This window comes from Natator depressus, chromosome 9 (assembly GCF_965152275.1).
Source record: "Natator depressus isolate rNatDep1 chromosome 9, rNatDep2.hap1, whole genome shotgun sequence".
Taxonomy (NCBI): Eukaryota; Metazoa; Chordata; order Testudines; family Cheloniidae; genus Natator; species Natator depressus.
Genome location: NC_134242.1, coordinates 52,417,188 through 52,560,315, shown reverse-complemented (window position 1 = coordinate 52,560,315; position 143,128 = coordinate 52,417,188). Strand labels below are relative to the sequence as shown.

Here is a 143,128-nt window from a genome sequence, read left to right as displayed (position 1 = left end):
TTTGGTTTCTTTTATATAATTCAGAAGCTTCAATTAGGTTCTGAAATATCTGAGATGGGAAAAGCATGGGAAATAGGTTACTGAGCAACTTTAAAAGTGGAAAAAGAGATATGGCTCTGGCAAAAAGGATGGGAAAAGAGGAAATTACCACCTGCTGCTCTTATTCTCATTAGTCAGGAAGTGGCTGTACCTATATCATCATAAAGAAAATAATATGTCTACCATGTATATGGTGTCCTGTAGAACTGGAATTAACACATTTCCATTTCAGAATTTTTCCACCCTCTCCCCCCAAAAAAGGGACCAATTTTCATAAGCATTTCCATGAAAAATTCATCCTGTTTTCAGCCAGCTCTATAGTGTCTCCAAACTTTCACTTTAAGAAAAAAAAAGGAATTTGTGTGGAAATTTTCACGATTCCTCCCCTCTCCCCCCTGTTTTTCAGTCAACTTGAGTCTCCTGGTGGAGTTTGAAGGATTCTTTTATTCAAACCCCAAGAGGGGAAGCCAAATTGCATAGAAACCACTTGGATACAGTCTCCCCCCCCCCCCCCCCCCAATCAAATAATTGTGCCCGAAGGGTCTTTCCTTTTGCAGCTTGTTGCTACCAAGAGATGTAATAAGCTGTGAATTCTTTAATGGATATTTCCCTTTCAAAGGGAGATCTAAAGAAGAATGAAGGGATTCCAAAGCAGTCTGGTTTCAGAGATTCAAAAATTAATTCTAGGACACACATCCACAATTTCACCACCTTTGGACATGCCTACCAAAGGCAAAAAAAGGTATCTCAACCACACTGTATATAAAGGCTCCATTTATAGAGGGTTAATAAATAAATTTTAGATGTTTTAATAAATGACAAATCAATTGTTATAGAATCCCAACAGGTGATAACTGTGTCTTTAAGTACCTATTAAACCTTCCACAGCTGAGGTTATAACTATCTAAAGACCAACTCTTACTGTGACAGTTTCCCCAATAGTATAAATATTATACTCAATAGTATAAATTAACACTCTATATGGGAAAGAGTGTTTCATGGGAAGAGGGGCAGAGGGACAAAGTAACCAGATCTCAGACCATTTAGGACTTTTGGGGTCAAAATAGAAGCCAGTGCAGATCACACCACAGGCAACATGAGCTCCCTGTGTGACATGCTGCTTCATAATCCAGACAAGTCTCCCATCTGACCAGTATTAAAATGTTTGCATCTTTTGAAATGTTTGAATTGTGCAGGACATCCCCAGGGGGGTGATGGGGAGGAAATCTCCATGATGCACTCCTCTCAGAGGCATGTCCTGATTCTTCCATCAGGGGGGCATGGTGAGCCAATAATACAAGAGGATGCAGGTCTGTCCCAACCCCCAGATCCTTGGGATCCCTCCAAATCTGGGAGGGGGATCCATGAGAGGCCAGGGCCATGGGTGCAGAGGCCCTCTCACAGCAGTGCTGTCAGGCCTTCGACAGACAAAAGGAGAGTCCCGCCATGGAAGGGTCCAATGGAAAGGCAATACAGTCATGGGTGGCACTGGGTTATTGGACTGCACTGTCTAGGGCTGTATTATCTCTCTGCCCTGATCACCACAGGGCTAGCGGGGAGTTGTGACTCCCACACCCTCTTCCCCCATGCTGATCCCCAGGCCTGTGGGGTGGCCTTGGGGCAGGATGCTGGCACAGGTGTAAAAGCTTTGTCTGCCAGGCACTGGGGGCAAGATGAATAAGGCAAGAAAATATTCAAGAATTAGATCACCTCCATTTTTGGAATGCTCATGTTTCCCAAAGGCCATGTTCAGTTTACCTCCGTTTTCCAAGAATACTTGTACCCTGGCATAAAAATCACAGCTGTGAAACTTCAAGCAGATTGGCTGTGTTTTGGGTAAGTGTGACAGGGTGTGACTCACCACTGTGGCACCTCCTACTGGCTGTCTTGGGAATTAGCTCTGCAGCCTCTACTGGTGGTGTCTCGCCCACTATCACCTCTGCTCCTGGACCCATGTCACTCCCAGGACTGCAGCATCCTCTTCATGACACTGCCTTCCAGCTGTGCCACACTCTGTGTTCACCCCTTCCAGGGGACCTACAATCTCCACCCAGCCACTTCCCTCAGTGGCAACTGCAGTCCATTGTCCCAGGGCCATTTCCCATGCAACTCCAGCACCCTTTTCTGCCCTTTCCTCAGGGCTTGAGCCTGCAGACCCTAGCAGCCAGCCAGGAGCTCTGTCTAGCTCCCCAGTCCCTGCTTGCAGCACTGAGTCGTCCCAGGTGCTGGGGCTTCTTCCCCCTGCTAGGAGTCTCATCTTCTCCCCTCAAGTTCTAGTCAGCTACTAAACTCTGCTCTACCTGCAGAGCTTCTTATATGGGCCTGCTGGGCCATGATTGGTTACTCCTCTCAGCCCCCTTCTAATTGGCTGCCTCCAGCACAGCCTCCTTAGGGCTGCTTTTAACCCCTTTTCTGCCAGTGAGGGGCAGCCACCCCATCACACAGCCTCCCCCTTAAGACTGCAATCCTTGGTGGGTAGGGTTGTCTCTTGCCTTGTACCTGTCTAAGATGCGCCCGCAGATTATTCCTCTCTTGTTTTGTACCTTCCAGCAGGACAGACATTTTCCTTCTCTATAGCATACCAGGCCTGGATCCTATGGAACTCTAAGATCCCCTCGGCTATGTGCAGGGCCTCCTCAGAAACTGCCAACTTCTCCTGCAGCTCTTTTACCTGGCCCACGAGATCCTCTAGCACTCTCTCCTCCAGGGTCTGAGTACCTACTGCTGCCTGTTCTGCTTTGGAGTGGGTTCCCTTGTGTGCCTGGGTCCTTTCCGTCCCTGTCACCTTATCCATCACCTCCTCAGCATCCTTTGCTGGGCATAGGAGATGGCTTTCTGCCCAGTCCCCGGTCATCACTGCCATGTCTACCTTGACAGTCTCTAACCGATCCTGATTCCCGGAGGCCCCTTTTCTATCATGTCTTCTCCTAAGGGGACAGTGCCTTTTGATATGGCCCTCTTCATGGCACTAGAAGCAAACCCTTTCCCCCTCCTTGGTCATGGACACTACCATTGTCCTTCCCTTGCTCAGCCCCTTCTCCTGAGCTAGCCTTAACCCTACAACTCATGTAAGAGCACACCCTCTGCAGGTGCCCCTGTTGCCCACAGACCCAACATGCCCACGTCCTCCCTGTTCTCATCACAGGGGGGACTCTCCTGGGCTCTTTCTTCTTTCTGTTCTCAGGGTGAGGCTTCTGTTTCCCATCCCTGTAGGGGCATTCTCCCTTGCAGTGTCCCTTTCACCCACAGGCATAACATTTACCCAGCCCAGCCACCAGCCTCCGGGCCCTGGTGTCTGGTTTCCTCTCTCAGTCTCTGCAGCCCTTATGGACCCACTTCTGCAGCAGTTTAAGTATATGAAGCTGTTGCTCCATTAGCTGGGACAGAGATCCACAAGCACTCCTCTGCCTCCCACTGTCTCTGTTGGGTCCTGATTACCTGCAGCAGCAGGACCTGAAGCTGCCCTTGCTGCTTGTTGGCCCCTTCCCACAGGGGCACTGACTTTGGAGTCCAGTCTGGGAGGGTATAGAAGCCCTCAGCAAAACATGCTTCCTTATATTGTGGCTCCATTGTCTCTCCACGCTCACTGTCTCTCAAATAGTCTTTCAAATTCCCCTCCTATCAGGGGCAGCTAGCAAACAGTCTGACTCAGTCCCCTTCCCTCAGGGGTGACCAAATGCCCACATTCCCCACCACATGTGACAGGGTGCAACTCACCACTGCAGCACCTCCTACTGGCAGTCTTGGGAATTAGCTCTGCAGCCTCTACTGGTGGTGTCTCACCCACCATCACCTCTGCTCCTGGACCATGTCACTCCCAGGAGCGCAGCATGCTCTTCATGACACTGCCCTCCAGCTGTGCCACACTCTATGTTCCCCTTGTCAGGGGCCTACCATCTCCATCCAGCCACTTCCCTCAGTGGCAACTGCAGTCCATTATCCCAGGGCTGCTTCTCATGCAGCTCCAGCACCCTTTTCTGCCCTTTCCTCAGGGCTTGAGCCTGGAGGCCCTAGCAACCAGCCAGCAGCTCTGTCTAGCTCCCCAGTCCCTGCTTGCAGCACCAAATTATCCCAGGTGCTGGGGCTTCTTCCCCCTGCTAGGAGCCTGGTCTTCTCCTCTCAAGTTCCAGTCAGCTACAGAATTCTGCTCTGCCTGCAGTCCTTCTTATATGGCCCTGCCGGGCCATGATTGGCTACTCCTCTCAGCCCCGTTCTAATTGGCTGCTTCTGGTGCAGCCTCCCGAGGGCTGCTCTTAACCCCTTTTCTGCCAGTGACGGGCAGCTGCCCCATCACAGTAAGCTAAAAAGGGTGTGTGTGGGGGGAAAATCCAGCCTTAGACTAGCTTCAGCCTCCCCAGTGGTGTCACTCTGTAATAAATATCTTCCCTGGTTACCAACAATCCTGCTAATGAAACCGGAAAACCACATGATAATGAGCTCACCAGGGCTCTTCACAATGCATTTCCCTAGCAAGTTCATGCTGTCATTCAATTTCCCGTCAAACTTTGGCCTATTGTATCAGAAATGTAGTCAAAAGCAGAAGAATACCAGAGCGTGTCAAATGACTGTTTGAAGAGAGTATGCAGACTCAACTTCCATCTCAGTCCCAGGGAGGGGGATGCCTGCTGGCGAGTATTGGGATCCTTTGATGAAATTAATTACAATTAACAATTAAATACAACTAACTTAGGCTTGAATAGAGACTGGGAGTGGCTAAGTCATTATGCAAGGTAACCTATTTCCCCTTGTTTCTTCCTAACCCCCCCCCCCCCAGAAGTTCTTGTTAAACCCTGGATTTGTGCTGAAAATGGCCCACCTTGATTATCATACACATTGTAAGGAGAGTGGTCACTTTAGATAAGCTATTACCAGCAGGAGAGTGCGGTGGGGGGAGGTATTTTTTCATGCTTTGTGTGTATAAAAAGATCTTCTACACTTTCCACAGTATGCATCCGATGAAGTGAGCTGTAGCTCACGAAAGGTTATGCTCAAATAAATTGGTTAGTCTCTAAGGTGCCACAAGTACTCCTTTTCTTTTTGCGAATACAGACTAACACGGCTGTTACTCTGAAACCTTTGATGAACCAGTGTGGAGAAACCCAGGAATGAATGTGTGAATGGTGAGACCAACTACCTGCCTGCCTCTGTCTGGTTTTGGCCTCTATTTTAGGAGCAGCATAGACTGTCAGAACATGGATACTGAATTGATTCTCACCCCTAAAGCAGGTACCCCCCTAAATCTTGGCTGACGTCCATTGGTGGAGGACACAAGAGTCGCTGTTTCTCCACAGGTGAACAGTGTGACAGGGAAGGAATGAGAGTTTTGTGTTGGCTATCCCTGGGAGCAGAGAGCACATCAGACTGGACAGGGAAACTAATGACTAATTTGTGCTGAGGCTGCAGGGAGTAGACAACAGACAACACCAGGTGCATTCCTTTGCAGTGAGGAGGAGAGGGGAACAGAAGAAGAGAGCAAGTGTGTGTGCATGTGTCTGTTTCTGGGTGTCTGAAATCCTAGAATCCTAGGCATCAGAGAAAACAAAGACTGCTCAAGTTGTCTAGTCTACGCCTTGGGGGCTAATGGAAGATGTTTCCCTGTAGTACTTTTTCTGCAGCTTTGTACCGTGTTAAGTGTCCCAATGATAAGGCCCATATTACTCAATCCACACCCAAATATATCATTCTCAGGATGTTTTCCCTGCTATTCCTTGGCCTGGTCCTCAGCTGAGATAAACCAGCATAGCTCCATAGAACTGGCCCTTGCTTTCATAATTCTTTACATTGGAACTATCAACGGAGCCTCAGGGAGTTAGACACCCAGTTCACTGGGATTTGAGCACCTAACTGCCCTTTGAAAATCTCTGCCTTAATTGCTTGTGCTCTGAGATTTTTAAATAGAAGGCACCATGGAACTACAAAGTATTCTTCCTGTATTTTCTCCCTCCCCCTCTGCCCCCCCCCCACCATCCTAAATAATTCCCCTTCCTCCTTGGTCTTTTCACTCATCCATTATTTAGGTCTTATGATGCCCCCTTGCCCCATCTGAGTATCCCTTTGCCAAGTTACACACATTTAACACTTTTAATCTTTTCACTTAAGTCAACTGCAAATTCCTTCTCTCACAATGGCAATGTAAGATGAGTTCTCAGGTCCCTGAGAACAACAAGGCTACAATGCAACTCCATTGACGTAGCCATGAGATGAGACATAGGCCAAGAGAGATACCATCTGTCAGGGTTCCTTCCCCACTCCGAACTCTAGGGTACAGATTTAAAAAAAAAAAAAAAAAAGGTAAAAATCATCTCTGTAAAATCAGGATGGAAAATACTTTACAGGGTATTCAGATTCAAAACACAGAGGATCCCCCTCTGGTCAAAACCTTAAAGTTACAGAAAACAGGAATAAACCTCCCCCTTAACACAGGGAAAATTCACATAAAACAAAAGATAGACTAATCCGCCTTGCCTGGCTTACCTATACTGGTTGCAATATTGGAGACTTGGATTAGGATGGGTTGGAGAAGATGGATTTCTGTCTGGCCTCTCTCAGTCCCAAGAGAGAACAACCATGTAAACAAAAAGAAAAGGAGTACTTGTGGCACCTTAGAGACTAACCAATTTATTTGAGCATAAGCATCCGATGAAGTGAGCTCTAGCTCACGAAAGCTTATGCTCAAATAAATTGGTTAGTCTCTAAGGTGCCAAAAGTACTCCTTTTCTTTTTGCGAATACAGACTAACATGGCTGTTACTCTGAAACCTGTCATGTAAACAAAGAGCACAAAACAAAAGCCTTCCTCCCCCCAAGATTTGAAAGTATCTTGTCCCCTTATTGGTCCTTTGGGTCAGGTGCCAGCCAGGTTAGCTGAGCTTCTTAACCCTTTACAGGTAACAGGATGTTGCCTCTGGCCAGGAGGGATTTTATAGCACTGTATACAGAAAGGTGGTTACCCTTCCCTTTATGACACCATCTTAATCGTTCCTGGGTGAAAACTTACTCTGTCTGCAAGGTTTCAGAGTAACAGCTGTGTTAGTCTGTATTCGCAAAAAGAAAAGGAGTACTTGTGGCACCTTAGAGACTAACCAATTTATTTGAGCATGAGCTTTCGTGAGCTTGTCTGCAAGCTTTTCTGCTTTTAAACAATGTGACCACCGCAGAATGAAGGCTTTGTGGGATAGCTTACATTTCTCAGATACACTATACTGGTGTTATTCATGTCTCAGGAGAACAGAGCACTGCCCCAGAACTCTGGAGCAAAATCGAAGCACGGCTGGGATTCAGAGACTGGCAACAAACAGGATTTTGTTTGGGGGTGCATAGCCCCCAAGAAATTATGGACCAAGATGCTTTTTAGCATTAAATTTGGGTGAGTTAATTGGACTTTTATAAAAAATCCCATGGTCAGATTCCCAGCTGGTGTCAATTGTTCCGGCACCACTGAAGCCAGTCAGTGAGGCTGTATGGATTTACCTCAACTGAGAATCTTTACTGGCCATGGGTCTGTAGGACCATCCATATTACAATGCTAATAACACTAGGCCCAATCACCCCTTTGTGCGGGACACCCCCATGGGGGTGATGGAGAGGCAATCTCCATGATGCTCTCCTCTCAGAGGCGTGCCCTGATTCTTCCATCCTGGGGGCGTGGTGCACCGATAATTCAAGAGGATGAGGGTCTGTCCCAACCCCCAGATCTCTCTGAATCTGAGAAGGGGATCCATGAGAGGTCAATGCCATGGGTGCAGTGCCCCTCTCACAGGCTCTTTGCCCCCTCAGGGCTGTCAGGCATTCAACAGCCAAAAGGAGACTCCCACCCAGCAGGCCCAGGAGAAAGATGGATACGGACATAGGTGGTACTGGGTCATTGGACTGCACAGCCTAGGGCTGGATCATCTCTCTGCTCTGATCACCACAGGGCTGGTGGGGGGTTGTGACGACCTCACCCCTTTCCCCCAATCCCCTTTGCTGATTCCCAGGCCTGTGGAGTGTCCCTGGGGGGATGCTGGCTGGCATGCAGCTGAGCTACCCTTCCACATGGTAGGGCTATGATCTAGGAATGGTGGGTCCCTTTCCAGTCAGATCAGGGCATATGATTAGGCTTGCTGATACTTCCCAACATCCATCTCAGATTCAGCAGTACATGCAAGGTGACAAAGCAGGAGCAGTTTGCTTTGCAACTTTAATGCATGAGGTGTTAGAACCAGGAGCACAGGGACATGAGCGTCCCTATTTTCACAGCAGAGCCATTTTGTGTGCCAAGGGAGCTGTGGAGTGCAGCTTGGCCAAAGCCATGGTGAAGGAGCATTGCTGGAGCCACAGAACTGCAAGGCCCCGGGAGACACAAAAGAGTTTTGCCATGACAGGAGACAAGGAACAGTAGCACTGTGGGAGTCCTGCCATGAAGCAGTAGCACTAGGAGGACATTGCAGCCCTACAGAAGTAATACCATCAGCAGCCGCATCGATAACTCCTCAATAGATCTTTGCAAAGAAATGGAAATTGTTAGGGAAAGAAGCACCCAAAGTACAGACACTCCTCTGACATCACCATGTTCCAGACTTAGTTATCTCTGATGCCATACCTGTTACCACCCACTTACCCCATATGGGTAGAAAGATCACTGCAGAAAAGGACCTGAGGATTATAGTGGACAAGAAGCTGGATATGAGTCAGCAGTGTGCCCTTGTTGCCAAGAAGGCTAATGGCATATTGGGCTGTATTAGTAGGAGCATTGCCAGCAGTTCAAGGGAAGTGATTATTCCCCTCTATTCGGCACTGGTGAGGCCACACCTGGAGTACTGCATCCAGTTTTGGTCCCCCCACTACAGAAGGGATGTGGACAAATTGGAGAGAGTCCAGCGGAGGGCAACAAAAATGATTAGGGGGCTGGGGCACATGACTTACAAGGAGAGGTTGAGGCAACTGGGGTTATTTAGTCTGCAGAAAAGAAGAGTGATGGGGGGATTTGATAGCAGCCTTCAGCTACCTGAAGGGGGGTTCCAAAGAGGATGGAGCGCGGCTGTTCTCAGTGGTGGCAGATGACAGACAAGAAGCAATGGCTCTCAAGATGCAGTGGGGGAGATCTAGGTTGGATATTAGGAAAAATTATTTCACTAAGAGGGTGGTGAAGCATTGGAATGGGTTATCTAGGGAGGTGGTGGAATCTCCATCCTTAGAAGTTTTTAGGGCCCAACTTGACAAAGCCCTGGCTGGGATAATTAGTTGGAGTTCGTCCTGCTTTGAGCAGGGGGTTGGACTAGATGACCTTCTGAGGTCCCTTCCAACCCTGGTATTCTATGATTCTGTTATTAGAATTCAAGACAAACTGGAGAATTCGTCTGAAATCAACAGATGAAATACAGTAAAGACAAGTGCAAAGTACTTCACTCAGGAAGGAAAAATCAAATGCACAACTACAAAACAGGGACTAACTGGCTAGGTGACAGCACTGCTGAGAGGGATCTGGGGGATGGAGTGGATCACAAATTGAATATGAGTCAACAATGTGATTGTCACAGAGTCACCAGGCCAATGCTCTGGAACTACTCCATATGAAGCCAGTCAGGACTCTGGGGGAGCATGCCTCCTCTCTCTTAGCATATTGTCACCAGGGCAAGAAGCTTACACAGCTTAGACCTTCCTGGGTCTGACTTCCGAGCATTCCACATCCCCTTCCATACCATGCACTTCCCACAACGAGTCCACCCGGGGGGGGGGCTCCTGGGGAAGCCAGAAGGCCCTGCACCCCAACTCCGTGGTCAGCAGTGACTCTCAGCTAGCATGCAGAACAGAAGGGTTTATCAGTTGACAGGAACACAGTGTAGAACAGAGCTTGCTATCACAAAAATCAGTGACTTTCAAATAAGTCCATCCAGACGGCCTGGACTCTCCCTTTTCCAGTCCCCGCAAGCAGACTGCCCAGCTTCCAGCGATCCGACCTCCAACAGCAGCGATGATGTAAAACTGTATTTGTGGGACAAAAAGGTGGATGCAGTGGGTGAATTAGCTGGGTTTGCAGACCCTTACGAGCAGTCACAAGCTGCAATTAAACACAAACCACTGGCCGAGGGGGACAGGGTTGGGGGAAAGCAGAATCACCGTTATACCTCTGGGGAAAAGGAGGCTGGGTGTTCACCTCCCCATTCCCCTGTTACTCGTCCCAGGTCTCCTGTACCAAGCAGAGGAGCCCAGAAGGTGCTTTCACTGTAATTCCCCAGGGCACCTGAGGAATAAACTTCCTTGGCTGAGTGGGAACAGGCACCAGGCAACACCTGAAGCTGCTGCTTCTCAGGGCACAGGGGTATCCCCTAGGCTGCTGCCTCTTACCACACAGGATTTGTAAAGGTTGCTTCTGCACAACCAAGCAGTGAGCATATGCGTGCTGTTAAGCTTAATGGCAAAGTGCTCCAAGGATGGAGGGATACTGGTGCAGAGATTTCAGTGGTCAGGAGAGACCTAATCCGGGAGAGACCTGATCCAGGAGCAGGATTTGTTACCAGGAAAAATGGCAGAATTGGAATTGGTGGGATGCAGGTTACAAAGTCCTTGCACCTTTAGCTAAGGTACACATGGAAACTGGTGATTTGCAGGCTGAACTAACTGTCACGATCTGTCGCAGCAGTGGCACACAATTTTGCACCTTTTCTACTGGGGAATGATTTTTTTGGTGTTGCAGACTCTGTCCCAGGGTTTGTTAGTAGCAAGAAGGAATGTTGTGCTGAAAGCCCAAGAGGGGAGTCCCATGTGCTGCTGGGGAAATAGGAGTGTGTTTCTTTAATTCCTCGGTAGCAGCAGGATGATCGTAACCAGTTCTTGTAGCCCCAGGGCTCAAGGCAAGTCTCTGTGGGAAGGGCTGGATAGAGCCAGCTCCTGTCCTGTGATCATCTCCCAGGGGGAGGGGGATGTTCCACCTTGTAACAGGGAGGCCTTCCCAGTTGCTGACTAGAAGGAAGTTGCAGGTCTGCAGGAGACAGGGCCTGCCCCAGGTGCACAGAGACATGTATCCCGGAGATGGAAGTTGGGGTCCTGACTGCGGTGGGAACAGACCTCAAGGACTCTGTAGCTGGAAGCAAGCCCAACCTGAGAGAAAGGTGGGGATTTTGCTGGCCAGTGAAGGGTCTGTCCTAGCTGGACATAGGAGTGTCTGCCTCAGAGGGGAGCCCAGAGAGGGAAGTCCAGACGGAAGGTGAGGGGGGACAGGAAAGTCTGCCCACCTTTTGTAGGAAGGCTTTTCCCCAGGACGAGCATGAAGAATCTGCATCTGAAATGCCAGACACCTCACCTGTGTGTCAGGTTTTAAGGGAAAACTGGGAGTCAAATCTCCTGGAGGGGAGAGTCCTCCCAGCTGACCTTTTGGAAACAGAGAGTGGGGTGTCCGAGGGGATTTTACCAATCCAAAGCACTCCATTGAAAGATGTTGTTCCTGCTATGCTTGTCAGAGATAAAACGGTCTCTTCAAGGCAGGAGGAAGAAAAACTTTGCATTTAGGAAAAAGAAAAGGAGTACTAGTGGCACCTTAGAGACTAACCAATTTATTTGAGCATAAGCTTTCGGGAGCTACAGCTCACTTCATCGGATGCATTTGGGAAGCTTCACTAGCGGGTGGGGTCCAACACAAAGAGATTCCAGAGGGAGGGGCCGAGGGCAGGCACGGTTGCAGTGCACCCTTTCCTTGCCAGGACCCCAAACACATACCTGAATTAAGAGCCTTCTCCAAAGAGAGAGGAGTATCGGTATCTGAATACCTACCATGGTACACAAAGGGATTGGGAAATGGAATAGACACTGAACAAGCCAAACTGTGTGAACAAAGTCTGTCTGTCATAAATTGGCTGTTAACCATGTGTCTTTTGCTACTTCATCAATGGGTCAAGACAGCGGAGCTGATACTATGGACAAACCCTGTGAAAATGTGTAACATACCTAATTTTTCGGAAAAACTTTTGTACATGCTAGGAATGGTAATAAGACAGTACCACAAACATGATGCCTCTCAGCTAATACCTGTAAACAGGCTAGAAGCTTGGCATAGCAGAGAGAGCATAACAGGCCTACACTGCTGTGTAGAATGGGAAACTGAGGCACACCACCTCACGGCATTGGTGGCTAAATGCCAAGACACCTACACTTTAACAGATATTGCTGTCTGCACTCTGTTAGCAATACTACACCCCAACATGTTTTCAGGCACCCAGGGACCAGGAACTCCGAACCTTGCTAGAACACCTATGAATGATAAGGTTTAAAGGTACTGGAAAAGGATGTGACCAGAGACAGACAAGGATTTTACATGTAGTGGCTCCACCATGGACAGTGTCCAAGACTCCGGCAGTAAGTTTAGGAGGAGGGTGTGATGTTGCACTCCATATGTTTATGGAAATATGCTTACAAGTATAAATCTAATGTAACTGGAATATGCTTTATGCAAAAGATCTCTTATAAGATATGATTACAAAGCTTATAATCTACTGAGTGTGTTCATCCTATTTGTATGAATGTATCATTCTGGTATCTGAAGCTAGAAATATGAAGTATTACTCTGAAGTCCTATTGTAATTATGCAAAGTGTGGGCCATTAATGGTGGCTTGGAATCTTGATGATTCCCATTAACTAGGGCAATTGGTTGTGAATGGCTCTGTTTACTTGCAAACCTTCCTGGGTACCTGCAGGCCTGCCCTGAAAGAATGGAGAATGAGGTCTTACAGTGACATGTGATCATGTCACCTGGTACTGGAATCCATCTTAAACCTAGTGCTTTTCCATTTAGAAAGAGGGGTGGGAACCCAGAGAGACAAAAGATTCCTGCCTTGTGCTAAAGCTATAAAAGGGGGTAGAACAGAACAAAGGGGGCTGCCAGTCATGAGAAATCCCCAAGTTACCACCTGAGCTGGAACTAACAAGGACTGTACCAGGGGAAAGGATTGGGCCCAGACTAAGAAGGAGTCTAGTCTGTGAAAGAAGCTTATTGAAACATCTCTGTGGGTGAGATTTACCTGTATTCAGTTTCTTAATGTATGAGGCTTAGACTTGTTTTGCTTTATTTTGCTTGGTAACTTACTTTGTTCTGTCTGTTATTACTTGAAACCACTTAAATCCTACTTTTTATTCTTAATAAAATCACTTTTGTTTATTACTAAACCCAGAGTAAGTGATTAATATGTGGGGAAGCAAACAGCTGTGCATATTTCTCTATCAGTGTTATAGAGGGTGGACAATTTATGAATTTACCCTGTATAAGCTTTATACAGAGTAAAACAGATTTATTTGGGGTTTGGATCCCATTGGGAGCTGGGTGTCTGGGTGCTGGAGATAGGTGAGCTGCTGAGCTGTTTTTGGTTAAAGTCTGTAGCTTTGGGGGCGTTGACCAGATCTGGGTCTGTGTTGTAGTGTGTCTGGCTCAACAAGGCAGGGTTCTGGAGTCCCAGGCTGACAGAGAAAACGGGCTCAGAGGTAATTCCAGGACATCAGGTGACAGTCCCAAGGGGGTCTCTGTGACCAAACCCATCACAGCAGTACACAGGGAAATGGAGGTACACACAGTATTAGTATTAGGACAGAAAGACTCACATGCAACATAACAAGATGAATAAAACCCCACTTTGTCACAGTGATGCAGTTGTTAAAATGGCTATTATCATTCTGGGGTGTGTTAACAGGACTGTTGTATGTCAGACATGGGAGGTCATTGTGCAGCTCTACTCAGCACAGGTGAGGCCTCAGCTGGAGTCCTGTGTCCAATTCTGGGTGCCACACTTCAGGAAAGATGCAGACAAATTGGAGAGAGTCCAGAGGAGAGCAACAGTATGTAAAAATTTTAGAAAACCTGATCTATGAGGAAAGGTTAAAACAACTGGGCATGTTTAGTGTTGAGAAAAGAAGACTGGGGGGGGGACCTAATAACAAGGGCTGTTATACAGAGGATGGTGTTCAATTGTTCTCCATGTCCACTGAAGGTAGGATAAGAAATAATGGGTTTAATCTGCAGCCAGGGAGATGTAGGTTAGATGTTAAGAAAAACTTTCGAACTATAAGGGTAGCTAAATTGTGGAATAGGTTTCTGAGGGAGGTTGTGGAATTGCCATCTCTGGAGGTCTTTAAGAATAGCTTGAACAAAAACCTATCAGGCATGGTCTAGGTTTACTTGGTCCTGCCTCAGTGCATGGGGCTGAACTTGATGACTTGTTGAGGTCCCTTCCAGCCCTATGTTTCTATGATCTATGCTCTCCAAGGGATTGTGACTTCATGTAGTGTATAAGCATTAGGAGCTGTTGCGATTTTATGTATTATGCTTTTACATTCACACAAATTCCCCTTAATTTATGACAGGAGATGAGAAATATGGAGGACACTGTATGTGAGCTAGAAGCAAAACTGTCTCTTAATGGAACACAAAGGTCTTCAAAAAGTCTCAGGAGCATTGCAATATATAGGTGAACTTGGGAGAAGTGTTAGTATTAGGGCTGGTTGAAAAATTTCCATGGAAAGCTTTTGTGGACAGAAAATTGGGTTGTCAAAGAAATGAAAGATTTTCATGGAAAGTGCCTCTCTTCAATTTTTTTTTAAACAATTTTTGGTCAGAAAATGGGGAGGGGGAGAGAAAGAGTAGAGATGAAAAATGATAATTGTCAACATTTTCAGTGCGAAATGTCAACTTTTAGTCAGAAAAATGTGTTGGATGAAAAGTCAACAATTGCCACTGAAAGTGTTGACAAAAGAGAACTTTTTTTGTTTCTATCAACGTTCTCTGTGGAATAACCCCCCCATCCATTTCCAGTTCCCAGCTCTGAGGATTCCTGATGCACAACACATTGAAGTCAGTGGAAAGACTCCCATTCACTTCACTGGGCTTGGGATCTGGTCCCTGGTGAGAGTCACAAAAGGCTGCCCATTGAACTGGTTTTCCTGTCTGTCTCAATCTCTCTTTCTGCCTTATAATTCATTCTCTAAGCCCTGGTCTACACTAGGACTTCAGGTCGAATTTAGCAGCGTTAAATCAATGTAAACCTGCACCCGTCCACACGATGAAGCCCTTTATTTCGACTTAAAGGGCTCTTAAAATCGATTTCCTTACTCCACCCATGACAAGTGGATTAGCGCTTAAATCGGCCTTGCCGGGTCGAATTTGGGGTACTGTGGACACAATTTGATGGTATTGGCCTCCGGGAGCTATCCCAGAGTGCTCCATTGTGACCGCTCTGGACAGCACTCTCAACTCAGATGCACTGGCCAGGTAGACAGGAAAAGAACTGTGAACTTTTGAATCTCATTTCCTGTTTGGCCAGCGTGGCAAGCTGCAGGTGACCATGCAGAGCTCATCAGCAGAGGTGACCATGATGGAGTCCCAGAATTGCAAAAGAGCTCCAGCATGGACCGAACGGGAGGTACGGGATCTAATCGCTGTATGGGGAGAGGAATCCGTGCTGTCAGAACTCCGTTCCAGTTTTCAAAATGCCAAAACCTTTGTCAAAATCTCCCAGGGCATGAAGGACAGAGGCCATAACAGGGATCCGAAGCAGTGCCGCGTGAAACTTAAGGAGCTGAGGCAAGCCTACCAGAAAACCAGAGGGGCGAACGGCCGCTCCGGATCAGAGCCCCAAACATGCCGCTTTTATGATGAGCTGCATGCCATTTTAGGGGGTTCAGCCACCACTACTCCAGCCGTATTGTTTGACTCCTTCAATGGAGATGGAGGCAACACGGAAGCAGGTTTTGGGGACGAAGAAGATGATGATGATGAGGTTGTAGATAGCTCACAGCAAGCAAGCAGAGAAACCGGTTTTCCCGACAGCCAGGAACTGTTTCTCACCCTGGACCTGGAGCCAGTACCCCCCGAACCCACCCAAGGCTGCCTCCTGGACCCGGCAGGCGGAGAAGGGACCTCCGGTGAGTGTACCTTTTAAAATACTATACATGGTTTAAAAGCAAGCATGTGAAAGGATTAATTTGCCCTGGCATTCGCGGCTCTCCTGGATGTACTCCCAAAGCCTTTGCAAAAGATTTCTGGGGAGGGCAGCCTTATTGCATCCTTCATGGTAGGACATTTTTCCACTCCAGGCCAGTAACACGTACTCGGGAATCATTGTACAACAAAGCATTGCAGTGTATGTTTGCTGGCGTTCAAACAACATCCGTTCTTTATCTCTCTGTGTTATCCTCAGGAGAGTGAGATATCATTCATGGTCACCTGGTTGAAATAGGGTGCTTTTCTTCAGCGGACACTCAGAGGAGCCCGTTCCTGCTGGGCTGTTTGCCTGTGGCTGAACAGAAATGTTCCCCGCTGTTAGCCACGGGGAGAGGAGAGGGTTGAGGGGGTAGCCACGCGGTGGGGGGAGGCAAAATGCGACCTTGTAACGAAAGCACATGTGCTATGTATGTAATGTTAACAGCAAGGTTTACCCTGAAAGAGTGTAATCACTGTTTTATAAAATGTGTCTTTTTAAATACCGCTGTCCCTTTTTTTTCTCCACCAGCTGCATGTGTTTCAATGATCACAGGATCTTCTCCTTCCCAGAGGCTAGTGAAGATTAGAAAGAAAAAAAAAACGCACTCCTGATGAAATGTTCTCTGAGCTCATGCTGTCCTTCCACACTGACAGAGCACAGACGAATGCGTGGAGGCAAATAATGTCAGAGTGCAGGAAAGCACAAAATGACCGGGAGGAGAGGTGGCGAGCTGAAGAGAGTAAGTGGCGGGCTGAAGAGAATAAGTGGCGGGCTGAAGACAAGGCTGAAGCTCAAATGTGGCAGCAGCGTGATGAGAGGAGGCAGGATTCAATGCTGAGGCTGCTGGAGGATCAAACCAGTATGCTCCAGTGTATGGTTGAGCTGCAGCAAAGGCAGCTGGAGCACAGACTGCCACTACAGCCCCTGTGTAACTGACCGCCCTCCTCCCCAAGTTCCATAGCCTCCACACCCAGACGCCCAAGAACACGGTGGGGGGGCCACCGGCCAACCAGCCACTCCACCACAGAGGATTGCCCAAAAAAAAGAAGGCTGGCATTCAATAAATTTTAAAGTTGTAAACTTTTAAAGTGCTGTGCTTAAAGTGCTGTGTGGCATTTTCCTTCCCTCCTCCACCACCCCTCCTGGGCTACCTTGGTAGTCATCCCCCTATTTGTGTGATGAATGAATAAAGAATGCATGAATGTGAAGCAACAATGACTTTATTGCCTCTGCAAGCGGTGATCGAAGTGAGGAGGGGAATCATAGAATCATAGAATATCAGGGTTGGAAGGGACCCCAGAAGGTCATCTAGTCCAACCCCCTGCTCGAAGCAGGACCAATTCCCAGTTAAATCATCCCAGCCAGGGCTTTGTCAAGCCTGACCTTAAAAACCTCTAAGGAAGGAGATTCTACCACCTCCCTAGGTAACGCATTCCAGTGTTTCACCACCCTCTTAGTGAAAAAGTTTTTCCTAATATCCAATCTAAACCTCCCCCATTGCAACTTGAGACCATTACTCCTCGTTCTGTCATCTGCTACCATTGAGAACAGTCTAGAGCCATCCTCTTTGGAACCCCCTTTCAGGTAGTTGAAAGCAGCTATCAAATCCCCCCTCATTCTTCTCTTCTGCAGACTAAACAATCCCAGCTCCCTCAGCCTCTCTTCATAAGTCATGTGCTCTAGACCCCTAATCATTTTTGTTGCCCTTCGCTGGACTCTCTCCAATTTATCCACATCCTTCTTGTAGTGTGGGGCCCAAAACTGGACACAGTACTCCAGATGAGGCCTCACCAGTGTCGAATAGAGGGGAACGATCACGTCCCTCGATCTGCTCGCTATGCCCCTACTTATACATCCCAAAATGCCATTGGCCTTCTTGGCAACAAGGGCACACTGTTGACTCATATCCAGCTTCTCGTCCACTGTCACCCCTACGTCCTTTTCTGCAGAATTCCTTTGTCTATTATGTTATCCATTTGTCGAGTGATGGAACTGTCTGAATGAGATTATCTGCAATAGCATATGGCCCATACTCGACTGCTATTAGCAAACATCTCCAATGGCCAGAGATGGGACACTAGACAGGGAGGGCTCTGAGTTACTACAGTTAATTCTTTCTGAGGTGTCTAGCAGGCGGGTCTTACCCCCATGCTCAGGATCTCACTGATTGGTATATTTGACATCAGGAAGGACTTTTTTCCTTGGTCAGATTGGCAGAGACCCTGGGAATTTTTTCACCTTCCTCTGCAGCGTGGAGTACTGGTCACTTGCATGTTTAAACTAGTGTAAGTGGTGGATTCTCTGTAACTTGAAGTCTTTAAATCAAGATTTGAGGACTTCAGTAACTCAGTCAGAGGTTAGGGGTCTGTTACAGGAGTGGGTGGGTGAGGTTCTGTGGCCTGCGATGTGAAAGGAGGTCGGATTAGGTGATCATGATGGTCCCTTCTGGCCTCAGAGTCTATGTGACTACTGCTAACAGCTGCCCACAGAAAGCCATTTCAGTGAATAACAGCAACAACTTTATTGACCCTACAAACTTATGAAGAGCACAACAGATACTATTACTTACATTTCATTAGATGGCAAGCTTTAGAGATATTAACTATCTACACACTCACACACACATGTGTATATATATATATATATATATATACACACACACACACACACACACACAGACCCTGCTTCTGATTAGAGTTGGTCGGGAATTTTCCAAACAAATGATTTTCTGATGGAAATTTAAATTTATGCAAAATCAAATTTTTCTGTGGGGAAATGTTACTTTTGTGAGAAAATTGTTCCCTGCTCTGCAGCTCCCTGGCAGCCTGCCTGGAAGGGGGGGTCCCAAAGAGGATGGAGCTTGGCTGTTCTCAGTGGTGGCAGATGACAGAACAAGAAGCAATGGTCTCAAGCTGCAGTGGGGGAGGTCTAGGTTGGCTATTAGGAAACACTGTTTCACTAGGAGGGTGGTGAAGCACTGGAATGGGTTACCTAGGGAGATGGTGGAATCTCCATCCTTAGAGGTTTTTAAGGCCCGGCTTGACAAAGCCCTGGCTGGGATGCTTTAGTTGGTGTTGGTCCTGCTTTGAGCAGGGGTTGGACTAGATGATCTCCTGAGGTCTCTTCCAACCCTAATCTTCTATGATTCTATGGTGAATTTGTGCTCTCCCACTCCGAGCAAGCTTGTTAGGTGGATTGCCCTGGAGTCAAGGCTCCCGAGCTCCGAGAGCTGCCCCACTCCCCGTTTGGGGGGGCTGGGCATCTCCGAGAGCCTCCAAAACATTTAGAAAAGGTCAGAATTAAATGTCATTTTTAAATTAAATTTTGGAGTTCCTGATCCACAGGGAACTCTGAAATTTCAATTTTTCATTCAATTTTGGAACAAAGTGGGTTTTTTTTTTTTTAAATTTCAGAATTTCCCATGGAACAGGAATTCCAGTTTCCAGCCTGCTCTACCTCTGATATACAACTCTTGTTCTGTCTACCCAGTATACCCCCAAATATATTACAAATGTGGCGATGGTATCTCATAACCTCTCAGCTGGTTCCTTTGCTGGAGAGAAGTCTGGGATTCATCAATCCCCAGGGTTTAATTACAGTCATCTCCTACAGAGTATGTTTTTACAATGTGTCCTCCTGTGAGAAGGCTCCCATGGCATGCACCTGGTTCTTTCTTCAATGCTCCTGTTTCAGGGGAGATGAAGACTTCCAGAAATTTTGAGATTTTCCAGAATTACAGTTGTGGGGAATCTCTGACAATCCATGCTGCCCTCCACATGAGGGTATTGTTGACTGATGGACTGCAAGGATATTGTGCTGCAGCACGTTACTCATTAGGTACACCCAGAAGCAATGCCATGCCCTCATCAGTGCACCCTGAGAAGTACTTTCTTCAGGAGATAGCATACCCCCAGGAAGGATGTTTTATCACTGCATATTGCTGGAGAGGCAGGAATTTATTAAGGATGAGCATAAAGCCTGGAAAAAAGCTAAGGGCTCGTCTACATGAGGAAGTTATTCTGGACTAAGGTAGGGAGTGAATTTAAAGTGCGGTGGCTGTTCCAGACTAAGAATGTTCCTATTCAGCAATAGCTCTTCTGGTCAATTTCCCCATGTAGACAAGCCCTAAGAATGGACGCTAACTTTGGCCCGTCCACAGAACTACACTCATTCAGAACCATTTTACAATGTTGGATGAGGACCTTCCACTGTGACCACAGCTTCCAGACAGCAATCGTATTATGTTTAGGGTTCCCAGGGCAGAGCTCTGGCAACCTCTCTGTTGGGCACGAATCCACAACATATAGAACTCAGTGAAAAGGCTCCTCATTGGCTTCAGGCGGCGCTGGAGCAGGCCCTCACTGTGGGGTTAAAATCTCACTTGTTGTGGGGTGCACAGTGTGTTCTGGGAGGAGCTGGCAAAACTCCTGCTCTGCAGCAGGAAGGGCCTAGCAGAGAGGCTGCCAGATCCGCTGGACCCTCAGGGTGGGACCTTCAGGGGGTAGAAAGAAGGGCAGCCTACGAGACAGTTGTGGGAGGAGGAGAGCTGAACATTCTGGAGAGGAGCGTGAGGAAAGGTGGCATCAGAAAGTGTGGCTACATTTAGATAAGCATCTAGTCTGTCTGACCACCGAGCAGATTCTTCAGCCCTTCTGAGATCCATCAATAACTAGCTTTACAAGCTGCACTTTGCTCTAGAAAGCTCTTTGGACGAGTGTTTGTGGAAGGGGGATAGTCTCCAAAAAAGGTGATCAGCCAGTATGTCCCTGTAGCGAATGAGACTCACCAGTGCAGCACCTCCTGCTGGTTGCCCTGGGAATTAGCTCAATTCCAGCTCAGAGCGCCCTCTGCTGGCCACTGACTCACCTGCCTCAGGCCCCCATGTGCCTCCCAAACCCCAGTGCCCCTTACCCTGGGGTTCTGCCCTAGCAGCACCCCCAACCCTCTGGGTCTCCCATCCCAGGGGAACCCCCAACCCTCTATCCCCCCCTTACCTCAGTGGCTACTGCCAGTCATCATCTAGCCCCCTTTCACTGGGGCAGAATGCAGTCTGTAATGACCACTCATCATTGGCGAGGGGGTTAGGACCAGCTGCCTATTCCTATGCTGCACCTCTGTAGACCTTCAACAAGGCCTGCAGCCTGGGGTTTTACCAGGCTGGAGCTCCCCAGCTCTATCCTGCTCCTGCTCCTGCTCCTGCTCCTGCTCCTGGGCTAGAGTGACACTCCTACAGCTTCTGGCTCACAGCCCCCTTATAGGGCCAGCTGTGGCCTGATTGGGCTGGCCACACCTGTAGTCAGCTACTCCCTCAGCTGCTTTCACTCCTTTTTCCAGCCGCAGCCCTCTCTAGAGCTGCTTTTAACCCCTGCCTACTGGAATGGGGCAGCCGCCCCACTACAGTCCCCTTCTGCTTCCTTCTGCCAATGCTATGACCCATCAGGATAGGTGTCAGCTTCAAGAGTCCACGTGAAATTTCAAGTTGCTGTAGTAAAATGAACATGTCCAGTACAAAGCAGCCACTGGGCACCAGACCCACTGGTTAGCGATGGCCTTATTGGGATCCAGGAAGTGGGCGGGCAAAGCCCGCCCACTGCTAAAGGATCTCCCCCCAGCCTAAGGGGGGGGTCCACAGGACCTGGGAAACCAAATAATTATGGGGGACAACTAATGAACAACAGGGACAGGAGTGCGGTCAAAGGGTCAAACGAAGGGAACCGGACGGGAACACCGAGCAGAGAACCCCGGACAGCGCCCACTGCTCCTCAAAGGCATCAAGGGAGTCAGTGGACGCCGCCCAGAGGAACTCTGCCCGGAGGCGTGAACGGACAGAGGATCGGAAATAGGCCCCACAGTCGCAGGAGACTCCATCGGCCAACCTCCTCACCCTGGTTTTATAGATGGCCACTTTAGCCAGGGCCAGGAGGAAGTTGACTAGGAGGTCCCGCGACTTAGTGGGGCCACGGACAGGGAGTGCATAGATAAGGAGGTGAGGGGAAAAGTGCAACCAAAACATTAACAAAATATTCGTGAGGAGCTGGAATAGGGGTTGCAGCCGGGCACACTCCAGGTAGACGTGCACCAGGGTTTCCCTCACGCCGCAAAAGGGGCAGGTGTCCGGGATTGGGGTGAACCGCGCCAAGAACACGCCCGTGCTCAAGGCCCCGTTAAGGAGCCACCAACTGATATCCCCGGCAGGCCTTGGGACTAAGGTGGAATATAGGCTGGCCCACCGGGGCTCCTCACCCTCTAGAGGTGGCAGGAGGTCCCACCACTTTGTGTCAGGGCGGGACGTGAGGGTGAGGACATGAAGGGTGTGGAGCACGAGCGTGTAGAGATGTTTCTTTGGCACGGTCTGGAACCGGACCGGCTGCAGCTCGCGGAGCCGGCTCACGGTGAAGGGGTGGGGGGTCGGTTGGGTCCACGGGGCAGGGGCCCGATGAAAAGGTCCGGAGGGCCTGGGGTGGAGGGTGGGCATGGCGTGCCTTCTCGCAGGACCCGGTCGAGGTAAACCCGAGCACCGGGCGGCAAAGCAGCCCTCACCTCCTGAAGTACGCGCAGGGGAGTACAAGGTCTGGAGAGCCCCATGCGCTGAGCAAGCGTCAGGGGATCCAGCTAGTCTCCCCGGTCGTAGTCCTGGAGGTATCCGACTCTTGTGACTTCTGCCAGGACCAACCTCTGGCGCACCGAGGGGGACTCCGCCACCTGCATACGGAGCTGGGGGTTGTGTAGTAGGGACTCCACGAGGAGATCTTCCCCCATGGAGGCCGCCACGGACCTGGTCGCTGTGAACAGTTTCCAGGTCCGGAGGAGGTCCTGGTAGAAGACCGGCAGCCCGGAGAGGTCTCGCGGAAGACCCCTCGGGTGGAGATAAAGGAGCCTCCGGTCATATCGGAGCCCTCGGAAGTGGCGCAGGAAGGCGTGCGCCAATACGCTCCACGCCGGACTACCTGCACCATAAAGGAGCCTCTGCAGGGCCTGGAGGCGGAAGACATGGACCTGAGTGCGGTGACACTTCAGGCCCTGCCCTCCCTCCTCCAGGGGTAGATGGAGAACCCCTGCAGAGACCCAGTGCAGTCCTGACCAGAAGAACTCCAGAATCAACTTCCGGAGGTTGGCCAGGAAATCCGGGGCCGGAACCAGGGTGTTGAGCCGGTACCAGAGCATGGACAGGACTAGTTGATTGAGCACCAGTGCCTGCCCTCGAAGGGACAGACACCGGAGTAGTTCTGTCCATCTCCGGAGCCACTCTACCACCCTGCCCTCTAAACCGTGCCAGTTCTCCGGCGGAGACGGATGCGTGGCAGAAAGGTAAACACCGAGATAGAGCAGCGGACCCGCGCTCCACCAGATGGCTTGAAGCGCGGGTGGAAGGGAGCTTGCTTGCCGCCAGTCCCCTACCACCAAGCCAGAGCTCTTGACCCAGTTGACCCGGGCGGAGGAGGCTGCCGAGTAAACGGCCTGGCAAGCCTCCACCCGCGCCAAGTCACCTGGGTCCTGGACCACGAGGAGCACATCGTCGGCATATGCCAACAGGACCAGCCGCAGCTCCAGCTCCCGTAGCGCCAACCCCGTCAACCTTCTGCGGAGGAGACAGAGGAAGGGCTCGATTGCCAGAGCATACAGCTGGCCCGAGAGGGGGCACCCCTGCCATACTCCTCGCCCGAAGCTGACTGGTTCGGTCAGGGTCCAGTTGAGCCTGACCAGAAACTCTGCGGAGGCGTACAGCACCTGGAGAAAACCCACAAACTGGGGTCCGAAGCCAAACGCTCGCAGAGTGCTCAGGAGATACCCATGATCCACCCTGTCGAACGCTTTCTCCTGATCCAGGGACAGGAGGGCGAACGACAGACCGTCCCTACACCCGAGTTCCAAGAGGTCCCGGACCAGATACAGGTTGTTGAAGATGGTGCGGCCCGGGATGGTGTAGGTCTGGTCTGGGTGGATCACGTCCGCCAGCACGGACCCTAGCTGCAGCAAGATGGCTTTTGCTATGACCTTGTAGTCCGTGCTGAGGAGCGAGACGGGACGCCAATTTTGTAAATCGCGGAGGTCCCCCTTCTTTGGCAATAAGGCGAGCATGGCTCACCTGCACGAAAGAGGGAGGACCCCGCTCCGCAAAGACTCGCCCAGACGGTGACTAGGTCTGGGCCGAGGACGTCCCAGAACACGCGGTAGAACTCCACGGTCAGCCCATCCATGCCCGGAGATTTATTGGTGGGCATGCGGCAGAGGGCTTCCGAGAACTCGGCCAGAGTGAGAGGCAGCTCTAGCCGGTCTCAGTCGCTCGCGCTGACCGTCGGGAGTTCGTCCCAGAGCACTCTGCAAGCATTAGGATCGGTCGGATCCGGGGAGAAAAGGCCTGCGTAGAAGGCCCTGGCCCTCCCGCACATCTCTGCCGGATCCGTGACGGGGGTGCCGTCCTCTGCGAGGAGGCAGGTAACATGCTTCTTGGCCCCCCTCTTTTTCTCCAGGGCGTAGAAGAAGCGGGAGCTGCAATCCATCTCCCAAAGGAGGTGGATGCGGGATCGAACAAAAGCACCCCGGGCCCGATGGTCCTCAAGGGCCCGGAGCTCCTCCTGCTTCTCCCGGCACGCCCCGCAGAGGGATGGATCCTCGGGGCTGGCGGCCAGACACCTCTCCAGCTCTAAGACCTCCCGTTCCAACTGCCCTATCGCCGCATCCCTCTGTTGGCTGGTGCCCCCGGTGTAGTCATGGCAGAAGAGCCGGGCGCGCACCTTCCCTAGGTCCCACCACTGCCGCGCCGAGGGAAAGGCATGCCGCTGCCCTCGCCAGGCCAGCCAGAACTCCCGGAAGGATGCCACGAAGCCCACATCCTCCAACAAGCTGTTATTAAAATGCCAATAGGCCGGCCCCGGCCTCTCTGCGCAGAGAGAGACCGTCACGGTGGCTAAGTGATGACTGGAAAATGGGGCCGGCCGGATGCTGGAGGAGTGGGCCTGTGAAAGATGGAAACGTGATAAATAGATGCGGTCCAACCGGGAGTGGCACGACCGATGGGCCTCCTCCCGGACAAAAGTGAACGTCGAGACGTCATCTGGGTGGTGGTCGCACCAGACGTCCACCAGGGAGTGATAGTCGACTATCTCCCGGAGGACGTCCACGGCGGCCGGGCACTGCTCGGTCCCCGAGCGGTCCCACTCCTCGAGGGTCGTATTAAAGTCCCCGCCCAGAACCAGGCACTCGTGAGGATCCAAAGTGCCGCGGAAGGCGGACGCCTGCTGAAAGAAACGCAGCCGCTCCGGGCCCGATGTCAGGGCATAGACGTTGACAAGATTGACCACGAGCCCCTCCAAACGGACCCAGAGGTGCAGCAGGCGGCCCGGCACAGCCTCAGCGACCCCCAGCACCTCAGGCCGTAGGTCGGGGGAGAACAGGGTCGCCACTCCAGCCGTACAAACTGTGAGATGGCTAAAGTAGACCCTGTCCCCCCATTCCAGCCGCCAGCTAGCTTCGGCGGCCGGATCCATATGGGTCTCCTGCAGGAAAATCACAGAGTACCCCCCTTCCCGAAGGAAGGAGAGCACCTGGCACCTGTGGAGACCCATCCTACAGCCCTGGGTGTTTAACATGGTAATGGTGAGAGGTGCCATGAGGAGGGCTGGGGGGGATCCTCGCCGGCAGGGACGCTCGTGGTTCCCAACGGGCCGCGCAACAGTCCGTGACCCACCCCATAGGTAAGTAGGGAGTCACGGAAGAGGTGGACCCGCTGGTAGGCCGCGGCGGCCTGCTTCCCGGTCCTTTTACCCTCCCCCATGAGGGCCCTCACAGCCCGGAGGATTAGATGGAAATCTCCCCATCGCTGCAGGGCGAGCTGCACCTTATTACTGGAGCCCCTGACGTCCTCAAGGAACTCCCGCAGCTTCTCTCGCAGCGTATGGGGGGCCGGGGTCACTAGCCCCCGGCTGTCCTCCGGAGGGACCATTGACACAGCCCCATGGCCCACCGAAACAGACAGGCAAGGGGCAGACCCCTGACGTGGCGCCCGATGGGCTGGTGCCACGGTGCCCCCTTCAAACCCTGGCTCGACTGGGGGCGGTGGAGGGAAGGTAGCAGCCCCTAGTGAGTCGGGACTGGGAAATACAGAAGCCGCTCCCTGGGGGCCATCCTCTAGGAATGAGGAAATGACGGCCCCAGGGGCAGCAATGATAGCATGGGAGGTGGAGAGGGCAGGGACGGGGTTGACATCAGGGGCAGGACAGGGATCCAGAGTAGAAGTAAGGCAGGGGTTGGGTGCAGAGCCAGGGAGAGGGGCCAAGGCAGGATCCTGGGCCTCAGTAGCCAGGCTGTTGGGAAATGGCCCCTCTCGATCCGGCTCTGGGAGCTGGGGGCGGGGCAGGGGGCCCTCCGTGATGCTGGGCTCCGGCACCACGGCCGGCGGAGTAGCCACAGCATCATCAGTGGGGTCCCCGCCCGGGAAGGTCAGTCGCCCCATGCCCTCGAGGGGCAGCCCGTGAGGCTCGGGTCCCAGCCGCACTGCACCAGCGGTCGCCTCGGTGGGCTCGGCGGCCAACAGCAGGGTGCCACCCGCAGCCGGGTAGATGGAGGAGCCCATGGAACCCTCGGAGGTGGGAGCAGAAACAGCAGTTAGGGGAAAGGAGCATGGGGAAGGCGGGGCTGGGGTGAGGTCGCTCAGATCGAGGCCTGCTAGCAGAGGGTCGTCCTCCCCCTGGGTGACTGGGGTCAGACCCAAGGCTTTGATCTCCTCGTAAATGGAGGGGAGCTCTCCTTCCACCGCCCCGGAGGTCTCCCCGCCAGTGCCCAAAGCAATGCTCGCCCCGGAGCTCATGGGGGTTCCGGATGGTAACAGGGCAGATGGGGCTCCATCGGGGTCCTTGGTGGGAAGGGACTCCAATGGAGGGACGGTACTGCCCTCCCGTGCTGCCATGTTTTCCCCAGCTGGCACCAGGGGATGGTACACGCCTGCGGGCAAGGCAGAGGGCTTGGCATCAGCGCCCCCCCTTCTGGTCTTCCGGGGGGCTTCAGCATCCGGGGAAAGGAGCGGAGCTCAAGCCTTCAGCTTGCCCCGCTTCCCCTGGACTAGGGCCCAGCCCTCCATGGCATCATCGGAGGGCCGGCTAACAGGGGTCGGGTCGGGGGGCAAGGATGATGGCTCAGGGACCGTGGGAGGCAGCGGTAGGGCGGAATGAGGGAGGGAAGAGTCCCCCTGGGGCGGGCCCTCTCCCACGCTCGGCGGTATCCCTGCCGCACCCTCCTCTAGGGGCCCCGCCGAATTGTAGGCAGCAGAAGCGGGGCTCTCCCGCTCGTTTGGGCGTGTTGGGGGGAGTGCCTCTTGGGCCCGAGCGGGAGCAGTGATGGACTGAGTAGGAGGCGGGGCGGCTTCGGGCGCCGGGCAGCCAGGGGCGTTGACGATGACGGGGCCGGCGCCCTGCAGGGGTTCGGGGGTCCCGGATGCCTCTCCGTGCCGGGCCAAGGGGCAGTCCCTCCGGACGTGCCCCATCGCCCGGCAGAGGTAGCACCGGGCCTCCCCCGTGGAATAATGCACCCGGTAATGGGCCCCCGGTAGGGGATCAAAAAGAACCCCTCAAGCACCTCTCCGTCACGCGCTGCCGGCGGCAGTTGCAGCTGCACTTGCTGGCGGAACGAGAGGACGTGACGGAGGGCGGGGTCCTTGCAGCCCAGTCAGAGAGGGCTCAGAACAGAGATGGGCTTCCCCAGGGTAGAGAGGGCAGGTAACAGGGCGGCATTGGGAAGGAAGGGAGGGACGGAAGTCAGGACCAGGCGGACGCCCAGGTCATCCAGCGGCTCCAGGGGGACGAACACGCCCCCCACCGCCAGGCCCTTCTCCACCGCCTCCTGGGCGGCGGCCTCCAATGCCAGGAAGAAGACCACCTTTCCGTACATTTTGGAGGCCGCCACAATGGCCGTGAGCCCCACGGCCCTCACCAACGCCCGCACGTACGTCTCCACGTGGGGCGAGGCGGGCACCAGGAGGCAACGGATGCCGTGCTTCCTGGTCATGGTGTGAAAGGGGCCCCGACCGCTATAGCTGGTAGCGGAGGCGGTGGGCGGGAGAGATGACGGAGCAGCAGGCAGGGGGAGCTGCTGCCACCTGGGTGTACGCCCTGGGGGCTGGGGGAGGGACACCCGCAGAGCTGGTGGAGGGAGCAGCAGGGTGGGACGCTGCGGCCGGTGGCTGGGCCGCAGCAGTGAGGGCAGTCCCTGCCATGGAGGGCCTGGTCTTTTTGGCAGGGCCCTTCCCCTTCTTCCTACCCTGGCCCTTCCCGATGGCTGGGGGGGCTCCCCCAGAATCTAAGGGGGGAGGGACGTGGCAGCAACGGAGGTCACCCCGGTGCCCACCGCTGCCAGCGCCCCGGCGGGGGCGGTGGCATGCGGTTTGGCAGCGGCGGTTGAGGTAGAGGCTTGGGGGGGTGACGGAGGGGCAGGCGGGAGAGGGGTATCTAGGGCTGCTGGAGGGGCCCCACCTGTCATGATGAGCAGGGAGGGAGGGGAAGACACCAAAGAGAGGAGGGGAAAGGGGAGGCAGGTCAACCACTCCTCCCCGCTAGGCTGCAGGCAGGGGAGGAGGGCGCCAAAAGGGATGGGCTGGACAGGGGGGCTATCAAGGGCTTGTGGGGAACAGTCACCGACGCAGGATAGGAATCCGGCTCCTCTAGCTGCACTAGGGGAGGGGGATCATAACAACATTTGGGGAGTGCAGTGAGATCGGGGCAAACTCAAACAGGGGAAAGACACAAGCGCATGGGAGGGGGCATGGGCGCACTGAGTAAGGGGCCAATCAGGGCAGGGGTACCACCTGGAAAGGGGGGAGAACCAGGCTGGAGGCAGGACAGGGAACCAAGGGGCTAACTTCAGAGGCAGGGGCGGGGCAAACAAACAAAGGTCGCAGAGGGAAAAGGGCAGGGCAGGCAAACAAACTGAAGCCAGTGAGGTGCTGGGGTAAAGGGGAGGGTAAAAAGGCTGCAAGGGGCAAAATGGTGCAGGTGGCAAGGGACAAAGTTGGGGGCTCGCTGAAGGGGGTCAGTCCAGGATGGGGTGGGGGGGCACGTGCGCCCATGTGCGCTCACAAAGAGTCAGTGTGGGCTGGCTGCTGCTTCAGGCCCAAAAGGTGGTGAAAGGGAGTGGCAGGCCAAGCAAGCAGCGGAGTCCCAGAAGCAGGAGCTTGAGGCAGATGGTAAGTGTCCACTGGGGGTGGTGGAGGGGGCAACGCCGACGGTGGTGGTGGGGATTGGGGGGGGACACACAGATGGACTGGGGGGCAGGCTCCACACCACACCCCCTGTGTCCCCACAAACACAGTCAGAACCCCCACCACAAGAGCACAGTCCAAAAGTTACTCAGCCTTCAAGCCCCCTCCACAGTGGTCTGCAGAGTCCTTGTGTGCTCCCCCAGCAGCCGATGGCCTCGTCCCCTCCTCCATCGGGGTCCAGCAGCAAAGGCAGCAGCAGCCCGGTGGCCAGGCAGGCAGAGAGGACCCCTCACAGGTGGTAGTGATGGTGGTGTCGTCGTCCACAGCAGCAGTAGCAATGGCTGGGGTAGGGGTCCTTCACTCCCCCCCTCTGAGGAGCAGGCCAGCAGCCGCCCCCCCGGGGCTGCAGTTGGAACAGTAGTAACAGTACCCAAGGGTGGGTGGGGGAGTCCAGCAGCTAGGCAGCAACTAGGTAACAGAAAAGGGGGGTGGCTGGTGTCCGACCCAGCCAGGGGAGCAGCTGGAGCAGGGGCAGTGGCATCAGCAAGGGCCCAAGGCCCAGGAGCAGCAGTCTCCCTCCTCCCTCCAGGCCAGTCGGGTTCAGCAGAGAGCCAAAGGTGGGTCTACTGGCCACTGGATGAACAGGTTTCTGTTCCCTGACTGACCAGAGCAGGGGCTGCTCCCTTGGTTAGCAATGGCAGGCCAAACCACGACACAAGGCCAGCTTTGGAAGTCCTGGCTGTGAACAACGTACTGACCTGGTGTCAAAGCCACATGGCTAACAATTGGGGTCCTTTTCTTTGTCTTGTTAAAATGGCTGCTCCTGAAATGAGTCATTTCTGTTCCTGGATGTTCAGCTGTTCTTTTCTGTCCTTTTCCTTTAGCTATTGTGTTTCCTGAAACATGTTCATTGTCTGTGGGCCTCTACTTCATCCTCTCTAGCAGAGCCAGTGTTAGGTGGCACTGGACAAAGAATGTTGTTTTTTTGGAAGCCTGTCCCATGACTGAAGTGTTAGAAAGGAAAGAGGTCAACGATCTTTGTATATGTTTTAATAATTAAATAATACGTAAAAGCTGGAGCACATCAAAACCACTGTAAAGTTACCTAAGCATTTCCATAGTAAAGGGCCTTATTCTATTGGTTACAATGTGGCCATAGTTTCACCTTTGGGCTATTTTCACTCACACCTGGGAAATACAGAATACATAAGGAGAAATCCTGGCTCCAGTGAAGACAATGGCACTTAGTCACAGCTGGGGAAGGTCCCCTCTGTGGCTGCTAGAGTGTGGGTTTATATACCCCACCACAGAGAGGACGGGCAGTGCCTAAGCAGTGGTGCTTGGAGGCACTACTCCCATGTAAGGCAAAACAACTCCAGAGTCACTGTGGGGAGTGCTGTAAGCAGTGGGACTTCCATGCTGCCCTGTGCTCTCATGCTGGTGCTGTCTGGTGGCCAGGAGCAGGTGGAAGGGGCTTTGGTTTCCTATAGCGCTGCTAACGCTGCTGGCAGAGCTACCATTCCCCCGTCCTGCCATCATCCATTCACACAATGGCTGCCTCCTGTGTGGATGCACTAGATTGGGGCATAGGGGCTTCCCATGCCCCCTCTCCCTTTCTAGTGACCTATAAAAGTCCTGCCCTTGTTCAGCCCAGCAGATCCAACCTGTAAACCTCAGCATGGATGGGTCTTACCTGTGCTTTTTTGATGGCACTGCACTGCTGTAGTAGTGGATGAGTGCTGTATAGCTCCTTTATGCAGCCCATATCTGATATGTTATTTTGCTATGGCTGCTCCCTAGTTTTGGGTCTGGAGTCAGAAGTTTCCCTTAATTAGCCCCTCAGTCTTTCAGTTATTTCTCCTCTGTCAAAACAGCAATAGTCTACTGATTTTCATGGTCCACTGGACTCCTGCTCCTTTTCCTCTCCTTCCTGAGGGCTTAACCGCTTGTCAGCTTTTAGTCTCTACTGTTGCACATCAGGGTGAGAAATGGATAAAGGTCAGGCCCTCTATTTCAGGCTCCTTGCTAGACGCCTGCCTCATGCCTTGGTGCTGATAAAGAGGCAACATGAGAAACAGGATCATTAGTTACACAAGTTGTGATCCCTGGCTGCTGTTAGCCCATCCCCCGACCTGCTCCCACTCCTCCATCCTCCTGGATGCTGAAACAATGAACAGGACTGGAGGTACCTCCCAGCTCAGGAAGTCATTCCTAGCAAAGAAACACAGTTATTTCCTGCTCATTTCCACAGTTTGCCATTCCAATACATTTGCTTCATATCCTGCTTTTGAAAGGCAAATCTGTGCAGGCAATGCAGCACACAGCCAGAGTACACAACTTGGCATACAGAAACACATGCACACAACATTACAAATGCACAACACTTACAAGCCTCAACCTCAGAGAGGGAAAATAAGTAAACTTTGAGGGTACAGGATATATACCAATCCTCTACTGCATTTTTTGCTGCATTACTGTGATCCAATTGCCACTCAAAGACATTAACACAGTTCTTCCTGAGATTCATACTATTCGCTAGCCAGTAGCTACACCAGCTGGATGGGTTAAGGTTTCTAACCCTGCTGATGTGAACACATGCATAACTTTCCTCACATGAGTAAAGTTACCATTAAGTGTTTGCAAGATCAGGGCCACAAGTTGTTCAGAAGCAGGAAATGGCTTTTCAACTAACCAGACCTTTTTCTGAAAGCTGAATGGTTTTCTGCAGTGGTTTTTGGTTTTCATTTTTTCAATGAAAACCTGAACATTACTGACAAAAGTTGGGGGAAAATTGTTTTTGTCAACATTTTTTGGGGGTAGAGGTAAAGAAAAACCATTTCCCAGCTAGCTGTAATGTTAAGCCAAGCAAGGACGGACTCCTAGTGCTTGAAGGCTGGATGCCCATCCCCCTAGGAGTTCCCACAATATGGAAAAATCACTTTCAGAAAGGAGGTTACAAAGCACAAAGAAGATTATTTCCTGATCTGCCTTGCACATTCATTTGCCATAGGGAGCAAATGTGTGTGCCATAGGGAGCCACAGTCCCTTGGAGATTGTCCCCATTTTCCCTGCAAATTCCCATGTGGAGGACACTGCCTGGGCTGAAGGTGGTTCCCCTCAGAACCTGCCAGTGATGCTTCTTCAGTCAGTATACTAGAAATGCATAAAGGGACAGGCTGTGTCAGAGAATTAGGGTCTGGCAGTGTAAGGAAAGGAGTGCCTGCTCTATGTTCAGCAGTAGCAGGGACACAGCATCAGACATGGGAGCTTAAGTTACAGTGAGAGGAAGCCTTGGGAGGTCATTGGGATTATTCCCTGTTCCTCTTCAGAATGAGCTATAAAATCTTCACCTTCTCTACAGACAGCAGCGGGACTTTGATTTGAAGTCTCTTATGAAAGACAATACATTTCCGCTTCCACATGCACCGCAGCGTCAGCTTGGGTTATAATCGCTCAGCTAGTGCTTTGACCTACAGCTGATTGCAAGTTTTTCAAGGAGGCTTTTGTTTCATGAAAAATGGCTCTTGGATGAGCCATGAAAATGAAATTGCTAAAAAATGTTGTTGACATTTTTCATGGAAAAATCCATTTTTTTCATCAGTTCTGGCTTGATCCCAGGACTCCTAAGTCAAACCCAAAATTGGCAGGGCTTCCAAGTGAACCACAACAGACAACCCAGAGTTACCTCAGCCAATGCAAACCGTTTTCATTTACATTTGACTTTTTAAGCAAAGTATGCCATACTTTCTAGCCTCGACGTGGTGCATGACATTTTGGAATATGGTTTATTATCCCCTTTTACTGATGAGGCAATGGAGGTCCGACTTTGCCAAACGATTACCTTGTAAATCAGTAAGAGAGCCAAACAGAGCACCCGGGAGTCCTGGTTCCCAGTGTTTCTAGCCACCAGATAACATTCCTTCCCCAGAATGTGTTTTGGCTGTGAATAGAATTTGTCCCTCAGAGCCTGATCCAAAGCCAATTGAAGTCAGTAGGAATCTTTCCATTGACTTTAATGGGCATTTGATCAGGCCCCATGGATAGGCTGTGCAGTGTGAAAGTCACAGCTGATTGCAGGTGCCCCCCCCATCCCTGTGCTAAGGATACTGCGCCTTCCCTTCATCCAGCTCCCTAACAGAACAGGAGCCCTTAGGTTGGGCACTAACAAGGGGCTCCTTTGTACCCGCACTCCTGATTGTGAGCACCGAGCGGGTGTTTCCATGGGCTCTCAGGTGCGTGCATACCCTAACTCTGGAGCCGCAGCAGGCTCAAGTGGGAGCAGCCTGAGGGTCACAACAGCAGGGGGTAGAGCAGTAAAAACACCCCCTTCTCTTCTTTGCGATAAGAATAAGCTCCTCTTTGTCTGGGTCACATTCCAGAGCAGTAACCTGAATGTTAGAGATGCAGGGAATGTGTCCAAGGAGGCTGTTTACCTCTTCTGGACAGCACCACACTGTGTTTGAAAAACACGCTGGCCCAAATACCACACAGAGTCACTCAGTTACACAGAGTCAGATGTACTTAGTAGCCACTGAAACCCAGCTAAACGCACACCGTAGTGCACAAATGGGCTCATCTCTCTGATTCTTGCTGATGCCCCCCTCCTTATGTAGAAGTGCAGTCGTTTGTGATGCCAGCACAGGGATGTCAAACAGCTGGTCCCCAGGACAGATTCTGATTCTGCAGAAACCACTCTTCCATTTAAACCCCAAAGCAAGCTCCAAGGCCTCCTGGTTGTGAAGATCGCCTTCCACCAACGAACTGAGTGCAACTGATGCAAAACCTATGCCGTGTCATCTTCCTGAGTCTGCTGACAGCCTGAAATACTGTCACTGCTCTACTCATCTCAATGATGTGTTAACTCTTATACCTAATGGTGACACTTTAAAAGCCAGATTGTCAAATAATTTTATGTGTGCAACTGTTACACCTATAATTGCATAATGACCAGCACAAATTGGACAATCACATAAACAACAGAAGAAAGAGCGGTGGTACTAAAAGTCCCTGGTATAATTTTTTTCCTACAAAGTGACACAGAATGCAACAGTAATTTTCTTGAGGTTGTAAGCTCTTTCAGGCAAGGACTGTATTTTTGTTCTGTGTTTGTACAGTGCCTAACACAATAGGGTCCTAGTCCATGACTGGGGCTTCTACGCACTACTACAATTAAACTTTTGGTGATGATCATTATTATTTAAGTTACTGTGTAGGAGCCCCACTCCACTCTCAATCTTTGTATAAACCCCCCATTTGTTATCAGAAGGAACTGGGTAACTCTGTAGTTTCAGCCCTGCACTAAAAATGGAATTTGGCCCACTCACTGGGATGAATCTGATACTCCTACATGAAGGGAGCCCAAGAAATCCAAATTAGCTCCCATCCAGCTTTAAAGAGAAACGAAAACCTCAATTATTTATTAATTAATTAATCAAGCAGAGAAAGGTCTAACATGATCCAATGGCTGGAAGTTGAAGCTAGACAAATTCAGACTAGAAATGTGGCATACATTTTTAACAGTGAGGATAATTAACCCTTGGAACAACTTACCCAAGGGTCGTGGTGGATTCTCAATCACTGACCATTTTAAAATCAAGACTGGATGTTTTTCTAAAAGCTCTGCTCCAAGAGCTATTTTGGGGCAGTTCTCTGGCCTGTGCTATACAGGAGGTCAGACTGGATGTTCACCATGGTGCCTTCTGGCCTTGGAATCTACACATCTATGAACTGAATGTAGATATGACAGAAAGACTTGCACATGTGGAAAGACTGTCTCTCTTGCTCAGAGAGGAGTTGAACTAAAAAGGACACATTAGAAATACAGAAACTAATGAATGTATTCAAGTCAGCTGAAGCTATCTTAGAACAATTAGCAATTATCTTTGAGAAAGCATGGAGGAGGGTGAGATCCTAGAGGACTGGAGAAGGGCAAACATAGTACCTATCTTTAAAAAGGAAACAAAGAGGACCCAGGAAATTATAAACCAGTCATTCTAACTTTGATACCTGGAAAGATAGGAACAAATTATTAATAGGGCTGTCAATTAATCGCAGTTAACTCACGCGATTAACGCAAAAAAATTAATTGCAATTAATTGCACTTATAACAATAGAATACCAACTGGATGTTTTTCTACATTTTCAATATTGATTTCAATTACAACACCGAATACAAAGTGCACAGTGCTCACTTTATCATTTTTACAGTGTATATATTTGTATTAAAAAATAGTATCTGAGGAATAGAAGTCTTAGTCTGGATCTGTAAAAGCGGCAAAGAGTCCTCTGGCACCTTATAGACTAACAGACGTATTGGAGCATAAACTTTTTTGGGTGAATACCCACTTCGTCGGATGCATGTAGTGGAAATTTCCAGAGGCAGGTATAAATATGCAAGCAAGAATTAGGCTAGGGATAACGAGGTTAGTTCAATCAGGGAGGATGCGGCCCTCTTCTAGCAGTTGAGGTGTGAACACCAAGGGAGGAGGAACTGCTTTTGTAGTTGGCTAGCCATTCACAGTCTTTGCCTTGGTCTACACTAGGAGTTGAGGTCAAATTTAGCAGCATTAAATCGATTTAACCCTGCACCCATCCACACAATGAAGCTCTTTTTTTCGACTTAAAGGGCTCTTAAAATCGATTTCCTTACTTCACCCTGACAAGGGGATTAGCGCTGAAATTGGCCTTGCTGGGTTGAATTTGAGGTACGGTGGACACAATTAGATGGTATTGGCCTCTGGGAGCTATCCCAGAGTGCTCCATTGTGACTGCTCTGGACAGCACTCTCAACTCAGATCCACTGGCCAGGTAGACAGGAAAAGGCCCGCGAACTTTTGAATTTCAATTTCCTGTTTGGCCAGCGTGGCAAGCTGCAGGTGACCATGCAGAGCTCATCAGCAGAGGTGACCATGATGGAGTCCCAGAATCGCAAAAGAGCTCCAGCATGGACCGAACGGGAGGTAAGGGATCTGATCGCTGTATGGGGAGAGGAATCCATGCTATCAGAACTATGTTCCAGTTTTCAAAATGCCAAAACATTTGTCAAAATCTCCCAGGGCATGAAGGACAGAGGCCATAACAGGGACCCGAAGCAGAGCCGCGTGAAACTTAAGGAGCTGAGGCAAGCCTACCAGAAAACCAGAGAGGCAAACGGCTGCTCCGGGTCAGAGCCCCAAACATGCCGCTTCTATGATGAGCTGCATACCATTTTAGGGGGTTCAGCCACCACTACCCCAGCCATGTTGTTTGACTCCTTCAATGGAGATGGAGGCAACACAGAAGCAGGTTTTGGGGACGAGGAAGATAGCTCACAGCAAGCAAGTGGAGAAACCAGTTTTCCCGACAGCCAGGAACTGTTTCTCACCCTGTACCTGGAGCCAGTACCCCCCGAACCCACCCAAGGCTGCCTCCCAGACCTGCCAGGCAGAGAAGGGACCTCTGGTGAGTACACCTTTTAAAATAGTATACATGGTTTAAAAGCAAGCATGTGAAAGGATTAATTTGCCCTGGCATTTGCAGCTCTCCCGGATATACTCCCAAAGCCTTTGCAAAAGGTTTCTGGGGAGGGCAGCCTTATTCCGTCCACCATGGTAGGACACTTTACCACTCCAGGCCAGTAGCACGTACTCGGGAATCATTGTAGAACAAAGCATTGCAGTATGTGTTTTCTGGCATTCAAACAACATCCGTTCTTTATCTCTCTGTGTTATCCTCAGGAGAGTGATAACATTCAAGGTCACCTGGTTGAAATAGGCTGCTTTTCTTAAGGGGACATTCAGAGGTGCCCGTTCCTGCTGGGCTGTTTGCTTGTGGCTGAACAGAAATGTTCCCCGCTGTTAGCCACGGGGAGAGGGGAGGGATGAGGGGCTAGCCACACAGTGGAGGGAGGCAAAATGCGACCTTGGAACGAAAGCACATGTGCTATGTATGTAATGTTAACAGCAAGGTTTACCCTGAAAGAGTGTACCCATTGTTCTATACAATTTAAATACCACTGTCCCTTTTTTTCTCTCCACCAGCTGCATCTGTTTCAAGGATCACAGGATCTTCTCCTTCCCAGAGGCTAGCAAAGATTAGAAGGCGAAAAAAACACTCGCGATGAAATGTTCTCTGAGCTCATGCTGTCCTCCCACACTGACAGAGCACAGATGAATGTGTGGAGGCAGACAATGTCAGAGTGCAGGAAAGCACAAAATGACCGGGAGGAGAGGTGGCAGGCTGAAGAGACGGCTGAAACTGAAAGGTGGCGGCAGCGTGATGAGAGGAGGCAGGATTCAATGCTGAGGCTGCTGGAGGATCAAACTAATATGCTCCAGCGTATGGTTGAGCTGCAGGAAAGGCAGCAGGAGCAGACTGCCGCTACAGCCCCTGTGTAACCAACCGCCCTCCTCCCCAAGTTCCATAGCCTCCTCACCCAGATGCCCAAGAATGTGGAGGGGGGCCCTCCAGCCACCCAGCCACTCCACCCCAGAGGATTGCCCCAAAAAAAGAAGGCTGACATTCAATAAGTTTTAAAGTTTTAAACTTTTAAAGTGCTGTGTGGCCTTGGCCTTCCCTCCTCCATCACCCCTCCCGGTGCTTCTCTCCTCCACCACCCCTCCTGGGCTACCTTGGTAGTTATCCTCCTATTTGTGTGATGTATCAAATTCTTGCATTCTTTATTAATTCAGCAATGACTTTATTGCGCCTGCAAGTGATGATTGAAGGGAGAAGGGGAGGGTGGTTAGCTTACAGGGAAGTAGAGTGAACCAAGGGGTGGGGGTTTCATCAAGGAGAAACAAACAGAACTTTCACACCGTAGCCTGGCCAGTCATGAAACTGGTTTTCAAAGCTTCTCTGATGCGCACCGCGCTCTCCTGTGCTCTTCTAACCGCCCTGGTGTCTGGCTGTGCGTAACTAGCAGCCAGGCAATTTGCCTCAACCTCCCACCCCTCCATAAACGTCTCCCCTTTACTCTCACAGATATTGTGGAGCACACAGCAAGCAGTAATAACAATGGGAATATTGGTTTCACTGTGGTCTAACCGAGTCAGTAAACTGCACCAGTGCACTTTTAAACGTCCACATGCACATTCTACCACCATTCTGCACTTGCTCAGCCTGTAGCTGAACAGCTACTGCCTACTGTCCAGGGTGCCTGTGTATGGCTTCATGAGCCATGGCATTAAGGGGTAGGCTGGGTCCCCAAGGATAACTATAGGCATTTCAACATCCCCAACGGTTATTTTCTGGTCTGGGAAGTAAGGCCCTTCCTGCAGCTGTTCAAACAGACCAAAGTTCCTGAAGATGTGAGCATCATGTACCTTTCCCGGCCATCGCACATTGATGTTGGGGAAACATCCCTTGTGATCCACCAGTGCTTGCAGCACTATTGAAAAGTACCCCTTGCGGTTTATGTACTCGCCGGCTTGGTACTCCGGTGCCAAGATAGGGATATGGGTTCCGTCTATGGCTCCACCACAGTTAGGGAATCCCATTGCAGCAAAGCCATCCTCTATGACCTGCACATTTCCCAGGGTCACTACCTTTGATATCAGCAGATCTTTGATTGCGTTGGCTACTTGCATCACAGCAGCCCCCACAGTAGATTTGCCCACTCCACATTGATTCACGACTGACTGGTAGCTGTCTGGTGTTGCAAGCTTCCACAGGGCTATTGCCACTCGCTTCTCAACTGTGGGGGCTGCTCTCATCTTGGTATTCTTGCGCTTCAGGGCAGGGGAAAGCAAGTCACAAAGTTCCATGAAAGTGCCCTTATGCATGCAAAAGTTTCGCAGCCACTGGAAATCGTCCCAGACCCGCAACACTATGCGGTCCCACCAGTTTATGCTTGTTTCTCAAGCCCAGAATCGGCGTTCCACCGCATGAACCTGACCCATTAGCACCATGATGCCCACATTGCCAGGGCCCGAGGTTTGAGAGAAGTCTGTGTCCATGTCCTCATCACTTTCGTCACCGCGCTGATGTCGCCTACTCACCCGGTTTCACTTTGCCAGGTTCTGGTTCTGCATATACTGCTGGATAATGCATGTGGTGTTTAATGTGCTCCTAATTGCCAAAGTGATCTGAACGGGCTCCATGCTTGCCGTGGTATGGCGTCTGCACAGAAAAAAGGCGCGGAACGATTGTCTGCCGTTGCTCTGACAGAGGGAGGGGTGACTGACGACATGGCTTTCAGGGTTGGCTTACAGGGAATTAAAATCAACAAAGGGGGTGGCTTTGCGAGAAACAGAATGGCCCCCTCAAGGATAGAACTCAAAAGCTCAAGGATAGAACTCAAAACTGGGTTTAGCAGGCCATTGATTTCACGGAGGAGAAAATGAATACAAAACAAATCTGGTTTATTTCTTGTTTTGATCCACTTCTTCTATCTTTATACATCTTGCTGGCAGAAGACTGTGCAGTACGACTGCTGGCCATCGTCTTCTGCTGGCTGCAGATTAAAAGACAGTGCACTGCTGGTAGGACTCAATCGCCATGAAATGAAACTTAAAAGGGAAAAGACTTGGCTGAATCACTCCCATGTTTGCCCAGGCACCCCTGACCTCATTGAGGTCGGTTAAAAGAGCACCAAGGACTACGTCAACGACGGCTACCAGTCATACTGCACTGTCTGCTGCCAAAAGGCAATAAACTGCTGCTTTGTAGCAATGCAGTACCGCGTCTGCCAGCACCCAGGAGACATACGGTGATGGTTAGCTGAGCGGGCTCCATGCTTGCTGTGGTATGGTGTCTGCACAGGTAACTCAAGAAAAAAGGCGCAAAACGATTGTCTGCCCTTGCTTTCACAGAGGGAGGGAGGGAAGGGGGGCCTGACGATATGTACCCAGAACCACCTGCGACAATGTTTTAGCCCCAACAGGCACTGAGATTTCTACCCAGAATTCAAATGGGCAGCGGACACTGCAGGAACTGTGGGATAGCTACCCATAGTGCAACACTCCGGAAGTCGATGGTTGCCTCGGTACTGTGGACACACTCCGCCAACTACATGCACTTAGAGCATTTGTGTGGGGACACACACAATCGACTGTATAAAAACGCTTTCTACAAAGCTGACTTCTATAAATTCGACCTAATTTCGTAGTGTAGACATACCCTTTGTTTAATCCTGAGCTGACGGTGTCTAATTTGCAAATGAACTGAAGCTCAGCATGTTTCAGAGTAGCAGCCATGTTAGTCTGTATCCGCAAAAAGAAAAGCAGTACTTGTGGCACCTTAGAGACAAACAAATTTATTTGAGCATAAGCTTTTGTGAGCTACAGCTCACTAAGATGCCACAAGTGTTCCTTTTCTTTTTGAAGCTCAGCAGTTTCTCTTTGAAGTCTGGTCCTGAAGTTTTTTTGCTGCAGGATGGCTACCTTTAAATCTGCTATTGTGTGTCCAGGGAGGTTGAAGTGTTCTCCTACAGGTTTTTGTATATTGCCATTCCTAATATCTGATTTGTGTCCATTTATCCTTTTACGTAGGGACTGTCCAGTTTGGCCGATGTACATAGCAGAGGGGCATTGCTGGCACATGATGGCGTATATTACATTGGTGGACGTGCAGGTGAATGAACCGGTGATGGTGTGGCTGATCTGGTTAGGTCCTGTGATGGTGTTGCTGGTGTAGATATGTGGACAGAGTTGACATCGAGGTTTGTTGCTTGCATTGGTTCCTGAGTTAGAGTTACTATAGTGTGGTGTGACAGCCTTAATTATTAAGCAATCAATTTGTAAGCACCTAGAGAAATATAGGGTTATAAGGAACAGTCAAGAACAAATCATGCCAAATCAACCTAATTTCCTTCTCAGGGTTATTGGCCTATTGGAGGAGGGGAGAGGGGAAAGCAATACACATGATATCTCTTGATTTTACTAAGGCTTTTGACACAATCCCACATGACATTCTTATAAGCAAACTTAGTAAATGTGTTTTAGATTAAATTACTATAAAATGGTGCACAGCTGGTTGAAAGAGTGGGTGCACAACTGTACTCAGAGAGTAGTTATCAATGGTTTGCTGTCAAACTGGGAGGATGTATCTAGTGGGGTCCTACCGGGGTCAATCCTAGGTCCGGTATTCTTATTAAATATTTTCATTAATGACTTGAATAATGGAGATTTGCAGATGACACTAACCTGGGAGGAGTCACAAGCAGTTTAGAGGACAGGATTAGAATTCAAAACAACCTTGACAAACTGGAGAATTGATCTGAAATCAACAAAATGACATTTAATAAATACAAGTGCAAAGTACTTCACTTAGGAAGGAAAAAATCAAATGCACAAATACAAAATGGATAACTGGATAGGTGGTAGTACTGCTGAGAAGGATCTGAGGGTTATAGTGGATCACAAATTGAATATGGGTCAACAATGTGATGCAGTTGTGAAAAAGGCTATTATCATTCTGGGGCGCATTAACAGGAGTGTCATTTGTAAGATGCGGGAGGTAATTGTCCCGCTCTACTTAGTACTGATGAGGCCTTAGCTTTAGAAAAAATTCAGCAAATTGGAGAGAGTCCCGAGGAGAGTGACAAAAATGATCAAAGGTTTAGAAAATCTGCCTTGTGAGGAAAGGTTAACAAAACTGGGCATGTTTAGTCTTGAGAAAAGAAGACTGAGGGTCAGGGACCTGAGAAGGACAGTTTTCAGAATGTTAAGGGCTATTATAAAGAGGATGGGGATTAAATGTTCTCCATGTCCTCTGAAGGTAGGACAAGAAGTAATGGACTTAATCTGCAGCAAGGGAGATTTAGGTTCGATATTAGGAAAATCTTTCTAACTCTCAGGGTAGTTAAACTGTGGAATAGGCTTCAAAGGGAGAGTGTGGAATCCCAATCACTGGAGCTTTTTAAGATCAGGTTGGACAAACCCCCGTCAGGGACGGTCTAAATCTACTTGGTTCTGCCTCAGTGCAGGAAGCTGGACTGGCTGACCTCTGAAAAGTCCCTTCCAGCTCTACATTTCTCTGATTCTATGAATGGCATAGAGAAAATCAGATGTTTCCATTTACTCTGACTTGTAACACAAGAACAAGAAGTCACACAATGACACTGGAAAGTGACACCTGTAAAACTGATCAAAGGAGATACTTTTTCAGCACAACAAATACTTCACCTGTGATGCTCGCTAATCTTGAGATCACTGAGGCTGGGAGCTGAGTGGGATTGAAAAACGGATTTGCTATTTGTATAGATAATGAGAACATCCACAGTTACATTAGAAAGGACAAAAACATGTAAGGGATTTATAAACCCTCACAATTTAGGGCAGTGGTGGGCAACCTGAGGCATGCGGGCCGCACGCAGCCCGTCAGGGTAGTCTGCTGGCGGACTGCAAGACGGTTTGTTTACATTGACCATCCGCAGGCACAGCTGCCCACAGCTCCCAGTGGCTGCGGTTCGCCGTTCCTGGCCAATGGCAGCTAAAGAAAGTGGTGTGGGCCGCTGCTTCCCGCAACTTCCATTGGCTGGGAACGGCGAACCATGGCCACTGGGAGCTGCAGGCGGCTGTGTCTGTGGACGGTCAATGTAAACAAACTGTCTCGTAGCCAGCCAATGGATTACCCTGATGAGCCGCATGTGGCCCATGGGCCATAGGTTGTCCACCACTGGTTTAGGGCATAAATCATATTTTAACTGCCTGGGGTTTGGAAGAAATGTTCTCTATTGGCTGTTTTATTGTGTGATTGTCCATTACAGGAATTCTTGTACCTTCCTCGGCAGCATCTGGTACTGGCCACTGTCAGACAGAGGATACCAAACTAGAAGGACATAGTGGATACCACTGATCTGATCCTGATCCAGTACGGAAATTCCCATATATAGAGACTTGGGAGCAGATCTTCAGCTGATGTAAAGAGAAGCAGCTCTGGTGAACTTTGTGGAGCTCTGCTGATTCACACCAGCTGAGATGTTGGTCCTTGGTTCCTCCAACTCATCGGGGTATTCAGCCGCGGGTAGCCCTAGTAGCTCCAGCGCACCCTCAGCATCGGGCTCACTCGGGCTTGGGTCACTGCCTGGCTCCTCTGGTTCCTCGGGGTACTCTGCAGCTGGCAGTCCTGGTAGCCCGAGTCCTTCCTCTGGGTCAGGTTTCCCTTGGTCCAGGGAGTCCCCTGGTTTGGCAGCAGGGTCCAGAGGGAGCAGCCTGTGTCTGTCTCCCTCCCTGGGGCAGTGCTTCTATATCATGATGCCAACTTTTCCCAACCTAGCACTAAAAATTTCCCAAATCTGGTGAAAAATTCCCAGATAAAGTTTTTTATTTCAAAATCTCAAAGGAATGTAATATGTGTGTTTTTAATAACTATATAATATATATTATACCCAAGGATTCAGAGTAGCAGCCGTGTTAGTCTGTATTCGCAAAAAGAAAAGGAGGACTTGTGGCACCTTAGAGACTAACCAATTTATTTGAGCATAAGCTTTCGTGAGCTACAGCTCACTTCGTCGGATGCAGCAGAACTAGAAATCAGAGCCGATGTGTGGCAGATGCACCTGGCTAAAACTATCTGTGGAACATCTTCTCTCAGTTTAGAGAAGAATGAGGTCTTTGGCCAGATCATTACACTGCCTCCATCACAGACTACACCTAAAATATTATTCAAAGGAATATTTGTCTCCATCATAGACTCTTTAAAAGAAGTGTAAATCCCCTCTGCAGTGCAATTTTTGGCATCAAGTTCTAATAATTCTAACAATTGTGAGGTAATTTTGCCATTGGCTTGATTAACATACTGAACAACAACTGCGGGATATTTATTCCCTGAAGTAGATTCATCCACAAATACACTAAATTCATTAACTTTCAATTTTTCTACAAGTTCCTCAGTCTCAGTTTGCTAAAACATTGCTAATTATAGCAGTACATTTATCTTTCTTTAATGTTACAGCCTCAGCAATTTTGGAATCAGGGAAACATTTTTTAACTACTTCAGTCAAGTGTTCTCCAGACTGAATACTGATATGTTCAGCAAAGTAACAGGCCATTCTAATCTCTGCATCTTTAACTTGCTCTTCAAATTTTCGTGCTTTTTTAATTTCACAATCTTGTTTATTAAACATATCGTCAATTTTCTTTGTATTAGATACTGTCTCAACCTTTTATTTATGTTTTTTACCATTAGCGTGCTTATCTAACTCACTAGTACCTGCCTGGATTTTTACACCACAACATTTGCAATAAGCTAAAAAACGATTGTTTTCTACTTTCTGCAGCCAGTCTTTGTATTTACCTTCTTGAAGCAATGAGTCTTGAAAGGCTTTTTTGAATGTAGATGGCTTCTCTTTTGGTGGAAGTTCACCCCGAGTCTTCAATACTGTGTCGGGGGTGCTATCCCGTTGTTTTCATTTCGACGTGGACAGATCTTTGTCTACTCCTGCAGTCCTCTTCCTCTTCTCACCAGACTTATCAGTCTCTTTATTCATTTTTTACGTTAGATAAAAAATGGAAAGAGATCTCTGAAATAATGGAATGCGATAATTAGTATCATATATATTTCAATTTATATTTAAATCAAAGAAGGGAACATATTATATATTATTACCAAACACAGTAGGCAAAGATATTTAATATTTGCCTGGAGGAAGGTGCTGTTACAAATTTATGATCAGCCGAACGCTCTGGTTCACATTCTCTGTGCAACTGCAAGCACGAAATACAAAATTTTAGAGATTTAATGAAAGATCAAGAAACTAATCATAGTAAGTATTGCAATATATTTAATTATTGGAAGAAACCTTACCTAGAAGATAAATTTGATAACCATCTTCTCATTACCGGTCAGCCAGCTATTGCTGAGGTTGGTTTTTTGTGAGTGCATGTGTGAGCACTTGTCACTTCACTTGTGCCGTCATGATATAGTATGTTGAAGCACCACCAATAGGAGAGCAGCATAGCCCATTTATAAAAATCACGTGACAAATATTCACCAATCGAATTGAAAGCATTTTGAGGGAAATTTAAAAGAAGCACAAATATTTTACTTATTACTTTTTATGAAAACTTCCCAGGATTTTTGAGATTTGGAAAATCTTTTACTTTTTATGAAATTTTTCCAGGATTATTTAGGTTTTGAATGAAAATTCCCAATTTCCCAAGTTGAAACATTTTTACTCAAAAATTTCTAGATTTTGGAAAATTTCCCAGGAAATAGAAGCACTGCCCTGGGGCTGCCCTCACTGGGCCAAGGGCCCCGCTTTTTGTACTTCCTGTTCAACCCCTCCCCTTCTAGGGGGTGCAGTAAGCTTGGCCTGGCTCCGCCCACTCAGGCTGAGAGAGTGGCTCATCACTCTCTGGTTCGGAGGGAGACCACACCAGCTCCCTACACACCTGACATGCTGAGCTCTCCTAAACTCTGGCCACTGATTTTGGTGTGCAAATGGGAGCTGATCTTGTCTGAAAATCCAGCCTTTAATGTTCCAATTTTGAGGAGTTAATTGTTTGTTTCTGCATGGGGAGATCTTTGGAAATTGTAACACGGAGTGCATGCCTTCAAAACAGGACGAAAGGAACTAATTTGCTTCCCATTTACCAGGGCCTTCCTGGCATTCCGGCCATCAAACTGCCAACCCCAGGGAAGGAGTCCCCTGCTTGTATGTTCAGCAGCAGCAAAGCAGGATTCCCCACAATGCTGGGATCATGAGCCTATGCTGCTGGAGCCCCTTTTTGGAGTGTGGCAGTTTAAAAGGTGTTTTTGTTTGTTTGTTTGCAGCAAACAGGGTCTGAGTCTCAGCATTCATGGGGGTGGGGGTGGGGAATTGGGACTGAGTTCATATACAGGCAGGTGACTAAATGATTCTCGTAACTGCCATAGCAATAGCCAATCTGTGGTGGCACAGTGGGCTCTCGGATCATTTATTTGCATTGTGTTTCTAGGTCCTTCCCTTTATAGACATTTAAGCTTTTAGGTGAAATTCTGTGCTTTGCTTCTAAGAGACACAGCACACAACTTGAGCCCAGAGCAAGGAGCAACAAGGGTGGCTTTAAGATGGAGTGTAGCTTGGACAGCCTGGGGCAATTCTCTGGCTGCCCTCTGGTCTGCCACAAGCACTTAAAAATACAGTCATATTAACAAGTGGTTAAAAGTGTGAATTAAAATATAACAAAACAGTATTTTATAATAAACGTATGCAAAACATTCATGTAGGCCCTTATGGACGAGGCAGCATCCTCTCATCAGTCTGCAGCTATTGCTATCAAAAGCAGTGATATTGTTACAATGAGCATGTTATGGAATTAGGGCCTTCTCACTGTGGGTTCTGTCTGCAGGTCACTAGTGTCACTCTCCTTGTTGTCCTTTGCTCTGAAGTGGATCTGTAGTTGCAGGGAGCTGGAATTTGGAATAAGGACTGGGCTGGTACTGCACCCTGGTGAAGTGGACGTGCGTTTGGAAGTGAAGTGTGTTCTCCAGATTTCCTCTGTGAAAGGCTTTCGTGCTACATGCATAACATCTGATGTTGTACAGCACTTAAAGATCCACTGATGCCGCCAAAAAACCCCTGATAATCTCCTGGGCCTGGACCTTTGGCTATAGATGGGGAGTGCACAGTGTAGCTCAAAGGACTCATGTGACCCCGCTGTGTTATTTAGAGCAGCCTGCCACTGGCCCCCAAGAGACTAAGGCAGCCAGGGGTCCATGGTGTCATTCCCCCTTTACACTGGCCACACCCCATATCACAGCAGCTGGAGTGTGGTGGTTTAAGAGTTGCAAAACTGCCTCTACCTCATAGGGTCTTCCACTCCACTGGGGTGATATGACACTCCCCTGACCAGCTAAACTGTCTTTCGGGCCATAATCTGCTGGCACAAAGCAGCTGAGCTGCACTACCCCAGAGGAGCTGGACTGCTATGGAAATAATTTGGTTGATGCATCATATATTTCCTTATATTCCATCTCTCTGTATGTTTATTATTTGGGACATTTGCATGAAAATAGGATTTTATTGCCAAGGTGTCATCAACTCCCCCTGCTCATTCCCCATCTGAAGTCATATTCCTCTCTGCAATTTCATAAACATCTGCATAGAAATGAGTTGTGTGGTCTCAAACAGAAGATAGACTTCAGGGGCAGAATAAGCTGCGACAGCCAATGAATTCTTAGAAATAGGGAACTAGTTTTATTGCAGTGTCTGACTAATAAACATTGTGGGGAAGACAAAGACAGGACAGATGTATCAGAGGAGTTCTCATTAAAATGTGCCAAATTCATAGTCCACTGGAGTTACACTAAGGATGCATTTGATCTGATAGTTTTAGGTGGCAACAGATGTTTAACTCGCTGTCAAATCATAAAGACAATTCAGATAGATCAAGCAGATGGGGAATGTATAATGTGTGAGTTAGGTTCTGAGCTAATCTTTGGCTAAGGAAGATGAAAAGGAAGGAAAAAAAATTCCTCCAGCCTGAAACCCTGATTGTAAAGGCTGTATTATAAACGGTGTCTTATCACTTTGCTCATTACAGGGAAGAATTCTTCAAACCCCTGATGACACTTACAGTGCTTTATAACCCGCTCAGCCATTGAGCACTTCCTTTTGTGGTTGGCTGAGGCAGAAGTAAGTGCTTCTTGCAAAAAAAGAGATAAGTGCCAACAAAGAGTCATTTAGATGAAGTTCCGATAGGGGAGAGGTTAAGCTATGCATCAAAGGTACAGTTCTTGGAGTGCACCAAACCATGTCTGAAAAACAAAAGGGGGAGAGCGAGGGGCAGGGAAGGCATGGCCAGCCACTGCCTCTCTCTCCCATGGCAGTGGTACGCAATCAATGTATTCCTTTAACAAGATTAGCCCTTTGGGAGAGGCCCAGAATGAGCACTGATGACACTTACTCCAGCTTTAATGCAGATGCCCAGCTCCCCCCTCGCTCCCCACATCTATCTCCCTTGCCATCTCCAAATGAATAGAATCTGTTGAAAAGATCTCTACTACCCCACAAGGACATCACGCCTGCCAATTTTGCCACCTCTAATGTCCTCTACCATTAAATCCTCATTTTCCCCTGCCCCTTTCTGCTCTCCCTTTGATCTCCTGACACTCTGTCAAACAACATCCTTTCTGCCAATAAAAGGGCATCCTGCATTGGCTATATTCCCTTTTTTCAACCCCTGTCTCTCTAAATTTATTTCACAATAATCGACCACTCCTTTCTCACTGATATCTTCCATGATATCCCCAAGCAGCCAAGATACCCTGTAAAAAATCCCTTCCTACCACCCCTTCTCTCATTGAAAACAAAGACAGACTTTGGGCAACCTTTATAGTCAAACATAGAATTTGGGGGCCACCGCTATGCTAGGAAAGAGGCTATTGAAATTAATAATCAGGTTTAAACCTAACTCAATGTGATATGGAGGAGAAGCTGCCCCCTTGACTTATCTTTGAACTCATGTGGTAGGAGGGGTGTTGGCATGGGTGCTGACTGGTAGCCCTCCCTCATTTTAATTCTTTGGGTGGTCAGCTCCCTTCCCAGCTGGTGGAGGGAAGGGAGCACTGTCTCAGCAGTGGGCAACGGAGATCAAAGTAGGAGAGTAGCTCATCATTTCTGGTGTCATCGTGGGGGTTGATGCCACGTGGTCAGGTGTCATTGTATCTTCTTGTGTGATGGGACGTAGCACATACCCAGACACACACAGTGAAGAGCAATGTAGGGAAATATGCCTTGTGCTCCCAGTCCCGTCCCCCACCCCCAATCCTGTAGGAGACAGAAGGGAGAGAGGGGACCCCCAGCTGAGGCAGTTCTTCTCCCCTCACTCACCGTTGGGAAAAGCTAGCCCAAACTGAATTTCCCCAGCCAGGTGCCAGCTCCTCCTGCTGCTCCCTCTTCATATTCTCTCCTGGGAAGTCATTTCCTCAGTCAGTGAAGAGGTGGGAGGAGGAGAAGGAGACATAGCTCCGGGAGAGCTGAGCTCTGTCAAGCCCAAGACAGTAGAGGAGGAGGATCTGTGCTCCCATTCCCTCTCCCTCACTGCAACCCCTGACCAGGCTCTTCACCTTGGGGTGCTGATGACCGGTCACAGACTGCACAGGGAGGTTACTGGCTGAGCCCTTCTGCTTGGCAGTGATAATGGACAGACGCAGGCTTCCCTGAAGTACATAGCTCAGCTTAGTCTGCAGAAGAGAAGAATGAGGGGGGATTTGATAGCTGCTTTCAACTACCTTAAAGGGAGTTCCAAAGAGGATGGATCTAAAACAGAGGGAAGCAAACTATGGCCTGTGGGCCACATCCAGCCCGCGGGACCCTCCTGCCCGGCCCCTGAGCTCCCGGCCCGGGAGGCTAGTCCCCGGCCCCTCCCCTACTGTTCCCCCTCCTCCGCAGCCTCAGCGCACCGTGCCCCCGGTGCAATGCTCTGGGCGGTCAGGCAGCACAGTTGCAGAGCCGCGGCCTGACCCAGTGCTCTGGGTGGCATGGCTGTAGCGCCGCCAGCCACTGGTGCTCCAGGCAGTGCGGTAAGGGGTCAGGGGTCAGGGAGGGTTGTATAAAGGGCAGGGGAGTTCAGGGGTGTGTCAGGGGTCGGGGGCTTGGATAGGGGTTGGGGCGGTCAGAGGGCAGGGAACAGGGGGGGTTGGATAGGGCAGGGATCCCGGGGGGGGGCAGTCAGGAATGAGGGGAGGTTGGATGGGGCAGCAGGGGGCAGTCAGGGGTGGGAGGTCCGGGGGTGGTCAGGGGACAGGGAGCAGGGGGTGGTGGATGGGGTAGGAGTCCCAGTGGGCGAGAAGCGGGGGGGGTCAGATAGGAGACAGGGGCCAGGCCAAGCCTGGCTGTTTGGGGAGACACAGCCTCCCCTAACTGGCCCTCCATACAATTTTGGAAACCTGATGTGGCCCTCAGGTCAAAAAGTTTGCCCGCATCTAGAATGTTCTCAGTGGTACCAGATGACAGAACGAGGAGTAATGGTCTCAAGTTGCAGCCGTTTAGGTTGGATATTAGGAAAAACTTTTTCACCAGGAGGGTGGTGAAGCACTGGAATGGGTTACCTAGGGAGGTGGTGGAATCTCCTTCTCTAGAGGTTTTTAAGGTCAGGCTTGACAAAGCCCTGGCTGGGACGATTTAGTTGCTTTGAGCAGGGGTTTGGACTAGATGACCTCCTGAGGTCCCTTCCGAACCTGATATTCTATGATTCTTTGATTCCTCTGTTGTACTGGGCTGATGTCAAGGGACAGACTTTGGAGAGGTAACTGGCTCAGCACTTCTAGACTGCTGGGAACAAGCCTTGGTGAGGTCATTGTATCAACACCTCCAGCTTGCTGGGCTGATGCCACGACACATGCCTCTGGTCACAGATCAGTAGTTTAGCATGCTGGTCTAATGTCAAGACTCAGGGATCTATTAAGGTTACTAGCTCTGGGCACAGGCCTTTGTGAAGGTTAGTGGCTCAGCACTTCTTCTTGGCTTACATCAAAGTCGAGGCCTTGGTGAGACCACTGGAGCAGCTCCTTGAGCTTGCTGGTTTTATGTGAAGGTCCAGGACTCCATGAGGTCTGTGGATCAGCACATCTAGTTGGCTAGTTTGATGTCAAAGGACAGGCTGCTGAGAGACCACTGGCTCAGCAACTCGAGCTTGATGAACTTATTTCAGGTCATACATTTCTCTGAGATGTATGGTTCTTCTGTCTAGCCTCCAGGGCTGATGTCACAGCTTGGGTCCCTGGAGATGAGAGGCTCAGGGCCTCTAGCTTGCTGGGATGAGGCCATAAGACATAGGCCATTCAGAGATTATTGCCTCACCATCACTGGATTTCTAGGCTGACATAAAGGTCCAGGCCTGCATGAGCTCACTGGATCAGCACCTCTAGCTTGCTGGGCTGATGGGAAGACTTATATTTTTTTAAGTCTCTGGATCAGCAGTTTTAACTGGGGGGCTGATGTCAAGACACAGGTTCAGGTCTTGGGTCATTGGTCTGATGTCAATGTAGAAGGGTCTGTGAAATCCTCTGCTCTAATGATTAGCTGCCCTTGTTGGCTGGTCTAATGTCCAGGAACAGGCTGCTGTGAGGTCACTAACACACCACCTACAGCTTGCTGGGCCAAAACCAAAGCACAAGCCTTTGTGAGTGTCATTAGATCAGTACCTCTAGTTCACTGGGCTTATGTTAGGATGCAGGTGTCTGTGAGCTGATAGGATTTGCTAGGTTAGTGACAAGAAAAGGCCTTTGTGAAGTTCCTGGCTTAGAAGTCCTATCATATAGGGCTGTTGTGAAAGCGCAAGTCTCTGGGAGGATACTGGCTCAGGCTCGGTAGTTAGAGATCAGACTAGAAGGAAAGCTCACCAGGTCTGGTGCTTGCCTGTCAACATCGGTGCTGATGGCATGTGGTGAAGTGGCATCTCATCATCTTGTATGATGGGACATGGACCAGGGAAGAAAATAGGGACAAAGGAATAAATGTATTGCACAGATTCATGTCCCCAAGCAAGTCCATCGCCAGCCAAACCTGTGTCCATGTGTGTATGCGTTTGTGTGCGTGTGTGTGCGTGTGCATGCAGAGGGTGGAGCTGTGCAGGTGAACAGCCACTGAGCACCCAGCTACAGCTTCTTTGAGCTCCATCAGTGTCAGGGATGGCTTTGACCCAGTGTTGGTGGGTGTGGGGGTGATGGGGTGCGGTGCAGAGAGGTGAGAGCTGTCTGCAGTTCTTTGCAGCCCCTTCCCTCCAACTAACATAGGTGCTTGAAAAACACACATTCCTCTCACCAACCATGATGAGCATTGAAGGACAAGCCAGGGGTTAAGGGCAGGAGACTCTGGCAAGAAGGAGCATGCTCTGCCAATGGGTTCATGATAGATTGTAAGCTGGTGCCCTGGCCAGCCATCCCAGCATTACAGAGAAAACATGTAAGGGGGATAACCCCTCCCCCATGGCTTTTCCCAGGTGCTCATCGATCGCCAGGACATATATAACAAGGGAGTGGGTCTGGAGGGATAGGTGTACCCATGTGTTAGCACCAATTTGTTAGCTGAGAGGACAAACAATGGCAGGCAGTTTGTCCTGGAGCACTGCTTTCCCGGGGGCTTGTTGGACACTCGGGATCCCTCCACTAGATGCCTGCTTCTTTTTGAAATTTGGATTTTTTAACTCTTTTATATCAGCAGTGCTGGCCTGCTTTGTTCCCTTCCTATCTTCAGGGCTACTGCTGCTCCTTCCCCTAGTAATGCTGACTGGGCTGGTCAGCGGAGCCATGGCAGCAATCTCAGGCTCTTTTAGTTCTTGAAAACAAATTGCAGGCTCTGTTTCCTAGAAGGAAAAAATGACTCAAACCCTCAGAGCTTTCTAACCTCATTCTCTGCCATCTGCATTCCTGGAATGGACACAAGGGACTACATAAGGAGATGGGCTGCCAGTGCTGAATGGGAACATCTTTATTTGACCACAAGATTTTTTTTATATGCTGGAAAGAATCTTTCACTCTGTTGAGACCTTATTACAGCAATGCAACACAGCAATGCTTTCTACCTTCTGCATGGCTACCCAGGGAGAACAGAAACCAGGATGCTCCACAATGACTGGCAGGCTGCCATGGAATGAGACCCAAAGACATGTATGGCATGAGCGTTACGTCAGCATGCATGATGGTATCGTTTGTAGTACTGGGAAAACATGCAACATTGGAATGTTGAGAACAGGGTTCTGTAAATAATGGACTCAATTCTCATTTGCACTAAGGCCTCTTTACACAATGCTGGCAGTGCAAAGGAGTCTTGAAGCAGGTGTAGATGACCTGATGTGTAGCAAAAAATGCTGGGGCACCTAATGTAGAGATTCCCACTGAAGCCAGGAGACGGAAACTAGAGGGGAAACTCCAGGGAGTCTGCTGCCCAACTCAGGAGAGTAGCCATCTTCCATTACACCTTCTGAGGTGGAGAAGAGGGGATACCTCTCCATTCAGAAAAGGTCCCCTCTGGAGTCATGTCCATCTGCAGCAGTAATTCTCAACCTTTCCAGACTACTGTACCCCTTTCAGGAGGCTGATTTCTCTTGTGTATCCCCCAAGTTTCACCTCACTTAAAAACTACTTGCTTACAAAATCAGACATAAATATTCAAAAGTATCATAGCTCACTTTCTCATTTTTACCATATAATTATAAAATAAATTGTGGTCCCCATTGATATAGTATATAGAGCAGCATAAACAAGTCATTGTCTGTATGAAATTTTAGTTTGTACTGACTTCACTAGTGCCTTTCATGTAGCCATGTAGGCAAATATCTAGATGAGTTGATGTACCCCCTGGGAGACCTCTGCATGGGGTACACATACCCCTGGTTGAGAACCACTGGTCTACAGTAAAGACAAGAGATCATGGAAGTGTATCATTAGAAAACAAGCAGTAACCTCAAACTGTTTGATTGCAGTGGGAAAGACCCGGTTTTATTCAGGGGAATCCCCATTTACTCCCCCAAGGATTTAATTGCACATCCCTGTTAGTCACATGAAGGAATGGCAGAACAACCAGGACAAAAGAAATTGGAGTGGCAGAGAAAAGAGACTATGAGTGAAATCACTGAAGACAACGGCAAAACTCCTATTGATGTCAACAGGGTCAGGATGTGGAAAAAGCTAATGTACTCAATGCTTTTTTTGCCTCTGTTTTCACTAACAAGGTCAGCTCCCAGACTGCTGCGCTGGGCATCACAGAATGGGGAAGAGATGGCCAGCCCTCTGTGGAGATAGAGGTGGTTAGGGACTATTTAGAAAAGCTGGACGTGCACAAGTCCATGGGGCCGGACGAGTTACATCCGAGAGTGCTGAAGGAATTGGCGGCTGTGATTGCAGAGCCCTTGGCCATTATCTTTGAAAACTCGTGGCGAACGGGGGAAGTCCCGGATGACTGGAAAAAGGCTAATGTAGTGCCAATCTTTAAAAAAGGGAAGAAGGAGGATCCTGGGAACTACAGGCCAGTCAGCCTCACCTCAGTCCCTGGAAAAATCATGGAGCAGGTCCTCAAAGAATCAATCCTGAAGCACTTACATGAGAGGAAAGTGATCAGGAACAGTCAGCATGGATTCACCAAGGGAAGGTCATGCCTGACTAATCTAATCGCCTTTTATGATGAGATTACTGGTTCTGTGGATGAAGGGAAAGCAGTGGATGTATTGTTTCTTGACTTTAGCAAAGCTTTTGACACGGTCTCCCACAGTATTCTTGTCAGCAAGTTAAGGAAGTATGGGCTGGATGAATGCACTATAAGGTGGGTAGAAAGCTGGCTAGATTGTCGGGCTCAACGGGTAGTGATCAATGGCTCCATGTCTAGTTGGCAGCCGGTGTCAAGTGGAGTGCCCCAGGGGTCGGTCCTGGGGCCGGTTTTGTTCAATATCTTCATAAATGATCTGGAGGATGGTGTGGATTGCACTCTCAGCAAATTTGCAGATGATACTAAACTGGGAGGAGTGGTAGATACGCTGGAGGGGAGGGATAGGATACAGAAGGACCTAGACAAATTGGAGGATTGGACCAAAAGAAATCTGATGAGGTTCAATAAGGATAAGTGCAGGGTCCTGCACTTAGGATGGAAGAATCCAATGCACCGCTACAGACTAGGGACCGAATGGCTAGGCAGCAGTTCTGCAGAAAAGGACGTAGGGGTGACAGTGGACGAGAAGCTGGATATGAGTCAACAGTGTGCCCTTGTTGCCAAGAAGGCCAATGGCATTTTGGGATGTATAAGTAGGGGCATAGCGAGCAGATCGAGGGACGTGATCGTTCCCCTCTATTCGACACTGGTGAGGCCTCATCTGGAGTACTGTGTCCAGTTTTGGGCCCCACACTACAAGAAGGATGTGGATAAATTGGAGAGAGTCCAGCGAAGGGCAACAAAAATGATTAGGGGTCTAGAGCACATGACTTATGAAGAGAGGCTGAGGGAGCTGGGATTGTTTAGTCTGCAGAAGAGAAGAATGAGGGGGGATTTGATAGCTGCTTTCAACTACCTGAAAGGGGGTTCCAAAGAGGATGGCTCTAGACTGTTCTCAATGGTAGCAGATGACAGAACGAGGAGTAATGGTCTCAAGTTGCAATGGGGGAGGTTTAGATTGGATATTAGGAAAAACTTTTTCACTAAGAGGGTGGTGAAACACTGGAATGCGTTACCTAGGGAGGTGGTAGAATCTCCTTCCTTAGAGGTTTTTAAGGTCAGGCTTGACAAAGCCCTGGCTGGGATGATTTAACTGGGAATTGGTCCTGCTTCAAGCAGGGGGTTGGACTAGATGACCTTCTGGGGTCCCTTCCAACGCTGATATTCTATGATTCTATGATTTCACCCTATTATTATCTGCCTGCATATTTCTGGTATACCCACCATCGTGTGTGTGTGTGTGTGTGTGTGTGTGTTTCAACACCCACTGAAGCCAGTGTGTGTGTGTGTGTGTGTGTGTGTGTGTTTCAACACCCACTGAAGCCAGTGGGAGTCTTTCCCTTGAATTCATTGGTATTGGATCATGCCCCACCTGCCTGAGTTTTAGTAGAATTAACTGGCTGATCTCAGGGACTGTGGGTTTATAGTTTAAACTCTGACCAGTTGGTAATGCCCGACCCCTCTCCCCTTAGAAGTGTCAACCTCCATATGAATATTAACCCTTGTGTTGCAGAGCAGAACTGTCTATGGCCTTGTCTATACTGGCGGTGGTGTGTAAGGTATGTGTAGCATGGCAGTGAAAGGCTCTGGCAGGGAGAAGACAGCAAGGAAAAGCTCCAGCAGCTCCCCACTGCTGGAGTCTTTCACTATGGAGTGGGGAGGTGCTGGCAAGGGGAGGTGGAGGGGAAAGACTCTGGCAGCGGAAATGAAGTACCAGTGATGAAATCAGCAGGGACTTGACATAAAGTCAATTGGAGTCTTTCCACTGACATCAAAGGATTGCAGATCAGGCCCTATAAGAGGCTGGAACATCTGGAAGTTGTGCAAGGGAATATGGAAATGGAGCAAGAAGAGCAGAATGCATGGACATGAATCAGGAGCTAAAGGGACACCATAAATTCTAGAAATTTCCTCTTTTTAAATTGCTCAGGCTTTAATTGCTCCTGGGCTTTCAAATCTGACGTATGTCACTATCACACAACACCCAAAACATTAAACAACTAGACTCTCCAAAGAGTGAACATATCATGTGTAGTGGTGTCTTTTAGTCATGATTCTGATGGTGTGAAAGAACAGGCCTCTGATGTCCTGGCTCTCTCTGCTACATTTCCTTAGCTTGCTGGAATTTCCGTCTGTTTCTTTCCCTCTCAGATGCCAGTTGAAGGACAGTGTCAATCTATGTGTATCCCTGACAGAGGCTGGAGAAGTGCCAGTTTACTAATCAAATATCTTTGCCCCTCTCTCAGGTCTGTTGCCTCAGTGTGTTGGGTATTTTTACAGAGCAGGTTTCGCTGTGGTGTCAGGCTCCATCTTCCCCTATTATTAATCATTGAAGGGGGCTCTGCCAATCAAAGAAAAGATTTACGAGGCAAGCAGGAAGCTCTTGTTTTTACAGGAGTGTCTCGCACACAGTAGGAAAAGCAAACATTCCAAACATACCAAAGGATCCATGGGATAAAAATTCCCCAAGCAGCCGAGATTAAGACACTTGAAGCACATGGAAGGATTGAAACCTGAACTCAAGGATTTAACTGTCTTATTAGCGGTCAGCACTGAGTACTGGTAAGGAGAACCTGAACCATACATGAAAAGTCATTCTTGGGGAGAGGATCATCCACAGCCCCCAGGGAACCCTAAAGGCACTCCCACCTCCTCCCGAGATGCTGGCCAGCATCCCTTTGGTAGTGTGACCATATTTCCCAAAGGGAAAATGGGACACTGCATGGGGCTGGCCCAAGCTGCTCGCCCAAGCCCTGCCTGTCCCTGCGTGAGGCTGGGGTCACTACTTGCTGGAACCCTGTCTGCCTCACCCCCCACAAGGCTGTGGTCACTGGTTGCTCAAACTCTGCCTCCCAACCCCCCATGCTGGGCTGGCATTGCCGCTTGCACACCCACACATTCCTCTGCACCCCACTTTTTTGACAAAAGTGGGCATTTGTCCTGTTTGCTCTTGCCAATTGATCAAGTTGGCAAGACCAAATGGGACAAATGCCCACTTTTGCCAAAAAAGTCAAGACGGACAGGACCGGGCTTAAAAAAGGGACTGTCCCAGCCAAAATGGGATGTATGGTCACCCTACCCTTTGGCTAAGTTTTAGATGGGAATCTCTTTGGAAGCTATCAGCCTGGCTCCTCAGGAGGGCGGTGAAGCACTGGAATGGGTTACCTAGGGAGATGATGGAATCTCCATCCTTAGAGGTTTTTAAGGCCCAGCTTGACAAAGCCTTGGCTGGGATGATTTAGTTGGGGATTGGTCCCGCTTTGAGCAGGGGATTGGACTAGATGGCCCCTGAGGTCTCTTCCAACCCTAATATTCTATTATTCTAAGTCAGAGAAGGGTCACTGTTGTGTGAGTCGACACAATGCCTGATCTCAGTTTTCAGGGCGGGGGTTGTCTCTTTCCTGCAGTGCCCAGCAGAATGAGGCCCCAATATTAATGTAGGGGGGCCCACAGATGCGGCCATAAATGTTGCAAAGTTTAGTTGTTACATAAAGGTTATAATCTCGCCTTCATCTCTGTGCAAACCTCCTGCTGCCATCAGCATGTATTCTGCCATGCACTGCGGGGAATATATCATCCTGCATTTATCTCTCAGGCCACAGGCTGTAACTAAAAATGGAATCTGGCTCTCTCTTCTGAAGGAGTTTGACACTCCTACTGCAATAGAACCCCTGCAACTGAATTCAGTGGGGTCTGCCTGCATGGATTTGTTTGCGGAACAGGGGACTAAATTATTGTTTGCCTCTTAATAAATCAAATGCTTTTCATTATTATTTTATATCTCTTTGGTGTCTTTCTTCACTTATCAGCAGTTACTGATGTCAGTTTGGAAATTGTTTGGAAATTAATGCTTTCATTATAAATTTGTCCCAGTGAATACTATTTAGTTTTAGATTCTACTGCCAGTATATTCCCTCACACCATACTATCTGCTACTGTACGTATCAGTAATCTGTGCCTGCTGCGTATGTATAGGTTTGAAGAGCATTACATTTCATTTCAACTTTCCCAGTAAGTTAATTTAAGAGCTAAGTTGAAGCATAATGATTTAGTTCAAACATTACTGAGTGCACAGCCTGCAGATAGGTGCACAGGTTGCTGCTTGCTCCTTTTTGGGAACCTGCCACATGCTGGCCTTGTAACAATGTATCTTGCTCTCTTTCAGTCTCAATCCCTCAGCCTCATTGACTTCAATGGGGATACTCCTGTGATTAATGTTAAGCACCTGCTTAAATGCATTGCCAGATCAATGCTCCGCAATTTACAAGCTTGTGCCCTTAAAGTGCACTTCTGGTCTGAGAAATGACTGTAAATGTGTATTTTCTTACTCCTTCTAGCTGCTCCTTGGGTATATTCAGTCACATCTGCTGATTTTAATGAGAACAATCAGTTCTGATTGTTTTTTTATTCCTGCTAGCTTTACAGAGCCAATACAGCTGCAAGAGAGTGGACTGGATTCAATTCCTTCCCGTGCATCATCAAGAGAATAGTTTCCTAAACTCCAGTTCAACTGATGGCAATGGGATTGCACAAATATCTCTGAGGTGATCATTTGAAAATATTTGGGTTGCACAAGTGTAAGTGAGAGCCTAATTTGGCCCGTGGAAACTTTATTGGTGATGATAATGTTTGAGAAGTAAAGAAGCCAAGCTTGTTTTGCAGATCGCATGTTGAATTTCCAGGACTGGAAGTCAGAAAAAACATTGTTTCACTTGCACTTAGCAAATTTGATCTGGGACCGTGGAGAAGCCATTACAGAGATGCCACAATGTCATTTTTACACAGTCACGTTCAGAGCAGATTCCTCACTTTAATATTTTTTGCAATAACACATGAAAGAATGAAATGCCATAATAAAAACAGAGACAACAGTAACATCCCCAACTCATTACTGGAAAACAAAACACCCTTCACGGCCAGTCTGCTGAGCAAACAGCCATGACATGCAATTTTAAATATGCTCTCTCCTGCACAATTGGCTTCAGACCGCAATAACTGCAACCCGCATTCCCCAAACGTTTCATCTCTCACAGGTGATCTGTACACCAAGGTGAACTGTAATTATGATGCACGGGCAGAAGGTGTTTAAGAGCCATTCTCTCAGTGGCATTGAACAACAGATGGTCATAACAGTTTACCAGGGCACTCATAGAACAGCACTGTCCCCACTAAATATCTGATTCTGACTCACCGGCGGCTAGGAAACGAAGAGGCTGAGACAGGCAGAAAACGAGAAAAGGGATGAACTAGTGAAGAGGGTATAAATGTAGGTATCACTGTTGAGAACTGATAATGTTGAAACCAGGAAGCAGGTGGTTAAATATAATGGCATACATACACAAGAAGTGGTCAGGGATAGAAACCCTGAGGGAGTTGCATAGTGAGGAAGTTCAGTGTTAGAAAAGTGACCATTGTCAATCACAAAAGGCCTTGGATAGGCTGCAGATCTTGAGTAATTAGGGTATTTTCATGTCAAGTTTTTACATGAATTTGGATTCTTGATATCTCAATTTCTTGTTTCTTTTAATATGTATTTATTTCATGTAACCTTGATATCAAATGTCAGGATTTCCCAGTGCATGACACAGCAGCCAGACTGTATCAAGAAGTCAGTGAATAATCATGCCTTCCCCATGAAATGGCTGGATCAATTTGATTATGCCATGATTATCTGCCAAAGCAATTGGTAGGAAAGGAGGAGATGCAATGCATATTTAGTGGCTACATGCACTCCCCTTTCAACTCTGGAGACCCCTGTTCTGACTGTTTTTCACTCACAAGTGAAGTGAGCTAGCTAGTCTCTCGGCCTCATCCATCCTTTGCTTTTGTCCATACCCTAAATCCATTACATCACCTGGCACATTACATCACCTGATTGGGAAGAAACTGCGTATGAAATAGCATGGCAGTTGCAAGGGAGGACTGAAGAGAATTGGCTGAGTTGTGTGGGGCCCCGCACTGGAATAGCATGGTAATGAAGAACAAACTTACGTTTTTACATCCAAAGTCTTTGGAACTGTGTCTTCTCTCTGGATGGGGCTGACTCCACAACAACGCACTAATGATGGAAAATGTAATCTTATAACAATGCATAGCACTTACTGTTTATAGTGCTTCACAAGTTCAAAGATCAGTGCAAGCACTAATTCCTCCACTAATTATTGTTCTTTTTCTTTCCTGCTCTCTCTACCTATGTTTCAGGAACCTTTGGTTCTGACATCATAATCTGCTGCTATGGGAATAAATGAGGTCATGACAAAGGGTACTCAGGATAAGTTCTGACAGATGGTAGTAATACATAGGTATCTTTGGTAAGGTTTTATAGACAATGTAGAGACAAGAGAGATTTTTGACTCAAGATGAGAGTCCCACTTTAAACCATTTCTCTTTGCAGTTGTCCTTGTGTCAAGCCTTATAGAAGATACATAGGTTCATTAAGCTGGGGTGAGAGTAAATAGGGCAAGAATTTTCTTTCCATTTTCATGGCTGCTTTAGGCTCCAGAAGGAGTCAGTGATGTTTATGAGGAGTGCTGCTGCCCCCTGTGTGCTCCTTACACAAGCCTTTATTTTCCCCTTTTTAAATGAGAGCCATTCTTGTTCCAGTGAGGCCTGGCCAACGATGCTGAAATTCCTCTGCCTCTGTTTGTTGCTATTTTGGCAGCCAGTTTCCATGGCGACGCAGATTCCATGCGAGCTAGCGGAGGGCCTAGCACAACCCCATGTCTCAAGGTCTCCTTGGAAAAGAATCTCCCCCCTCCAAAAGAAGGAAGAAGAGCAGGAATACATCTCTGCCCTTCCCCAAACCCAGCACACTCACACTCCAGCATCAATTTGGCTCCCTTGTTGGGAGCAGTGTAGTTGTTTGGATTGTGAGTGTTGTTTTAGGGTGACAGGAATCCACAGCACACCTCCCCCTTCTCGTCTCCCCCGCGTATACGCAGGAATTACCACATCATGCTAACATTCCAACACGAGCAAGCACTCCAGATGGTATGCATTAAAATTCCAAGATTTCTGATTCGCTAGTGACAGCTTGCTCCCTAAATTATCTCCAGAAATACAAACCAAATCTAAGCACTGGGTAAAGACAGAGGGGAGAATGAAAGTTAGATGAGGAAAGGGAGAAAAGACAGGGACCATTCCCTTTCCCCATCTCCCTGCTTGACATTAGGCTTTCCCCATTTCTTTCATTGCTGCAGTGACTGTGGTTTGCTGCATCGACATAGTGGATGGTGATTTCCTTGCTGAAGACACTGTCTCTATGTGGGTGTTTTTGGGAAAATTAGTGCAGCTGGAACTTCCCCTTCTGTTCTCAAAATTGGATTAGGGGACTCGGGCTGCATGCTTTGCTTTTACTCTTGCTTAGGGGTGCCTAGCCTAACCTTTTTTGCTCCATAGGTGCCCCACTGAACAGCATACTGTTTAACTGGGTATCTGCTGGGGCTGATGATCACTTTCCCCCCTCATGAGGCTCTCCAGCTGGAATGGAGATGGGTAAGAAAAGTGGTGCTATCATATGGCAACTGTGCAACATGATGCATTTGAAGGAAAACAATCTTTGAGACAGAACTCCAAGCCCTGGTTCCACAGGTCCTAGAAGTGTGACTTCCAACCGATCAATGAACCCCTCCCTCTACAGCACCTGCTACTCCTAAATCTAGGGAATAGTACTGTTAATATCTTATAGGTGGTCCAGCCCCTTGTTCTGCTTTTACAGTTCACCTTCTTGGTCAGTCCATAAGTTGGCATTGACCCAAAGAGGTGGTTGTGGTAATCTTGCCCTCGGACCTGGATGCAAAATGACACAATGATGGACCTAATGGAACGGGGAATACAAAAGGGATTATTAGTGCCAAGATAAGGCGGTGGGCATGAACTCATATTGGCCTTCCCCAGTTGAGATGTGAATTAAATCAATGTTATGTAGATTTAGATCCAGAGAAAATAGAATCTGGTTCTTCAGTAACAGCTTCTTTACACTTTCCCTGGAGTGACACTTGGTCACGAGGTGTAGCTTGCTGTCTGGAACACTCACTAGAGGACAAGGGCAGCAGGACTATTACAAGAGAAAGCAGAGCCTTCTCAAAGGAATGTCATCCTAGCTCTTGTAATGTGCTGTCATGGTTTGTATTTGCATGTCGCAGCAGTAAAGCACAACTGCCAACACTTAGAGACTATACCACCAGGCATGTTAGAGGCATGGACACATTAATGAAACACATGCTTAATTCAGCACGCTTAAGTTCCATTGGCTTCAATGAGACTTAAGCATTTGCTTAACTGCTTTGCTAAGTAGGATTGTGCTTACTCGTCTACTCAAAGTTCAGCATGTACTTTACGTGCTGTACTCCATTAAGGCCACGGAAGTCAAGCAAACAGGATTTGGCTCCAGACTCATGTAGGGTTAAAAATAAAATACCTTTTCTTCCAGCTTATTTTATAACACAATATCCAATTTGATGTAGTTCATATGTTACCCAAAAAAGAATGTATAAGGTGGGCAGAAAAGCTCGCTAGATGCTAAATAGGAGGTAACTCTGTTGCCAAATTTAATCAGGTGGTAGGATTTAATGGTAGGATTACCTGCCTCCCGCCAAAATTCTGAAGATTCATAACTGAGCAGTGTGCCTCTATCAGAAAAGTATGTTGCTGAGACTGGTACTGCTGGCCAAGATAGCACCTGTAAGGCCACAACAAGGTATATATTAGTTGGCTAGTGGTGTGCAACATGGATACTTTGTAAGGCACAAGGCCACAGGCCAAATGATTTCAGCCACACAGAAACATCAATAGCCTATTAGTCCATGCCTTGTTGTGGCTCAGTTGAAATATTAATTATTTTTGGCTAACAGTTTTTTATTTTGGCACTGTGGTGGAGAGTTTGCAACACAGAAGGCAATTTGGATGTACTTTATAATACAGTGATTTTAATTACAGAGTAATTACAATATAGTTGTGCTTTCTGATATCTGTAACTATCAATCATTCATATATCTCAGTCTAAATACACAATGGAATTATTTAATACCCCGTTAGTTTAAAACATGTAGCTTTCAAATCCAGGTACATTAAGTACATTGCATTTAGACTGAAATTAGTCTGAAGGTATAATTTTGGTTGTGAAGCATAGATAATGTACCTGGATTCTAAAAATACATGTATTAACTATGAGGTTCTGAGGGTAGTTCAGTCATGTATTTTACTGTCTAGTTATAGGATCCTGTAGTAGTTACATGTATCAAAAGGGATAACTTTAGAGAAATTACACTATAATATACCAAGTATGGAAATAAAAAGGATAATAAAGGATCAAGTTATGAAGTTAACCTTCAGTTATGTTAATTACAGGGTCTGAAAAGCATAACCAATGTGCAATTATACTATAAGTGCAATGTAATGTAGATTTAGATCCAGAGAAAATAGAATCTGGTTCTTCAGTAATAGCTTCTTTACACTTTCCCTACAGTCGCTGTATTATAAAGTATAGCCCATTTTGAATATATTTATAGTTATTATTTTCCTTTAAAATAAAGTATGTAGCAGAAATGGAAGGGATATCAAGATGATTAGAGGCATAAGAAAACTTCCATATGAGGAGGGATTGAAAAGAGTGAGATGGTTAAGTTTAGAATGGAGATGAATAACAGAAGATACGATTAAGATGGCTTAAACTAACAAAGGACATAGAGTATGGAAGCTGGGCACCCGTATTTATTCCCAATTTATAAAACCAGCATAAGGGGATATTCTGCCTGATTCTGACAAAATCCTTAGTCAAACTCCAATTGACTCCAGTGGTGCATGTGATGAGGCGGCTGCCCCACACAGGTAGATGGAGGGTTAAAGCAGCCCTCAGGAAGGCTGTGCAAAACCCAACCAATGGGTTGAGGGCTTGTAGAGAGCCTATCAGGAGAAGGTTTGTTGGAGCAGCCAATCAGGGCCATATAAGAAGGGCTGCTCAAACACAGCAGGAACAGCCTCTCTCTGGAGTGCAAGGGAGAAAGTCTGGCTGCCTTAGAGGAGTACCTTGGATAGCTCAGTACTGGGCAGGGTTAGGAGAGCAATAGGGAGCTCCAGCCTGAGGGCTGCCAGGCTGAGGCCCCTGATACAAAGGGTGCTAGGGCTACAGGAAAGTGCCCCAGGAAAATAGGTGGCAGGAGTTGGAGGAGTGGCAGCACGTGGCTGCCAGCTATAGGGTCCCTGGGTCGGGGCCTGGAGTAGTGGGTGGACCTCCCCCATCCCTTTTTTCCTCCCACTTGCAACAGAGGTGGTGGCCTGTATTCAAATTGCAGTTTACCCCTTAATGTGAGGGGCTAGACTGAAGGCTGCAGTAGGGCACAGTGGCAAGTGGATGGATTAGAGACAGCTGGTTCCCCCAGAAATGGGGAGAAAGTGGAGTGGAGCACAGCTGCAGGGCTGTGCCCAGAAGAGGATGCTGCAGTTCAGGGAGTGACACGGCTCTTACAGGTGGAGCAGAAGTGACGGTGGTGAGACACCACTAAAAGAAGGTGCACTGGCAACCAAGAGCTAATTCCTAGCACGGCCAGCAGGAGGCGCTGTGGTGGTGAGTCCTGCTGCATTACAGTGCAGTATTGAAATGCACATATTTTATATTAAGCTTTGTCATATGTACTGTAATGCAGCTTTTCCCTACCAAACTGATTAACATTTATTCATAACCCCCCCCCCCCCACTCACCTTTAATTATGCACATAAGACAGTTCAAATGAAGGGTTTTGAGTATTCAGGTAAGGTATGGCTAGGACTTCAAGTAAAAAAATATTTTTTCAATCTAATAAGAGGATGAAGGTTCTAATACACTTTTAGATGGTTACTGATGTTTTAGTGCTAATGGTATCAGATCAGATGAATCCATACTAGTTGCATTCACATATCTGGAACCAATCCACTAGCCTGTATAGATCAGTAACCAGTTCATATTGACTTCTGATCAGTTTCCCAGCTGCATTAATCCTATTGGTATCATTTATTTGTCCATAGAGTTCTTTGCCATATAAATGCCTCATCAAACATTTACCCTCAATGGCCTTGTGAGGTAGGGAAGTATTATTATCCCCATTTTACAGAAAGGAAACTGAGGCACATTTGCTGAATAGCAAACGGGAAGTCTGTGGTAGAACCAAAAAGAGCACCTACATCTCCTGAGTTCCAGTGCAGTGCCTTAGCCATCAGGCCACACTTCCTTCATTACTAGCCTTGTGGCCTGGGGATCCATTCTTTTTTTGGAGACTTATTTTTGTAGACTTCTGTATATTTGCCCAATTAGCAATTTGTGCTCAAGATAGGCCAGCACAGAAACAGTGATGATGCTCCAGTTGGCAGAGAGGAACAGAGAAAGCTTACATCCATGCTTAGGCAGCCATATTAAAAAGACTCATGAGCCTCCCTTCATTTCCCTAGAAAAAATGACTAACAAGAATTCATTTCAAATGTGCCATATGGGCAAAAATCACAGGACAGAATAACTGATTTGAATAAGCGTCTCAGAAGCCATAAGCCTCATAAAACCCTTAGAAGGTTTCAGCCTTTCCATATGTCTACACTGCAAAATAACCTGCATGGCAGCGAGTCTCAGAGCCCATGCCAACTGATGTGGGCTTGCGCTGCAGGGCTAACAATAGCAGATGTTTCTGCTCGGGCTGGAGCCCAGGTTCTGAAACCCACACCACTCTGCAGGTTTCTGAGCCCTGGCTCCAACCTGAGCATGAATGTCTACACTTCTGTTTGACCTGGGCTCTGAAACTTGCTACCACTGGATATTTTTGTGCAGTTTAAACATACCCATAGAGTCTAAGCTCTGGTCTACACTACGAGTTTAGGTTGAATTTAGTAGCGTTAGATCGATTTAACCCTGCACCCGTTCACATGATGAAGCCATTTTTGTCGACTTAAAGGGCTCTTAAAATCGATTTCTGTACTCCTCCCCGACGAGGGGATTAGCGCTCAAATCAACATTGCCGGGTCGAATTTGGGTTAGTGTGGACGCAATTCGACGGTATTGGCCTCTGGGAGCTATCCCAGAATGCTCCATTGTGACTGCTCTGGACAGCGATCTCAATTCAGATGCACTGGCCAGGTAGACAGGAAAAGCCCGGGGACTTCTGAATTTCATTTCCTGTTTGGCCAGCGTGCCACAGGTGACCATGCAGAGCTCATCAGCAGAGGTGACCATGGAGTCCCAGAAATGCAAAAGAGCTCCAGCATGGACCGAACAGGAGGTATTGGATCTGATCGCTGTATGGGGAGATGAATCCATGCTATCAGAACTCTGTTCCAAAAGATGAAATGCCAAAATATTTGAAAAAATCTCCAAGGGCATGAAGGACAGAGGCTATAACAGGGACCGGCAGCAGTGCCGTGTGAAAATTAAGGAGCTCAGGCAAGCCTACCAAAGAACCAGCGGCAAACGGCCGCTCTGGGTCAGAGCCCCAGACATGCCACTTCTATGATGAGCTGCATGCAATTCTAAGGGGTGCCCCTACCACTGCCCCACCCCTGCACATGGACTCCTGCAAGGGGGGAGTCTCAAGCAACAGGGATAAGGATTTAGGGGATGAGGAAGATGACGATGATGAGGAGGAGGAGGACGATGAAACTGTTCTCCCTGACAGCCAGGAACGGTTTATCACCCAGGATCCAATACCCTCCGAACCCTCCCAAGGCGGGTTCCTGGACCTTGAAGGCGGAGAAGGCACCTCTGGTGAGTGTACCTTTGTAAATATAATACATGGTTTAAAAGCAAGCGTGTTTAATGATTAATTTGCCCTGAAGGCTTGGGATGCATTCGCAGCCAGTACAGCTACTGGAAAAGTCTGTTAACGTGTCTGGGGATGGAGCGGAAATCCTCCAGGGACATCTCCATGAAGCTTTCCTGGAGGTACTCCCAAAGCCTTTGCAAAAGGTTTCTGGGGAGGGCAGCCTTATTGCATCCTCCATGGTAGGACACTTTACCATGCCAGGCCAGTAGCACATAGTCTGGAATCATTGCATAACAAATCATGGCAGCATATGGTTCCAGTGTTTGCTGGCATTCAAGCAACATCCGTTCTTTCTCTCTCTGTTATCCTCAGGAGAGTGATATCATTCATGGTCACCTGGTTGAAATAGGGGAATTTTATTAAGGGGACATTCAGAGGTGGGCGTTCCTGCTGGGCTGTTTGCCTGTGGCTGAACACAAATAATCCCCGCTGTTAGCCACGTGGTGGGGGGAGGGGTGAAGCGATCATCCCAGGGAATTGGGTGTGCGGGGGGGTTTAGTTGGGTTTGTGCTGCACATTAACCTGAAAGCCACAGGCTCTCCTTTTAAATGGCCAACCCATTTTAAATGGCCAACCCAACGGGTGCTTGGTATGGGAAATGAGGGCACTGCTGTTTGAAACCATTCCCACATGTTATGAAGGTTAAAGAAGCCAAAAGACTGTGGCTTACCATGGCTGCCTACAAGCCAAAGTCTGTTGCCTTGTTAAATTTAAATTAAATCCTTATTTAAGACACATAATCTGGAGTGTGACTCACTGTTCTAACCACATTTAGATTGTTGTCAGTACAATTAGGATTTTGAATTTACAAGTTATTTTTAATTTAATCAATCACTATAGCAACTACAGAATTACACAGGAGATGTTCCACTCCCAAGTGCATCAGTCCATTTTGCTGTACACAGTATTACTGCTAGCAGGAAAGCAAACTTGAAAAGTTTCTGAAGTTTAGCAATTTTTAGATGCTTATCTAAACCTTTTTAGTTTGTACACCTGATTTACAGAAACTTAGAAATAAGAGATGGGCAAGACCTGTTAAATTAATTACCCAGGTACCAGGGCTGGATTGGTACGCAGGGCAGGTACCTGCATGTGTGATCCCTCAAACCAAACCAGCAGCCCTTCAATATAACTGAAAGCACATGTACTATGTAATGTTAACAGCTTGGTTCACTGTGAAAAAGTCTACCCATTGTTCTCCAAAATGTGTCTTTTTAAATACTACTCTCCCTTGTTTTCCTCCCGCAGCTGCAAATGTTTCAACGCTCCCCCTATCATCTCCATCCCAGAGGCTAGCACAGATAAGAAGATGAAAAAAACCCACTCGTGATGAAATGTTCTCTGAGCTCATGCAGTCCTCCTGCACTGAAAGAGCTCAGCAAAATGCGTGGAGGCAAGCAATGTCAGAGTCCAGGAAAGCACAAAATGAACGCGAGGACAGGAGGGATGCATGAGAGGAGAGGTGGTGGCAGCATGATGAGAGGAAGCAGGATGCAATGCTGAGGCTACTCGAGGATCAAACTGATATGCTCCAGTGTATGGTTCAGCTGCAGGAAAGGCAGCAGAAGCACAGACCGCCGCTGCAGCCCCTATGTAACCAACCATCCTCCTCCCCAAGTTCCATAGCCTCCTCACCCAGACGCCCAAGAATGTGGGGCTGGGGAGGGGGGAAGAGCAGCTCCGGGCACCCAACCACTCCACCCCAGAGGACTGCCCAAGCAACAGAAGGCTGGCATTCAATAAGTTTTGAAGTGCAGTAGGGCCTTGTACTTCCCTCCTCCACCACCCCACCCGGTGCTTCCCTCCTCCCCTACCCGTCCTGGGCTACCTTGGCAGTTGTCCCCCTATTTGTATGATGAAAAAATAAAGAGTGCATGAATTTGAATCGACGACTTTATTGCCTCTGCAAGCGGTGATCGAAGGGGGAGGGGAGGGCGGTTGGCTTACAGGGAAGTAGAGTGAACCAAGGGGCCAGGTTTTCATCAAGGAGAACCAAACAGAACTGTCACACCGTGGCCTGGTCAGCCATGAAACTGGTTTTCAAAGCTTCTCTGATGCGCAGCGCGCCCTCCTCTGCTCTTCTAATCGCCCTGGTGTCTGGCTGCATGTAATCAGCGGCCAGGCGATTTGCCTCAACCTCGCTCCCCACTCCGCCATAAATATCTCCCCCTTACTCTCAGATATTGTGAACCATACAGCAAGCAGTAATAACAATGGGAATATTGGTTTCACTGAGGTCTAACTGAGTCAGTAAACTGTGCCAGCGCGCTTTTAAACGTCCAAATGCATATTCTACCACCATTCTGCACTTGCTCAGCCTATGGCTGAACAGCTCCTGGCTACTGTCCAGGGTGCCTGTGTATGGCTTCATGAACCATGGCATTAAGGAGTAGGCTGGGTCCCCAAGGATAACTATGGGCATTTCAACATTCCCAATGGTTATTTTCTGGTCTGGAAAGTAAGTCCCTTGCTGCAGCCATTCCCACAAAGCAGAGTTCCTGAAGATGCAAGCGTCATATACCTTTCCCAGCCATCCTATGTTGATGTTGGTGAAACGTCCCTTGTGATCCAATGGTGCTTGCAGCACCATTGTAAAGTACCCCTTTTGGTTTAAGTACTGGCTGCCTTGGTGGTCCGGTCCCAAGATAGGGATATGCGTTCCATCTTTCGCCCCACCACAGTTAGGGAATCCCATTGCAGCAAAGCCATCCACTATGACATGCACATTTCCCAGAGTCACTACCCTTGATAGCAGCAGCTCAGTGATTGTGTTGGCTGCTTGGATCACAGCAGCCCCCACAGTAGATTTGCCCACTCCAAATTGATTCCCAACTGACCGGTAGCTGTCTGGCGTTGCAAGCTTCCAGAGGGCTATCGCCACTCGCTTGTGAACTGTGAGGGATGCTCTCATCTTGGTATTCTTGAGCTTCAGGGCAGGGGAAAGCAAGTCACAAAGTTCCATGAAAGTGCCCTAAGGCATGCAAAAATTTCACAGCTACTGGGAGTCATCCCAGGCCTGCAACACTATGTGGTCCCACCAGTCTGTGCTTGTTTCCCGGGCCCAGAATCGGCATTCCACAGCATGAGCCTGTCCCATTGCCACCAGGATGTCCAAATTGCTGGGGCCCATACTTTGAGAGAAGTCTATGTCCACATCCTCATCACTCTCGTCACCGCGCTGCCATTGCCTCCTCGCCTGCCTTTGCAGGTTCTTGTTCTAAACATACTGCAGGATAATGTGCAAGGTGTTTACAATGCTCATAACTGCCACGGTGATCTGAGCGGGCTCCATGCTTGCCGTGGTATGGCGTCTGCAGGAGAGCAGAGTTGCAGCGGAAGCGGTGGCTGATGACGGATGCCACTAGAATAGATATTTATAGAGAACGACGAGAGGACCTGTGAGGTGGATTCAGGAGAGCAGAGTTGCAGCGGAAGTGGGAGCCCATGACAGCCAACATGGAGAAATTCACTATCAAGACAGCAGAGTTGCAGCGGAAGCGGTGGTTGGATGACCAGTTTTGGAGACCTACTGCACCATCTGCTGCCAGCAGCACCAGGACACAACAGCAGCGGTGTCAGTGAGCTGAGCGGGCTGCACGCTTGCCGTGGTATGGCGAGACAAGAGCAGGAGAGCAGAGTTGCAGCAGAAGTGGTGGATGACGACTGTCATATAGAGGACCTGCGAGGTGGATTCATGGCACCAGGAGAGCAGAGTTGCAGCAGAAGCGGTGGTTCGATGACGACGGTTAGCAGTCCTACTGCACCGTCTGCTGAAAGCAATATGGCGTCCGCACGGAAAAAAGGCACGAAACGATTGTCTGCCGTTGCTTTCACAGAGGGAGGGGCGACTGACGACATGTACCCAAAATCACCTGCGACAATGTTTTTGCCTCACCAGGCATTGGGTGCTTAACCCAGAATTCCAATGGGTGGCGGAGACTGCGGGAACTGTGGGATAGCTACCCACAGTGCAATGCTCCAAAAGTCAACGCTAGCCTTGGTACTGTGGATGCACTCCGTCGACTTAATGCGCTTAGTGGGGTCACACACAATCTACTGTATAAAATCACTTCCTAAAAAATTGACTTCTATAAATTCAACCTATTTCTGTAGTGTAGACATACCCTTAAATAAGTGCCAGGTCTTGAGATAAATAAGCAAATCACTAAAAGAAAAGGAGTACTGGTGGCACCTTAGAGACTAACCAATTTATTTGAGCATGAGCTTTCGTGAGCTACAGCTCACACTGCTTCTGTGCCCTCTACTGGCTATAGTCTGTTAACCAGTGCATCAGCTGAACAGCATGTTGAATGCTGTCCAGACATTACAAAGGAAGGTCCTTCTACTCCCCCTGCTGGATTTCAAGAGGCTAGCTTGGTTTAAATGTAGCTTGATTGAACTTGTTTCTTAAATCACAGTGATGTACTTAAATCATAATCATTGATACTGAAAGGAAAGCTAATAAGTAATAACACGTCTACAGTGGCTGTCAATGTTGTTTTAATCAAACTTTTCTATTATATGTACTGCAGGAGTGCCTAGAGGCTTCACACGATTGGGGCCCACTGTGCTATACACACAGACAATGAAAATACAATCCCTGCACCAAGCACTATCCATATCTGGTTGCTCTTGTTTTCCTGATCTTTACATATTATTATTCTGCTGTTTCTAAAAAGATTTCAGCTAGGTTAAAGTTTCTAGCCAAGAGAAAATATTTCATTTCAGCAGGGCCAAGACTCTGAGTATATTTGCTACAGCAGAATATGAAGAAATTACACTATGGGCTAGAGTAAATCCTAGGTTACACAGGTACAGACTGTGCCCAGAAGCGGGAAGTCTATCTAGATGGCAGTTGCAATGGCACAAGTTACCCACAAATTCCCCTCCACCAGATGGCCTGCCAGCATAGCCCCATTGGTGGATAAAAGGTGGTTGGGGAGAGAGTACTGTACTGTCAGAGTAGCCAATGCATGCATTGCTGCAGTTCCTGCACAACATCAGTCATGAGGTCTCCTATGAAGCCCCAAATGCAGTATAAGCTGCACAACCCTAATTCAATCCTGGTGCCCTGTTGATTCTGTGCTCTGAATGATGCAGGGAACTGTAGAAAAAGTAGTATCACACCATTCATAGTAAGTATGCAAAGGGGGGCAGAATTAAGGTTACATAAGGAACCTTTATTCTGGCATTTCCTAACTTTCATGTTTGACTTTGCAACTATAACATTCTCTTAATAAAAAGAAAAGGAGTACTTGTGGCTCCTTAGAGACTAACAAATTTATCTGAGCATAAGCTTTCATGAGCTACAGCTCACTTCCTCGGATGCATGTTGTAGCTCACGAAAGCTTATGCTCAAATAAATTTGTTCGTCTCTAAGATGCCACAAGTCCTCCTGTTCTTTTTGCGGATACAGACTAACACGGCTGCTACTCTGAAACCATTCTCTTAATGTAGTTTTTGTATGTAATATCAGTTTTAATTGTGTGGGTATCTATTGCTAGGCATACTTCTGCTAATGTTAAGTGTGTGCCTATTGTTGGCTGGTATTCTCGTGCAAGCAGAATGATGGCTCTGATGAGCCAAATTCAACCCTGGAGTAAGCAATTACAACTCTTATTGATTTCAATGGGCATTTCAGCTGCTTATCTCAATGACCACGTTTTAAAATAAACATGTCTCCATCCTTTCCTGCAGGCACCATCTCTATGGCTGAGATGACAGTTTACTCACAGTCCTACCTGAGACTGTTAATAAGGGTGCCAAGAATGGTGTGGACACCTGTTCACGGGAATTGAACTGAGGTCAGCAATACTTTCCACGTAATTCACGAACATACATAAAAGGGCAATTACTTTGAGTCAACACTAACAAAGCCTTTTAATATAAATTGTGCTCTTTTACAGTATGGTTAGCAAACATACCACAGGATGTCCGTGTTGGGAATGTGCTCCAACCAGAATAGGCAAACTCCAAGACTGCTTACTGTATAAAGAATTTCTTTCCCATGCTCATTTGTGTTTACAGACAAATTTCAGTCCCTTAATCCTGTTCATTAATCTTTCTCTCGGTCCCAAAACAACCTTCCTGTGTCACAAACAAGTTAAAGGCAGTAAAAGTTGGTTCATAGTTGCTCAGGTTTTGCACCATGATCTCTAACAGCAGCACCAAAACATAAAAGAATAGCTTTGGGTCTATAAAACATCAAAGCAACCACAAATATTCACTGAATCACTTCTGAAATCAATGATCAGCTTTCAGGCAGTGATAACTACCTCTTTGATCATATGCAAAAGACAATTAAGATGAACTTATAAAGAAGTTGTCAACACAACAGGACTCCAAATATTTTTGTGTAAGTGAAAAAGCACTCTGCTACCTCCCCGCAGCTTTAGAATGTCAGTTATTTTACATTGGTTACATATGGCCTTTTAAACTATTTTGCTTCTGTGGAGTAGAACAGCTGTTTGAGACTAGAAGGTTTTTAAAGGTTTTGATTCCTTCTTAAGCAGTTGGACAGGAGATGGTGAAGATCTGCTGGAAAACATCTTCTTGTATTGAAACCATTCCATGAAATAACACTGATACTCTAGTTTCCTGTTGGCGGAACGTTTTCATGCAGATATTGCAAAGCCAAGTCTGTCCATTTCATTTCTTGTTCTTTTACTGACTCTGTTGTGCCGCCATTATCTTGTTCTGGTTCAGGAAGCTCATTCTGAGAACACAGAATGGTACAATGCATTCTATACTTACAAAGCACCATAACAGGAGCAGATTAGTAACACTTCATACTGATAAATACACAGATCCACAACTAAGACTGGATGGAGCATCAGAAGGACATGTACTGTACATACTGCTCCCCTTAAAAATATCAACAAGCCCAAATATGGGCATTCCATTTTCCACAAGAATTCTGTGCTTAGTTTTAGAAGTGAATTAGTTTCCTATCTTGGTGGCTGGTGGACCCAAGTAGTACACACGCAGCAAAATAAATGATTGTAATGTCTGGTAAATATCAGATACATAAATATCAGTGCAAATATTCTATTGCTTGTTTGCAATCTTTCTCCAGCAATGAAGTCCAAATATATAGGTATTCCATTTCCATTTAAATAAGACATTTTATCAAATATCTCTTTCCTGTCCTACAGAAGGTAACAAAATAGCAAAATAAGCACTCGGTCTCGAAGTTGAGGTCAGTGACCTAAAGGAGGTGAGGCAGTGTTAGTGCCAGATAGAAAACTGGAAAGCACTTCTAAAGTTTGCTTTAGTAACAGAAAACTGATGAACAGACAAGCTGTCAGGACGAGCAATGGTTTACTGTTTTGTTTTTCTTTTAAACATTATTCTCTAAGTCAGGGGTAGGCAACCTATGGCATGCGTGCCAAGGCAGCATGCAAGCTGATTTTCAGTGGCACTCACACTGCCGGGTCCTGGTCACCGGTCCAGGGGGCTCTGCATTTTAATTTAATTTTAAATGAAGCTTCTTAAACATTTTAAAAACCTTATTTACTTTGCATACAACAATAGTTTATTTATATATTATAGACTTATAGAAAGTCCTTAAATTAGAGTGAATAAATGAAGACTCGGCACACCACCTCTGGAAGGTTGCTGACCCCTGCTCTAAGTGTTGTCATAACTGTGCAATTGCTAGAGAATGTGTTATTCTCACTCCTGGGTCTTGGGACTCCTAGCATGAGACAAACAGAACTCCTCAAACTCTAGGATTTTGTTCACTAAGGGCCTGATCCAAAGCCTGTTGAAGTCACTGGGAGTCTTTTCATTCTTTTCAATGGGCTTTGGATCAGACACTAAAGGCAGAAGTAGTGGGTCAGGACCCAAGTGGGGTCACGTACTGCCCATGACTCTAAACAACACCAACTTTCAAGTCAGCTCCTGCTTGACTTTGTTGAATGAAGGAATACCCCACAGCAGCCATGCTAGTTTTATAGCCTGCTAACATCCAATCTCTGACAATGGCTCAGTCCTCCTGAGGCCTCAGAGAGCCTTTAGGTCCACACCCAGGCCCCTCTCTACTGTTAAGTAAGAGTGCCCACAGGACCAGGACACCTCAGAAGTATGCTGCAAGTAACTCTTCCTCCTCTGCAGATACTGTCTGTATGCACGATTCTCAATCTTTGAAAGTACATAGTCACTTTGGGGGGTCTTTTTGCGGGGGGGGGGGGGGAGATATTCCATGAACTATCTACTGAACCGACAATAAGATGAAGACAAACGCCAGCACCAAAGCTGTTTCTCTATTTAGCCAGTTTAATGAGGCACATCCCAGTAAACTCTAACAGCTTGGAGAGTCTGGGCTTCCATGTCTCAAAAACATAATCACAGATCGGCAAGATGGAGGTAGGATTGTTTCCTAAAGCCTGAATACAAACAGCAGAACTAGTGAAGATAGTGAGTTGCTATGCATATGTCTGCAACAGACACCGACTGTCCTAAGGCAGGTGGCATAGGCTGCCTCACCTGTGACCCAGCTGACCCTGAGATGGGCCTTTAGGCTTCAAGCTTCAAAGTAACGTAAAATGTAACCAGACAGCTATCCCAGCATGGTCCTTTAGTGACAATACCCTCTGGAGCAGTGATGTCAAACAAATCCAGAAAGTCAGGTGGACTGACACAGAGACTAATTCCCTTCAAGTAACCTCAAGAACTTTGCATACTGAAAGAATGAAGAGAGGCCTTGCAGGTTTTGGGTACATGGATGTGGGAGGGAAGAAGTCTAGCATGAGAGGCCTACAATTTGGGAGCCCATCACTGCCTTAAGACAGGATCTTGGCAAAAGGTAAGAGTAGGTACAAAAGCCTGAAGTACACTTACTCAGCGAGCTAAAATCACTGCTGGTTGGAAGTGTCTCAACATGAAAGGCAACCTCGAGCCCATCAAAATAGAGTGGCACAGGAAGGCCTTTAATGAGTTAATTAAGGACTACAATCTAAAGGCTTACTGGGTTTAAATGAGGGGTTTCCATGAATGACAAGGCTGTGTCTTTGCCTAAGGACAAGGGGCTGTGAACATCCTGGTGTACCATCAAGTGGTCTGTGATAGACCAAAAAGAGTTGCTGAATGAGCCTAGGAGGAGTTATCCCTTTTCCTCCCTTGGCTTGCAGTAGTGGAAGTGAATGAGGGACCGGGAAGACTGTGAGTCCTCCCACCTCCCCTCCAGCCGGCTGCATAGCACTTGAAAGAGCTGAGGAAGAGGAGAGTCCTGGAACCCCGCCCCATAGACCGGTGATACCAGAAGTAGCTGGGGAAGATTGGGACCCCTTCACCCATCTCTGGACTAGTGGCAGTAGAAGCACAGGGGGTGGTGGTGGGGGTGGAAACTCTAAGAAAATCTGCCCTATGTAGCAGTACCTCTGTGAGCAGAGACCTGCCAACAACAGATGTATCCAAGCACACAGCTTAGAGGGTACCCCTGGTGTGGATACATTTTAATAGAGATCATATCACAGACACCTTCATGATTACATACCATCCTTGTACCAACTACAGCAATTGCTTTCATGCAAAAGTAATAGGAAAATATTTAACCTATTTTGTCTTATTTTAATGGCATTTTAGCAGCTGGAAATGAAGAGTAGCCAGCATCATGTGACTAGCCAGCTCTCGGCATACTGCTATCACCTGGCTGATCACCTGCCATGCCAAACTGAAGTGTATCAGGGAGAAAAAGCATCACTTATGTCTGCCCTGTACTCCGGGATAGCTCCTGGAGGCCAATACTATCGAATTGCACAGTGCTGTGTCTATGCTACCCCAAATTAGACCCAGGAAGGTCGATTTTAGCGCTACTCCCCTCGTCAGGGAGGAGTACAGCAGTTGATTTTTTAAGAGCCCTTTAGGTCGGCGGAACGGGGTTGGTTGTGTGGATGCATTCATTATAAAATTGACCCAACGTGGGTAAATTCGACCTAACCTCGTAGTGTAGACCAGGCCAGGGAATTAGGGGATAATGGGAAGAAGCATTCCACCATCCAAAGAAACAGATAACTGATCAGGAGTAGGGGAAAGCATTTTCTCCTTCCAAAGAGAGGCAGTTGACTGCAGGGAGAGAAGCACTTGTTCTTCTAGCCACCAAGAGATATGAGACATGAGACAGCAGGACGAAATCCCCCATAAAATAAATGGGAAGCTGGCCCCTGGGGTGTGGGAGCATCATTTGTACAACTGGCAGAACTGTAAGGCACATATGCTATGCCATGCCTCTGTTAAGAGGTTAAAGAGGGTAGAAACATCAGGCTTATCAGCAGCCTACAGTATTCACCTACCAATGGTATTGCTACATCCTCATAGGGTAATTTATCTTCTCTCCATGCATCATCAATCAAATCCAGGATTCTTCCATCCCTCTGAACCTCACTGTCCATCTTTGTGCAATTCACATACAGATAGATCTGTGATATAAAGCAGATGTTATTTGTGATATCCAGACCCCCCAAAAGATTAAGCTTAACTCTATGCTTGCTCTGGCCTTGATCCCTTTATTAAATAGCTTAATGTTTTTTTACAGTCAGTAGGGCATCGCCTAGTTGGTTTTCATAGTTATTGTTTGTATTGCCCTGTGAGAAGCTTGAATACGACATTTCTTTCTCTACCAATTCAGTTTTTGTTCATGTGACAAACTTAGTTTCCTTCCCTATTCAAAAAGAGGTTTAAAATTGCACTATAACCATCTCATCCTTAAAGGGTCACTGTCAAACCTTATTGTAAACAAATTTTGTTTCCTGACAGAGTACCAACTAAAATTGTGTCTCAAATTGATTTAAAATTCCTTTATAAAAAACGGTTAAGGATATTTCTGCTCGAGTTTACATTTATCCAGCTTCAGGTATAGTGACCATCCCCCCAAAAATACTTAGAACCATCTTTAGGATGGCCTACTCCTCTCTGCACGCAAATACCTGCCTACTGCTTGTTGCCTGTTTACTTTCGATCATGGATCTGCTGCCATTACTGGCAAACACCCTTTTGCAGAGTGTGGGGAGAGGTGTGCACCATCAAGACAATGAAAGTGACCCTTCACAAAATACTGTCAAAGGCAGTGGCACAAATGAAGGACACTAATAAAATAGAGGAAAAAAGAGAATCTTCTCCAAGCCTCATCAACCATAGTAATCTCAGGGGTTGCGTGTGACAAGTGCATTACTACTCTCTCCTTCAAATACTATCTCCAAACACCGCTGCTGCAATGCCTACAAGCAATCTGCCAGAGGATGATGGCTGGGTTGTGTGACAGCCGGGCATAGCCGACATTATTTATTTAAAACTAAAGCACAGATGGAACTAGGAGGTTTGTGCCAGAGCAGATGCACCTAGCTGCCCGGCTGCCGCTTTCCCACAGGTGACACATGAAACAGCCCTGTTCCTTGCAGCAGGTGTCAGGCGAGGCACGCGCCAGGGCAGAGCGGTGGCTAGAGGTCAGGCTGCCAGAGAGCGACCCCAGCCTGGGGCAGCGGTGGGTGGCGGCGCGCAGCCTGGATGCCCAGGGAATGGGCTTCACCCCCACAGCTCCCATGGAGACGCACTGACGGGGGGAGGGGCAGCCTCTGCACAGGATCCGCCCCCGCTCATCCTCTTTGCCCTCGTCCCGACTCAGGGAAGGGGCTCGAGCTTCCCGGGCAGCGGCCTCAGCGCGGTCAGTGCGCATGCTCAACCGCCAAGCATACACAGTGGCAACACAGCCCCGCCCCCGGTCCCGGTCCCGGTCCCGGTCCCGGGTTGTGTTAGAGGTCTCGGCTCTCCCGGGGATGAGGGGCTGCAGCGGTGGCGGGGCCCAGCATTCTACCCCACCCTTCGGGCCGCCAAGGAGCCGTTCCCCCCGACGTCCGGGCCTAGCCCCCGCACCTGACAGCCTGCGCGCGCGCCGTCTCCCGCCAGCGGTCCGAGGAGGAAACCACGTGACCGGCGGCGCTAGGCCGCGCGAACCATAGAGAGCGGGAGGGTGCGAGTCCGCCGAGGAGAGAGCGGCTGGCCCCAGAGGTAACGGTTCAACCAGGCTGGGCTGGGCTGGGGGGAGCGTGTCTGGTCGTGACTGGCTTTGACTGTGAGTGTCTGACTGTCCCTGGGTGACCAGGTGGCTGTAGCCTGGTGTCCGGTCGTGGCTGTCCCTGTGGAGCTGGGTCTGATTGTACCTGGCTGTGTGTGGTGAGGTAATTGTAGACTGGTGTCCAGCGGTGGCTGTCCATGTCTGACTGTACTCGGCTGTGACAGTCTGACTGCATGACCAGGTGGCTGTAGCTTTTTGTCTAGCTGTGACTGTCCCTGCGGGGTGGGTCACACTGGGTGTGCGTGTCTCCGTGTGATAAGGTTCTGTAGCCTTGTGTCTGGCTGTGGCCGTCCCTGTGGGGCTCTGTGGGATGAGGTGACTGTAGCTGGGTGTCCAGCTGTGACTGTTCCCGCAGGGCTCTGTCCCCTGACCCTACTGGGGCTGAGTCTTCACTGCAGAACTCCTGTGTTTGTGCATCGAGAGCGCCAACGTGAGATCAAAGTAAGAATCTTCTCTCGCTGTGAGAGCCTAGTGGGGATGTGTCGTGGGTCTCTTCCCCCCTTGGGGGAGCCAGGCGAAGTAACAGCTTACAGCATCTTTCTGAATTACAAGTTGGCTACCTCAGCGTGCAAATGTGCCACTTCTGCAGTGGAGACAAAATGTGTGCCCCGGTGGCTGTGGCCCTGTCTTGGCTGGGACTCACTGGTGACTTTGGATTAGTTTCAGGAGTCGGTACCTGCCCAACCACTCAGTTTCTGGATCTGGAATTGGAGCTGAGTTCTGAGCAGCAGCTGCTGGTGGGAGAGTTTGGGGGTAGGGATAGTAGATGGGGCACTCCCACCCTTGGTGCTGCTGCTGGTGCCCTGTCACTAGCCCTACTTCCTGCTGTGTGGTGGACTGTGATATTAGAGGAGAGCAATAAGCTGGGGAGACGCTCGGACACATTCACTTATTCTACGTCAGTCATAATGTAATTGCAGCACGTGTAGGTGTACCCAATTTAGCTTTATTCTGGCTAGCATAGGTACCAATGGCAGTGAAGCCACAGCTCTCAGAAACCTTTATGGGGATGGTTAGGCCTAGCAGTCGGAGCTGTGGTAGTCGGAGCCAGTATCAGAAGTCCAGAGCGGGCTTGGAACAAGGCTGGAGCAGGTTGAGACTTGGGGAATCTGTTGCCACCATCAGGCAGGAGAAGGTTCTAAGCCCTGGAGTGACATTGGGCTAACTGAGTTGATTTTCCTCCTGTGAGGTTATATACCTCCCTGAGAGCCACCAGACCAGTTCCTGGCTTCTGGATTAGCTAGAGCCTAGCAGAGGCATGAGTCTTATCCTCACAGCAGCAACACAGGCTATACATGCTCTCACGGTATGCTGGGTAGCTAGTCCATGCTTCCCCAGCATCACTGCTATTGGTACCCGTGTTATCTAGATCAAATTTAGCTTGGATATGTTTATGTGTGCTGCAATCACACCTCTGATTACAGTGGCGTTGTACCTGCAGTGACAGTCACAGATAGCCATGCACAGGTCTGTTGTTCCAAGCCTTCAAGTGGCAGATCCTTAGCAAGTAGAAATCTTTATGGTTTTCTGAGTGTCTCCGTGAATGATGGGGTGTGAGAGACTTGGTCTGTCAGTGCCACATTTTCCCTTTATCTCTGTCAGAATCCCACTGCTCCCCCAGTGAACAGTACTGTAGGGAAGGGGCACTTTTCAGAAGTGAAAACTAGTTGCTTCTAATAATTCTTATTCCATATTTTGTTATTACTATTTATATCAAACCCTGAGGAACCTGGGAGGTCCCTTAACAGAAACACCTTTTCAGTCCATCTTCCATCTAGTCTGGTCTCTGACAGTGCCTGATAACAGATGCTTCAGAGGCAGATGTAAAACTCCATTGTGCACCAAGTTGTGTAACACTAACACTTAAACCATTTTCAGCTCTGGTTCATGGAGACTCAGTGTAGGCAATGGTTCAGAATAACAGTTCAATATCCCAGTGGTAGATTGGGCTTTTAAAGACTTATTTCTGTCCTTGGATTTTACCTAAAAGTTGAGATTGATTTTGTTAATTTGTATACTAGAGGCCGAGGATTCTCAGTGGAGCAGCTGTCTGTTCCTCCATGCTTGCCCCAGTTGGCTGAATTTCAGGGCACATTGCAGAACCTGCTTTAATAAATACCATTTTAAGGTCTGATGTCTTACAACTCAAGAGGTCTAAAAATGAAGACTATTTTATGCCATTGGCAAGCTGGGAGAAAAAAACCCGTCCCTTCAGTGGTAAAAATCTTTCATTTCTAGTCCATTCAAGTCAGGAGATGTCAAGGTTGAATCCCCACTCTGTCACTCCGTGTGCAGAAAGTGGGGGCCCGCAAGGATTCTAAAAATTAATACTTGCGACTCCAGGCTTGTATTAAACTCCCAAGGTTACAGCCTCTCTCTGACCTTGGCTTGGTAAATGCTGCCCCACCCAAATGCAAAAAAAACCCTTGGACGCAGGAAGGAACACTTGGGAATTGCTCCCTGTGGGGTACCCTCAAGCCCTTTCACCTGCCTTCCCCAGCCTCCCCCCCCCCCCCCGGGGAAGAGCTGAGAAAGAAAACAAAGGAAATGAGCTGTGGCCACCAACTAATCAAACAGCATATGCACAAATCTATTAGGACACAAAAATCCAAATCATTCTTAAAAAAGGTAAATTTTATTAAAACAAAAAGAAAGAAAATACATCTGTAACTTAGGCTTTTGCTAGATTTTAAAAGAGCAATTTCCAAAAATGAAGCACCCAAAATAGCTTCTTGGGATTCAGCTTTAAAGGTTACTGGCAAACAAAAGCATCTGGGGTTAGCACAGAGGAGATCCACAAGCCAAAATAAAGAATAAACCTGATCTCATTTATCTGAATGTTTCCTATCCAAATGATTCCTTCTAGGTATGGAAGACAATTTTTCATACCTGGTTCAAACTTTACATAGCATTCCTGCTTATAGCATTGCTGCTCTATCCCTGCAGCCCAGAGAACACCAGACAAAGGGAAAGTTTTTTTTCCCCCAATTTTAAAAAGTTCTACCTTCCCATTGGCTCTTTTGGTCAGGTGCCCACTCCTTTTCTTTTACATGTGGGCTTGGTAACCCTTTACAGATAAAGCAAGCAGAGAACAGACCAAGCGGGATTTTACAGCTAACTGGCTGGGTGGGTGTCCATCAAAGGACCCAATGTATCACAGGAGATATTACAATTTAAGATCACATCATTCTGAATATCATTTTGAGTTTTTCCTCAAATAGGCCACAATGCAACAAGGTACTCGAGCATAGGTCTAAATTTCACTTCAGCGGGACTACTTGCACTTACAGTTGGGCTTCTGCTTAAGCATTTTGCTGAATGTTAAGGCCTTAAAGTCTGAGGGTATTTTAGCAGCTGCCATCTTGCATTGTTAAAGCATTAATTTCTAGCATTATACCATCTGCAAGCTTGGAATTGCACTCTGTAGTGTTTGTAAGTTATCTGCTACTAGAACCATATCAAGTGTTAGAACAGAAAAAAACCCAAGCAATGTGATATGGTGTAATTATAAGGTCCAGCATCTCGTTACCTCTCAAGGCTGAAAACACTTGTGGCAGGTCAATACAAATGCTTTCAGTATCAATAAACTTTTCTAAGCACAAATCCAGGACCACTGCTGAGAGGGGGTGGGAAGAAGATGCTTGAAGGTTCTTTTCCATCTGTCATTGAAACACACTAATTTTGTTATTATGGGCTCCTTAATTATGGAGTTGGAATTTTGTTTTATTTTCAAGAAATATGTATTTTCCATTTATTTTTAAGATAAAACTAATGGACTTTGCAAGCTGATGCGATTGGAGGGAATGGAGGGGAGGCCACCCCACATTTTCTTGAACCAATAGCAACCTTGATGGCTACCTGTTGTTAGTTTATAAGTCCGGGCCTCATCTGTGGTGGTAGAATCTAAGAATTATTTTGGGGCAGTTCTCTGGTCTGTGTTATACAGGAGGTGAGAGTATATGATCACAATGGTCCATTGTGACCTTGGAATCTATGAATCCACTGCTTGCTGTGGAATTGCTCTCCAGAATCTAAGGTGTCACTTCAAAAAAAAAAAAAAAAAAAAAAAGTTTTGAGTCTATATGCTTGGAAGTCTGGCATTGTGACAAGCAGTGTGTCAGGGTTTGTATGGGAGCGTAAGGTAATAGGATGAACATGGATTAGGGTTAAAGTGTAAGGTGATAGGGTGGACATGGATTGGGGATGTTGGGGAGGAATAGCAATGAGGAGTGAGTGGGTGGAGTTGGGGTAGGCTATACCAGAAGTTTGCATGGGTGTGTGTTAAAGAAGCTGGAGGAGCAGTGACTTGAGGCTTTGATGTGGGGAGGAAACATGTACAAGCTGATGCACTATGCTTGTACATTGGTTTCCCTCTCCACTTCAAAGCCTCAAGAGGGTGAGGTAGGGAGCTGTCTGTGGGAGCCCTCATGGCGCTGGATGAGAAGGGATTGCTTGCAGTGTGGTGGCTTGAGAAGGCAAGTGTCCTTACATATATAACAAAAACAGGAGATACTTTTTAAAAAGCACAGTTTACTTACACTTGCAATACATAATATTAATACACGGCAGAAGGTCTCAATGCTGGTAGTGTCACATTTCCTGTAAGGATCAGAAATACAGGAGCTAGATTTCCAATGAAATGCATGAGCACAGCTATGCCATTTTGCTGGGGCACAGAAACCAGCACATAAGGCACCGTCCAGCATGTTGCCTCTTTTATTCATGACAACTAGCAAAGAAACCTCAACCTCAGAATTGGCAAAAGCCTGATTCTAACTGCAGTCAGATGATAAAGGCAAGCAAACAAATAGTTCTGAAGCTGACAATGACCTTTCAAGGAAATAATAAGCATAGTACTCTCTTCATCAGGCTGTGGAAACAATGAAGTAGGCCCGTAGGCAGTCTAGAATTAAGATTTTTGGGAAGAGTATGTGGTTCTCAAAAGCTTGCTTACTTTGATCCCTTCCTTGCTGATCTTCAGGACCCTATGATGAATTCTGTTGATGTACCAGTACTTCAAAGGAGATATAAAAAATTTATTAAAGCTAATGTTAAAATTATATAACACATAGGTTAAGAAAAGAGTGGCACTTGACTTAGCACAGGTCTGGGTAATATCTATGAATTAGTCCAAAGTTTACACTTACAAAGTTTTAATTTATCTTCACAATGGAACAAAAACCGTTGTGGCTAATCACTGTCTATGCCCTTTTCTTCTATATGCGTGCATTCAGAGCTGAAGAGCTAGAGTCGTCATCACTACTATCATCAACGTCATTCAGTATTAGATTGAAAGCCTCAAGCAACCCTATCCTGAGGCAAATGGAGCCATCTAAAGACTTCCACCATTACCAGTGCCTCTCCCAGCATTCAGTAGGTGAGCTCTCTGCTGCTCATCTACTGATACGGTGTGAAAGGGGACCTTGCACTTCTCCAGCAGAGCTCCCAATAAGAGTTGTTGCCAGAGTACTGGTCACATCAGAGCCCAAGCTGGGGTTCACGCCATACTGACACAGTTGCCAATGTTTGAGGAAGAATGTGAAGGGAAAGTCAGGAAATAAAATCTTCCAGAGGAAGAGATGGGCATTGGATCCATTGTTAGTTTCAGTAGGAATATCTTAGTTATTGGGGATTCAAAACTGGTGCCTCTGCATTATCTTTACTGAATGCTAGACTGACATTGCAAAAATACCTAGAGACTCGCGAGACTAGAGACTGCAAGTTTTCTGGTATTTAGAGAAGGTACCAATGGAGGGCCTGTGACCTTCCTCCCCAATGGATCAAACTGTGGTTATTTTCTTGGCAGGGGAGAAAGGGGGCAGCAGCCTGTTCCTCCCCCACAGACATACTCACTCCCTCTTTCTAGAGGCAGGTGGTCTATACTGGCACCTGTAGCGAAGGCCAGTAGGCACATTTCCTGGCAACTGGGGCATATCTCCTTCCTCTTTCTCCTCTAGGGAGAAACCTTGTTTCTTTCCATATCTGCCCTTTGATGTTTTTCTTGTCCCATTTTTTTCCTTCCACCACCAGTTGATTGGAGCCCTTGTTCTTCAAAGTGATGGGCCAGCCCTTTTCACTGCAGCTTTAATGAGTGGGGATGGAGTTGATGCTGCCATTGTATTGGTCAGGGTGGGAGGCTGGTGAATGATTGCTCCTGGCTGCTTTCCCTATCTCGCTGTCTGCTTTTCACCTGAAGTTAGCAGGGGGCATAGGCGTGTGCAGCACATTTCATTAAGGTGTGCACCCAAGGAATTTTATTTATTTATTTATTTTTAAAGGCGAACATTTAGCACACAATTTTCCAAACTGGAAAAAACCCAGTAAACTAGTTAATAAAAATGAATAATAATAATAAAATCAACTCATAGAATTAATGAAAAATGTGTGTATACTGTATATGAGATTATTATATGAGAAATGAAAATGAGCTTGTTTTGGGATTTTACAAGGCACCTATATCATTTAAACACATTTTGTACCCTGAGTAATGATAACACTTCTTGCAAATCACATAAATAGGGATCTCATGGTCCCCTTCATTCACCCCATTGCAAAGGTGCAGGTGTTATTGCTGGCTGCCCTAGGGCTGCAGAAAACCCTATGGGCAAAACGTATGGAAAGAAGAGGATCAATTTATACCGAGGGCTGAAGAGGGACTCCCATAGTGCATTAATTAACACTTAATAAATACATCAAAATTAAATACATTAGAGATAAGAACCTGTAGTGACAACTTTACTTCATGAGAAGCTCCAGAGAAAGAAGACCCAGAGGGAGTAATGGTAGGGGGAATCCCAAGGAGACCAAAGGGGCTGGTAGAGGAAGCAGACAGAGAACAAGTTAGAGGCAGAGTGGCTGCAGGGTTGGCCCAGTTTTCTTCATCTCCCCTGTGGGTGGAGACACTGATCTCTATCACTGTAAGAGGGAACAATAGAATGGAATGCCCAGAAGAATGAATGACTTGAGGACAATTTCCTGAGGGACCCATACCCTTGCAGAGCTTTTCTAGCTCTGACATTTACATTTTTACATGGTTTGGCCACAGAAATAAAAATCTGCACATCTTCCATGTGTTTTTGGACCAACGGAAAAAAGTTACAATTCAAGTGACGTTTAAAATTCCCTATGAAACTGAGTTAACAAAATAAATGAGCTTATGAACAACCAGAAAATATACTTCTCAAGTGAAAAAGTATAACTGGACTTCTTTGCAAAGAAACTGTAAGTTTTCTTACAAGAAAAGCCACAAACTGTCTGGAAAGGAAGAGTAGATTAAATTACTTGCCTCAGTGAAATTAAATATCCAGAGAATTGCTGTGCCTGTGATGATGATGACCGGGGTTTGCTCATCTGTGGCTCCCCCTCCCCGTGCTCTGGAGGCACAGCTGGGCAGGTCTGCATCTGCAAGCAGGCCCCCTGCCTCAGGTGCAGCTCCTGTTGGCCTTGGTGGTCAACAGTCTGGGAGCCTCTTGGCCAGTGATCTGGGGGTTGGAGGGGGAAGGCAAAGGGGAAGATTGTAGGGAGCAGGGGGAGGGGAGCTGTCCCTGGAGGCACAAAGGGGGGGGCTTTCTGGAGAGGGGTGATGGAGGCACAGGGCTGGTGGGGATCTTCCAGGGAGGCAGAGGGTTGTGTGGGTCTCTGTGGGGTGGGGAGGAGTGATGGACAGAGCCAGCTGCAGCCCGGGTCTGGTCTGCGGGGGAAGGGAGTATTGCTATAAGCCTGCCCCCCCCCCCCTCCCCCGGAACCCTCTCTGGACTGTGTATTTTATACCAGCCCCGGGGTGCCCATCACTGCTTCTTTCTCCTGCCCCCGGCTCCATCTGTTTGTCTGCCCCCACAATGCCCCCCCCCCGTCTGTGTCTGACAGTAACAGACTCCTGCTGCTCTCTCTGCCTGCAGCTCCCTCCCCCTCCCTGCTGGGGAGGTGCGGTCAGGCAGCTCTGGCACCGCCACCCCCCCATAACTCCCATTGGCCAGGTTCCTGGCCAATGAGCTGGGAACCGGGTCAGCTCTGGGATGGGGGACAGAGGCAGCGTGTGGAACTGCCCTGCCTCAGCCGAGACTCTCCCCAGCACGCAGGGACGCCGGGGAGGGGGGAGCTGCCCCTGAGGTGAGAACGCCCCACCTCATGTTGCCGAACCGTGGAGCATGGGCACCACAGCCCATCTTGCCACCTATGTATCCAACCCATCCTGCTCCCTGTCCCTTGACTGCCCCCGCCCCTTATCCAACCCCACGGCCCCCCTAACCATGAGGCTCGTAGCAGCATTTGGCTCAGCGCGGAGCCAGACATGCTGCCCTGCAGGAGCACGCAGCCCAGCCCCCCACGAGCTCTGCCCGGCACACCCGGTGCGCACGCCTATAGCAGGGGGGTGGGCAGTCAGCTGTCTGCCTCCTACAAGATCAGCACTGCAGGCTTTAATGATGAGAATCCAGTATTAAATAAACAAACTTCATGCAGCAGCAATGAACAGTCCTGGGGCATTGGCCAAGACTCTATATCTAGGATTGTTCCATCCAAATCAGGGCTCCTGGCGGGTATGTGAAGCTACCTTGTGTGATATAATCTATTCTAGGGAGCTAAGTGGAAGCAGAGGAGGATGTTTTCCAGTTTCCTATGACAGTAAAACCTCTTAGTTAATTCTGCATACAGCACTCATTCTTCAAACTCTCCTGACAGGAGCTACTGTGTGAGAACTCAGATTGTTCTCCAGGTTCAGCATCTAAATTTAAGTAAGTTATCTGTAATTGCAGTATTGCCAACCCCAAATGTCCAAAAGTCACGAGGCAGGATCACCAAAATCATGAGATTTAACATCTTTAAAATAATGAGATTATCTAAAATAATAGATTTGGGGTTCTTTTTATTTGTTTTCTGCTTTTTGAGCCTTTAGGGTGCACTGGGGTCACATTTTGAAGCTCTCTCCACAGCCACAAGGGCTAGAAACTTACTTTTGCTTTTAAGAATGAAGGCTGAAATCATAACATATCCACTTGACTCCAGGAGATGGGGCTTTAAGGAAAACAATAATTATCATGAGACTCCTGACAAAAATAATGAGAGTTGGCAACACTGCAAGTTGCTTCAGGAAAGTGTGAGCTGAGTCTTTTTGGTGGTACTGGTGGAAATGATTGCATGGTTGACCAAAGTAAGGTACTGCAAATGTAAATCAACAGTGCTTATTTTCATAGCTTAGAGACACCAGACGAATGTTTTAAAAAATCATTGGTATAAGCAACATCAGTTTGTTTGTTTGTTTTTTGTTTATTTTGCACAATGTTAAGAGATTGACAAGTAGCAGTGCAGTCTGGAAGGGATATTAAGCCTAATGCTTGAGGGTTTAATCCAGTTTCTATTGGTGTATGTCTACATTATAGCTGCTACAGTGGCACAACTATCATGCTGCAGCTGTAGTGCAGTAGTGTAGACCTTCCTACATTGATGGAAGGGTTTTCCAACTCTCTGAGAGGCAGTAGCTAGGTTGACAGAAGACTCCTGTAACCCAGCTGCATCTACACAGAAAGCTAGGTTGACCTAGCAACAGTGCTCAGGATGCAAAATTTTTCACAGCTCTAAGTGATTCAGCTAGGTCTAGGTCAGGGGTCTCAAACATGCGGCCCACAGAGTAATTTCCTGTGGCCCGCCGTAGGCGCTGACTCCGTGGGTGCTCCAGGGCTGGAGCACCCACAGGGAAAAATTAGTGGGTGCTCTGCACCCACCGGCAGCCAAGCTCCCCTCCTCCACCCGCCCCATCTCCTCCTCCTCCTCCCCCTATGAGCGCACCGCATCCCCAATCCTCCGCCTACCTCCCAGTGCTTCCCACTGCCAAACATTTGTTTGCACGCTCAGTGGGGAGGAGCGGGGGAGAGGAGCAGGAACGTGGTGTGCTCAGGGGATGAGGCGGGGCCAGGGCAGGGATTTGGGGAAGTGGTTGGAATAGGGGTGGGGAGGGGGTGTATTTTGTCGTTTGAGTGAGGTGGTTTGGCATTCTGCTTTGGCTGCTGTCTGCCGAAGGTGGAAGGTTTGCAGTGCTGCTGGATGGGCGATTTGGGTGGGAAGTTCTCTTCAGGGTGGGGGTTGCATGGTTTTGTTTACTTGAATCAGGTCAATGTGCGTCTATCCCCCACACTCTCAGGACAGCGCCTCCTGTTACAAGGCATGTGCTCATACGCTGCACATGCTCCCTGCCTACGAACTGCAGCTGGCTGCTGCCTGCCCCTTCAACATTTTCGTTCTTTTGTGTACATCAGTGGATCTCAAACTTTTTTACTGGCGACCCCTTTCACATCGCAAGCCTCTGAGTGTGACCCCCCCCTAATAAATTAAACACATTGGTTAATATATTTAACACCATTATAAATGTTGGAGGCAAGTGAGGTTTGGGGTGGAGGTTGACAGATTGCGACACCCCCCCATGTAATGACCTCGTGACCCTATCCCCAGGTTGAGAACCCCTGGTGTACATGAACTCGGAGGTTCTTCCCCCACATGAACAGTTACAACAGAACATCACCTTGTGGAAGCTAGTGTACTCTTTGCCTTTAGCCCCAGCCCACGTGCTCAGAGCTTGGGGAGTCTCAAGGACTGCATCCTGCACATGCTGCCATACCTCTGGCCCCAAAGCTCTAGACTACCTTTAAATCAACAGACAGGAGTCACAAGAGACTTGACCACCAGAGCCTTAGCTGAGACCAGCAAACTCATATCATGTAACATCAGTTTGGCTTTAAATCCTAGACTCAGGAGGTGAGAACCAAGTGTCTTGCCGAGGCTCTCCATTTTCCCTTTCAGATCAAATCCCTCTTGGTGCCTCCAAAGTAGCTGACGGGGCAGGTGAGCCATGATATGTTCAGCAGGATTCCACAGGTCTCACTTAGCTGTAATTGTTCATTTTTTTTTTTTTCATATTTGACTGTGCTTTTGTATTGTATGAAAAAGGTTTCTGTGATGCGGCCCTTGGGCCAATATACTAGTCCTCATGTGGCCCTCGTGGTAATTTGAGTTTGGGACCCCTGGTTTATGTGTAGACCAGGTGTCAGACAGCAGGGTAAGACCTAATGTGGGGACAGGTTATCCGACATCTGCCTCCTGTGGGGTTCTTATACCCTTCATCTGAAGTAGCTGGTGTTGGCCACTGTCAGAGACTGGAGAGTAGACCGAATGGACCTTGGTGCTGATCCAGTCAGGTAATTCTTATGTCTCATCACTTCTCTGCCCTAGAGAGGGAAAATCCCTCAAAGTCCAGTATATCCTTACCAGTTGGATTAACCAGACCACTAATGTTCACATTCTGAATATGTGTTTCACCTCCACTGTTGAAGCATTGTATTCACTGGATCAGACTATTGTATCAACCAGCCAATGGTGAGGAGTGAGAAGTAATTCTGACTCTTATTGTAATGAGGTTTGTTTTGCTGCTTTATCTGGCCCACGTTTGGCTTGTAAGCTCATTGAAATAACTGTTCTCCCTGTTATTCCCATGCACACACTGTAAATTGTGTAATTCTTCACCTTCCCTGCCTCCTAGACTTCTATCACGTTCTCCAGTCAGCTGTGGAGGGACTACACTGGCTGATGAATTGCCATGGCATGATCTCTGCTTTGTTTGCTTTCCCAGCTGCCAAAGAGGACGTGACTTGGTGATGGAGGCTTTGCTGGAGAGAATGCAAAGACAAGGGCACGGAGGGTATGTATACCACCATTTACAATGCTCTCTCAAACTCATGCAGCTTCACTTTTATATCAGTTCAAATCCTGCAGTCCTTTGGTTTGCTCCTTAGTCAGACAAAATCTCCTTTGCTTATTGTAACAGCTAGGAACTACAGATAGGGACCAGGACCCATTGTGCTAGGACAGGGGCAGGCAAACTTTTTGGCCTGAGGGCCACATTGGGTTTCCAAAACTGTATGGCGGGCCGGTTAGGGGAGGCTGTGCCTCCCCAGACAGCCAGGCGTGGTCCAGCCCCTGATCCCTATCTGACGCCCCCCCGGGACTCCTACCCCATCCAACCGCCCCCGTCCCCTGACGGCGCCCCCGGGACTCCTGCCCCATCCACTGCCGCCTGCCCCTGACTACCCCCCGCCGCCCCATCCAGTCCCCCCTCTCCTTCCTGACTGCCCCCCGGAACCCCTGCCTCCATTCAACCCCCCTGTTTCCCGCCCTCTGACCGCCCTGACCCCTATCCACACCCCTGCCCCCTGACCACCCCCTTGAACTCCCATGCCCTCTATTCACACCCCTCTGCCCCTTACTGTGCTGCCTGGAGCACCAGTGGCTGGCGGTGCTACAGCCGCACTGCCATGCAGCACAGAGCACCGGGTCAGGCCAGACTTTGCAGCTGCGCTTCCCCAGGAACTTGCAGCCCTGCCGCCCAGAGCATTGCGCCGGCCTCGCAGTGAGCTGAGGCTGCAGGGGAGAGGTCGGGGGCTAACCACCCGGGCCAAGAGCTAAGGGGCTGGGCAGGAGTTTGCCCACCTCTGTGCTCGGAGCTGTAAAGGGTGTTATGTTTGAGTAAGGTCTTCAGGATTTGGCCAGTAGGGCCTGATCGTGTATCATTAACTTCAGTTGGAGCAGGATCAAGGCCATAGTGAATTGCTTTTCCAAATAGTTCCTGGCTACAAGCCTTTGTTGTCTTAATAGCTGGCATTTCTGTACTATTATCCTTCTGCGAAATCTCTGTTCTATTTTTCAGCCTTCTTACAAGTTATTCTACTGCTAAGTGCAGTTATGGTCATAAAAGTGAATACGCAAAAATGGCACCACCTTACTCTGTGGATCTATTGCAGTCTGCTTACTTTACTGTCAGAAATACGGCTAGCACTGCGTGCGGCTATAGGAGAGCGAGCCACATTCTCTCCTGGCTCCCACAACATCAACAGATCTTAACTAAGTTCCAGTTGCAGAATCCTGCTGCAGCCAGGATAAAAACATCATGACTCATAGAATTTAAGGTCAGAAGGGACCGTTGTGATCATCTGGTCTGACCCCCGGCACGTTGACCCCCTGCAGAACCTTGCCCGCTTCAGATCCTGGGTTGAGTCAGCAGCGCTGGCAGTTGAACAAGCATCTTTTTTTCTTGTCAGTTGAGCAAATGGGACATGAAAGTAATTGTTCCCTTTGCCTCAACGGCGTGTGCCACTTTTATACTCCTTTTCCCAGACTGTGCCCCAACTCCGAAGATGGCAAAGACTATCTCTTTGCCAAGTAATGGTTTCAGAACTTGGATATGAATTGTACAGCTACTCTCACTGAGTGGGAAATGTTCTTAAGGACCATAATTACTGCTTAATGTTTGGTCAACTCACAGGACAGGGTGAACTTCAAACTGAACTGTGAGGCTGGCTCCTTTAAGAATGAGTAGCCTTCCCTCGGCTTCCCCCTAGGGGGGAGGGATAGCTCAGTGGTTTGAGCATTAGCCTGCTAAACCCAGGGTTGTGAGTTCAATCCTTGATGAGTTCAATCCTTGAGGGGGCCATTTAGGGATCCGGGGCAAAAATTGGGGATTGGTTCCGCTTTGAGCAGCGGGTTGGACTAGATGACCTCCTTAGGTCCCTTCCAACCCTGATACTCTATGATTCTCTGATTCCCTATAGCAAAGCTGTCAAGTTTTGAAGTTTACGGATACTCCAGGGAGACAGAGGAATTTCAATCCCTTGACCTATTGATTTCCATTTCTTTTCAGTCCTTCCTATTTGACAAGCAAATTAAAGGGGTAAAGATCAGTATGGAGTTCACGTCTCTCTTGGGCTCCATCTTGCAAGATTTAATATTGTCCCAAGCTTAGCAGCTTGTAAGGTTTCAGAGAAGTTAGTTGATTTGGGTTCAGTGATTACTGCACCAAAGTTGAAATTTCAGCATGTCTAGGGAGCAAACTCTCGCCAGTAGATTGGAGATGTTTTATTCTTAATTATGGTGGTGTTATCCACCCTGCTTCACTTAGGTGTTTGTCAGCATTTATGTGATAATCCTCTATTTTCAGGAGTTGATAAATTGGCTGTAAGATTTCTCTGATGATTGGAACTCGGTTCAAAAAAATTTCTGCTTGGGGACTGTGATAGTTTCAGGCTGTTTCCCGAGGATCCCGTGGGACTGTTGTACCCCTTAACTCTCCAGCCTGGACTGTCTCTCTCAATGCTATGCCAGTGGCAAGCAGCTAGTTCCTACAGGTGCTGTGATTACTTGGCTGTCGGCATGTGGAGACTCACACCCAGCTAAATTGCATGAATGCTCTCCAAGCCACTCATGAATCATACACAGAAAGGCACCAGCCAAGCACCCCAGCTCCCATCCTTGCACCCCAGAAATATACCATCTTACAGTGCTCAAGACTCTCCTGGACGGTGCAAACTCATTAATTAGTTCGCCACTCCTGCAAAGGGTAGTAGATGTGCAACAGCCGTTGTTAACCTGAGCTGAGATGTCCCAAGCACTTCAACTGAAAACACACTGTTTTAGATAAAATATAAAGCAGATTTATTAACTACAGGAAGATAGATTGTAAGTGATTATAAGTAGCAGGCATAGAGACCAAAGTTGGTTACATAAGAAATAAAAATAAGTTAGCAGTCTAAATTCTACACACTGAGCAAGATTTGAATCAAGCAGTTTCTCACTCCACTAGATGTTCTAGGCAGTTTACAGCTCTTAATACATAGTGTGAATTCCCTTCCTAGCCTGGGACCAGTCTCCCCAGTTCAAAATCTTTGTCTTCCAGACAATCTTCCAAGTATTGAGATGGGGGAGGAGAGAGGCCAGTTGATGATGTCATTGTCCCTCCTTTTTATACTTTCTTCCAGCTGCTAGAAAGATCCTTGAAGTGACATGGGGGTTAGGCAGCCCTCGTTGCATAGGTGTCCTCTCTGAGAAGTCTTTGGCAGAGTAGATAGGTGTTGATGGGCCATCAACACATGTCTGGCCAGTGATAGCTGCTTCTTTGTTGCGAATGAAGGGCTGGCTGTGGGTGTCTTCCAACCTCACATGTTTCAGTAAAACACACATAGCATAACTTCAGATACAATGATAGTACATATGATTCAACAGAACATTAATGTTCAACAGATCAAGACTTCTTAAATGATACCTCACAAGGCACTTTCCACAAAACATATTATAATCATATCACACTGGTGAATATGGGTGCTATTTTGAGATACGGTGTGTCATAGGAACAAAGTCGTGTTTTGTTTTTAAATTACAAAATATGAAAATCCCATTCAGGTAACTACACGTTAAGTGAGGAGTTACTGTACTAACCTCTGTGTTTTGACACTTGGGTAATGCAGTTATCGTTCCTGAAAAATGCTACTTTAAGCAAAAAAATGTGAAGCGAATACAATTTCCCTATAAGAATTAATGTAAATGGGGGGGCTTGGTTCCAGGAAAATTTTTTTGCCAGACAAAAGACTGTGTGTGTGTATACACACACACAGTATAAGTTTTAAACAGACAATTTAATACTGTACACAGCAATGACGATTGTGAAGCTTTGTTGAGGTGTGGAAGTCAGAGGATGAGATATTTCTCAGGGAGTGCCTTACTGCTAAATGATAAACTAGCAGTCAGCTGAGCCCTCAAGGGTTAACATGTTGTTAATATAGCCTCACACTCTACAAGGCAGAACGAATGGAGGGAGGGGAGACAGCATGGCAGAGAGAGACAGAGACACACCATGTGTGTGAGAGAGAGATGCACATTGCCCCTTTAAGTATGCTGACCCCACTCTAAGTACATTGCCTTTTTAAGTAGATCAGCAAGTTGAGACAATAGCTGCTGCCAGCAAGCTCCCTCTGTCCTGAGCCCTGTTGTCTCGCCCCTGCTCTATGGAAATGGGGTAAAGGAGCGGAGGGGAGGGGAACACCCTCACATTAGCACCCCTTTCCTCCCCAGGCCCCCCCCTTGCACAGCAAGCAGGAAGCTCCTGGGAGCAGCTCCAAGGCAGAGGGCAGGAGCAGCACACGGCAGTGTGGGGGAGGGACAGCTGAACTGCCTGCAGTTGATAGCCTGCTGGGCGGCTGCTGCACAGGGAACTTAGGGGAGTGGGGAGCTGATGGGGGGCAGCCTGTGCACCCTGGTTCCAAGCCTCCACCAGGTAACTCCAATGGGCTGCTCTTTCTGCAAGCAGTGGACAAAGCAGGCGGCTGCCAAATAACGTTATAAGGGAGCATTGCACAACTTTAAATGAGCATGTTCTCTAATTGATCAGCAACGAAACAATGTTAACTGGGATGACTTTAAGTGAGGAGTTACTGTATTTATAGATGCTTTTTGTGCTCCTGTGATTAAATAAAGAGAGGTTTTGCCTTTAGTTTAAATTGTATAGGCCATTTGTCCTGGTTGAGATTTTCAAAAGTGCTCAGCATTGGCCTAATTCTGCTCCCATTGAAGTCTGTGGTAAAACTTCACAGAAACCTTTGACTTCAATGGATCAAAGTTAGGCCATGCTAAGCGCTTTTGAAAATTCTACCCCTTGGCTAGTGTCTTGACCTGAAGAGATGGGGGGAAAATAAATCAGTAATTTTGTTTGAAGTGCAAAGTACTATATGTGCGTTTATTGTAGGATCCTTAGCTAATGCAAATCAGTGTGTCCACTGGCTTCAGTTGGAGCTATGGCTGATTTATACCAGCTAGGGTTCTGGTCTCTAATGTTTGAGTGCTCTTTTTAGTTTAGTACACAAACAAAGCATACGTCAACATGGTAGTTCTAGCATGTAGGTGAGGAACCCCCTGTGATTCTGAGCTATACTAGACTGCCTGTTTAGCTGCCACAATGTTAAATAATTCTCTACTTATGGCTTTCCTTGATGAGGAGAATGTTACACATTTTAATATATTGCCCTATTTACTATGCCTACCCCTGCTCCCGCTGTAGTCAAGGAGTTCAGTTAGCCTGTTTTGGTGGAGATGCCCATCATCATGGGTGAGGGGGGTGTATAAGAGTGGAGGGAAGAAGTACTCTTGTTGGGCTAGGTTCAGTAGCTCTTTTGTCTACTGTGTGGTTTTAGCAAGCTGTCTTCTTGCCAGCAGAGGGTTCTTAACGTCCTGCGAGGCAGAGCTGCAGGAGCTGATGAAGCAGATCGATATCATGGTGGCTCATAAGAAGTCTGAATGGGAAGGGCAGACCCAGGCTCTGGAGACCTGCTTGGAGATCCGAGATCAAGAGCTTTCCTCTGTCAGGACTCTGTTGGATGAGAAACATAAGGAGGTACAGCCCCAGGCTCACTCTGTCTAACATTCAGTGATATTCCTGTGCACGTTGTCCTTCAATATAGAATATACAAGAGCCAGCATAAATTTTCATTAATGTTCATTGTCTCTGCACAAAAATGTATTCACCTCAGTTACTGTTTTGTCAGAAGCATCTTGTTTTTTGTTGGTGTTTTATTGATTAAAACTCAGAGATTAAGTGGTGAAGACTTCAATGAAAAAATGTAAATGTGTAACATGTCAGGTCTGTTAACCCTGTGTCAGGGAAAGCAGGAACCTGCTTCACAACTGCGGACTACCTGTCACTGGCAAAGGAATGAGTTGCCTAACTCGCAGTGTTATTCAATGGAAACTGGGTGCCGAACTTCCCGTTTCAAGAAACCAGCCTGGACTCTCAAAGTCCCTTGTGAGAGCCTAGAAACACCTTATCTGGTCACAGAAGTCATAAACAAACTGAATACTTCCAATCACAAGGGTAATGAGAAAGCTAGTTGCTAAACTGCACCAAGTGATGATCCAGTGTTTCCAAACTGATTTGTTTTTTGAGGGCTGTGGCATTAGTTTTGTGGGGTTTCAAAAGTATATGTAACAAATTCCTGTGTCAGTACTGTACATATAGATCAAGTAGCAAAGCTTCTGTGGTCTGTGTTTATAATGATATTAAACTTAACTCATTTTACAAGGAGCAATGTTGCAACTTCTCTTGAGTGCTAGGAGATCAAGAGGACTGTGGTGGGCTGTGGGACTGTCTCTGACCTTTAGCTGTACTTCATTTATTTTAAAATCTTGCCTCCCATTGTACAGCTTCTTTGTCCTGTTTGTTCCTTGTCAGCACATTGTCCTCCCCATAAGTAGCGTGTTAGCTGCACTCCAGGGATGTGGGGAAGGCATTCAAGTTTTAACATGTTGGGACTGGAATTTGCACCTTCATCACAAAACTTGTTTGTGACTGAGTATATAAATTGTGTTTTGGGTGCCTTTGTCACCCTGGAACTAGAGGTATTTCTATGGCCCCTAAACTACACCTAAATATGTACATAACTACTAGTAGATCTGGTGTAGAATCTAGGTTAACAAGACAATGAGCAGGAGAAAAAAAGAGTCAGGTAGCTTATATTGGTAATGTGTTGGGAATTTATTTTTTAGTGCCCTACTCTCTTCTCTAGATATTAATGATTGACAGGGTAAGTATTAGGATTAGCATGTCCAGAATACAGTTATTTTGTATCAGGCCACCAGTATTCACAACCAGTTTGAATGAAGTTTCTTTGTATGGGTCATGATCACACTTTTTTACCAGTTTTTTATTTCACTGAAAATTTTTGAGAGATTCCCTATCACCAGAGACAAACTATACATTTCTTATGCTGAGATGTGTTTGTAAAAAAAAATATATATATTTTACATTGCCCAAATCTTTTTTGTTGTTGTTGCTTTTCAGACATACAGTTAGACAGGTCTCTGCCCTGGAGTTCCGAGAAGGGGAAAGGATGTAAGGAAGAAGGAAAATGAGTTTTTTTTTAAAAAAAAAAAAAGACTTTAAAGGAGGAATAATCTCCCATTCGCCTGTTTTGAAGCCTATTTTCTTTTATTCCTCTCTTCTCCCCTCCCTGCATATAGAATTTGAAGAATTTCTTCTTACTCCCTGCAGATGAAACAGCGGAGGTGGCTGTCTTTGTTGCTGACAAATAGCTTGAAATGATAATCCGCATTTCTGATCAGTCACATCCGCCCCCCTCCCCCCGACCTTTTGGTGTAAACTGAGTTTGGCAAATTTCAGCCCCAAAGATGCAAATTTTAGAAAACTGATTGGCTGAAAACAAGGGGTTGAAATGGAAGCAATTCTGCAAATGTAGGTCAAATCCGGCAAAGAGTTAAGCACACACTTAAACTGATGCTTGGTGAGTAACCCCACTGAAACCAGTAGGACAATAGCATTTCTTGTACCAGGACCTTAGCTGTAACAGTTGCTACCACTTATACTATAATGTGTGTTTATGTATGTAATATATACTATGAAATTAAAATACAGTAATCCTTCAATTTCCACATCTACTGGTGAGACAGCCAGCTGTGTTGAGTCTGCTGCTTCTGTGCTGATAGTCACTGTGCTGTGTTTTAACTCTTTCTTTAGGTCGGTAGGTTGCGCCAGCAGTTAGAACACAGTGAGCAAGTCCAACAAGGCATGGTTGTGGAGTATGAACAGCAGCTGAAGAAGTTTCAAGAAGAGGTGGGTTTCAGAAAGATGAGATTTGGTGTTGAAACCCCAGTCTATGCCTTGTGGTCTGATAGATTAAATGTTTCATTTCGTCACTCTCCTTTGAATGCTGTGATTTTCTTAATCCTCTCTTCCCCACTGTGTGCCAAAACAAGAGGATTGATTAGCAACAAAATAATATTTTACATTTATATAGCACTCTTCATCTCATTCCAAAGATTACTGTGAAAGTGGAAATACTTGCTATAAACTGAAGTCAGGTCCACACTCTAACATTAAGTTGACCCAGCTATGTCGCATAGGGGTGTGGAAAAATCCTCACCCCTGAGCAGTGTAGTTAAACCAAACTAACCCCTGCCATAGACAGTGATCAGCTGACGGAAGAATTCTTCCATCGGCCTAACTATTGCCTGTTGGCAAGGTGGATTAACTATGGCGATGGGAGAATCCCTCCCATCGTTGTAGTGAGTGGCTACCCTGAAGCACTACAGCCGCACAGCTGTAATGTTTCAAGCATAGACTAGCCCTTATTGTGGCTACTTTCAGGTGTGTTAAAAAGCGGCAGAAGTTTACAGCCAAGGTTTCCTGTCTTCTCTCACCCCAGACACCCCTATGCTTGTGCTTATGTTGCTATGTGTACAAGCTGTTGCTCTCCCAGCATAGCATGGAATTTAAAGAAAGCACAGCTCTACAGCTGGCCTTTTTCATGTGAAATAAACATGAGATGATGACTTTTCCTGCGGCAGATATATACCTCCCTCTGGAAGTACAGTCATGGTGGCCGAGAGAAGGTGGCAACCATCCACCATGTGGTATACTGACTCCACCAGTGCATGGGCATGTGTCGGGGGATTTGAATTGGGACAAGGATACCAACCTCCTCCTGAAAATTGCTATGGAGTCTATGTCATGTCCTTGTAGATCAAACTACTCTGTGTTTTACGGTCTCCTACAAAATTTCTGTATCTCCTTATTTTAGGATTTTATCCTGCCGCCCATTATGGTAGTCTGTGTGCACCTGCCATGTAAAATGGGTTCAATTTGGTAGTGACAGAATATCATTATTCTGATGGCTTTTCAGAGGCTAGTGTGTAGTCAGTTGATCTCAGTCCTTTTACCAGTGAATGGGTATCCACATTCCTGAGACCAGCATGCCTATTGATATTCTTGTTGATATCTCAGGGGAAATTCTAGCTGTTGAATCAACATAGAGCCTGACCCTCGAGGCCAGGGCTGAAGGAGATTTGCAGAATGGGGTGGAGGGGGGGTTTACTACTGGTTCTGCCTGTATTCTTGTTCTTTGAAGGTGACTCCATTCTCCCAGGCATGATAATATCACTAAATTTACTTGACAAAGACTTTTAAAAAGAGTTCCACACTCTTCATTCCACAAAGGATGTCCTGCCCAGTGTAATGTAACAGATGCTGAGATTTTCTGCAGGTGGGCTGACAGTATTTCATGTAAGTGCCTTAATGATTACTTCTGTTTCCATTGGCTTGTCAGTAGTGTGGAGCTAAATGCCAGGAGAGGGTAGCAGTGCATTATCTCTGGAGGATTGGGCTCAATTCCTGCTTATTGTAGGTCATAAGTATAATTAATTTGGTAGTCTCAATTTAGTGTGCAGAAGACATCTTTCCTCATTTAAAACCCCCTTACATTTCAGCATGATGAACAGTCTTTGTTCAGGAAATGTCCCCACTGGAATAGTAGAGATGCTGCTAGGCCAGACTGAAGTGCATTAACAGATCTGTCTTAAAGCTCAGGACTGGAATCACAACTGTGGTGTGGGTCAAGACTGAGGCGCATTAGTATTGAACTCAAAAAGGGATAATGTGGTGGGGGTTAGAACAGGAGACTGAGAAATCCTGGGGTCTAATCCCCAAACTGCTTGCTTTGTGTCTGTAGGAAAGCCTCACAACCTCTCCCTGCCTCAAGTCACCCATCATTATAAATGTGATAGTTGATACTATATAGTCTATAAATCACAGAGATGTTGCAAGGCTAAATCTATATTTGTAAAGCTTTCTGGCTCCCACTCAGCAAAGCGCATAAGTATGTGCTTAATTTTAAACGTGCGCGTAAGTCCATCCCTGTTCCGCAAAGCTTTTAATCACTTTGCTGAATCAGGAGATCCTCTTCTGAAAGGAAGCATGGCTTTGTGGGTAAAGCACAGGACTGGGAATTATGAGATTTAGGTTCACTTCCTGGCTCTGTTCATGTGTTTCTTTTAGAACCATGGGCAAGTCACGAACCCACTCTGTACCTCATTTTATCCATCTGTAAAATGGAGATATTTCCCCAATTCACAGGATGTTAAGAGCTTTATTTTGTCAGTGTTTGTAAAGAAATTAGATAATCAGGTGGCAAATGCTCTGTTTAAGTGCCAAATATTTGATCAAAGATGCTATTTAAATGCAAAGTATTTATTATTCAAGTTTTTTAATAAAATTAGAATTCTAGCAGTAGACATGGGTGACGTTCTTTCATATCTTTCTCCAGTCAGTGGGGAAATTTATGACCTAGCTAAGCAACCAGTATGACAAGATGAGTGGCTGTTGTGTCGCATACACTGGAATTTCATGAGTGTCTTTCACCTACATCCTTGATAGGTTCGTAGTCAAGCCTCACAGCGTTCTGTTTTTCTTTGGGTGCTGTCACTCAATGTTTCTGTAACCCATATCTGCTCAGCAAGGTACTTTGTCTCTCTCTGGTGCTGGGTGGGCCACAGAGAGAAGTTTATGAGCCTGGTACAGCCTTGGCTGACAGAGCTGGGTATTATGTATTTTAGCTCGGGCAGTAGGGGCTCCTGCCTTAAGTCCATAAGACCCAGGTTCAATTTCTGCTGCTGCTGATCCACCCAGCGGCAAACCACTGTGGCACAATCCAGCATATTTTGATACATTATGGAGTACATATAGTACTTTTTGTTTATTATACAGGTAGAAATCTTCTCCTGCCAGCCGGATGGTCTTGGTTTGAGGGAGTATCTCTATAAAATGACTTTATGTCCCTTCCTTCAGAATGCTTCATTAATTTAATGCACTGTGACCTTGACCAGCATTATCAAAAATTGCACTGACTTCCTTGCAGCTAGGCAGGCTGAAGAGAAGCTATGAGAAGCTGCAGAAGAAACAACTGAAAGAAGCTAGGGAGGGTCCCAAGAGCCACGGGGATGACCGGTCCGAAGTGAGCAGATTGACTAAGAAGATAGAGGTGTGTAGATAATAGAAGCCATGGCCATTGTTCATACAAACCAAACTGACTTGTTTCAGGTTCAGGAGCAACTCTGAATGTTTAATAAGCAAGTGGACTGTGAGTGCAAATACTCAGTCCACTCACCCCTCCATTCGCTGTCCTTCTGCTCTTGTGTAGCAAAGGCCATTTCTGCACTGGTCGTCTCCATGATGCTGCCCAATTTAATTGGGATCGCATGTGAATTCATGAATATTGTGTCCGCCAGGATTTTATAAAAGAGTGGGGCAAGCTGTCACAGGTGTGTGTGTGTGTGTGTGTGTGTGGAGAGTAGGGGAGAACTGTTTGAAAATGTAAAAAGAAACATATGATTACTGGTAAACATATTTGTACCGCACTTAGCACAATGGTGCCCAATCTCTTTTGGGGCCTGCTGCTATTTTAATACAGTTAATAAATGATATTATTGTTATCATGGATTAAATCAAAGGTGAGTGGATGTTTTAAGGACAAGACAGTATGTAAAGGTAGAAAATTCAAGCACGATGGGGTTGTTACCACAGGGTTTGGAGGAAATTCTCTGCATGAGTGTTTTCCAAGTCCAGCTTGTCTTTAATCTTACTACCATGATGAGACCAGCCATATTCTCTCATCTTTGATAGCACCACTTAGAAGTTGGTAACGAATCTCCTCAAAACACCTCTATGAGGCAGTGTCTGATTTCTGGGTTAAGAATTATTGTTACTTCATACTTGCAAACTTAGTGAGTTCAGTAGCAACCTTTTCTTGTAAAGTTACAGGGAAGTAGAATTGTTAATGCTCTGACAGCAAATCTGTAGAGCTGGTCATGAATCAGCACTCAACATCTGTAAGTAGCAGTAATTGACATGAAGGTTTTAACTCGGAGAGAGCAATGCCACAGCACAGTGTGAGGGACTTTTTAATGCTGAGTCAGTGCATTAAATGACTGGCTAATGGTTTCCCTGCTGTGGAGGAAGGCTCACGACTATACAGTGGCAGGAAAGAGAATGTTAGTGAGAGTTGGGAGGGGATGATCTTGACAACCAAATGGGTGGTAAACTCCAGGTCATCCCAATCATCCTTGCAGGAATTCCGTCAGAAATCTCTAGACTGGGAGAAGCAGCGGTTGCTTTACCAGCAACAGGTGGCGTCACTGGAGGCCCAGAGGAAGGCTTTGACAGAGCAATCTGAGCTCATTCAGGTACAATTAATGTGCGCTGAAAGTTGTTTGTTTGCAGTGACGAGCTAATGAAATCCCTCAAGTGTGAATCCACTTCAGATCGCAACTGAAATGACTTTATCGGTCCTAATGGAGTAAACTCATCTATACAGTACAAGCAGTGAAAGATCTGAAGTCTGTTAATGGAGGCTGGCTAAACCTTCCCCATGGCTCCCGTGCACTCAATCTCACTCATAAACATTAGGAGGGGGAAGATAGTAAGATGATGGTTTCTGGGAGTGGGGGGAGATTACAGGACATGACACTTTAAAATAATTTTTGTCACGTCATGTTCAAAGCTATGTACCTGCCAATCCTCAGCTGTGTAGTTGCAGCTATACAGAAGTTGCTCTTTGAAAATAGTCTTGTCGTACAAAAGGCACTTGCCACACGGTAGCAAAGTAACAGCAGTTTCTAGCTCTGTTTTTGAGGCTCTTAAAACAGGAGCAGAATGGTGCTGTTGTTCCTGAAAAGTTAATCCATTCCCGGAGTTAGTGCTGCTGCAGCAGTCTGATGAGCTGACCGAGACCCCAGCTGTGAAGATATTTACGCTGACACAATTGCAGCAAATGCTGATGATAAGCTCTTGTTGGGAGCTTTTCACTTAATGGGCACCTGAATTGCTGCTGAGTGGAAGCTCTGGCAAGGAGGAGTTTTGCAGTTTGCGTTGACAGGATTGGAGTTGGCACTAATGGCGCTTTATGAGGGGCCAACACTAGCAGATCCACAAATGCCGAGTGGGCCTTTGAGCAGAAGGTCTCACCGCTGCTGTCTCTCTCCTTGCTATTTCAGTCTTCCAAGGAGAGACGTGTCCTTGGAGCACTGGCCAGTGTGTTAGATCACAGTGTAGCAGAAAAATGGGACATTTACGTTGCGATTTCCAAAGCAGTCTCGGGGACTTAAGCTCACCTTTATTGGCAAATGTGATGGAAGCCTAAATCCTCACGACTGTGTTGGAAATCTCAACCTAAAAAAATAAAACCTGTCACAAACACATCCTGACAGCATTTTCTGTTTTTGTTTTTTTCTGACACAGGGTTGGATGAGATCTGCAGCTCCCATGCACACTCTTGCCCCCACCCAACCCATTAGTCAGGGGTGCCATTTTTCCAGCTAAGGATTACTGGATTCCCTTTTGTCACTGTAACTGTGCAGGTTACTCTGGAGTAGACCTTGGCTTTCTCTTGCCCAGTGAGGAGTGCCTTCCCTCCATCCCTGCCAGCCTAATAAACTAAAGGTTGGCAACCAAAACTGGGTCTCCTACATGGCACCATAGGACATTATGGCTAGGCCTTTCCTTTGTGGGTCTTAACTTTTACTTTCAGGCTTTCCATTTATTGCAGAAACTGTCCATGAATTCAGCCAGTCTGGCATGTTGGTTTCTTGGGCCATCTCGGGCAACCACATGCTTTTACTTTCATAGCCATTGCTCCTTGTGATCCAGGTTTGTGTATTGATTGCAAGGGTAATGACAACACTGCGTATATTGGGCGCTACATAAAAAAAGTGTTCAGAAAGTGAATGTTCTTAGAGGCATATGACATTACTCATTTGTTAAATTATGTCAGTCTGCAAATAATAGGGAAGGTATTGTTTGTCAGTGATATGTTTAATGTAAGTATTCTATTCTATTCTATTCTATTCCTTTCTCTAATTTACATTTAAAACAATAAAACCTTCAAATCTCAAGAAAGTGAGTGTTCTAGCAAGCTTCTAGAACCGGAGGTTCACTGCATGAAACAGAACATGACTGGCTGTTGCCGTCACTCCAGTTTCTAATTTCTATTTGATTCCTTTTCCACCTGTCAGGAGTTGCTCCCTGTCTCCATGTGGGATTAACAGATTTGCCTGGCTTTGTAGTTCATATATGGTATTTCCAAATCTGCTTCCACTTTGTCCTCTGGCTAGATCTAACCCCTGGGTTGATGGACAGGGAATTTAGGCCGCTTTACTGTTTGTTCAATCTCTTGGGCAGTGTGGGTTGTCTGCTTCAGAGATTCTCTTTCTTTAGACGCCCTCAGAACCTCTTTTGGAATCATAAGGATCCCGTCAATTCCTTTCTTCTCCCTACCTCAAAGGCCTAACCTATGTACAATCCTGACGCAGCACCTCCTGTTGTTCCCTGAAGGGCAGCACTGCTTTCAGAGAAAATGGCATGTTGCATCGAGAAGTATCGGTGTGGAGCCTTCATGAAGCTTCGAATCTATTTATTTCACCTCTCTTTATATGTAATTTAGCTATAACACAGCAACAACCTCTGTCAGCAGACTCAGCTCACCAGTCGGAAGCAGATGCTGGAATCTGTGCAACTGGCCAGCCAATCGGAAATCCAGCATTTAACCAGCAAGCTGGAGCGAGCCAATGATACCATCTGTGCCAATGAGCTGGAGGTGGAGAGGCTTAACATGAGAGTGGATGACTTGACTGGAGCCAATCAGAAGATTCTGGAGGATCACCAAAGAGTCCAAGAGGAGCTGGTGCATTCTAAGAAAATGCTGGAGGTTTGTGAGAAGTAGCAGTGAGAGCTGTCCGTGGAGGGTGCTGGGGGTAGTTCAGTGCATTCCCTTACCATCTCAAGATGAGATTATCACCTGGGAGGTACAGTCACCCTGGAGATCTCCCACCCTTCCATCAGTGCCTTTGTGTGAGGCTCCAAGCTGGCCGTGAGGCCAGCTTTGTACCCATGTGGCATTGTGAGCCCATTACCCATCTAATGCTTCTTTTGGCATCTGAAAATACAATTCATTTCCAGACCAGCTATACTAAACTGATTCTGTCCATTCCTGCGACAGTAACTTCCATTTCCTCTCTTGTAGGTATTACAAGAGGAGAAGTTGGAGCTGAGAGTCACTCTGCAGTCCCAGGAGGATTTCATTAAGAGCTCAAAGATGCATCAGGAGCAGTTACATAAGGAGCTGGCCAGCGTAACTGAAACCCTGCACAGCAAGGAGCTCCTTACCAGGTCTGATCCTTGGCATCTAAATGTGATTGGCCATCACCCCACTCAATGTAGACCTGTGACCTTAAGTGACTCTCTGAGCCTGTGGAGCTCTTTCTGTATGCTTGGAGTCTGAGCTCATGGCTGTTAGTATGCTGTAGGGGGACACTGTAAGGTAAGGGTGCCCGTTCTTCATTTGCTTCAAAAGCAGTCGGCATCCAAACAGTGAAGAAGTATTGTAAATACAGAGGGGTTCGGCCTTGCCTCTCTGGTAGGTTTCCTGAGTCAGTGCATTGTGTTTGATTCCCTTTTCGTGCATTTCAGGTGAGTAGTGGAGAGAGAAAACATCCTTTGGCCACTAAATGTGCTCATTGAAGTCAGTGCAAAGGTCCCATTAACTTTAAGGGCATAGGATCAAGGCTTCAGCAAGGTTATAATGATTGTGGCAAAGGCATCAGCCGCTTTCTGCCTTGATACTGGTGGAGAGAGACACTGAAGTATACACAGGAGATCTAGCAGCTATGCCTTTCCCTGCAGCAGGGATTACTGAGCATCTGCCAGTGGGATTGAAATTGCCCAGTTGTGTTGGTTTTTTACTAATTTGGTGGCGGCCTGTCATAATCTGACTGAATTCAAACATGGGCCTGTCATCAGGATGAGATGCTTGGGGCATTCAGAATATCCACAGATGCCACATTATAGCATTACATTTTGGTGGATTTTGTAGAGCTAGAGTAGAGACGAGATGGGTGAGGTAATGTCTTTTCTTGGACTGCCTTGTGTCGTCAGAGAATAGAAAATATCACAGTTCTTATATCAATACACAGGGGATGAGGTGTGTCAAGAGACTAAGGCCTTCTGGGATGGTCCTGTGTTTGTGCATAGGTCACTGGAAGAACACCTGCGTGAGAAACGGCTGTCACAGGAGTTCCCAGAGCTGGAGCACGTACTCCTGCAGTTGGATCTTGCACAGAAGAATGAAAAGAACCTGCAGTCAGAGGTGGCTCGTCTTGAGGGCAGGTAGAGGACAACTTCAAAATTCAGTCACACACAGACAATATGGCACGTATAATGTCTTATTCACCAGCGCTGTTAACCACAGTAAAATCGTCCAAACCACTAGTATTTTAAGAGTCCATAGAAATCTGAGTCTAAAATCTTACCACAGTGGGATGTTAGGGTTAGTTTTTGTTTGTTAAATATACCTTTTTAGGTTTTAAAAAATATTTTCTTTAGTATGCTTAGACAGGTCATTTTCCTTTGTAGTGGAGAGGGAAATCTTTGTTAAACTAAATAGCCAGTCGGCTGCTGAGAGCTACATCTCAGCTTTCCTGTTCTGAGTAAAAACTGTGATGGAATTTCTCCACTGATGGATCTGTAGAGAAGATCCCCGGTTTACAAGGGAAGTTGGTAACTTTCTTTTGGTAAGGAAAAGAGAAATGGCTGTATCTAATCAGAAAAGATTGCAGCAGTCTTGGTCTGTCAAAATGACTTCGGTAGAGAGGACAGATGTGTGAATGCTGGTTTCCTGAGATAACCTGCATTGTGGCTCATGGGGGGTGTTTTTAAATTGTGATTTGTTTGTTTGTTTCTGCCCCCAGCCTGGGAGCCATAAATGCCAGGTGTATACAGCTGAGCAAGGAGCTGACAGACAAGTGCAAAGAGCTGCGGGTGATGGAAGAACAACGCTGCCTGGCCAAGGCTGAGATTAAAAAGGTAAGACCCCTGAGTCTTAGAGTGGGAGCAAGGTTTGAGGACTAGCTAGCACAGTTGCCCACAACAACTCTGTGTGCTCTGTATTAGCAAAGCAAAGAAAGGGATGAAGGAACAGCGTATGTTGTGGGGGAAATGGTTGCTCAGAATGAAGGGGTGGGAGAGAACTGAGGATCCCACATGCAACTTTCCCTTATGTCTTTTTTTTTTTTTTTTTTTTTTTTTTTTTTTTACCTTGAGTGGAAGAGCGTAGTCTTGGTCTGTGCTTTTAAAAGTGGCAGTGGATGGCTGAAGGAAATAAGCAATGGAAGGGCCTCACTGACATAGCAGTTCTTCTTCGAGTGATTGATCATTGCATTCCAATAGGTGTGTGCACGCACTGTGTGCATGATCATCAGAAGGGTTTTCCCCTAGCGGTACCTGTCAGGTCAGCTGTGGAGACACCTGGAGTGGCGCCTTCATGGCGGTGTATATAGGTCCCTGCCGACCCGCTGCCTGCTCAGGTTGGTCTTACCGCCAGTGATGGTCGTTGTAGCAGCTCAGTCTCTTGCATTCGCAAATGGCTACCTAGTGGTTCCCTTTTCTTATTTGTAAATAGTTAATCAATAGTTGTATAGTAGTTAAGCTTACTTTGAGGGGCTCCCCCCCTCACCCTGGTTTTCCTCAGTCACAGGAGTTTAAGGCATGCGAGAGGTGTACGAAACCTATGCCCAGAGGTGATCCACATGCTGCTTGTCTTAAGTGCCTAGGAGAAGGTCATCAGACAGACAAGTGCCCAATTTGCAGGAGCTTTAGACCCAGGACTAAGAGAGAGCAGGACTATCATTTAAAGCTCTTCCTGATGGAGTTGGCCCTCTGCCCTCAGCCAGTACTGGAAATGGCACTGGCATCATCAGTGTGCAGCGCCCCGGCCTCAGTGCACCGAGGAAAGACCTCTTCACCGCTTACAGTCCCCAGTGCCTCATAAGAAAAAGAAGGCGGACAGGGGTCGTTCCCCCTGGTAAGAAGCCGCAAGGGGATTCCAGCGGGGTGCATCCTGTGGCAGGACACCCACGGCTTGGCCCTCAAGACCTGGCACCATTGATTCTGACCCCGATCAGAGGTCCGTCGAGTTCAGTGCTGGTGGATTCCTCCAAATCCTCCTGAAGAGCTCGACCTTCCCTCCACACTGGATGCCTACAAGGCAATGTGGGACCTTATTGCCATGACGGCGCAGTCCCCGGCCCCGCAGATATGAGCGACGGCACCGCTGCAGATGCCGGCTCAAGTTCAGGCACTGTCAGCGGCACTGACAATGGCACCGTCTGTGGCATCTATGATGGTGCCCCATGTGGCACCATTTCCGGCACCCTTCATGGCAGTGATGGTGGCACTGGCCCATGTTCATCATCACAGCAAGCCCATGATGTTACAGCACCTCTACCCATTACCGCGGTACCGCTCCCCGGCACCATCAGGCTCCGTCTCCTTGTGGTCGGGCTCAGAGTACTCTTCCAAGTCGGAGGCTGAGTTTTCTGTCTCCTGATGCAGCCAGTACCACTCATGGTCCTGGCACTGCAGAGTTGTGGACTCGTCAGCACCAGTGGTATCCTGGCCACCCCAGTGGCAGGGCTGAGTACAAAGGCCCAAGGAGTCCAAAAGGGCCAATCATCAGACTCAGGGCTCCAGGGCTGCATTGATGACGTCTGCACCCTGTGCCCCATCCTCAGCAATGTCCGTGTCTCGCCACACACCCAGGGCTCCGGAGGATCCTGCATGAGACAAGGACTCTGGGCTGTCGCACTTAGGAGCAGCACCCGAACCAGTACCACCAGTTGTACTGGAGCCACCTCCAGTCACGGGGGGACTGACACACCTGACCCAGCCTCTAGGGAGCCAGAAGGGCAGGAAGACCTGGTCCCATGGACCTCCTCCTCCTCCTCGCCAGACGAGGCGGTGGCAGGCAGCACCACCACCCTGCCAGCGATGGACACCAGGGGATACCAGGACCTTCTTAGGAGGGTGGCCCTAAACCTAAACCTCCAGATGGAGGAGGTCACAGAGGAGTCGGACCCAATGTTGGACATCCTTGCCCTGGAGGGTCCATCTAGGGTGGCCGTGTCCCTGATAAGAACTATCCAGAATGCTACTAGGGTGCTCTGGCAGAGTCTGGCCCCTATACCACCCACTGCTAAAGGGGTGGGGAGACGTTATTTTGTGCCACAGAAAGGGTATGAACACCTTTTCACCCACCCACCAACCCAGGGACTCTAGTGGTCAAAGTGGCAAACCATAAGGAGCGATGGGGCAGCCAGGTGCCGGTCCAAAGTCACGGGATGCTAAGCAGCTGGACTTTTTCGGCTGAAAGGTCTACTTGACTGTGGGGCTCCAGCTTCGAGTGGCCAACCAGCAAGTGGTACTCGGCCACTATGCTTTCAATTCCTGGAGCACTTTAACAAAGTTTCAGGAGTTGCTCCCGGCTTTCTCGCACAAGGAGTTTGATGTGCTTCTCGAAGAGGGCAGAGTGGTCCCAAGATCCTCCATCCAGGCTGCGTTAGATGTGGCAGACTTGGCGGCTCGGACTATGGCCTCCACCGTTACAATGCGACACAGCGCGTGGCAGCAGGTGTCCAGGATACCACCGGAGGTCCAGAACACCATCCAGGACCTGTCCTTTGACTGTGCAGGCTTGTTTGTCCAAAATACGGACTCTTGCTTGCACAGTCTTAAGGGCTCGTGGGCAACTCTAAAGTCTTTGGGAATCCAGACCCCTGCATCTCAAAGAAAGCCATTTAAGTCTCAGCCCCCATCCCTCTTCTATTCTGGGCCCCCGAGGCGAGACTCGTGCTGGAGACAGGGGCAGGAATCATAGGAGATGCCCGTCACAGTCCTCCTCAGGCCCAGGCCAGGGTTCTTCCAAACAGCCCCTCAGGCCCAAAGCCAAACTTTTGAAGATGCGCCCGAGGATGGAGCACCAGTACTGAGCTCGGATCCTTACCCCCTCTTCGTGAATTTACTAGTGCTCACTTCTACTGTGCTTGGTCTCAGATCACATCAGATCACTGGGTTCTAAGCACGGTGGACGTGGGATATTTTGTCCAATTCTATTCCCTCCCACCCCCCTTCCTTGTCCCTCTACAGGGACCCTTCTCACGAACTACTCCTGCAAGAAGTGCAATCACCCCTCACTCTTGGGCAATAGAGGAGGTTCCTCAGTAGTTTGGGACTAATCCCGCTATTTCTCCATCCCCAAGGCCAAGGGTGGGCTCTAATCTATTTTGGCTCTGCGAGACCGTAACAAATTCATAAGGAAAGTAAAGTTTCGCATGGTCTCTCTGGCCTCCATCATTCCTTCCCTGGATCCGGGGGACTGGTATGCCACCCTTGACTTGAAAGATACGTACTTTCATATTTCCATTATTCTGGCCCACAGACGGTTTCTTTACTTATGGTCAGTGGCCAGCACTACTAGTTCAGGTGCTCCCATTTGGGCTTTCGGTGCCCCTCCCGGGTATTCATGAAGTGTGTGGCGGACGACTGGCTCATGAAGGCCAAGTTGCAAGCACAGGCTGTGAAGCATGTCTCTCTGTCTCGGGCCACCTTCCTCAGGCTGGGCCTCATATCGAATGTGCCCAAATCTACACTAGTCCTGATGCAGAGAATAGAATTCATAGGCGCTCTCTTGGACTCCATGCAGGCCAGGGCATTCCTGCCCGAGCTGCACTTTCAAGGACTCGGGGACATTATTGAAAACCTTCACCGATTTCCCCACAATGATGGCCAGAAATTGCATGAAACTGTTGGGGCATACGTTGGCCTGTACAAAACGAGCTGGCCGATCGCCTCAGCCGGGGGTTTCACAATCACGAATGGTCCCTCAGGCTGGACATCATGCATACGATTTTCCAGAGATGGGGCTTTCCCCACATAAACTGTTCACGACGCGGAGCAACAGGAAGTGCCAGCGGTTCTGCTAGTTTCTGAACCACAGCCCAGGATCCATCACGGACGCCTTTCACCTTTCGTGGACGAGTCACCTGCTGTACGCGTTCCCGCTCTTCCCTCTCATACACACAGTCCTCCTCAAGACTCGCCAGGAAGGGGCTTCCTTGATCCTCATAGTGCCAGCGTGACCCCACCAGCACTGGTTCACCATGCTGTTGAACCTCTCAGTGGACAGACCACAAGCCCTTCCCGTGCGCCCGACCCTCATTACACAGGACCATGGCCGCCTGCAACACTCGAACCTGGAGTCCCTCCACCACACGGTGTGGAAACTCCATGGTTGAATCTGCTTGAGCTTCAGTGTTCGGACCCAGTGAGGGAAGACCTGCTGGGAAGTAGGAAACCCTCCACGCATGCCACGTATCTGGTCTCTGCAGAGGGGCAGCCCTCCACAGCAAGCGCCAATTCCCCTTGTTTTGGACTACCTACAATACCTCAAGCAGCAGGGGTTGGCAATATAATCTCTCAGGGTACACCTGGCTGCCATTTCTGCCTTCCACCTGGGAGCAGCAGGTAGGTCAGTCTTCAGCAATCCCATGGTGGGCCAGTTTCTCAAAGACTTGGACAGACTTTATCCCCAGGTGCGACGGCCCGTTCCCCAGTAGGACCTCAACCTGGTCCTGTCCGCACTCATGAGGCCCCCTTTCGAGCCCATGGTGACCTGCCCTATGTCCTACCTTTCCTGGAAGGTGGCCATAACCTTGGCTAGAAGGGTCTCCGAGCTCAGAGCGCTGACTTCCGAGCCTCCCTATACAGTCTTTTATAAAGACAAGATACTGTTACGCCCTCACCCCATGTTTCTACCAAAGATAGTCTCCCAGTTTCATGTGAACCAGGACATTTTTACCTGTGTTCTTCCCTAAGCCCCATGCCAGTAACAGAGCAAATGCTCCATTCCCTGGATGTCAGTCGTGCCCTAGCATTCTACACTGAGGGCACAGAGGCATTTCATAAGTCACCACGGCTCTTTATTGCAATCGCAGAGAGAATGAAGGGGCTTCCAATCTCGTCCCAGTGCATTTCATCGTGGATCACGTCCTGTATCAGGACGTGCTACGACCTGGCTAAGATTCCAGCCCCTTCGCTGATGGCGCACTCCACAAGAGCACAGGCTTCATCCGCAGCATTCCTGGCACAGGTCCCTATCCAGGATACATGCAAGGCAGCAATATGGTCTTCCATCCACATCTTCACATTGCATTACGCCATCACCTAACAGGCGAGGGACGATGCAGCCTTTGGCAGGGCAGTCCTGCATCCAGCAACCAAGTGAACTCAGGAAGAACTTCTCCTCCAGGGAAACTGCTTGGAGGTCACCTATTGGAATGCACATGAGCAATCACTCGAAGAAGAAAAAATGGTTACCTACCTCTCATAAGTGTTTGTTCTTTGAGATGTGTTGCTCATGTTCATTCCAAATCCCACGTGCCTCCCCTCTGTCCGAGTATTCCAGCAAGAAGGAACTGAGCAGGTGGCGGGTTGGCAGGGAGCTATATACGCCGCCATGAAGGCGCCACTCCAGGGATCTCCATAGCCGACCCGACGGGTACCGCTAGGGGAAAAGCCTTCTGATGATCGTGCACGTGGTGCGCGCGCACCTATTGGAAAGGACATGAGCAACACCAGTTACGAGAGGTAGGTAACCTTTTTTTCCATTTTACTGTAGGTAGGAAAATGTGGTATAGTTCTGTTCAGAAAGTAACACCCAGAGAACTGTAGCTGTTTTTTGACATTAGTGCGAGGCTAACTGTCGTATATCCTGTCCATATATGTGGGGTTGTAGATTCCTTCCTGAGAGGGGGTATGTTTAGAGCGATTCTGACCCTGGTTATGACAGCAGATTCACAAAAGTAGAAGGAATTGAGATGAGGAGGTGATATCTAGCAGGCCCAGTGGTATAATGTGCTTCCCATTTCACTTCTTGAGATCTGGATCTGAACATGTTTTAGGGTAGTAAGTGTAATGAGTGAGTTTGTATCCGTCTAGATATCTAGGCACGCAGCCATATGCTAGCACAGAACACAGCAGCCGTCTGCAGTGAACACATCACCCTAGTGCTCTGCCCTTGGCACTTGCTCCCCATGGAATACACCGCTCATATTTGGGTTATCCCTCCATGGGATTGGTCCTAGCAACCTGAGAGATCCCTCCCTCCCTCCCCCCCCCCCCCCCTGCAACTATGACCTTAACAGCAACATCCTGCTGGGATGGTGAAACAGTATGCCACTGGGGTTAGGCTTGTCAGTGTGACAGACAGAACTTTCCCAGGAGCAGGAGCTAGCCTACAGACTTTGTTCCCACCAAGAAATAAGGGATCGTCACCACACCCCTTTCAGACCGTACTGGAAATCTCATTTCTTCTATGTAGCTCTTCACATACACAGACACCTCATCCTAGACATGCCTATTTACTTACACACACAAACAGCTCCACAGGCTGGGGAAGAGGAAAGAGAAAGTGGTGGTCCTATTATTTCTATTTTTAAGTACTTGGGAGGCCATGAGATACTACAGTGATGAGTGCTGTGTGGTATCTAGATAGACAGACTCTGTGGTGCTGTAGAAATAGGTCAGATTAGGGATGTAAAATACTGAACGGTTAACTGGTAAGCATTAGTCTTACCGGTTAACTGATCCTAACCATTAACCCCCAGCCCCGGGGCTGATTACATGACATAATTTTAATTGTTTAAATGGTTAACTTTTTAAACGGATATTTACATCTCTACTACAGATATGGCACTTTATAGATAGGTTGAGATCTGTGGGCTGATTTTCAGAAGGTTTAAGTGTTCACAGCTGCTATCAATGAGGGGTGTGGGTGTTCAGCCCTTTTGACGGGCTTAAGCTCTGCAGTGGGTACTTATTCACAACCCACTTCTTACCCCAACAGATAACTGGGGAAGCAGAAGACCACCAAAGGGATGAGATAGATAGTTTGTTATAAGTCAGGATTGAAGTATGTTAACAGAAGATTCCGAGGAAGCTTGCATAGAGCTCTGCACCAGCCAGTGCTAAAATTATACATAACTCATGTGTCAGCACATCTGCTTTCTCGCTGTTTGTCCTTTAAAAATCCATGGGTGGTTCATGCATATCTCTCTCCAGCTGAAGGAGCAGCTATCTCAGGCTGAACAAACTCATAGCAGTGAGCTAGAAGGGATGAAAAAGGAGATCTCCCAGTTGACGCAGGTGCTGCACCAGCGTGACATTGCTATCGCCTCGTCCAGCGGGTCCACTTCTGACATGGAGCAACGAATGAGAATGGAGATTGAAAGAGCAGAGAGGAAAGCTGTGGAGCACAGGGTAAAAATGACTGAAGGCTCTTTCTCTGTCTCCACGGCCCTTGGGGCCCTGAGGGTTGCAGCACAGAGTCCTGTATTTCAGCTAAGCTAATGCTTTCCTTCCCTCTTGTGTTTTTAGCCTTGGGATCCAGAGACTGGCATGATCAAAGCAAGGGACTGGAGAGCCTCCCAGGGAAGCTGTCTAACCTTGTTGTGTCCCCCACAGCCTCTTGCTTTCCTAACCAAACCTGTAGCCATTACTTGTCTTTCCTTCTAAAAGGGGTGTGGAAAAGAATTTCTGAGTATGGTTTGGGTGAGGAGGATCCTATTGTAGCTGCCTATAGAGCTCTGGCATTATCCTAGGCTGTCAGCTGTGTGGAAGGAAAGGGGTAGAGAAGCTTTCCTTGAGCAAAGAGGAACTCTTGACAATCTCTACTTGATCAAGGTGAACCAACTCATAGTTCCATGTGGTACCAAAGTAGCACCAGCTTTCAGCTCAATTTAGAGACTCTTAAAACAAGAGCAGAATGGTGCTGCTGTTTCTGGAAAGTCAGTCTGTTCATTGAGGTAGATCTGGAGATTATGAGCAAATGAGGATTACCAGAGGAAGGCTTCATGATCCCATCCAAACTGGAGCCCCTCTTAGTAACTATCCATATTTTGGTCTCCATGCAAATTATCTTAGTGCGAAGGAAAGATAGGAAGAATATTAAGAGGCCAATATGGCTCCATCAGGAGCTCTGTAATGACCTGAAAATCAACAAAGAATCCCACAAAAAGTGGAAACATGGATGAATTGCTTAGGAGAAGTACAAAAGAAAATCACAAGCAAGGAGGGACAAAATCAGAAAGGCTAAAGCACAGAATGAGTTACACCTTGCAAAGGACATAATAGGCAATAAGAAGAGGCTCTATAAATACATGAGGAGCAAGATAAAGATGAAGGAAACTAGGTCCTTTACTTAGAGGGGAAGGAGAGCTAAGAAGCAACATCAAGAAAGTTGAGGTGTTTAATGACTATTTTGCTTCAGATATTCAGCACAATTAATGTTAACAAGGGGGAAGGAACACAAGCCAAAATAGGGAGAGAACAGATTAAAGAATATTTAGATAAGGTAGATGTATTCAAGTTGGCAGGGCCTGATTAAATTCATCCTAGGGTACTTAGGGAGCTAGCTGAAGCAATCTCAGAACAGTTAGAAATTCCCTTTTGATAACTCCTGAAGGACAGGTGAGATCCCAGAGGACTGGAGAAGGGGAAACATAGTACCTATCTTTAAAAGGGGGAACAAAGAGGACCCAGTGAACTTTGATACCTTGCAAGATACTGGAACAAATAATTAAACAATCAGTTTGCAAGCACCTGGAGGATAACGGGGTTATAAGGAATAGTCAGCATGGATTTATCAAGAACAAATCATGCCAAACCAACCTAATTTCCTTCTTTGACTGGGTTATTAGCCTGACGGATAGAGAGGAAGCAGTAGAAGTGATACCTCTTGATTTTCATAAGGCTTTTGACACAGTTCCACATGATATTTTCATAAGCAAACCAGGGAATTGTGGTCCAGATGATATTACTATAAAGTGGAATAACTGACTAGGTGGTAATACTGCTGAAAAGGATCAGGGGATTATAGGGGATCACAAACTGAATGAGTCAATAGTGTGATGCAGTTGCAAAAGAGACTAATGTCATTCTGGGGTGTATTAACAGGAGTGTCATAATGTAAGACATGGCAGGTAATTGTTCCGCTCTGCTTGTATTGGTGAGGCCTCAGCTTGAGTAACTGTGTCCAGTTCAGGGCACCAAACTTTAGGAAACATGTGGACAAATTGGAGAGAGTCCAGAGGAGAGCAACAAATGTGATAAAAGGTTTAGAAAATCTGGACTATCGAGGAAAAGTCAACAAAACTGGGCATGTTTATTCTTGAGAAAAGAAGACTGAGTGGGACCTGATTAACAGCCTTAATACGTTAAGGGCTTTTATAAAGAGAATGTGATTGATTGTTCTCCATATCCTCTGAAGGTAGGATGAGAAGTAATAGGCTTAATCTGCAGCAAGGGAGATTTAGGTTAGACATTATGAATAACTTTCTAACTATTAGGGTAATTAAGCTCTGGAATAGCCTTTCAAGGGAAGTTATAACATCCTCATTATTGGAGATTTTTAAGAACAGGCTGGACAAACACCTGGTCAAGATTTACTTGGTCCTGCCTCAGTGCAGGTGGCTGGACTTGATGACTTTTCAAGGTCCCTTCCAGTCCTTCATTTCTATGATTCTGTGAATTCAATTTGAGATCTCTTACATTAATTAGACTCGGGCAATAAAATCCTACAAACCAATGTGAAAATAGGATGGCTTGAACTGTGTATACTAAATAAGTTGTACAGGTGCCATTGCAAACTTAGTGGGGACTACAACTCAGAACTTTCTTCCTAAGCTACATTAGCATTTGAGCTAAAAGTGGGAAAAGATAGCATGTAGGTCTTTGATTAGTTATTTGTGTTCATCCTGTCTTCTCAGGTGATTCTGGTTCATTTGGAAACCCTGAGGCTGGAGAACCGTCACCTCTCTGAGATGTTGCAGAAGGTGGAGTCTAGTGTGTTGGGGGTATGGAATGTGGAATAGCAATTTAGACGACCTAGTGTCCTGGTGGTGGGCTGTGTGGTAGCAAGAGTAGTAGTGCTTATATCGCCTTCCACACCTAGGCTGCCAAGTGCTTGATAAAATTGGGTAAGCATCATTCCCTTCCGTTGTACAGTTGAGGAAAGTGAGACCCAGAGATTATGATGATAGCTTGCTCTTATACAGCGCTTTTCATCAGTAGATTTCAAAGGACTTGAGAAAGGAGGTTGATTTCATTATCCCTGTTACATTATCCACAAGTGGAGAAACTGAGGCACAGAAAGGGGGAGGTGACTTGCTCAAGGTCACCCATCAGACCAGTGGCAGAGCTGGGGATAGAACCCAGGACTCCCAATCCCTGGTTCAGTGCCCTAGCCACTGGCTCCTGCTGTCTCCTGTCATCACATTGTAGTACATGCCATGTTTTTATCAGCTTGCCTTTAAGCTCTGAGCGGATTCAAGAGTCTAACTATAAATCCCTGATGCCTCCTCCACAAGTTTGAGACCTATAAGTACTCTGGCTCTTGCAGCTACTGCACTGAAAATACATTTTACTTCCTGGTGAGAGGGAATTTGGTAGACTTTCCCCGCTCTCTTTAGTCAGTAGGCACTGGTGGAATGTGGCATTGAAAAACATGTAAATTTACAGAAAATCTATTTGACTTGCTGCTACCACTAGATGTCGCTGTGGGTGGTAGTTCTGAATAATAGGGAGGGAGAGAAAGATGGGGCTTAGCATAAAGGGTGGAATATACTGGTCACTAATGCAGAGATTTCTCAGAGCAAAACATCCTTTCAGCCTGGGTTACTCCCCACCTGTACAATGCACAGGAAAGTAAAATCAGTGACACTAAAATGAAGTAGCAGCAACATTCCGAGGGAAGATATTTCTGGGGCATTTTATTTATTTATGGAGAATACAAATGTTCATTTTTTGATCATGTTTTTCAACCAGCTCTAAAATGTACTAAGTTGTCGGAAGTCTGCAGTTTGTGCAAGAGAAACAGTTTTCTCAGGGGCCAGTCTGAGACTCCCAGGACCTAAGACCATCCCAAACCTCACCATCTTCCCATTGAAGTGCTAGGCACACATGTCCAACCTGCTTTCTTTAATATAAACCCAGAGTCGCACAGACCTCTTCAAAAAAAAAAAAAAAAAAAAAACCCTGACAAACCCACCAAAACACAATTGTATGCTGCATACACAATTCTCCTACCTGGGTAGAGGATGAGAAAGAGAACAAATCACATGTGACAGATGTTAGTCTCATTGCTTAATGCACAACTAGATAGTGCTGAGATACTGTGGACATAAGGGCATCGTAAGAACCCGAATAGAATGGAATAGACCGTGATAGCAGCCAGTTTGAATTGCCAAGCCTATCAGCAAGTTGAAGACTTAACTGGTGGTCTCTGAACTTTTTCCAAGGTACAGCTTTGGGGTTGTCTGTGAATGGACAAAAAGAAAGAGGGGGAAAGTCTATAGAGGAAAAACAGTTGGGAAATAGAAATTTCCTTTCCCCAGTTAGAAAAGGGGGCAGGGAGAGAACTAGATGTCAAAAACTGAATCACTATAGTTGTGTACAAACAACCCATTCCTGCTTTTGAATGACTTAACAATGTAAGTAATTAATGTGTGAAGCTCAGAGAAAAGATTGGAAGTCGTATTTCAGAACTAGATACATTTCTGCTCATGCCCACAGACCTGGCATTGGCTATGTTACGTGTGTGTGTGGAGGGGAGGGGTTGCACAGAGGGAGTTTCTTTTGTCTATAATGTGTTCTTGGAGGCAGAATTCTAGGTTTGTCAGTCCCAAGTCATTACTTTACCACTTTGCTGCAGCAGGAAAGAAGTCGTTCCCTATGTAAAGCCCATTCAAATAAATGGAAGGTGCCTAGTACATCTAGCCGCACCAGTGCGCAAACACTTGTTTGGGTGTGCCTGAGGAGTCATTTAGCAGTTAAGTGACTCCCAAATTTGGCTTGTAAGTTCACACTCAGCGAGATGAATGAAGGAAATTCACATCTCTGCTTGTTTAGCTCATTCTGTCTGGTTGCAGACTCAATAAGAGAGCAGCAGTTGATTTACCCTCTGGAGGTGGTATTGCTAGTAAAAAGCCTGGAAATTTCACTCCTTAAAATGGGACTCCTAGAATACGTTCTAGGAAGAATGTGGTTTATCTGTGCTCTGGATCTAGATTATCTCTGTAAAAATCCTGAAAAATACAAGTTTGGATTGACTTCAACATCTCTCCCTTTGTTAGGCAAAAGATGTCCATGTAACAGACATCCAAGAAAGCTACACCACAGCACTAGATAAATTAGAGTCTGAGAACCAGCAACTGCAGAAGGACTTGGCAGAGACTAGAGCTAAGTTAGAGCTCTCCACTCAGATCTGCCGGGACAAGTATGAGAGCATCGTGCAGCAAATGCAAAGCGAAGTGACTGAGATCAAGGATACAGAATGCAGGTGAGAGCATGGCATGGGGACAGTTTTTTGTTCTATTACAAAGGAAAGTCGAAGGCACACGAATAGATTTCTGATGCCACATTTGTGCAGAATATCTACCCCAAAACTCTGACACAAGACCATTCTGGAATTTGCTGTTGTGCTTTAAATGGAACAATAGCTTTTAGTCCCTGTTATCTTTGTTCTGCAGTGCTAGCTGGCCTCTTAGGCTATGTCTCCACAGCATTTTGGATTTGACAGTGGAGCTCCCAGCCTGGGTTGACAGAGTTGGATTAGTGGGGCTTGCACTAGCAGTCTAAAAGTAGCTTTTTAGACAGCGCTTTGACTGTGCAACCTCGGGCTCTGAAGTCTAGGGAATGGGGCTGGACTTCAGAGCCCAAGCTGCACCTTCATAAGAACATAAGAATGGCCATACTGGGTCAGACCAAAGGTCCATCCAGCCCAGGCAAGGCGGATTAGTTTATCTTTTGTTTTATGTGAATTTTTCCTGTGTTAAGAGGGAGGTTTATTCCTGTTTTCTGTAACTTTAAGGTTTTGCCCAGAGGGGGATCCTCTGTGTTTTGAATCTGAATACCCTGTAAAGTATCACTTAGTTTTGTGAGATCTATTTGAAGTTCTTCACAGTCTGCCTTGGTCTTAACTATCTTGAGCAGGTTAGTGTCATCTGCAGACTTTGCCACCTCACTGTTTACCCCTTTCTCCAGATAAGTTGAATAGGATTGGTCCTAGGACTGACCCTTGGGGAACCCCACTAGTTACCCCTCTCCAGTCTGAAAATTTACCATTTATTCCTACCCTTTGTTCCCTGTCTTTCAACCAGTTCTCAATCTATGAAAGGATCTTCCCTCTTATCCCATGACAACTTAATTTACGTAAGAGCCTTTGGTGAGGGACCTTGTCAAAGGCTTTCTGGAAATCTAAGTACACTATGTCCACTGGATCCCCCTTGTCCACATGTTTGTAGACCCCTTCAAAGAACTCTAATAGATTAGTAAGACATGATTTCCCTTTACTGCTAACTCACCGTTGAAGGCTGTGTAGACATGCCCTTACTGGTGCTCTTTATTGCTGCTATGCTTAGCTGCTTTTGTGTAGCAAAATTAGCACATAATCGAAGCATGCATGCATTCTCCTCAGTTAACTTGTACTGGTTTTTGTGGAGGAATGAGCTGTGGTAAAGGAAGCTGTGGTCGTAATAGGATGTGCCACAGACTGTAATACTTCAAATGACTAGAACAATAGAATAAGTGGTGTTGTGAATTCCCTGGAGACTGGATGTACTTCTGGGGCCTTGTGAAAACAAGTGATAGCAGCCAGTTTGAATTGCCAAGCCTATTAAGAAAGTGAAGACTAACCTCTCTGAACTTTTCCAAGAAAAAGCCCTTGCATAAGATCTGTAAAACAGAGCCAAACTGTCCTGATTTTAGATTTGTGCTTTCTGTCCTGCTCTCCAGAAGAACCCAGGAGCTGCAGCACAAACATGAGGAAGAAAAAAGGAAACTGCAGGCCAGGCTTGAAAAGACCATTCAGCACTACAAAGGGGAGATCCAGAATCTGAAAGCCCACCATGTGTTGCCTGGGATGGGCGCTGTGTCAGATGCATCAGGCGGATCGAACCCCCATGTCAGTAGGAGCAGCTCTAAGGAATCCCTGTCCTCTGACTCGCTGCCGGGAACAGACCCTTTGTCCCCTGTGCTGGATGGAAAACAAGATTTCACTGACGATGTATCCAGGAAGTCAGTCTCCAGTCAACGGAGAGAACTTGTGCCCTTGGTAAGTAGTAATATAGGAGCTGTTGGTCACTGTTCAGAGAGAAGGGATATAGTCAGGATTCTCTATTCTCTTATATGACAAATACAAGCAGGTTTCAGAGACCACCTTTTAAACACCACTATACTCTGTGTGCACGTAGAGGTACATTGTAACCCAAAGCCAGGAAAACGATAGTACAGAGATGATGAATACTCTAATAACTAGAATGACGGTTTGGAATAAGATTATTTCCCAGAACACTTTGGGGCAAGACTTTCTGCTGAAATACGAATTCTAAACTCCGAGTTGGTTCAGCCTGTAGTGAACTTCTCCCTTGATACTGGAGTTGTGTACCAACTGACAGAAGCAACCCGCTTCAGTTATTAAATATTCTGTATCAGTATCTGTTTGGTGAAACTTGGCTCAGACATTTAATATTTTGTAGGAGAGGAAAAGCTGCTATGCTGAAAATATAGGGGATGGGGGGGGATGAAATCAAGTTTCTGAGGTAGGCAATTAGTTCACATATTTTTCCTAGTACTGATTGGAGGGCACATGGGGTTTTTTGGTTCTCTGCAACCCACACACTGTAATTTGTCACTATTTTATGGCTCTTAAAGGGCTGCCCCTGGTAGATCACGCCCCTACAGCATTAGTAGAGAAAGGGAGGTTGCCAGCAGGCAGCATGTGTCACCAAAAAAAACCCCCAAAAAAACGGTGATTGGAGAAGTGGCAGTAAACTGGATGAGACTAGCCCCTGCATATCCGTGAAAGGCCAGGATTTTCTGTCTTGGTGATTTCCACATACACAGAAAGCCTCTTGGATTTCACCCAGTTGTCTTCTCTTGCCAAGAAATTGAAGGCAGGCTTTCCCTGATGGACAACAGCTCCTTCCTGATCTCATATTTTACCTCCCCTTCCCCTCCCCCAACATTCCCTTCTCTGAAAGTCTCCCCTCATTTTTATTGTAGTTTAAAACTTAGCTTCGAAATGTCCCCCTTTCAGGGGGTGAGCTGTCTGGGGGAGGCAAGTGAGTGGCAGAACCAGCTTCTGTTTTTATTTGAAAGAACACATGGCAATTTATCAACAAGGGCTGGCTGAATAGGAGTGTGATGGGAGCTCAGCACATTCCTCCCAGCTACAAGGGAATTGTGCGTCACAAACCTGTACTGCCTCCTTGAACATTACATAACAGAAAGCAGGGAGGGACTTCATAGTCTGCTCAGAAACTCATTCCCGCAGTAGCGAGAGACAGGCAGCGGCAGGTGGGTGAGTAATATGGATGGGAAAAGGTGGCTAAACTCACGTAATAAAACCATTGTAATGATTCAGACTTGCATTAGACAGTGGTTTTATATAACCTCTTTCATAGTCTTGAGTTACCCTAAAGCTGTGTAGAAAGTTCAGCACTGAGTATGAAATCCTTGCTCCATTGAAGTCAACAGGAATTTTACCACTGACTTCCCAGGGACCAGGATTCCCCCTAGAAGTGCAGTGGTCGGGTAGGTAACTGTGGAAGTCATTTTCCATGCAATAGTAGCTCCCACCCAGCCCTGGATATGCAAATTCCTTGTTATGAAGAGCAGTTACATGCGCCAAGATAGTGTTATGGGATTTTTCACTGCTGTTGGAGCCTGGCTGAAGCTACCTGGAGAGTCAGTATCTCTCCCTGTGTGCCCCACAACTAGCAAAATAGGAGTGTATTGTTGTATCAGTGACTTGTCTAAGCATGAGACCCCGGTGCCTGACTTTGCCCAGCTCATGTAGTGCTGTACCTTTTGAAAGTATGGCTGGAATCCTGTTTTTGCTGACCTTCAGGCTGGCACTCTTTTACTGTGACAGACAGGCTGGAAGCACACCCAATCTCTGCATTATTGATTTCCTATTACTTCTGGCTTTTTGCGGCGTCCTGAGGGCCTTGTCCCTTTCTGATTCAGAATCTAGCCCCTTGCTGTGTGGCAAGGGACTTAAGAGCAGACATCCCAGTTATAGGTCTTCCAATGGGGCTTCTGCTTCTAAGTCATTTGTTAACTTAGCCACCCGGGGCCTTACTTTTAGAACGTCGCTGTTTCCAGCTGACCTTTTAAGGTTCTTAATCTGCTACCTCAATAAAGGTCAGTAATGACATAACTTAGATTCTAGGTTCCCTCAACATGTAGAAACTGCTTGTGGTTCAGTACAGTTTCACTTGAATTAAATGCACTGTTTTTCCCCTCACAGTCAAATGCCAGAATATTGCATGTGTTGAAGCGTCCGGCTGCAGTTTATTTCTGTGCCCATGAGCCCTGTTAACATCTCTGTTTTCCTTTAGTGCCCCCTGCCTACAGCTCCGATTGGCTCAATAGCAGCAAGGTTTTTGGAGGAGGAAGAAGTGAGATCTCAGCGCATCCTGGAACGCTTAGATGCTCACATTGAGGAACTGAAAAGGGAGAGCGAAAGGACAGTGAAACAGTTCACACACCAGAAGTAACAGCTCTTCAAGGTCTGTGGATTTGAAGACTGGTTTAATTAAACCACATCAAACTGAGGGGGAAGGTACCCATGAACCTAATATAACTCAGAGCTTGCAGGAAAGACGTCTCCTCATTCCCCAAGCTGAATTAGCAGTGTGGAAACCAAGGAAATCGTGCTCGTCTCTGGAGCAAAACACTTTGCCTGGCGGGAGTGATTGTGCTGGTGAAAGTACATCTCCATCTGAAACACTGGCTCAGGAGGCTAGAGGTCTCTGTTCCAGGAGAGACTGTGTGCGTGTGTGTGTGTGTGTGTGTGTTCACTGTCATGGAGATTGTGATGTCTTCCCAGAGCAAATTCCAGTGTAAACTATTTATTTAAAATTATTTTTATATCTATAAAAAAGATAAATAAAAGCAAAACAGGAAAAATCCCTTTTCCCATTCTCATTCCCCCCCCCCTCCCAAAAAAAAAAAAAAGGCACAAAGTAAATCTCTTTCAGCCAGTGAGTTTTCATTTGTATACCATCTCCAGGGAATTAATCTGACCATCTGCTTCCAAGAGTTGTTATGCTCTTTTCAAAAAACAAGGTATACAGCAGGCCTAAGTGGGGGAGAAAACACTTTCCAAATGAGGCTCTCCTCTCCTAGTGTACTGTTGGTAAATATTTCCTAGAGCTTCATACAACTCCTACACCTGGCTGCTTGCGTGCTGTGCTGTTCATTTCCATACGATTCCATCTTGCTCGTATATTGCTTTCACAGATACTGAGGCAGAAAAATACACAAGCAGAAAACAAAGAAAGGAAAGGTGGCAGAATTCTCACTATGGTGATGGATATAAAAGAGGAGCAGTGGGAACAGAAGGTGAAGTAGAGTGTAAGGGATAAACACACATGAATGAGAGCCACTACATTTGTACAACAGCTGTTTTACAGAGCACTGAGCAGCTGGTGGGAATTGTAAGAGTGGTTTTAGGAGTCAGGTCAGTGTGCCAGATAGTTTCTGAGAAGTCGTTTAATTCTGACAGGAGGAGTACATTTTAAGGCACTTGTCCTTGACTGTTTTCAGTGTGTGTTCTGTCACATCTAAGGGAACAGATTGGAGACCAAGCTTGATGTTTTTGTTGTTGATAAAGAATGAATTCCTAATCTATCCTCACCAGCTCCTTTGTTTTATGTACTAGCCTCATTTATAAAGTGGATTGGCTAACCCAGTCACATGACAAGGTGGTGAGCTAATGCTGCCACATAGCTCCAGTAAGAGTCCTCACAATGAATAGGCCACTGAGTCAAAGTTATTGTAATAAATTGTCAGCTGACCAATCAGAAAGGATTTTATGCCCCTGTTATATATTAGTTGAGAGATTCAAAGATCCCTAGGGGAGTTAGGTTCCCAGTTGCCATTGAAAGTCAATGTGAGTTGCACACCTAACTCCCTAGATCCCAGCCATTGTCTTTCCTCCTGCTCCTTTGTTGTGCTTCCTTTTCCTGCTGCTCAGACTCCATCCCCCTCATGTTCATCCTGTCCCTCCTTGGCAAGGCTGTGGGTTCCCTGAGCATGGTCCAGATGGGCATTGATTCGCACTACTCCGCACCCTGCTGCATAGCTTGACTGATAAATGCAGTCTGATTTAAAATGTACACTGTGCTGTATTAGCATCTCCATCCCCACATTTGCTACTCCCTGTTTCTCTCTGTCCTTATTAGTTTTTCACAACTGTTCATCAGTTTTACACACTGACAAGACCTGAAATCACAGACCGCATGAAGACTTGCCGTAAGCGATAATCAGCTCCATTGATCCAGACCATCCAGTGAAGGTGGTAAGTAATGCCTGTCAAAACAAAGGCGTTTATATTCTGTTGTTGGAAGCTTTTGCCTCACCCACTCTCCTCCCCTCCCGTCAACTATAAGTCAGTGCATCTTTGAGAGCTCTCCTCAGGTGCCTGGGGAATTTCAAAATGTGGAGGATTTGTGGGTCCCACCAGCTGTCCTTGATAAATGTGAATGATGGTTCTAGAGCCATTCCAGAGTCTGTTCTGTCACACAATGGGACCTAGTGCCCTTTTTTTCAATGTGATATTTATTATGGACACTCCCTTTCCCATATAACATATCGGGCCTGAAGTCACACTGTGGTGGCAGGATTTTCCAGCATGCATAGTGATGGTCTGACTCTCCTCTGGTTCTGACTTCAATTGGAACAGAGGTAGGTCAATGAAAACAACTCAACAAGGCCCTATATATCGGCTAACCACTCAGGCCAAAGGGGCAACAATAGCAAAGGATCTCAAGGCTTCCATGAGCTGGAGTATATAAACATTAGGGTGATGGAATCCTGGCCATTATCTAGTCAGTGGCAAAACTCCCATTGACTCCAATAAGTGCCAGGAGTTTGCCCTATGATTAGCAAAACTTGGTAAATCCTGAAATAGATGATGATGGTTGCAGATGAGCAACACTAAACGTGCCCAATTATGGAGGCGGTGGGTGGTAACTAGAGAGGAAAGAAACTTAACAGACAGACTGTGCCATGAAAGGAGCAATCACCCCAGTTGCATCAGGTCAGGTTATACAGCCACGCTCTGAGATATGAAGCCAATATACTGCTCAAAACAAAGCAAGATGACAGCTATCCCTACTCATTTGGGGATATCAAAGGCAATATGCCATTTGCTTGCACCGTAATAAAAGGCATGAAAATACTATTCCATCAACATCCCATGCACCTAAATACAAGCTGAATAAAAATCAATGTTTTTTTTTTTAAATAAAAAAAATCTGATTTTTTTAATTTAAATCAGATTTTTTTGATAACAATTTTTTTCCTCAAAAAGCAATCTAAAGATAGTTTTAATTAAGATACATTATAGCTCAAAGATATCTCACCATGGAATAGGGATTATAAATTCTAATTCTGTAGTCTGAGACAATATATTCATGTAATGTTTTGTAAATGAGTTCCAATAGTTTGTGGATTAGGGACCCAATCTTATGGGGTTCCACAGGCTTCTGTGTAGATTACTTAGGTTAATCTTTCTGTCTACCCAATGGGACTCAGTGCTCAGTCTAGAAGATACCATCAGAGATGCTTAGTTTTGCAGTTCTCAAACTGTGGATTTGTGTCTCCAGAGGTAACATACTTGTTAACAGCAAAAATGTTTTAAATAAATAAATAATATATAGAGGTGAGAAATAAGACCTCAACTCTATTGTCCCTCTGCAAATTTGTGTACGCAGAATCAATCTCTTACGTCTCTCTAAAAGTGCAAAATTTCAAAAAGTTCAATGAATAGAAGATTGTTGGGGGCGGAATAGATCTGGACAAGGAGAAGAAGTCTGGAGATAAATGTGAGAAGTGAGGGACATATGCTTGTTTTGTTAAAATATTATATGTTTGCTGTTGAAGAAAAAAATCCAGAATACTTAACCTTGTTGTTTTAGTTAAATAAAGCCATTTACATGTCTGTCTGGTGGTGGTCTCCTCCTAATACAGCATGGCAAGAAAATCCTCCGAATATTAATGATTAACCTGTTGAATTGGAGATAGTTCACCTCCCAATGACTTCATAAATATCTGCTTCAATTACCATTGGTAAATGAATAACCAAACAATCATTCATTTTCTGATACAGCTGTAAAACTAATCTGAAAAGTTTTCAAAATAAATCGCTGTTTAAAAATGTATAGTGTGTACCTTCTAAAAATGAAACCTACATCAATCTCTGAGTTGTGAAGAGAATGTATTAAGGTTATAACAACCAACAACAATGCACTTTTATGTAGAAATCCATGATTAAATCGAGTCTTCCTGACTAGTGATTTAAATCAATTTGATTTAAATCATGATTTGGTGATTTAAATCAGTTTGATTTAAATCAAATCCACTCTGCCTAAATACGCTATTACATTTGGGCCATTATTGAAGCAATTAGCTATAATAATTGATAAATGGAGGAGCTGAGAGGCAGTTATCAAAGTTCTTCACTTGTATGTGTGTAGAATAATTTTCCAATATCAAAAAGGATGAGACCTCTGACATTAGCAAATAACAGCTGGCAATGTGAATTCTTAGCTCAGAGTAATTACTCCTCTGCATGGCATAGGGTTACAGAAACTCTCCCAGTCCCCTTTCAGACTGAAGGATAATAGTCCATTTGAATTGGTGGGAAGAGTTGACGTATCAATAATGTGCGCTATAAAACTGTAAAGTGTACCTGTCGCTTTGTGAGGAGGAGGAATAGGGTTGTTTATCCTGGTGGGAGATGGCACAGCGAGTCCAGGCTTTATGGCACTTTTATCTGGGGCTGCAGGGTTTCCGTGCATTCATTTATGCCTTCTGAATGTTGAACATCCCCTCGGAATAATTACTTGGTCTTAGCAGTTTTATAATTAATGAAGCTAGAGGGGTTTTTTTGTCTTTGAACTCATCCTTTTTAATATCACCAAAGAATTTCTTACACAGTTGCAAGGCTGAGCCAGACGTTTGCCTTCTGTTTAATTAAAAACAATACTGTATGTGGAACCCAATTTGTAGTGAGTCATGCCTTGATTTCTAGTCTGCACCACGTGAAAGGGAAAGGTTGCCATCTTGGCAAGACTTTTAATGGTGGTCTTACCAGATATGTGAGAGGGCATCAGATGTACAGTAGATTGTTCGTTATCCATGTGTGATATTGCATCTAGGTCATGTGTCTACTTAATCCAAGGAGTGGGGGTGTACACAGAGAGAGAGAGAGAGAGACTAAAACAAATTGACTGGTTGTATTGAGGGTAATAACAGTATCCTGTAGCCTAGGGGAGAAAATGAGTCCTGGAGACTGTTATCGTGATAGGTGATGGGGAATGTGTACAAAGAAACTACTTTTACTTTAGGACAATTTCTTCTTACTGCTATTGCTCTCTGAGCATCTGTTATATGAATAATTCGGGCTTCTCCTGCCCCAGTTCCAACTCCCTTCCCCCTGCCACCTTATCTGTTGGGTGAAGGTCTAGGGACTTTCTTGTGACAAGCAAATTTTAGGGAAGAGGAGCCAGAGCCTTGTCTCCCTCTAGGCATTTGCAGGGGCTTTTCTAAGGTCAGACCTTGGGGGCAAGCATAGGCTTCTGGGAGCAGTCTGTAGCTATGTGTTGGCCTGGTCTGTAGGGGCATGGGGCTGGCTGCTGGACCCTGAGCAGGAGTACTTGCTGGGAATGACAGCAGGCTGTAGGACTGACCCTTGGAATTACACTCAAGAGAGGCTACTGTGCTCCTATCTCCCACTGGCAGTCCCAGCTCTGGCCATATTGGATTCTGATGCCACTGTTATTGGATGGAACATGTGTAAGGGAACACACCAAACTAGTCATTTCAGATGTTGAAATTCCCCGTGGCTGAAGGCCAGCCGGAGAGGTAACAGTTCACCCAATGCGCTGCGTAAGCCTGGGGTGAAGCTGAAACACTGCAAGGATCCACTTGTATGAAATCAAGAGGGCTCTGTCAAACCTCGTGACCTTCTCCAGCTGAAAGCTGTGGTCCAAGGGAAAAGGCATTCCTCGGCCCACACTGATGGTGTCATAGGAGTCTTGGCTCAGCCTTCACAGAGCTCGTCAGAGCACCCCTGGGTTTCCCTTTCTTCTGTCTGCATCCCTGCTGTGTTATGTACTCTGCGCTCCAGGGAATCTGCTCCCTGCTGGCTAGGATTAGCACCAGTAGCATTTCTATGGGGAGCAGCTGCCAGTCCACCCAGACCTGCCATAGGCCAGGGACAGTAGACTGTTTGAGGGGGGCTTTACTTTGCTCCTGGATGCTGCACGGAGTCCCTTCACCACAGCACAGTGCACGCAGTCCCCCCAAGCACTGCTTTCACCGGCATTCTGGAAAAGGAATTGCCCGACAATATTTTTGCCAACAGAAGGAGCTCAGATTGTTCCATGAGTGCAAGAAATAGAATAAGAAATTATAACTTTGTTGTTTTGGGGGAAAAAAATCAAGTTAAAACAAAATGCTACCCCTTGGAATATACTGAAGTATATGCACACTGACATTTTCATGAAAGTGAAATGTATTTTGTGGGGTGCTTTTTAAAAATTTTTTTTTCATCAGCTATTAAAAGTGAGACCAACCAGACTATTCCTCTTGCCTTCTGCATGGAAGTTTCTCTATGAATAGGACATCTATCAAAATTATGGTTCCTATAAGATATTAGCAATAATGTGTGTTTCTATAGAGCCAGAGTTCCACAGATTACTCTTGTTATGGCAATACTCCAGCTTTCCCATCATATTCAGCAAGTCTATCTTGGACAGACAGGTTGGGTTATTTTTAAATGTTGGCTTTGAGAACTAACATTCCCAGTTTAACTGTAACCTCCCGTATGGCAGAAAGCTGCTTTTGTGGTTGAAATAAAAGAATTGAAGTGTGCTAGATAGAGCTGAGTTACCACTCTATAGCAAAAGTGTTTACAACTCAAACATCCAAGTAATAAGGTAAAAATTAATGTATTTATTGAATTGAAGATCTAGTGTAAAAACAGTCATTTCGCAGTATCATGTAAATTTGTAAGACAATGAAATGCACAAGAAAGCCTTCACTTAGTGTATCTTCTTTCAGTAGCACATCTCTTCCCTGATAAGTATTTTGCTACTATGCTAGAGATACACAGGAACCCTGGTTTAAAGATTCTTAAACTACTGCAGAGTCCTATTGCGAAAGCATAAGGTGCTTCCTTTCTCTATCCTATGACTATTCAGATTCTTCTCAGAGTAACCCTGATAAATGTTTTTGGTGAAAAACAATAATTCAGAAACCAACAGTTACTGCTGATATGTTAATGAACTGTGGACATAAAAAGTCAATCGCTTCCCTCAACCCATTTCTCTGGAAGGTATCACCTAACAGTGTCTGTAATAAATTTGAATTCGTACAGCAGTTGCTCCCTTTGTAACAATTACAGATTTTTGCTAGTTTTGATCTTGTAGTATTGCATTAGCTCTTCCAAAGATACCTGAATGTTGCTCCATATTTGTTGGATTAATAGATTTGGTGGAGGGAGCTAATGGGCACACAAAATGATGTGGGTTTTGGACATGTTGAAATTTTGTTGTTTTGTGCATGATGATGAAAAGAATGGGAAAATGGTTTACTGGGTATCTACTTTGTATTTCAGGATGTTTGAGTAGAAATTGTGATTGGCATTCTCTTGCACCTTGACACACACCTCTGTGCAGCCAGAAGTATTACAGGTTCCCTCCCAGTAACCATCTTTACTCAAGTTCAGAGGAGAAGTGTTTTCAGCCTCAACAAAGGCCTTTGCTATACTATGCATCTTGAGCTTAAACTGAACATTGCGATTGGCTGGCAGTAGCCCAGCAAGTGGCTCCAGTATTTCATAGCCTTCTGCCCAGTTGCTATAATTCTGCGGAAAAACTGGCCACTTCACTTCGGTGTTTGGGCAAGAGATGAGGTAGTTGAAGATGTAACTGTAGTTGCCTGGATCTGACTTCTTCTTGGTATAGATTTGAAGAACAAACTTTCCTGCGTGGGGGAGATGGATCTTAAACTCAATTTGGTTTCCTCGATGGATTTGCATGATGTGCCGCCTTCTCATATCCTCAGTCAAGCTAGTGTTATCGCAGTGCAGTGAGGGTAGGACACTTATATCTTTACCCAGCGTGAAAGTGATGGAACACCGCCCATCATTGGTGTGAATTATGGGGTCAGGGTGTGATGGCCTCAGGAATCCTTTCCGCTCTGTGAACCAACTGGGTCCAACAGGTTGATATAGGTCCTTTGGGAAACGCATGCTCTTGTCCACAGAGTTGCACTCTATGATGTATTCTAACACACAGTTGTAGTGATCCTCTGAGCTTTTGCAGGGCTTGGCAAAGACCTGTAGTTTGTGATTCCCAGTCTTCTGGGGATAAATCTCCAGCCTCATCCCATTCTTTTTTAATGTCATTAAACCATGTTCCTTAGTTCCCTGCAGGCTAAATGTAAATAATAGCGGAGCACGACTCTCAATAGAAATAGTTGCTTTTCCGTTTACTGTGAAATACAAAGAAAATAAACTGTTCAGGAGTTTCCTCCAGTCTGTTTATATAAAACCCCTGCACAGTATAACCTGAAGGACTGAGTGTCAGTGAAATGAAAGGGCTGCAGTTGGCTGGATCTAACTTGTCAACCACTAGCCAAATCAGTGCCCCCCCCCCCCCCCCCCCCCAGGAACAAGATGGAGGTGGTTGTTTTGGGACACTTGTTTATCCGATTTTATATTAAGTGAGATGAAGCTGGTCAGTGCTCATGGATCCTTTGGAAGATGGAAGCCTGTGTGAACTCTGGTATTACATCTCAAGCTGCCCACACTTTTAGGGACACCGGAACTGCCAGGCTGGATCAGACCCAAAATCTAGTCCAGTATACAACAGTGGCCAGCACCAGCTGCTGCAGAGGAAGGTGTGAGAGCCCCGCCATAGGAAGAGATGGGAAAATCTGCTCTCTGTGTTATCCTCATCCTGATCTGTAGTACCTCAAGATTGATTTAAGGCCTGAAGCATGAGGGTTAGTATTCGTTATGACAACTCTGGATATTTTTATCTTTCATATAACTATCCACTCCCCCTTTTTAATCTTGCTAAGTGCTTGGCCTCTTGGTTGAAGCCCCTGAACAGCTTGAGACAGTTCTACTTTTGCAACCCTACAATAAGGCCAAGATTAAAAAAAAAAAAAGGGGGGGGGGAGTACCCTAAAATTCAACTCCTAAATTAACAGCTAGCACCTAAATAAATGACTGATGCCAAGGGGAGCTGCTGGTGCCCAGTCCTGAAAACCAGGGTGCTTATTTAGACATTTATGGTAAATAAGGATTTAGGAGTGGAACTGTAGACACCCATTTTTTAAAAACTCTTGCCCTTATTTTCTAGCTGGAGTTACAGCTAAGTGATGAAAGAATTAACTGGAGCAATTTATGTACCTAGTGGCACCTGGAGGGTGAGCGAAGCCCAAGTGAAGATGAAGCCCATTGTGGGGAGAGCTGCATGATGAGAATAGAGGGAGGAAGCCATCTGAGAAAGAAGGTGCAGGGAGAGGGGAAGAACTATATAGTCCCTTTCTGGTGGCTAGGGAATGGAGGAAAGGCCTAGAAAGAGCCAGATGTACAGAGAGCCAGGTGAGGGAAAGGGACTGAAGGAAGGCCATGGTAGGAGGAAGTCCAGGGAGGCAGCAAGGAATCTGAAGGAGCAGATCTGTTGAATTTGGAGCTGGGCTTCCAGAGAGAGAGCCTGGAAGGTGTTGCTCCATACATGCTGAGCCTGGGAAGGGCTGATGAGTCTAAGAATGAGCTTAGGTAGGGACAAAGAGCTATGTTCAATTGAGTTGAGTTTATTGTACTCCTGCTCTGGAAGGGATGGGACTCTGTGACCTGGCTGGAGGGTTGAGTCTCAAGAAGAGGCAGACCATTGCAGAGCCAGAGAGGCTGGGGATGCTGAAGGAGGAGGGCCTGCTACACCACACTATGAGAGGGTGCGCCAGTGATGAGTCCACTCTATGAAAAGCTGCTAATATTGGGCTACTTAAACTAGCCCCTATGGAATTTGCAATAACATTTCTGATTTCACACTGTTGGGATTGAAACCGCAAGCAGATGATATTCATTGGGTATTTCTGTAGTCCCCTTAGCCTCGTGTAACTATGGTTTATCCCAAACAGCCAAAAATTGGGCCCGCTGGGGAAGAGAGCCTCTCATGCTACCTATTTGTCAGCAGTGAGTGGGAAATGTAACTCATCCAGATCTGTACAAGACACGAGCGCTCTGTAATGTCTCCTGTTGGGTGACGTTACCTGTTTGGATGATGGACGTGCCTGGATGTGCAGCCAGCATGCCCAGCTTGTAAAAGTGAGTCTTGTATGACATGTTGTTCTCAAACTCTTTCAGTGTCAGAGCTGGCTTCAGGAGCTGCCAGTTGCTGTTGTCTGGGAAATGATCATTAATAAATAGGGCCGGGTGCGTAAGAAAATAAAACTCATTATATCTGGAACAAGAGGGAAGAGGTTAGCAAAAAATGGAAAGTATTTAATAACTTGTAACATCTTTCAGCCATGCATCTCAAAAATTAAATGTAACACTATTCTAGAAGTGAAAGCAGTGTGGAATGTTGGCAATGTGCCCAGCTGCTATTGTCTCATTAAATAGACTGCTGCTACGTGAATAGTGGGGGAGAGGAGAAGGGCCCCCTCCTACATTGCCTGTGTAACCCAAAACTCCCAACCAAGTCCCATTTTCAGTCCACAAGGCAGTGTCTCTTTATTCAATCCCCTCATCCACAAACCACCACATTAAGGCTTATCTCTTGCAGATATATATGCGCATGTTTATCTTTAAGCACAAGTGGCCCCCAGTTGACTTCAGGGGGAAAGTTTTTATATGTCAAGTTAAGCATGTGCGTGAGCATTTTCAGGATTGGAGGCTTAATTTTCAGATGCTCTCTTATGCAAATGTATAACACGCTCCAAGGCCCCTTTTTACATATATGAAAGTGCAGGGATATCAGGCTACAGGATTCAGAGGCAGACTCAAACCATTCAATCAAAATACAAGATCTGAGAATGATGCCCCTTCTATAATTGCATTTGGGGTGAACCTTACACTGGTTTTAAAAGTAATGGCAAAGTGCTCTTAGGAGTATGTGGTCTGAATTTTTTTTTTTTTCCAGGAGCAGCTGTAAGTGTTCAGCACCTCTGAAAATCAGACTGATAGTTTGAAAAAGAAATAGTGTCAATTTTTTTAAAAAGCCCCCAATATTTCATTTGTTTTTTCCTTCTGCCACTAGGCAATTGTATTGGAATTGCCTGTTTAATTAAAAAATGGAGGATTTAGGAATTTGAGACAATTGAGTGATTTAATATACAGGGCACACCTTAAAGCTTTCCCATTAGGCTTACAATACTACAAAACCTAGTTTTACAGTGTGTTTTTTGGCCATTCATTTAAGTATATGAAATAACTAAAGACCCAACCACATGTATATACTTCAATTTTAATCCAGAATAAAAGCAGAATTTTGAACATTTTTGAAAGGCCAAATACTTTAATGTAAGTATCTGGGGAATATATTAGCAGGTGTTGGGATTGGCTCATTGCTCATGTTACCCCATCTTTTTAAAAGGTAGTCAAGGTCTGCTCCATGTAAGGACAATAGAGAGCGGGGATTATCTTCAGTTCCAAGTATAATCCTGCAGCGAGTTGTTGAATTCTGGAGCTTTATTTGTTCAAAGGCCCAATTGTAGGTGCTTTTTGAAAATTTTACCCCTGCAGCCTCCGTCCTGTTGGCAAAAGTGACAGGCCCATATCTTCAAGCACCTTTAACTCCCATTGATTTCAGCTCCTCAATACTTTTGAGGATTTTGCCCTTAGAAGCCTTAGGTCCCACTGACTGTCATTGAGACTTAGGCTCCTAATTGGCTAAATTGTTTTGGAAAATGAGAGTGAGGCTCCTAAATTACTTAGGGGCTTTGGGAAATGTTACCTTAGGTGTCTTTGTCATAAGATTAAAAAAATACAGATAACAAAAGGACTGAACCACAAGCAGCTGCTTCTCCCCCCAAAACCAGAAAATACTAAACTAAAGCTGAATCCAGACACTGCCCCCTTGCTACACACATTGGCCCTCTTTGTGCCCCATGTTGACATAGCTCTGGGTGTTAAAATAATAAATGGTACCATACTGAAAGGTGAAATTGCTGCACGAATCATCAACTGAGCCACTTCCCCAGGTGCTGTCCAGCAGATGCCACCTTCCATCAAGGTAAACTGCATTCCAGGCATGGTTACAACCCTCTGTAAAGGACTGTCCGAGTCTGTAACTGTACCCTTTAGAGTATCCTGATAACTCCATGCACTGTACACCTGCAACGCTGAGGGAAGGAGGGTATTACAAAGCAGCATCTTATTCATCGGGGCCTTTTCATTTTTATACAGTTGAAATCATGGAGTTGCACAGGGGTGACCATGAAAATTAGTGTTTCCATCAGCATTATAACCCAGAATCCTGTAGTCACCTAGTTCTTTCTTCTGATTGTTAGCCCATCTGCCCTCATTGCTCACAGACGAAATACTGATTTCATGTGCAGTGTCTATCTTCTTGGGCTCGACTGAACTGCGGTTATAATCCTACCAGCCCAGGTTGGACAGCGTTCCCTCAGATATCTCCATGTAGGAGATACATTCTGTTTCTTCCAGTCATGAAACATGCATTCTGGTTGAGCCCTGCATGGCTAGTGGACTTGAGCAGAGATTGTCTTTACTGGGCTGTGACGGATAAAGCCTCCCAGCAGGAATCTGAGTACCAGCATTGATCCAACTGTGTTACAGTCTGTTGACACCTTTCTGATATAGAGTAAGATTGATCTCTGACCATACCTTTTCCTGAGGGCTTGGGCAGTGTATTCTGTTTTAGTAGAGGGTATCTTTTTTTCCATTCCTTGTATGATTCCTCTCTCTAGTTTAGTGTTACATCCACTATGACAACCGAGCATGCTTAATTTCCTCCATCTTGTTACTCATTGGAGTCGCTTCCAACGTTACCCAAAATTAGAGACAGCCATCAATTTTCAAGATGGTGGCTATCAGTCTCTGAAATAAGTGATCCCAGATTTTTAATGTTGCAGTAAGGCATCCTAGATTTTTTCCTAAATGGAGGGAAATTGGTTTTAAAAAAAACCAAAACAGTTTGAGTTTTTCTCTGAGAATGCAGTAAGGAGGTGGTGGGGGAAAGATCAGTTCATATTATTTTTATACAGAATGAGACAGAACCCATCCACTGGAATAGACATTGTTATGCAAATAAAATTAAAATAGATTTTTGTATGAATCAGTGTCTGTGCCATGGGAGATCAAATAGGATCTAAACACACTGGAATCCTGTGAACGGTTTGTCCAAATTTGCTTCATTTAAGCAGAAGATTGTCCTCTGAATAGGTTGGAACTGAAATTTTTCTGTTTTATTGAAAAATCTTGTATTAAATAGAGCAGATACTTAAAGCAATAAATTATTTGTATTTTAGAAACAAGATTATCTGTGGAATGTGAATTTAACTCAGTGAGATGCAAAGGAATTCATATGGCAGAAATAAGGAGAGCTACACAATGATGAATGGATATTTGGATAGTAGCAGGTGATGTAAAGAAATTTAAGGTGGACAACTGACGTACCGGCTGTGAGTTCACAGTGTGCTGCTGCTCCACAAAAAACTAGAGGCATTCTTTGACCTATAAAGAAATCTCCTGTAACGTTAGGGTGGTAATAAGGCAGTTTAACACACAGGTCTAGTGAAACCTTAATTTGGATTGTTATGTATTGTTTGTGTTGTGGTTGGGCATAGGAGCCCCACTCATGGACCCCAGGATGCTATTGACTTCAGTAGGCTTTGTATCAGGCCCTATGAGGAAGATACTGTTTTAGGGAAGGATCAGAGACTGCAGTGGTACTAAAAATGGAGTGTGATGAATTGAGAGCCAGTGAAGGAGCTCAAATTAGGTAGTCTGAGGAGAAAGGAGAGGTGAGGAGTGACATGCTACCACTATATAAACACATTAAGGGGCAGAGACTTCTTTATATTATCTGGGAAATAGGGTGATCAAGATTAAAGGCCTTCAAAGAAAAAACAAAGATAAAATTCAGGGTACACATGAGTAAACATTTCTTAAACATGTGCTTTAGCCTGGCATGGGATAGACCGTAACACAGAGGTAATGAGGGATGGCCTGTCAGTGGAAGTATTAATCAACAGGCTGATCAAAAGTAGAGGGAGAATTATATCGGAAACCTTATTGATGGTGCAGAAGGCCAAACAAAGTGACCTACAATGTCTTTGCCAGTCCTTGATCACCTGTGAGCCAAATTCTGCTCTGTTTCACGTCAGTAAATCTGGAGTAGCTCTGTTGATGTGAATGGAGGTAGCTTGGATTTACACCGGTGTAACTGAGATCAGGAGCTGGCCCATTGACTTGAAGGAAGATTGAAGATAGGAATTGCCAAGTAGTCTAGGTGAGTTGGGTATCTAATTCCTGTAAGCCCTCTGAAAATCCCAGCATTTAACATATCTAAACAGAATGCCAAGGGTCATATTCTGCCCAAAATTACCACCCCTGCAATCCCATTTAGGATGAAATTAGTAAAACTATCCCCCAAGGGTGAGAGAAACTAGAATGTATTTGCGATTCCCAAGGGAAGTGGTAGATGCACTACTGCTAGAGTAATTTAACAATGGACTGGGCAAAGTGCTGGCTGAATATAAAATATAGGAACAACCCTGTACTAGCAGGAAGATGAACTAAACAGGTTTCTTACATTTGTCATTTAAATGCTATACAAATAAAGTAAATTGTTCAGAGTAAATAGGGAGAAGTGTGAGGAACTCAAGAAATACCCAACAAAGCTAGAAGACTGGACCACATGATGGTGGATGATGACATTAAGTGCAATGTAACGTGGATTGGAAGAAATGATTAAGCTGATTGCATGTGGTGATGCCATCATTGTAAGTTCAGTGAAAAATTTGCTCAATGCACAGAGATAATTAAAGCAATAAAAGATGCTGGCCTTTGTTAAAAAGAAGATAAAGAACATGCAGACTAATATGGAGAATGTTACACTGCCTTTATGTATCTGAATGGCACATCCTTCCCTTCAATTCTGGGCTCAGTTTTGGTGAACTCATCATAAAAAAGAGGGTGGGTGGGTAAGAGGGGAGAGAAATGTTCCAGAGAAGGACAACAGCAATGGTACATGGCACTTAGGGGGAAGGGGATTCCATATTAGAGACTAAAATGATAGGACTGTTGAATATGGAAAAGGTAGAAAGCAACAGGAGAAGGCCAGTTGGGTGCCTGCATGTACTCAAACCCATAATGCCTGCATAAGGGCACTCTATGATCAGGTCTACACTGGAGACTCCAGTCAGTTCTGCTGAAAATTTATTGTATTGAAACCTGGGAAGTGCAAATACTTGTGTATATTAATACTAGCCATGCTGAGTCAGGTCCCATGTCCATGCTAAGGCTGTCCTAAGCTGATTTATCTCATCATCACAAACAATGGGGTCACAGAAAGAAAAGGAGTACTTGTGGCACCTTAGAGACTAACCAATTTATTTGAGCATAAGCTTTCGTGAGCTACAGCTCACTTCATCGAATGCATCTGATGAAGTGAGCTGTAGCTCACGAAAGCTTATGCTCAAATAAATTGGTTAGTCTCTAAGGTGCCACAAGTACTCCTTTTCTTTTTGCGAATACAGACTAACACAGCTGCTACTCTGAAACCTGTCAATGGGGTCACAGTGGTCCCAGAAAACAAGCCATTGCGTTTTGCTGACTGCCACCTGAGAAGCTAATTTTGGATAATTAAATATTGCTCAAGTATTGTAAAAAATCATGTTTACATTCATTTCAAAAAATGTTTGATTTGGGTGCTGACCTCCCAATACCAACCTCCTAAAAATGCCCTGGTCTTCATTAATGGCCTACCTTCCCCTGCTACGGGACTCTCATCTGGTCAGCCATAGGAGGTTTGCCAGCTGAAGAGAGATCCACCCATCATTTGTGCCTTGAACCCTTGTCCACACTGGCACTGAAGAGACTGAGGATCAATCAGTGACATGAATGGCAATTGTGTGGTGCTCAGTTCACTCATTACAGTTGCTTCAATATGGATTTAAGAGCCTAATTTTAGGCCCTCATTTCTGAAAAATGTGGCCCTTGAAACATCCGAAACCAGGAGTTCTGCTCTTTCCCTACTGCCTTAATAGTTAAAGACTATCTGAATTGTGTACAAGGAGGGTAAGATGAGGAAATTAGATCGTCTTTCTAGAATGGAATGTCTTTGTCTGGCAACAGAAACAGAGGAAATGTATTATGGGTTGAGTTAATCCTTGTGGGTTGGGCATGGCCTCTGTCTTACATTCAGGATGAATGTAAAGAAACCATTATGATCAGGTGGCTGAAACAATTGCAGTAGCATCCAAAACACAGACACATGCAAAAGCTGAATAGAAGCTGAATCATGTGGCCCAAGAGGTTTCAAATATAGGGGCTAGGCCTTTGATTGGTGGAGCTGGTTTTACTCGTGGGGGAACTCTGCGCCAAAAAACTAAAAATTCTGCAATAAAAATTAAATTAAAAATTCTGCGCACAATATTTTAAAATTCTGCATATTTTATTTGTCAAAATAACACAATATAATCACACCAGTTTCAATTATTTTTGGTCATTTATTTCAAAATACCTATCAGCAAATATGTCTGTAACAATACAGACAACAAAAAAGATTCAGGAAATGTTTTTTTGACAAATAGATTCTTTACTAGGCATATTAATACAGAACTGTGAGTAATAATTCATTTAAACTACAATATGCAGCTGTATTTCCCGCGCCACTCAGAAGCAGAGCAAGGGCTTGGGGGAGTCGGGTAATGAAGGAGCTGAGGGAGAGGGAAGTAAATTGCTGGGAAGGAGCCTGGGTGTGAACTTGGAGGTTTGTTGGTTATGGGTGGGAAAAGTATGGAACAGGTTTTTTTCAGGGGTGGGAAGGGATGGTTAGGGAGCTTCCCCCATGCAGACCCTGGTTGACCCCTAGCCTCTCCCATTCAGTCAGGCATATCTTCCCCGTCCACATGTGTCCCTCCACCCCCACTAAGACACCCACTCGCCCCATCCCCATGTGGCCCTGCACCCCTCCCCCTATCCCTATGTGTCCCTGTACCCCTTCCTCCTGTCTCCATGTGTCTCTGAGCCCCCACCGAGCCACTCCCATGTCCCTATGTAGCGCTGCATCCATCACCATGTGGCCCTGCACCTCCCTTCCCCCCCCCATGGCCTTGCGCCTCAACTCCCATTCATCCCCTGCCCCAGTCTGTCTTCCCCCACTAGCCCTTATGAGCCCCTGTCTGACCTCCACCATCCAGCAGCCCCATACTCTCTGTCTCCCCATAGCCCCTGACCTGGCCTGACAGGGGCTGCAAAGACGGCAGGCTCTTTCTCTTCCCTGGCTGGCCGGGTGGGGCTGCTTTGTTCTATCGCCACCTGGTGGGCAAAGGGTGGAACTGCAGCAACATTTTGGCAGAAGCTTTTTTTCTGTGCAAAAAATTTAAAATATATGTGGCTCACTAATTATGCGCACGTGCAGTAGTGCAGAATTCCCCCAAGAGAGTGAGTGAGAGAGAGAGAGAGAGAGTGTGTGTGTGTGTCTGAGAGAGGGCACAAGCAGACAGTAACAGAAGGCTGGTAATGAGACCTTGAGACTAAGAAAGCTAAGAGAAAAAGCTTTTAGGCTTGGAACAGCAAGCAAAGAAACTGGTTTTGTTTTATTTATTTTTTCTTTCCCTCAGCTGTGTTCAAGGAAATGGGACCTCGTACATTCTTTGTAAATAAACAAAATTGCATCAAAAAATACCTATTACCAATTTCTCCTAACTGGAACAATCTATAAAACACCAAATTTTTGGCTAGCCACTTGAGTGAAAAGAGGTAACAACTGTCTGTCAGGAGGAGAGTGTACTGGGCCAATATCCGGTTGGTATTTGATAAAGACAAAACAGACTGGATGCCTGGGGGTTTTGTAAAATCACAGAATGAGGAATCAGTGTGGAAATGTTTCAGTAGTGAGTAGATGAGTGGAGAGTGTGAATAATACAAATACCCTTGGGAATATTAATTATTAATAAACAAAAGGGTTTGTTTCTCAGTACATTTTTCTAATTACATTTGGAAAATCTAGCAATAACTGTTACATAAAATGCAATTATAAAATCATAGTTGATTATCAATTCATAATTTTAATATTTTCTTTTAAAAAGCAGAATAGATACCCGGAACACTGAGTTGTTGGCTAGAGGCATTCTCCACATTAGCATCTTACAGAATATTTTTAAAATGTCAGTTTCCCTCACAGTAAACTTCAGTTATTAATGGGAATATGCTTCCGGTGGTTCTTGGGTGGGGAGAGAAGTCAGTAATTACTGATATGTGCCAATTAAAATCTGATTTTCCCAGGCTTACATAAAATGGGAGTCAGTGTGTCAAGAAGTTGATGGAAGGGGCTCCGTTTGGAAAGGGACCTTGGTAGCCCAGGTTCCTGCTAAGTGCAAAATTAATTTCTTATCACTATCATTAGTTCATGAAACCAAACTACTATAAACATTTGGGGCATCAGCAGTGATTCCCAGGGTTTGCTTTATACAAGAGCTGTATCCTTTCTCTACTGGGGACGGAGAAGTGCACTGGAGAAGCAATTTGTGCTTCATTCATACTAAAGGAATTTATAGTTTCTGCAATGAAATGAGCCTCCTTTTACATGAGCTGGATATATAATTGGTTGTCAAGCCCTACTCTAAATCCTTTAAGAGCCAAACCCTGCTCACTCATTGAAGTCAACAGGGTTACTGGCATGCGGAAGGTGAACAGATGTGGTCATGAAATTACAGCACATATGCAAAATGGGGATAATGATACTGACCTCCTTTGTAAAGTGCTTTGAGATCTACTGATGAAAAGCATTATATAAGAGCTGGGTATTATTATTCTGATTTAGGTGTGGGGCGTTTTGAAGAGAATATTGGAAAAGCTTAAGCCTGGGCTTCAATGACTACCTCTTGCATGTGAGTTGGTTGCAGATAATGTTCTTCAGTATTTCAGCCTTGCCATTCTTTTAACCTTCAGATACACAGCTACTCCAAGAAAAAAACCACAGCCTCTTCTAACTAAATTATCTCCATGTATTCATCTGCCATTATGTTAATGCAATGCGAAGCTCAGCAGATGGCACAAAGTAAATTATGCTGGGGGGTCGGGGGTAGGGAAATCAAAATTGACCTTTTGAGGACTTGCTGTTATTCCACAGCATAGTCTGAAAGAGAAAGTTTCAAGTCCTGTTTAAAGTCATTTTAGGTGATGTAAAGGGAGATAGAGTAGGCACAGAAATGACAGTATTAACTCTCCCGGGGATTGAATGTTTGTG

General features: G+C 46.7%; 3 protein-coding genes and 1 long non-coding RNA gene across 12 annotated transcripts in view; 1 reads left to right on the top strand and 3 right to left on the bottom strand.

Annotated features, from left to right (window-relative positions):
• Positions 1-40,312: 40,312 nt before the first annotated feature.
• On the bottom strand, positions 40,313-62,866 carry LOC141994105 (uncharacterized). The gene is made up of 5 exons (XR_012641024.1): positions 62,801-62,866; positions 60,209-60,275; positions 44,386-44,611; positions 41,292-41,364; positions 40,313-40,893 (listed from the first exon to the last, which is right to left on the bottom strand). It is a non-coding gene; the product is annotated as an uncharacterized LOC141994105 (long non-coding RNA).
• A 9,514-nt stretch (positions 62,867-72,380) lies between these two features.
• ANAPC13 (anaphase promoting complex subunit 13) lies at positions 72,381-78,952 on the bottom strand. 2 transcript variants are annotated; one of them, XM_074964168.1, is made up of 3 exons: positions 78,865-78,952; positions 77,289-77,414; positions 72,381-73,711 (listed from the first exon to the last, which is right to left on the bottom strand). In XM_074964168.1, exons 2-3 carry the CDS (start codon positions 77,385-77,387, stop codon positions 73,586-73,588), a joined length of 225 nt encoding a protein of 74 aa, XP_074820269.1. In that variant the 5' UTR covers positions 77,388-77,414; positions 78,865-78,952; the 3' UTR covers positions 72,381-73,585. The 2 variants fall into 2 exon arrangements, with proteins under 2 accessions (XP_074820269.1, XP_074820270.1); XM_074964169.1 differs by lacking the exon at positions 78,865-78,952 and adding an exon at positions 78,333-78,494.
• On the top strand, positions 78,831-124,597 carry CEP63 (centrosomal protein 63). Of its 8 annotated transcripts, none has more exons than XM_074964165.1 (15): positions 78,831-78,999; positions 90,684-90,752; positions 96,089-96,266; positions 98,403-98,498; positions 101,578-101,700; positions 102,788-102,901; positions 105,184-105,420; positions 105,736-105,881; positions 106,743-106,877; positions 107,459-107,573; positions 114,663-114,860; positions 117,368-117,454; positions 119,732-119,937; positions 121,392-121,710; positions 124,001-124,596. In XM_074964165.1, exons 2-15 carry the CDS (start codon positions 90,709-90,711, stop codon positions 124,157-124,159), a joined length of 2,157 nt encoding a protein of 718 aa, XP_074820266.1. In that variant the 5' UTR covers positions 78,831-78,999; positions 90,684-90,708; the 3' UTR covers positions 124,160-124,596. The 8 variants fall into 8 exon arrangements, with proteins under 8 accessions (XP_074820266.1, XP_074820265.1, XP_074820264.1 ...); XM_074964164.1 differs by having other exon boundaries at positions 96,086-96,266; XM_074964163.1 differs by lacking the exon at positions 78,831-78,999 and adding an exon at positions 90,078-90,252 and having other exon boundaries at positions 105,187-105,420.
• Positions 124,598-131,250: 6,653 nt separating this feature from the next.
• The window catches only part of KY (kyphoscoliosis peptidase), a 25,498-nt gene continuing 13,620 nt past the window's right edge, over positions 131,251-143,128 (bottom strand). Inside the window, exons 8-10 of the mRNA XM_074963032.1 lie at positions 135,843-136,031; positions 133,959-134,149; positions 131,251-132,167 (exon numbers count right to left, since the gene is read on the bottom strand). Coding sequence (XP_074819133.1) covers positions 131,263-132,167; positions 133,959-134,149; positions 135,843-136,031 — 1,285 coding nt within the window. The 3' untranslated portion in view covers positions 131,251-131,262. The remainder of the gene's footprint in view (positions 132,168-133,958; positions 134,150-135,842; positions 136,032-143,128) is intronic.

What these genes read in the sequence shown, in the direction of transcription:
- ANAPC13 (XM_074964168.1), bottom strand. Translation starts at nt 77,387, where the DNA reads ATGGACAGTGAGGTTCAGAGGGATGGAAGAATCCTGGATTTGATTGAT. An exon ending in AGGATGTAGCAATACCATTG is followed by an intron (nt 73,712 to 77,288) that starts GTAGGTGAATAC and finishes CTGTGTTCTCAG; the next exon opens with AATGAGCTTCCTGAACCAGA.
- CEP63 (XM_074964159.1), top strand. Translation starts at nt 90,227, where the DNA reads ATGGACCTTGGTGCTGATCCAGTCAG. An exon ending in CAAAGACAAGGGCACGGAGG is followed by an intron (nt 90,753 to 96,085) that starts GTATGTATACCA and finishes TCTTCTTGCCAG; the next exon opens with CAGAGGGTTCTTAACGTCCT. An exon ending in GATTGACTAAGAAGATAGAG is followed by an intron (nt 101,701 to 102,787) that starts GTGTGTAGATAA and finishes TCATCCTTGCAG; the next exon opens with GAATTCCGTCAGAAATCTCT.